At 45.0% G+C, this 144,179-nt stretch overlaps 3 protein-coding genes across 4 annotated transcripts in view; all 3 read right to left on the minus strand.

Moving 5' to 3' along the window:
• The window catches only part of palm1b (paralemmin 1b), a 25,156-nt gene extending 13,276 nt beyond the window's left edge, over window positions 1-11,880 (minus strand). The window contains exon 1 of the mRNA XM_035169052.2: window positions 11,499-11,880. Within this exon, the coding sequence (XP_035024943.1) occupies window positions 11,499-11,500 (2 nt within the window). The 5' untranslated portion in view covers window positions 11,501-11,880. The remainder of the gene's footprint in view (window positions 1-11,498) is intronic.
• An 8,589-nt stretch (window positions 11,881-20,469) lies between these two features.
• Window positions 20,470-38,477, minus strand: plppr3a (phospholipid phosphatase related 3a). Of its 2 annotated transcripts, XM_035167186.2 has the most exons (9): window positions 38,383-38,477; window positions 34,535-34,638; window positions 33,920-34,105; window positions 32,393-32,522; window positions 30,808-31,003; window positions 28,996-29,053; window positions 25,773-25,946; window positions 24,076-24,906; window positions 20,470-23,619 (listed from the first exon to the last, which is right to left on the minus strand). In XM_035167186.2, the coding sequence occupies exons 2-9, from the start codon at window positions 34,613-34,615 to the stop codon at window positions 22,669-22,671; spliced, it is 2,607 nt and encodes an 868-aa protein (XP_035023077.2). In that variant the 5' UTR covers window positions 34,616-34,638; window positions 38,383-38,477; the 3' UTR covers window positions 20,470-22,668. The 2 variants fall into 2 exon arrangements, with proteins under 2 accessions (XP_035023077.2, XP_047197494.1); XM_047341538.1 differs by lacking the exon at window positions 38,383-38,477 and having other exon boundaries at window positions 34,535-36,499.
• Window positions 38,478-43,685: 5,208 nt separating this feature from the next.
• On the minus strand, window positions 43,686-116,206 carry grin3ba (glutamate receptor, ionotropic, N-methyl-D-aspartate 3Ba). The gene is made up of 12 exons (XM_035167156.2): window positions 115,399-116,206; window positions 75,909-76,609; window positions 70,345-70,841; window positions 68,830-69,101; window positions 67,918-68,154; window positions 64,457-64,603; window positions 63,993-64,138; window positions 60,064-60,179; window positions 50,077-50,228; window positions 48,631-48,795; window positions 47,407-47,474; window positions 43,686-46,892 (listed from the first exon to the last, which is right to left on the minus strand). The coding sequence occupies exons 1-12, from the start codon at window positions 115,930-115,932 to the stop codon at window positions 45,920-45,922; spliced, it is 4,008 nt and encodes a 1,335-aa protein (XP_035023047.1). The 5' UTR covers window positions 115,933-116,206; the 3' UTR covers window positions 43,686-45,919.
• Between the last annotated feature and the right edge of the window lie 27,973 nt (window positions 116,207-144,179).

The raw sequence follows: 144,179 nt of genomic DNA on the forward strand, positions 1-144,179 counted from the left end.
GTCACTGCCTCTGATGAGTGTCCAGGACTCCCACGGTCACCATTTGAATTTGCTTGCATCATTTCTCACAAAGCTAGAATTGTGAGAAGAAAGAAGAAAAAAAACTCAGCATTTCAATGGACCTCATTCCTTCTCTCTCACTGTTGCTGTAGGGTTTGGTGTGATTGCTCCGGTTTCCCCACACACGCAGTGCAACAGCACCAGCTCCTCTCAGGACATAGATAAAAATACGTTTGGTTTTATGCTTGTTAGTCCACTGTCCGACCGATGAAGCTGTCGCACTGACAGGAAACATCAGGGGTCTATTATATTGAGCAGAATTCCTGTGAACATATCTGGCTTTTCTGCATATGCACACACACACACACACACACACACACACACACTCTCTCTCACATCGCCATCACATGGAGCCCGTGAGGAAAAAAAATGAAACCACAATCATCTGATCAAGAGCACACATAAACACACATACTGTACATACACAGATTGCATTCTTTCTAATTCTCTCCGTTCCCACTGATCGAGCACAAACACAAAGACTGTTTCTGGAGATGAAGCAACTTTAACCAAGATGAATATGTCTAATCAAAAGTAAAATACATCAACTAATAACTAAATTACCTCAGCTTATTTGGTGTTGTAATTGTGGGCTGACAGTGTTTTATAGCCTGTTTTCTCTCTGGATCTCCTTCCCCTCCCAGGCCTCGGGTAACTGTGGCAGCATGGCAGCTCGCACACTGTGCATCTGGAAGCTCATCTGGATCATTTCATCAGGTCTGGGAGCTCTGGCTGGATTCTGGTGTTATTAAATGACTGACCATCCTGACCCGGGAGAGGTCACCCTGAGCGTGAGCAGAGAGGAGGCAGCTCCCAGGAGAGTGGAGGTACAGATGGAGCCAGTTACATGTTTTCTCATTACTGTCAATCACCTCGGGAAGAGAAATCGGCTGTGAAACTTGCTTTGTCATTGCTCAAAGATGAAGTATTCCCAACTAAACCAGAAGAAGAAGAACTCAGCTTAGACACAAGACCCTCGTCTGACTGGAAATGTCAAAGCTTAAGAAAAATTAATAATTTAACTAGAAGGGGGCTCAGAAAGCACAAACATCCAGCAAGGATAACGCCCTATCTCGCCATGTCCTGGATCCGCCCCTGATCTGGATCTCTGCCAAAATTCTATGGGTTCTTCCCTGACCCATATCGCATCCTTTCTCTAGGTTTTGTCATAATCAGTCTAATAGTTTTTGTGTAATGCAGCTAAATAACGCCAATGAAAACTTAACCAATAATTTGTATTTTCCTGAACATTTAATGTCACATTAACAAGGAAAACATATAGTGGCAAAAATGAAACATAGTCATCATGTCAGTGAGTGCTTATCAAACCAAACATGAGTAGAATGTCACTGAAGAGCACTAATGTTGCAAAACTCTGCCAAGGCCCAACAATCCCCTTATTAAACCACATTTAAATTCAATACAGATCCTGGTTTTAATCTGGATCTGCAACAAATTACACACACTCATAAATATGCCGGATTTTGAAGATGAGGAATCAACAACAATGTTGAACAATGTTTAAGAAAACAAATCCTGGGTCCACGACACAATTCAATGGGTTCCTCTTTGGGTCAGGCCCCACCCCTCGACAGGATTTCATGGAATTCGGTTGAGGAGTTTTTGCAAAATCCTGCTTACTAACAAAACAACAGAAAATGAAAATGCAATGTTCCTTGGCGGAGTTAATTCAATTAAATATATACAGTACATTGATATTCTGAGCTATAGCGTCTTATTAACTTAAAATCTTTTAGTTTTCTTTTATAATTTCAATGACGACAACTGAGCAACCTCCCTTCTTTGTGCAAGTTGTGCAGAAAGCAGGTTAGTCCCGCCACCTCTCATAAATTATGGACACACAGGGAGAAGGGAAAGCAGTCACATAGACAAACATCTTTGCAGCGTAGTTAATTACATTATAATGACATGTTTGACCGGGAAGGGAAGACATCCAGTGAGGAGGGGGGTCGCTCACAAACAGCAGAGACATAAGAATATGATAGAATAGAGTGAGACAGGACCTTGGGGGTCAGTGCTCTTAGCCGTCAGACAGACAAAAGACCAATACTTCCTAAAATTATGGATGTTTCTGACAGCATGTCAGGTGTAGAGTCGGGGGAAACCGACTAATGACCGGCCTTATTCCCTGCTGAGTGCACTGTTCCTGTAGCATTTCCAGGAACACATTAACTGCACTGCACAGCGCACCAGCATCCTCCTCAAATAGCATTGTGCTCCTGGTCCTCTGGCACCAGCAGTTTACGCACACACACACTCCCTATCTGCACTGAAAAGCCCTAAAAGTGATTACTTAAAGGCCTGTGGCGCTAAATGTATAACAATCCTGCTGAGCATGGATGTTGGATGTTGAAGGTTGGATTTACGACTCTACTCTCCAAGGTGAGAAGATATGGGTTTCCTTACAGTGAGTGGGCTGAATACTTTAAAAACCTTTTAAAGTAGTTTTTGTAAGTGAGGAACCAATATGATCTAAAAAGTCTGTTAACACTGTATTAATTATTTATGTTACATGGTCTGGGAGTACGCTGCACTGATGTGTACTGTGCATGAGAGGAGACAAACTACTCAGGACAGTCAGTGTGTCAGGAGTGGCAGATTATACCCGCTCTCATCACCACTAATCTAGGATTATCTTAAACTAACACCACAAACAATCTGGAATTGGACACTGCTGCATCGTGGTTCTGATCCTGAGTCCTGAAGATGGTCTTTGATCCGCGCAGCTCAATCACCACATGTCAGACAAACAGTCCTTTCCAAACAGGCAGGTTTAGAACGGGAACTGTACCAGTGAAGCCAAACACAAATAGAATCAAATCTATAGAACTAAATATGTAAAATATAAACATGAATGCACATCTTTTCCTATCGGCAAACATAAACGCTTATACGACTCTAAAAGGTTGATATTGGCTGATTATTGTCCGATCGATAAACGGGTCTGGCTCTAGTGTAACTAAATCCTTGCTGTGTTTTAAATGGATCTCAATACTGAAACAGATCCCTGATCGGAAATGTCTGCGAACCACACTGAAAGGAATTCCGAGGCTTGTTGGCCCATAAGCGACATTCTTGCTAACCATTCAGAAACCAGAGAGTGAGATCAGCTCGAGCGACGGGTTTGTCACGAAGCCTGAAGTGGAGGAGAAAAGACGAACGGGGAGATGATTTATGTTCATCGTCGATGCTCTCTAACAGCAGCTGCATTTCACAGAAACAACGAATAAACTAGAGAATATCCTCTAATGGCCCCAGTTATACGATGATGGCAAACGCCTTCTAATAACCTCACGAGTGTCTTCTGAAAAGGAAATGTGTTCACTCAGGTGTTCATTGAGAAGCTTTTAATGGAAACCGTGCCGCCGCAATGAAACTCATCCGCACACGCACAAAAAACAACTATCTAATGGGGAGGTAGAAAAATGACATCACTGTACTCATTACTGTTAGAATCTAGAAATACACACACACACACACACACACTCCTATTGATATAATGAAGAAGTAGAAAAACGAGGTGGAGGACAAATATATAGAAAAATCACTATTTATTACTCTAAAAATCTAGAAAGACTCCAGATGTGACTAAGGTGGTGATTTCTAGCTATTCTTGGATTAGATAGCGTGCACACACACACACACACACACACACACACACACACACACACACACACACACACACACACACACACACACACACACACACACACACACACACACACACACACACACACACACACACACACACACAGATAGCACTGTCTGGCACAGAAACGACTGCCTCTTCAGGGAGAAAGATGACTATGAAAATGACTCTTGAGCTTAATGACCCGGGCCCTGCATTTCAAAAACGGAGCGACTTTGGAAAAGGAAACTAATCCCGAATCCCCTTCATACTCGTCGGGTTGGAGTGGCACTTCTCTCCCCTTCTCTCTACTCCCCACTTCCACGGCTTCCTTCCTTCAGGCCAAAAGAGCACAGGGACAACAATACTCCCTCCTCCCTATCTGCTCCGGCCACACACACACACACACACATTACCACACATTCACCCAGACACACATGCACACTCGTCCCAGGCCGGCATGCACGCCACGACCCCCCCTCCGTCCTCCTCCACCACACAGGCAGCTCAGCGGCTTCTACCCGAAGCACAACACAAATTATGCCCAACATAAACAGTGCGGTGCCAATAAAAACCGAAGGAAGTCCGCTGAGGTCACATGTTAGTATTCCAGGGATCAGAGGGCAAAACTCCTTACTCCCCCCCCGAGGTCGCCCCACAAATAACAGCTCTGTCAGTACAGACGAGGGTGAGACGCTGTGTGACATCTATGTCGAGAGGACAAATGTGAAGCTTCACACAGACACGTGGGCGGCAGGGAGAAGGTCAGCGGGGACCGAGAGTCCGATTTGACTTTTCAATTTGTTCCAATTGGCCACGAGTTAATGAAGTGGTATCTTGAATATGTTGTTGTTGTTTTTTTTAAAACTAAGACTGAGACAAACAAATAAAATCCCCCTGTGATTTAGCGACGCTCTTACATAACGTACGGGGACAGAGTAAAGAAGCAGAGACCGAAATATCCTGACATTTACTATGACATAACTTTAGTTCCGAACATCAGTCAAGCTCCAGGAGGATTAGATCATAGATTATCCAGAATGCCAATAAATAGCATCTTGTGATTAGACCCTCCCGAACTCTCATATCTCTCATAGCTCTTAAGTGTATCCCCAACCCGAAAGGTTTCTATCTTCAGACCCTGCATGGTGACACCCCTGCATTATTTTTGGACTTGACAAAGCTCCTCCGACGCCACACAATGCATCGTACAACTGTTTTAACGGGCTGACTATAGCACCATGTTGACTGAACTGATCTGGATTATTTGTGTTTTTTAAAACCACAGTTGCACAGCTGGAGATGAGGCAACCTTTGCACTTCTCCTCTAATCTCTTCGAACAGATTCTTCATGTGAATACTCAGAATCTGTCGGCGAGGGATAAGATTTTGAGGCCGGAAGCCTTCTGCTTTCTGTTTCTAGTTCGGGTTTGACCAATCAGGTTTGAACAGGGTTTGGTTGCAGAGCAAAAGAGACTATAAATGCATCAGCTTTTTAATGTATCAGCATTCATAGGCAGACAGCTGTTATAAGAGATAAGTCAGAACTCGTCGGACTGTAAACAGTGTACAGGGAACAGAGGAAGGAGTCTTGGCCCAGATATCTGCTGTCTACACTGGAAGCCCCAAAATATTGGCCATAGCCCCCAGAGGCAAATTCATCGTCATTCTATAGCCGATGGGCTCTGAGATGAGTCTATTGCATAGAATGTTAATTGACGTCTGGAACCAGTGCTTTATTATGCATTATAATTTCCCCCCTCACCATGTTGACCAGCTTCTCACAGTAGTCTCAGAACAAAAAGGGGTTCAACAGTGTTTATGGTTGTTTCAAACCACCACAGTCGAAGGCAGGAGTCACATTGACTTCTCCTGGATTTCTAGGGACTTTGTACTAGGAGGCCAGAGGCAGATAAAGTCCGCAGAAACTGCTAAGCGTCTCCCTCGAACATTTGCGTTCACGCAGGCACGTCCTCCGGAGAAAATACGGAGCAACTGTGGAGTTCAGTGCACGTCTCAAAGCAGCTTTAGAGCGGGATGAGATGCGATAATCGTTCAGATACGGGGAAAACAGGTCAGTCATTCATAATGTTCCACTCATTTATTCAATAAAAAAAAAATTGGAATCTTGCCTACTTTCTCATATCGGCATGACTTGACTTATCAGTTTCAGAAAGTGGCCAAAACGATTTCTGTGCCTCTTGTGAGTCTCCTCAAAGACGTCTTCGCCCTGTGTCTCTTCTCCCTGGATTCCTCCTCACAGATTCGCCTTATGACCACATCTCTCCACTTGACCACACTCGACCTTTGTTACTTCTGCTACAGTAAACCTTTACACTGCCGATCTGTGGCCGTCGTGGTCTTTGCTTGTTCATTCTTACACATCCAGCGAATGAGTCCACAGCTCTGATCGCATCTTATCGATTCCCAGTGTTTCCATAGTTCAGCTTGTGGAATGCATAGTGTCTTCGGTGCCACTGAAACAAACTGCCCATTCCAAACAGGCTGGTTTAGAACAGGCACTGCACGAGTATTATGAAGTATTAGTTGTAAAAAAATAACGGTTTTGATCACTGGATTGAATTGAAATAAATGATTTTTAAAGTAAACCTGCCAAATAAGCATGTTCCAGCTTTTTCAAATGTGCAGATTTGATGCTTTTTCTTGCCAGATGACTGAAATCTTATTGGTTGGACAACACAAGCAATATAAAGACGTCATCTCGAGCAGTTTGAATCTGTTTGTTTGAGACAAAACAATTTAACAACAATTCAAGATAACAGCTTCCAGATTACGTAATAATGAAACACCATTCCTAGCTGCAGCCCCACAAACAAAGCATGACACGGCTCACGGTGGAACATTTTTGGAGCGAGCTTCCAGCAGCCGTGAGAGGACCTTTACACCAGGGCCCTTTGCTCTTGTGGTTGTCTCTTAGATTAGCAGCAAAACAACGGCTCCACGACCGGGAATCTCGACAAAAGAGCTGAGTCTTGAATCTGCTCCAGACAGAGCGGCTGGGTTTTTACAATGTGTCCTTTGTAGGGGGTGTTCTCGCCTGCCTCCATTTGAATGTTAAGTGTAGCCAATGCAATAAAACAACTTGAGTGAATCCCCTAAATGTCCTGGCCTGGATCGCACATTAGAAAAATCCGTCACCTGATCGTTGGTGGTGCAGTGGAGAGGAGAAGGCCGATAGTTCTAATGATCAGTCTGCTTCACGCTGCAAAAGCAAAGTAACAGCATTAGTATCAGCATCACCTGCTGACAGCACTGCTTTTATGTGCGTCTCCATTGTGGAGTCTCTTATGCCCTGTGTGGTCTCTACCTCCTGGTCAATCAGCAAACTCTACATATCCGGATGTAGGAATAGGAAGCCTACACACTCGCATTATTGGAGCGGCATCGGTACATTAACACAGGAACCATTAGGCCACATAGGTGCCTCCCCTCATGGCAACATCCCAATCCCCACTTAAGGCTCTCAAGAGGGTCGACCAATTGTTTATGCTCAGGGTGTTTGTCCAGCCTCCTCTGGGATTTGAAAAGAATATGTATTTCATTTACAACGGGGACGAGATCTAATATTCCTTCTCCTTCTCGCCCTTAAACCAGATGTGTGTGTGTCTGTGTGTGTGTGTGTGAGGTTATCTACAGTGCAAAAACGATGGATTATTTCTCTCTGCTGCTTATCAATAGTGCTTTTGATATCATTTCTGCAACAACACAGATGATCGTCATATGAGTGTGGGTGTACGTGAGTTTAGGGAGGGGCCCAACACACACACACACACACACACACACACACACACACACACACACACACACACACACACACACACAAATGAACAAGCGTGCTGTTGCCGAGCACATTTCCCTCTGAGATTAAAGCGATTTATGGGCTAAAAATGACAGTTTATGTGCAGACAGACGATCTGCTGGGAAGAGAGTGAAAAAAACCCAATCCTCTTCTGCCTTATCTGTCATGACGAAGCGTTTAAGATGGAGGGGATGTAATGAGAGATAGTTAGAGAGAAAAAGTGACTACCCAGGAGGAAGAGAGACGGCAGAGATTAATAGAAAGAGAGAAAGAAAAAACACAGAGACAGAAAAAGGGCAAGGTGGAGTGCATCACGTTATCTAATAATATCTCACGTCTCAGAGCCCAGATGTTCCTCCTTATCGCTACACTCGCTAAGCAAAGCTTTTACTTCCACTTCCTCTTCCACCCAGCAATACCATCTTCCAGCACGTGTAACTGTAATGCACAGCATTCATTTTCCAGGGGTAGCTTACTGGTCGGGTTTTATAACCGAGGCAGAAATGGTTCCTTAATGACAGCGAGGTCGGTGAGGGTAATTAGCAGTATCCATCACTCGTGGGCTCCTCGCTCCGAGCAGGATGTGAACCCATGAGGAGGCCGGCTGTCCTCTGGTAATCATGTTGTACCGCCCGTTTGTGCCACTGAAATGTTGCATCCATGCAGTAGCAGTATTTTTGCTATGTTAAACTTAAAAATACCATAGGATTTACCTCTAACCTTTAACCTTTGACAAACTGCTGCCTATTTACACAATCAGCAGCTACAGAGAAACATCGGAGTAAATCTGTATGTGTCCGCTAACGCCTACAGAGGAAATATCTGGCTTTAAGCAGCTACACGTTGTCGATGATGGTAAAGTTGTGAGCCGCAAAACTAAAGAAATGACCCGAAAGATGCTGTAAAGAGGGGAAACGCAACGTTAGGTGATAATATGTTTTCATCTGCGTTTGTCTGTTAGTTAGCAGGATTAAGCAAAAACGACTTGACGGATTTCCACAAAACTTGGTGGCAAGATGCTGCATGGGTCAGGAGAGAACCCATGAAATTTTGGTGCCGATCCGGATCAGGAGGCGGACCCAGGAATCTTTCTTTCCACTTTCTTTGACAATGCGAGATAGGACTTTTTCCCCCCCAACATTTTTGTTGATTTCCCAGAGAATAATTCATGGAACTTGATAGAAAAAAGTCTGAAATGTTGAAGGGACTGATATGTGAGTAAACATGAGTTTGGGCCATTTGGTGCAGATACAAATAAAACCCTGGTTCTAGTGAATCTAAATGTGGTTGTATAAGGGGACTGGGGATGTGCCATTCGTGTCCTTTGTGGATTTAAATGACCCCTTCCACATACAATGAGTCCATATGATCCATTAATATGAATTAATTGGAGCCACTTTAATCATGTGTCGGTGGTGTGACTTGACTTGAAGATTGCTGTAGAGATGGATTTGTGCCAAAGCAGCGTTTTTTGCCTGGTTATCAGCAGCGACACCGTAATGTCACTTGGACGTCCTTTGCCTATTCTAAGTGTTTTTATCAGGGCTGGTGTGTCTGTGCTCCTTTTAGCAACACAGTTCCACACTTTCACTTCAAGGAGCGGCTCAGTATTTTGTCACAGTCCTGGAGTTCAGGCCGTCAGAGCTTTTACTGAAGAGCCCTTTGAATGTAGTTGGTCGTAAAGAGTTTTACTCGCTCACATTTCTCACTGACAGTCCAAGATTAGGAATGAGTGACCTTCTGCTTACCAGCCCATTTAGCTTGATCTAAATTGGTGAAAGCAGATCCGTCCCAGTGCCCTGCACGCCAGACCAGGAGACAGTCAACACACACACACACACACACACACACACACACACGTACACGCTATCCATCTTTTTGTTTCAGGCGTGCAATGCTAAAACAGACTACCACACACAAAAGGCCGCACATATTCAAACAAACAGATACACACACGTATACATACAAGCACACAAAACACACACACACAGACATGTGGCTGTCCAGAGTCCTGATGCCGGATGATGATTGGGTGGACAAGACAAGTGCTGTCAGCTCCAGAGCGAGTTGCTGACACAACACAGAGCAGCCGAGCGGATATAGACCCTCCGCTCGCACACGGCCGGGCTGAGGCCTAGGGTGGATTTGACATGTCACACACACACACACACACACACACACACACACACACACACACACACACACACACACACACACACACACACACACACACACACACACACACACGACAAAAATGACAGAACAAACCGCAAATAGCAGCAGACATGTTCCACTGATAAGTTAATTCTTCCACCTTTTGTTGGTTTGATTTGTATTTTCTCACTAAAACTAAAAGAACTCGTCAGTGGTCGTCTTATTTCCAACAGATCTTTTATAAAGTCTGCTCAAAGGTCACATGGGTTCCTATAAACACCTGCCTTAATTATGGCAAAGCTTAGGTCAACCTGAGTTTTAGGATGTATTTTATTTTATTAGGGAATAGCAGAGGTTAAATTTAGTTAGACGCTGAAACTAAACCCAGTCATCTCACATTACGGAGGTTATGATCCAGGATCCAAGCTGTAACACGGTTAATAATATCGCAACCAAAGGACCAAAGAGTGCAGAAAGTTCTCCATCTTATCGCTTCACCGAAAAACATCGTTACTTGGAATTGAAATGTGCCCCCAGCTTGTAACACCTTAGATGACCTGTCACGTCTAAGTCGATAACTTTCACTTCACTTATTGTCCCTGCAGAGTTTCCAGGAATCAAACAGGTCCCTCTGGCTGTTTTCAGTGATAATCAGAAACTTGATGTCCTGCATCCTTCGAGGGACTCACACCAGTTCAAATATAATGGGTGTGTTATGTTTGTGGACACCAGGCTGTCGTCTTGTAAACAGAGGTGTTGTCCACACAGTGACACCGGCTCACAAGACAGAACAAAAAAAACCTGGAGAGACACAATGGACACCAGACCAAACATAAACACACTCTTTGTGTGCTTGCGCCCGTAACCTGCTGTGATCAAACATCATTACATCACCACAAGTGGAAATAGCTCCACAACATAAACACAAGCCTACGTGATATTCTGAGAGGGTGGAGGAGAGAGGGAGCAGACTCCATCACCCGTGGCAACCAGAGAGCTGAGAGTCATCTGGTGCCAAACCAGGCTGATGAGGCACGGTCTCGTACTAAACCCAGCGTGCCCGGCCCACTGCACAGTGTAAATTCCAGACAGGAGTATGTAATGGCCAAGGTTTATCAGCTCATGCGCGCCATGTTGGAGCAGGCTGCTCACATCACAGCGCCAGAACACCCTGTCGTACCCTCCTCTTCCTCCCGGCTCCTGCACAGCCAGGCAGCAGCATCTCCCTCCTCTCCCTCTCTCTCTCTCTCTCTCTCTCAGCCGTGCAGCAGCGGTGGCGCCACTGGAACATTCAGACATCCTGAAAAACCCTGGGCTCGCAAAAACAGATCGATGATACACGATGGGATCATCAAACGCGTAAACATGTCATCCAGATACACCTGTCGTCCGGGGCTGCAGCGCACGGCTCGGTGCAGCGGCCCTGGAGCCATGCGATGGACTGGAGGATGTTGACATGACATAATAACGCTGCAGCCATTTTTATTCTATGAAAACCCCCCCCCAAAAAGCAGCATGTTATTTCTGAGCGTGTCCCTCGGAGGATGCTGCGCCTCCCGTGAGTTGTAACCTCGCGTTGACGCAAGCGACCATCGCAGGGTGTTCACAGTGAGGGCTTCCCACAGATAGCATCTATAGGTTTTTCTTATTTCTATTCTGGTTCCCTTGTCTCCATCTCCCTCTTCCATCCCCTCCAGCCCGCACCAGAGGATGCTGCTGCCGCCGGGAAGCTGCACATATATTGCGCCTCTGGACAAATCCCCCAAAAAGCGGGTCAGCCACTGGAAAACACTGCAAAATCACGACTTTACTCACATGCAGATTCGCTTCCCCGCCGCGGACGTCTCCCAAAACCAGGCTGTCTGTCGTCTTGTTTATTTCTGAGCGTCAATTCGGAATACTCTGCCACCCCTTCCTCCTCCTCCTCCTCCTCCTCCTCTTCCTCCTCCTCCTCCTCCTCTACTGCTGCTGCTGCTTCTTCCTCCTCCTCTGAGAGGCAGCCTGGCTGGTAATGCTGAGGTGATGCCGCGGGGCAGCCTGTGCTCACAGCCCGGCAGGAACGAGGAGGAGAACAAAACGAGGATGGTTTCCCTTCTGGCGCGAGGAAAATACGCACGGTGGCTGCGGCGGCGCTCTGGTGCGCAAATCTCACGGGCTGTGGGGCGTCGTCTGAGGCAGGTTGTAGTCAGTACAGTGGGGGAGAGGGAGAGGGAGAGAGTGCAGAGAGAGAGTGGGGGTGGGGGTGGGGGGGGAGAGGGGCTACGCCTCCCTGCACGCTGGAGATAATGGGGCCCTGGCCGCGCGCGTTGACTGAGATATGGGTCGCCCTCTCCAAACGGGGGCCCTGCTGGCTTCCCTCCAGCCTTATCGTGTGACGTGCAGGGGAACCAGGCTGTCTGCTCCGGGCTCCAGGCTCCAGGAGGAGAGGAGCGGTGTGTGTATACGTGCAGCCCTATAGACTGGGACCAGATCCAGGTCTGCAGCCACCACAGGAGGAGAAAAGGACCGTATAGTGTCACTTCTGCTGCCCCACTCCCCCATCTAGCGGTGGAGAGGGTCAGAGTCAACAAGGGATTTCACCCTGTTACATAAATATCCTCGGAGACTGTGAGGCTGCTCTTATTATATCTCCTTTATAGAAGATTTTAAATCAATTTCAAACACACTGAATTGATCTCAGCGGTTAAAAAACAAATATTTAAAGTATTTTCCCATCATTTTTTACTTTATTCTTTCACTCCCACATCCTGAGAACAAGCTAAAAATATGTTGCACCTGCACCAGACATCCAGCAGGTGGTGCTCGTGTTGCAGATATGTTCTCTGGTTGGTCCAGGAATCTTCTGCATCTGTAAATCCACTGGTGATGGTGGGAGCAAGAAAAGATTTAGATTTATGAATGAGTCAATGTTGAATCACCTCTACTGCCCAAATCCCAGGACTTAGTTTTAAAAGTGTGTGCATGTGTGTGGGTGTGTGTGAAAACAATGTAATAAAACACATGAATGTTTCTGGTTTAAAAGAGAAGTAAATTTGGCTCAGCAGGTGGAGCAGGTCGTCTACTAACCAGAAGGTCATCAATCCTTGGATCCTCATTCCACCTCAGGCAGGACACTAGACCCCTGAATTTTCCCCCATTATGTGAATTAGGTGAAATGGAAGTTTTAAGTGTTGAGTCGTCGTTAACAAAGGCAAACAATAGAATGGTTTCAACTGCAGTTCAGTGACTCTGCGGTGTTTCAAGACGTATTCAGTTGCTGTGGAAACAAGTGTTAGGGTTGTGCAGCGTAAAAGGTTCAGACGTGAGTTCATTGTGTTTATCAGAACATGCATCCTTTATGCATCCTAAGCTGTTAATGTGGGGGTGTATGGGCCTTCTGTTGTCCACATACTGCACATCCTCATCACTGTGGAGACAAGGAACAGATATTCAAACTATCCAAACTCTCCTGAGCTCTGTGGAACCTGAACTAAAACCTGCGAGTGTAATTAGAGTTCAACCTTTGTGATCAAACTGGCAGGCGCCTCTGTGCCAGGCCCAAGCTCCGGCTCAGGCCCTGCAGCTTCTCAGGATTTGGGAGAAGTTTTGGGAGAAGGTGCAGAAGGGAGACACGAACATTGTTTCTGATGGGTGTGTATTGTCTGAGGACTTAGGAGAACGCTGTGGAAAATGGGAAGAGGCTGAGCAGATTTGGGATTCCAGCGAGCGTGAATGAGGAGGATTTTTTAAGCCTCTCCCGGGGAAAACAAACGCCTCATTTTTCTCTGCGTCTCCTGCTCGCTTCATGAACATCACATCCACTTCCATCTCCCGGTCCCTCTGGCCATTGCAACTGCAAACGTGCACGCTCGCAAATACAGAAGCCCCAAGTAGGCAAAAATACACACAAGCAGTGCGTGGGAGGGGAGGGAGGATTTTGGAAAAGAAACGCAGCCTCCCTTGTGGGTGTGTGCCATGATATCATGATAAGCACTGCTGACAGATGAGGGTCAGGCATGTTTTGGTGCTGACATATCAAAAAAAAATTAAAAAATGATTTCCTCCCTCGACAAACAAGCAGCAAAGGGAGGCAGCGAGCTCGGCTTCAATCTGATAACGATTGTGTCGTTTCACGCACAAAAAACACATCAGTTCCATACGTGACGAGAAACCAAACATGGCGTGTGTGTCTGTGGGAGGGTTAGCATATGTGTGCGAGCGCCTCTGAGCACAACATGCGCTTGTGTGGGTTCCTGTGGGCACACACAGAAACCATTTGGGCCTTTTCTTGATGTGTGTGTGTGTGTGTGTGTGTGTGTGTGTGTGTGCGTGTGTGTGTGTGTGTGTGTGTGCGTGTGCGTGTGTGAGAGTCAGTGCACACACACACTCTGACTCGGAGCCCTCTCAGCCCTTGGGGCCAGCTCAGCACTTGGCGTCTTATCTCCCTCTCAGAACCTCGTCATGAATAAACATTGCCGGGAAAAGAAATGACCCAAAATGAAAATAAGCGAGCGGAATTTGGAGGAGGAGGGTGTAAATCCTCAGCAGGGGAGGGAGGAAGGGGTGATGAGAAAGTGAATGGATAAGAGAGAGAGAAGGGGAGAAAGGGGGAGGGGGACTCAAAGTGGTGAGCTGAAAGGCAAACGGAGGCCTGGAGGAGGTGCAGTATAAAGAGTATCCTCCATGCTGGAATGCCCTCAGTGCGTTGGGCCAGAAAAACGCCAAAGTGTTTCACTTCTTCTTATCCTCTCGCTCTTCCTCTGCTCGCTGTCTCACCTGCCTCTGCCCGTCGCTGTGGGTTTTATAATGTCAGTCCTGCCTCTGTGGGCAACTGCAGATGGTTTTGTATTCACTCTCGTGTCTGTGTGTGGGTGCGTGTGTGTGTGTGTGTGTGTGTGGGAGCTGCAGATTTCTGTGCTTGTAATGAGCCGTTTCACTGAAGTACATCAAAAAGACAATGTGTCTCTCTGACCCTCTTTTTTATACCTCGTCCACACCTCCTCTGTCCCCTCATCTTTTCCTTTTTGTCCTTCTTCCTCTTCGTCTCCTTCGTCTTTGCACGTTCGCTCCGTGGCGCCGGGATAACTGCCGCGACACCAGACATGAATAATGGAAGGCCAAACGCTTGGTCTCCTCCTGAACCCGTCTTTAAATGCCGCTCTCTTAATCCCCCCCCCTGTCTTTTTTAAGCATGCACAGAATAAATGCACATCACTTCTGCGGCTGTAAATCCACGGGGGCGAATAATGAGGGCCATGCGGCGGGAATGTGCAAAGCGCCGGCCTCATTAGTTAAACACCTACCGTCGCTGGGCCGCCACCGCAAACGTCCACACTAATGGAGTTGCATTTCTACTTTCCTCCGTCTCTCCCCCCCCACCCCCCTCTCTCTCCCTCACACACCATCACCATGATATCAGCGCCCTCCACCTCTTGGTGCTGGATCAAGTTGGCATCAGATGTGACAACGTGTTAATTGGTCGCTGCTATGCAGGTCAGTGAGAATCGTGGTGAAGCCAGTGATCCATTCACAGGCCCGACTGGGAGTCACAGCGGAGTGGCAGCTCTTTTATTTCTCTCTTTCGCCCAGAAAGCCGCTTGAAACGTTTCCTCTCCCCCCATTCATGCAGCCACTTCTGTTCTCTCGCTTCCATTTCTCTTTCTGTTACTGATTCCTTACAGTTGCTCATTTCTTCCATTCATCCCCGTTTAGCTTTTCCCACCTTCATTCATACACGTTTATTACTCCTTGGTTCCTGCTGCTCGGTTCATACATCTAAACACCCACTGCCCTTTCCTTGTTTTTATTCCCTCCTGCATTTCTCTTTAAATCTATCCCCTTCATTTCTCTCGTTCCCTCCTTGTGCCATACATTTGTTTCCTCATCCCCTCATTTGTTCCTCCCACTCCTTCCTCTCTTGTCCCTTTTGCCTCAACGTTTTTCTTTCCCTTCATTTGTTCCATCATCCCTCTTTAATTCTCGCCCATGCATCCATGTCATACTTCGTGCATCACACTTTTGATCATTATTTCGTCGGTGCGCCACATCCATCTCCTCTCTTCTTCTTCTCATCTTCTTCCTTTTCTTCAGAACTGGTTTCCTTCCCATCCTTCCTCCTTGTGCTATATGCTTTCTCTTTGTCTCTGCAGCTCACCAATACCCTCATTCACTAGTCCTGATGTGATGCCTACACGGAAAATAAATATCCCCCAAAAAAAGTGCGACGCATTTAGTTATATTCAAATGCAATCTTTGTCTCAGCTCCTCTGCTCGCAGCTGATATGAAATGGGATGGATCCCAGGCATGAGCACAGATGAGCGCGGTGCCGCAGCGCTTTCATTTACTCATTACATCGACGCTCCCAGGCCGACTGATTTAGACTGGATTAACGATGAGACTGTCTTTTCTTTAATTTCATACTTAATTTTTTTGCTCATTGGGATGAACACTTGTGCAAGCTTCAGTATACGTGCATGCTTTTTTCTTTGCAGATTTGATGAAGCGTAGCGTTTGTTTGTGACAGGGCAACTTTGCTTTGCAGCTTTGCTTTGCAACATTGCAGACTTGGCTAAATGTTTGTGTTTTTTTTGGGGGTATATTTAAAGCATAAATATCCCTCAGCATCTTAACTGTGGGGATGTGAGGAGTGAAAGTGGGTCAGACGGGTTGTGAGAGAACGTGATCCTCTGCCAAGAGCTTCCACAGAAAACTCTGACACATCTGACAGTTTTTATTATTCCGGCAAGGGGGGGGGTGTTGTATTTATGAAATTTGAGAAGATGAACAGGAGCAGAGGTACGACGGTGCAGAGGGACAGAGGTGATCATGTTTCATGAGAGATCATTATCGATGCGTGACAGGACACAACATACTAAAGCAGATGGTTGTATGTGCACAAACACACACACACACACACACACACACACACACACACACACACACATACACAACCGCACAATATCTTGAATCCACCTTCGAGAGGGTTTAGAGATGAGGGGGCAGTGAAGGAGAACAGACAGTATTGTACTGTATACAGGGTTCCCGGAAATACATGAAAGGGTAACACACACACACACACACACACACACACACACACACACACACACACACACACACACGCAGTCGTGTCTCCATGACTACAAGGGACATTACATTGACTTACATTGATTTCTTGGAGGCTTGTAACCTTTACCATAGTAACTACTAACCCTTGTCCTAACCTGAACCGAAACCTAACCTTAAAACATGTCTTCTCCTTAAAATTTTATGACTTACTCGCTTTTTGTCCCCATGATGAAGACAAATCCCCATAAAAGCGTAGTATAAATACAAACCATTAACCACTTAACGTGCCTGTACACACACACACATGCATTTATGTACACACACAGAGTCGCACACATGTACACGCACAGAGTCGCAGACCCAATTAGTCTGGTCTGATAACTGTGTCAGTGTGTTACTACCCATGGCTGCGCCTGTAGGGTATTGAAGCCACGTACTGTAAAGTCTTACTCATGCATGTGTAAGGCCACAGCCACATCAGCCCACTCATGCTCAAATACCCTGCACCGATCTCTGCATGTAGACAAATAGCGTGAGGGCAAAAGGAGGGACGGGAGTGTGTGTCTGTGTATGCAGATCTTTACATGATTCTGTGTGTGTGTGTGTGTGTAGGAGGATGTTTGTCTTCATATATAATACATCTTTGAGTGCGTTGTTGTGTACGTTCATGGGGAATATGTGTCCATGAATGTGGGGTAAGGGGGGGGGGGTTGCAGGAGTAGTTTCCATTTCCCACTTTATCTCCTCAACTGTCAAAGCTGGAGGAGACTGGCACAGACACATGGAGAATAATTGGAGGAGCAGAGTGAGAGACTTGCATACATCCTCTGCCTGGTGGAGTGTTTCTCTGACGCTGTCACATGAAAGTCAGGATTCGAGGATATTTTAGAAACATCCCTATTTGCAGATTGTCAGCCATGTATTTTTATCTTTTTTTAAATTATGGCTCAGTTTCATGAGTTTTCAGTTTCTAGTGATGGGAATGTGAGTCACTTTGGTCCAGAATGAAATATATCTTATCACTTCTTACATGGACTGCTTTTATATTTCATGGCCCCCAGAGGATTAATCATAATTGATTTGATTTCCTGCACCACATGAAGGTTGACGTTTGTTATTTTGAGTGAAAAGTCTCACAATTAGTGGATTGACTGCTGTGAGATTTCTTACAGATATCCACGTCCCCGCAGAGACTTGTGGTGTTCAATACTTTGCAAAAGCACACAAATGAAAGTTAATGAGTTATCATAAAACATTGGTTAAATTTAATATGAAAAACTGAAATTTGTGTGTTACCAATTGAAGTAATGTTTCATGTTGGTCCCAGGGGAAGAAATTTTGACAATTTCGTTTTGATCCCATCCACTAACATGGAGGAAGTGGAATTAATGACCTAGACTGCGGCTAGCCAACAGGCTCGATTTGAGATGCTCTGGCTTCACTTATGGAAAGCTGTGATGTCGTCCATCTTTATGAACAGTCTATGGTTAAATCAGCTTTTTGCCCACAGCACTGCTTCGGCTGCAGACTGTTCGAGTTACGATTTGGCCCCTCGCTCGGGTCAGGTGAGAAAATAAAAATGGAGCATGTCAAGACCATCGAGAGAATCAGTGTGTTCGAAAAAAATCAAGTCCGTTTAAATCAGCAGCAGCTCTGTGAGGTGGAGACAACCCTATAGAACTCCGACTCCCAGCTGGGCTGTAACTGGGTAACCTGTGGCCTGGTGAGACATTTATCACCTCCCAGCCTGCGGGTTAAAGAACGAGCGAGAGAAACCACATATCCTCAACCCTGAGAGTATCGCTCAGGGAAATCTAGAGCTGCTTCAGTTTGTTTGCACACATAAGAAATAATGAAATGTAGATTTTTTTTTTTTTTTAAAGGTACCTTCTCGTCACGGACCTCATATAGAAACAAGCTTTCAAAACGTCGGCTCCTGACTCAGTGCAGCAGCCTACAAATGTCAGCAGCAGCCCCCAGCTGAGGCGGCCGACAGCTGCCTGGCACATTAAGGCCGGTTATCGTCGGGGATCCGAAAGGGGCTGCACTGCGAGCTCTGCGCCTGGTGGTTCCACAAATGACAGGATTTGTAACATGGCTTAATAAGCCCTTATGAGACAGAATTGAATTTACTCTGGATCCCAGGCTGAAAATGTTCACAACCATTACGCCACGGGAATACGAAACCAGCACTTTCGCTCCTTTTTCATAATTGGTGAAGCCCTTGAAGTGCGGCTGTTTGACAGCGGTTCTTCCACTTTCCATTTCAGGAATGAACCCTGATACAGACTCTTTAATGGGTGGGGTGCATTGTCATTATAGCCAATCCCTGTATAGAAAGCTGTATTTTGAATGCGACAATCTTTTCGTGCTAACAAAGGGATCAATACTTGATTTTGGGGGAAAATGAGCACCTACATCGACCCGGCTGAGAGTGAAATGATCCCTGTGACCCTCTTGAATCATAATCCGTCACTCAGGAAACCGAGAGCTGGAGGAAAATCAGGATATAAGCTCCAAAGCTCCAAATCCCCTTCCTCCATGTGTAAAGGTTCTGGAGGAGCCAGGTGAGATGACAGTAGGTAGTGTGATAGTGACACAGAGCGTAAGATAAAAGTGAAGCTGCGGACAAAAGACCTTTGTGCTGTTCCGTGGGGGTAATCAGCCCCCCCCCCCACACACACACACGGAAAGATGTGCACACAGGAGCGATAAACGCATAAACACGGGCACAAAGTCACAAAAATAGACACGTGCGTACAGCTACGTCCGCATTTTCTGTTGCCTCCCACAGTCACACACGGATACACACTTGTTGTGTTGTGCTTTCTGGGCCACCAAAGAGAGAGAGAGAGAGAGAGAGAGAGAGAGGAGAGCGCGAGAGAGAGAGAGAGAGCGAGCGAGAGCTGCTGGCTTGCTGAGTGTGAGTCATGGACAGACCGACTGTCCTCAGGCCTCAGTACACCATCTGCACCCCCCACTGCCTCTACAGCCTCATCACACAGCTCAATGCTCCACAGCATCGGACACACACACATGCACAAATACAAACAGACACACACACACACGTGCACGCATACATGCCGAAACAAACACACAAACGTACACACAGATAAAAAAAAATCAACAAAACTGACATATCGGAGTTGAAAAAGATGACCTCACGACATTCTGGCCGTGCACTACTTTCATACACACACAAACCCCAGTTAATATCTGCACAATGAATCCACATTAACGCACATGAATCATGCTCTAATTTATTTCTGAATCAACAAAAAACATTTTTATTAAAAGAAAAAAGCCTGTGCATTGACTCGGACACACAATTCTACAATTGTTTCCACACACAAATGCACAAATACACACAAACGCACTGGTCCGCGCCATGCGGTGCTTGCTGCAGCCCTGCAGGTCATTTGGGATTGACCAACATTCTGGCAGATTTCATTATGGAAATCCGACACTAGTCCACTGCAGGAAAGGAGCGAATGTTGCACTGCCAGTGTGCCAGTGTGCATGTGTTGCATCCATCTGGCGTGTGTGTGTCTGCCCTTTTGTGAGTAAGTATGTTGGCATGTGAGTGTACACTACAGAATGAATGAGCATGAAAACAGAGGAATCAATGGAGAAGATCCTTTTCACCAGAGTGGTAAAGCGGTAAAAGCTGCTCCAGTAACAACCCCAGTCCCACCATGTCGAGTCGTGTGCCTGCTGCAGTAACACAAGAGGAAACCTGAGTTAAGAAGTCTTTTTTATTCAATGAGGATATTAATATTACACATCAACCACAGATAGAAAACACGAGCCCATAAAAAGGACTGCAGGATAATAATAATAATAATAATAGCCGTATTAATAATATTAGGTAATATCAAGTATCTTTACAGTCAAAATGGGGAAAACCAGGACGATAATCACCAGCACTGAAAAATGTAGCACGTCTGCCTGTCAACGGTAACGGTGCAGACTCGAAGCACAGAAGTTATTCATTTAAAAAAAAAAAAAACACACACACACACACTCGTACACACACATGCAGCACAAACTGACAAGCAACGTTATCTACCTGCTCCTCGTCTGAGGGGCTCCACTACAAAACACAACTTGTTCCACTGAACGCAGCCTCTTCTCAGCACGACTTTACAAAACTGCTCACATCTTCCGGAGGTTGTGGTACATGGGGGGGCGGGGGGGATTCTTCACTTGTGTGTGTTTGTGAGTCGGCCATTAACATTTTTCAAAGTACGATTTAAAATAAAGCACTTGTCATTGGATGGAATGTCTTCTAAAATTAAAAATAAAAAACTTGGATGTATAAAATGGTGGAGGGTAACATACGGAATGATCAATATCAGATAATGACTTTATACAACATGGTATAAATACACACAAGAGGCAGAGGTGAGCAAGAAGAACGCACACTTCATTTCAACGTGTAGTTATCAGCTCAGAGTGGATTTCATATATATATGCAAATACTGATTATTTGCAGTAGCTTATAAGTTATGAAGTAATAGATAAATTTAGCTATTAATCAGTAAATGTCACATCTTTTTAAACACGTTTGAGAAGCTAAAATCGGTAAATGTTGTCATTTAATTCTCAGAAATTTTAGATAACGACTTTACAGAATTTTTAACAGTTTTTTGGTTTAAAATCCAGTCTTGACTTTTTGAACAGCAGCTGATGAAACAGTTTCAACTCCAGATCCACCTGCTCGGTTGCATTGTAGCTTTCAGCTGCATCGCGTGGTCGTAGTCGTCAGCGGATCTTTGTTTGAACGCCCACAGTTCCATGGCAACTGAGATAATTGCATCTGCTGGTGAAGAAACCTTGAGACGCAGCTGAAAGCTCCGAAGGGAACATGCAAGTGGGCCTTGAATTGAGATCGTTTTCAATCGGTCTTTTGCTAAATAAGATTGGAATTTATCTCACGACACAAAATGAGAACCAGACGTCTTGGTATCATTTTCTAATAAGGCAAATTTGATCCCGATTGGCAGGCGGGTGGGGTTTCCAAACATCTCCATTTCTGCCCGACCAGACTAAAACGCTGCACCGGGGCCAGCGCCGTTTCCAAACTTCTCCATTTTAGCGCCGGATGTGGCACAAGCCGGCTCTTTCTAGAGAATAGATTTGCTTTCAAACAAATATAAAGGTTCCCATTTGGCGTGTTTATTCAGAGAGGTAAAAAGACTTGCTTTTGTGGGTGGTTATTTATTTCTCTTGAACCTGCACTTGAACTTGTCATCGTTGCATTCTTCCCTTTTTCATATATCTCGTGGGTGTTTTGAAGAATGCGATTTTCGGCTGGTACAAGGGTAAATTCTCTGTGTAGCGCTCGGCATCCTCAAACAGCTGCACTAGTTTAAGGAGGGCTGGTATTGCCTGTAGTTGTTTTGTTTTCTCAGTCTTATCCCCCCTCTCCGGGGAAACTCGATTTAGCGTATCCCTGACTGTTCATTGTGATATCTCTCTCTCTCAGCTGCAGCCCCTTCCCTCCTCGCTTTGAACGTGACTGAAAAGAGCGTGGAGGATGTGTGTGCGCTGAAACCAGAGGTGAACTGGGGATTGTAATGCTCTCGCTCTCTCGACGCCCCCTTTTTTCCCTCGTCCCCCCCCCCTTCTTTTTCCCAATCGGGGCTGTTGAGCCGGCGCTGTGGGCAGTACGAGCGAGCAGGGGGAAAAAGCAGATCCCCTGCTGAGTGTGTGAGCTGCCAGACCTCCCCAGAGTCGTCCACCCCGGCTGTCTCTTCATTTCCAGCATTTTGAGCTAAGCTGCCGCTCTGGATTCAGAGTCTCTTAACCTTTTTTGTCATTTTTTCCAAAGTCACTCTGTCCACCTGCCACAACCTACAATTTTCACTGTCTCTGTCAGATGAGTCTTCTGAAGTACAATCATTTATATGGCAAAGGGGTCCAGTGGTTTCCCCGTCATTATAACATCCTCTCGTTCTGCATAGCCTTGTAATAGTGCTCCTGCTCTGCATGGCTGCGGGCGGAGGGCCGGCGAGGCAGCGTGGAGGAGCGGGACAGTGTCTGGCTGTGAGCCTCCATCAGTAAATCGGGGTGTGGAGGAGGGGGAAGCATGCTGGAGCAGGACGGGTGAGGAGGCGGCGGCATTGAGGCGGATGGTTGAGGAGGTGGGGGCATCTGACAGATTGATGGGTGAGGAGGTGGGGGCATGGGAGAGGAAGACGGGTGAGGAGGTGGGGGCATGTGATAGGACGATGGGAGGGGTGGCGGGGACATCTGAGAGGATGGGTGAGGAGGTGGTGGCATGTGAGAGGAGGCAGGGTGAGGGAGAGGAGGAGGCAGCGGAGAGGAGCTCGGGTGAGGAGGGGGAGGCAGCGGGGAGGACGACGAGTGAGGGGGTGGTGGCGGAAGAGGGGACGAGCACAGCTGAGGTGGGGGAGGCAGGGGGGAGGTGGAGGTGGGGAGAGGCGGGGGAGGCAGCTCCGGCCCTCCCTCAGCACTGCCGCTGGCCGAGGAGGAGCAGAGCGAGTCCGTTTTCATCGGGAGCGTCCGGTAATCCCGGTAGTGGTTGATATTGTCCTGTCGCTGCAGCGCTATGCGGTGTTTGTCCCCCACCGTGTCAGCGACCAACATGTTACCACTGATGGTGTTTCTCCACTCCCACGGCTTCCCGTTAGCTGCCGACACGCGCACCACCGGGTGGTGAGGGGCATGGGCGTCGATGGTGACGATGCTCCCGCTCCCAGCGATGCTTCCCGGGTTGCTTCCGGTGCAGCTGTCTCGATCCGACGGGATCCGGTAGTAAGGCGACTCTGAGCAGTTGGAGCCACCGCCTGAGGAGGAGCCGCCCTCCGAAGTCTTGGCGGACGAGGTGATGTGTCCATGACTCTGCGGCTTCGACATCGCTATCACCTGCAGGACAGAAAAACCTCATCAGTCTGCGTAAGGAAACACTATCAACTCGTGAAATCAGCAAATTGTTATTGAAAATTTCCTATGAACTCAATATCAACTCAAGTGTTCAGGGACTTTTATTACAGTTAACGCTTTAAAGTGTAATATACTAAATAATCCCTCAAGGGCCTTTTAATAAGATTTAACTCCGACTATAATTAGCGTTTATACCCTTGTCACAGAGTTTTACATCAGCAACTAATCAGTGAAATTGCCTCGACCCGTGTTGTTCTGTTTTGACTAAACCAAAATAAATCAGAGACGTGTCGTGCTCAGAGTGTGGCAGCAAATCTCTTCTCCTCTCCAAACTATATTTTTCAGAAGTGGCTCCATTCCAGCTGAATTTGAAGTATGACAAATGACTAATGAAGTTATAATGATGTGCATGCCTCCATGTTCTGAGCTCCACCTCACCTGAGTGATTCTGTGCTGACTCGGCGGCTGGTTGGGCTGCATGCTGGGCACACGGGGGGTGGACACGGCGATGGGCCCCGGTCCCGGCTCCTTCACCGACCCTCCCTCTGTGAGTGACAACCACTTGGCCCGGGTCTTAGCGCTTTTGGGCGACACAGGCGGCGGCCGAGAGGCCTCCTCAGGGATGTGAACCAGTGGGGGGGCCACCACCATCCTGACTCCCGTCGGTGTGGCGATGCCCTTGTTGGCTTGCACCGTGGGATAAAGAGAGGATGGCATACCCATGTCTCCTCCGTCTCCTGCTGTCGCGCCTCCCTCGTCTCCTCCATCTTGCTCATCGTCTTCCTCTTCGTCGCGTGAGCTCTGGCTGCGGAGCTCCAGCGAGCGCTGCTTCCACTCCGACACCAGCTGCCGGGACTTCTGGGGGTCAAAGGGCACGTGGAAGGTCATGTGGCGCTGCGTGGTAACCGGCTCGTCTGAGGGGGAGATGGGGCTGTTGCCATTTGCAACTCGGGGCAATGTGTTGCTGAAGGTTACCATGGTTTCCTTGCCCATGGGACCCCGGGTTGCCAGGAGCTCCACATCGGCGCTCGCTCGCTTGAGGGAGGCCAGGGAAGCCTTCTCCCTCCTCACCTTACTACGAGCCCCAGATCCCAGCCCCGCCCCCAGCTCCTCTCTGCTCTCCGACACCCGGGGAGTCTTCCTGTACAGGGAGTCATGACTCCGCTGGCTCAGCACCCTCAGGCTGTCCTTCTGCAGAGCCGGGGCCAGTTTCTGCAGCGACGGAGAATCTTCGTCCGACGCTTTAAAGTTTCCCACTGCGTACACAGCCTGACAGAGGACACAGGGACAGAGAGGGAGGCAGGAAGGAGAAATAAACGAGGACATATAAGCACTCAGCATGTTAAATTAAGAATGAAGCATGAAAACGTATTTCCTTTAATCTTTGGGAGGGGGAAAAAAGTCGGATATTCCTATTAGCGGGGAGTAAGTGCATGAGTAGGCATCTCTCCTCCCTCCACTTGTTTAGTCTGAGGTCAGCATGAATCACTCTCTTCCCCCTCTCTCTCTTAGAATACATCCTTTAATGACATGAATAAAAAAGCAAAAGAGGGAAAGAGGGAGAGGAGGAGGACGAGCGTGGAAAATGGCAACGACAAGTTTTCTCAAAACGAAATGTGAAATTGTTGCGGAAAATTCTTATCGGATTATTCATTCCCTCTCTCTCTTCCCTGCTTTAATAGAAAAAGGCTATATATAATTTGCCAAAAAAAAAAAGTGCTGAGAGAAAAGAAAGTGAAGCCACACAGAGAGGAGAGGTGATGAGAGAAAGCTGCGTTTGTTAGCACATGGTGTGATAGTGTGAGAACACAACAATGGAACAATTCAGTCACAGCAAAACGACATTAAATAAAATCTATTTACGTGTGTGGTGTGATTCCCACCACGCTCCACGCTGACTGTTAACTACTCCCCCAGGGACAAAACAAATCGCTAAACGCACACAAGCATATGCTGACGAAACCATAGCCTGATATCTATTCCAGACAGATTTCACTTGTTCGCACGTCTTTCAGCGACTTACAGGATCATAAACGTGGCAATTATCGTGAAACCAGCTAAATCATTCTATTCATTTCCCCTATCGGATTCCTGTCTGATGTCATACACTCTCCCGTGCGCCCCGTTAAACTGACCAGGTAGACGCCGATGCCGGCTCCTATGAGGTATCCCACGTAGACGTCAATGGGGTGACTGCGGTGCTGGGTGATCTGCGTCAGCCCGGAGAGGCCCGCCGCCATGCAGAAGGCGAACACGAGGAGCGGCTTCAGCAGTTTGGTCGTGCTGTTGATGCTGGCGTTAAAATACATCTGCAGGAGACAGACGAACACATAAAGTGGGGAAAAGACAGTTTAGTTCAAAATGGAGACGGGGAGATTACGAGGCTTGAAGACACACTGCAGCAAGAAGCACACACACACACACCACACACACACACACACACACACACACACACACACACAATAACAGTATAGAGGAGGTAATATCTAACGGAAATATCTTTCTGTGCATCTTTAATTTTGTTATTAATGTAGTAATTCATCTGGAATATGTTTGGATGAGCATATTGAGACTGTTAGCTTAGCATAAAAACGGAAAGAAAAGGACACAGCTAGCTTGGCTCTGTTGCTTAAAAAAATCCACCTTCCCGCACCTCTAAAACTAAGTAATTTACACGTTATATCTCAACAGTTTTCTTTGCACAAAAAAGTTGCGATCTTCGATGGTAGGAATCTTATTTGCCCCTGTGCAGGGATTTCTTGAGGCTTCCTCCTGATTCCTGGCAACCTCCCAGTGCTGAGAACACCCAAAGGTATTTCAGTGTGCTCAGCCAAGATATAAAAGGTTATTTAGTGAGCTTTAGAGGTGCTGGTAGGCGGATTTTATTACCGTCGGGCAGAGCCAAGCGAGCTGTGGCCCCTTGCTCCCGTGGATGATAAGAGAAACTCAACCATTTGGAATTAACACGCAGATATGAGAGTGGTACTGGTTGTCTAACTTTCAAGAAAGCAAGTGTCTATCACAGCATTCAACTCACACTCACATTGACACTTATGGCCACTTGAGAATCTCCAGTTAACCAAACACTGCATGTCTTTGGAGAACAGGCAAACTCAATACAGAAAAACCAGGTAACAGTGAAAACCACTGCACCAACATGACGCCCTGAACTACACCTTTAAAGACAAACCCAAACTTTTAAAATCCAACCGGCTGATGTAATTTCACTCGTTTCCAACGCAACTCATTTGAAGATTTCATGAAATTGTATTTATGAAGTTCACTAAGTCATCGTGATGAAGATGCTTGGAAAGTAAAAACTGAACCGGAGTAAGAAGCAGGAGAGGCAGATAAATAATATATATTTGCAGTCCCACTCTCTGTATGCGCTCCACATTTCCATTATATAAAGTGGGGGACAGCCGAGTGACAGAAAAGCAGCTTTTGCAGAAATAACAAGCGCGTCCGTCTAGTGCTGAGCATAAAACTCCTCGAAGGGAGAGTGGTAAAAAATATATATGTCAGCAGGGCGACATGTCAGGTCATCTCAGTTAATTCCTTCCTTACACAATCAAACAATTATCAAGAAGAAAAACTTTGATTGTGAAAAGGAAACAAGTGAAACAACTTCCCTTCAAAGGTCTGAACACAGGAGATACATGTCTCAGTGTGTGGGCAGTGAACAATAACACAGAGGGAAAAATAAATAATCAGAACATCACCCTGTTTGATATTTGACAACAGTACAACGTTGTAACTGTAACAGCTGCTTTCCTGATCCGCTCCTGCCTTTTCTCTCTGATCACAAATCTGTCTGCTGAGCTTTAATGAGCACACACTGGGCTCAGTGAGGCGGCAGCGACGTGGCCAGTAGCTCGCTAGAATACAGACATTGGTGGAGGAGTGTGTGGGCATGTGTGTGGGTGTGTGTATATGTAAAAATGACAGGGTTGCTTTGCCGTACAGTTCACATACTGCTGCTGTCAGCACCGGACTGCAGGATTGGAAATGCTACCACACTCTGCACTAGGGTGTAACACTGACTATACTGTTACTAGGCCAGCAATGTTCTCATAATAATGATAATATCTATTTATATTGCACATTTCCTACAGGAAATGCAGCTCAAAGTGCTTTACATACAATACAGATTGATTTAGAAATTAACTTGATTACGACAATAGTCTGAATATGACGATATCATATAAATATCGTATTCTGATGACCACCAAATGAAGACGTTTGCTTTCTTCTGACTTAAATTGCATTATTATGTATCATATTCATCTCAATCACATTAAAATGAAGTTTAGCGAAGGATCAGACAGGAAGTCTTTGTCTTTTCGTGCGGGCCTTCCTCCTCCACCTCAGTGTCTCTTCTCATCCGATCCCAACCTGACACACTCAACCTGGAGGCGATCTAAGCTGTCTAAGTTTAAAATGTCCTCTCTCCCTCCTGTCGTTCAGCTGTCGGTTCAGTAGCTCATGATCGACGTCCACCGCAACCTGCAGCGCCTCAACTCTGGATAACAGATAACTCCCTTCAACCGTCCTATCAGAAGCCTCCGTCAGACGTCCCATCTTCGTACTCCGTTCCTCATCATCACTACCAGCGTCTCCTTCATATTCAAACAACCAGGTTCAAAGGACGGCTGTTCTACTTCCTGCTGGGGTCTAAGCACCAAAGTCTATTTTCCATCCATCCCCCTTAGTTTTATGACAAGTTACCTACTGTGGGCCTGACGTCTTTATCAGACTACTAACATGTAACCTGATTACAAATGGAACTCATATAAGCATCCTTATCGAGATAATGCCTCATTCAGAATAAGGTCAGCAGTTGTAATATTGCTGCCCATGATAACGTGGTTAATGAAAACTGATATCTGACCTCAAAGGTTCACGTTATATTTTTTTTATGTGAGATTTAAATGGCTGTTGGGCCCGAGGGTTATTCTGCAATCTGGAAATCTCTCAGTGAGCAAATAATGCAACACAATTCCGATCTTATGTTTGAGGTGACAGTGATTTAATTCCTGCTAAAATATGCAGGAAGTTATTTTAGGTCGCCGGCAGATAAAAATAAGAAAAGCCTCTGGATAGTTTTCATGAGCGCAGATAATTTGACGGGTAGAAGAAAAGAATATCGTCTCCAGGATCTGCTTGAAAGAAACGATAAAGAAGTGTAAGCGATGTCTTCTCCAAATATGAATCAAACTGGATTCACTGGTTACACTAAATTAATTATTCATAACGTACATCCAATAAACCACATATTCACAAACACATTCGCAACGAGCAAACATATGATGCAAATACATCAAGCTCCACAAACACAGGAGGCCGGCGAGTGCTTACGGAGATGTAGACGGCAGCGAAGCCAGACAGTGTTGCATGCTGGGATGGAAAGGTTTTCCTGGTGGGAGAGAAGGGGGGGGAGAGTTAGGTATGAAAGAGCAGAGGGAAAAAACCTGCTGTGTGAACCCGAATAAAACTGTCACAGTTGCTCCAGTTGTTTGCGATTGTGTTTGACACCAAAACCCGCGCTGCTGCCCGACTGTGTGTTTGTCAAACTGAGGGAGCGTCCTTGGATGTGAGCATCAGCGAAACACAAACAGAACGCAATGGTGCATTAGTGGGAACATTTGGGGAGAAGGAGTGAGTGGTTCGAGGTCAAAGACGCTAATTTAGAGTTTAGAAAATCTCATTTAATTTGCCTCTGAGTGTTTATCCTTTTACTAATGTGTTTACCTTAGACAAAGCCGAGCTACAACTCTGTGTGTGTGTGTGTGTGTGTGTGTGTGTGTGTGTGTGTGTGTGTGTGTGTGTGTGTGTGTGTGTGTGTGTGTGTGTGTGTGTGTGTGTCACAAGGTCTTTTTGATGACTCATTTCAATTTTAGACCTTTAAATGCGAGTAGATTATTACTTTTTACATTTTAGTTTTCCAAAGATCTGCTAAGCTGCACTGACCCTCGCAGATGCAGGTGTATGTGTGAACGCAAATGTGAGTGAGAGCCTCTGGAGTTTATGCAAACTTTCTCCACCTTGCCCCCAAGTAAAAAGTCAGCAGAAAGCCCAGAGAACCGATGTGAGAACACAGCAGGATTATGTGTGAAAGCCAAACTCTGAGAGTCAAGACTGGGGCATAAGACCTTATAGGAGCCCATCAGCTATCGTCTGATGATGATTAACCCTCTGGGGGCAATGACTTATACTTTGGGGCTTCTGGTGTAGACAGTGGATATCTGGGGAGTCGAATGTTTCTCAAAACAAAACACACACAGCGATACTTTCTGTTGTTATCGTTTTCCGGACATTTTACTGAGGCGGCTGGCAGGAATAGTTCTGTAAAATGTCTGGAGCAACTGACTCTGACATTTTGTTCTCACAAATTAAGTTTCGAAAGAGTTCAGTGCTTGTCTGAAATCCGTCAGTCACATAAGCTCTCATAAAATCTTTTTGTACGGGGGTGGCTGTGGCTCAGGGTTCAGTGGGCCGTCCACTGAGCAGAAAGTCGGTGGTTTGATCCTGCATCCTGTGCCGAAGTGTCATCAAATACAAGAAAAGAGCTGTATAAATGCATTTACCTCTAAGTTAACCAACTGTAACCAACACTAAGCATGGGAAACTATTCCTTGAAGGTGAGGAGCTGAGGAATTAATTTGTAAATAGACATATAAATGTGCATTTGTGGTACTAGGCTTATTCCTGTATTAACTATATTTAGCTGTAATCTTTTCTAATGTGCTGGAGCCTGTTTGCTTGTCTGACCTGAGTCTGTGTTACTCAGCATCTTCACAAGCCAAACTGAGTGAGACACTGCAGCATGGGCACAATGGGAATGCATCAGTCCTTTTGTTCGTCTCGTTGGACAAATATACACTTAACTTGTATAGTAAATATTGCGTAACATATAAAAATCACAGTTTGACTCCTAATAGGTTTTTAATCTCCTGTAATCCTCTTCAAATGTAAATTAGTTTTGAAGACTCCTCGCCTTGTAGTTTGCCTTTACTCCTACAAGGTAGTACACAGAGTAATACTGCGCAACCGCTTTAAAGCCTATTTATACTTATAAGCACACAAGGTATCTCAACTGCAAGGAAATGGAAGCTTTGAAGCTGCCGCGCCCTCATACGCCTGCTGTTGTTTCCCACGTGCACGTCTCACCTGGCGGACATGATGGCATACTGGTCTTTCCCCATGCAGATGTCCTGCGTGACGTAGGCGTTGTTGTCACATGACACTCCGGGGGCCGTGTAATTGGGCTGGCACACGGTGAGGAAGAACGGGGCGTGGTAACCGGTAGCTAACTGGATGACATCTGTCACCAGGGCCGTTGCCAGGAGACCGAACACATGAACACCTTGAGGGAGCGAGAGACAGATTGAGAGAGGGAGAGAGATGGTAAACGCACCGAAAGCCCCCGGTGGTTTCCTCAGATCGAGCTGTTCGTCTGTACGAATACCTGCAGTCAACCTGAAGTGACACCACGAGCCGAGACTTTGTTCCATTATGAAGTTTCTCCGCAGATAGTGAAATCTGGCAAGGTGAATTAATTACTCTTTTCACTTCAAAGCTCAAAGTCTGCCTCGGGGTATTTCCCGTGAAGAATTATATCGTGCTCATTTTAAGTCACCCTTCATTTAATACATGTAATTAGCTTATTTCCCCACTTTAAAGAGGATCAAAGTTGGGGGCACAGCCTTTAAGGGGAATAATTTGTCAGAGCGTAAACTGATTTGCATCTTAAAAACAGGTTTTCATTAGTTAAAACAAAAATATACCATAAGAAAATATCTTTTCCACCATCTTACTTTGACGCTGTAATCCTAGTGGCCCCATGCATAATTTATTTCAGTTGTTTGGACACTGATCACATCATTGGAGAGGTTGCACTTATTTTATACTGTGATCATGTATTTTCATAATGACGTCATTTATAACAAGTGATGACGAATGGTTGGTTCATCTCAATAATATGTACATTGTGTCTCTAACACTATAGGTTTGCTAAAGCTAATGATGTACCACACTATACTTAGTCATTTACTGACTTCATAGTAACATCATGATGATGATGTCATGCATAAATTACTATAGAAGCTGCCGGTTGTTTTTATCGTCCGACAGGAAGCAGCGATACCTCGAAATATGAACTTTGCATTACGTCATGTTTTGACTCCTTCTTTGTCACTTCTTCATGACATCACTTATATGACAACATACATTGAGGAATCATTTTCTGATCAATCTAAGCTTTAGATTGTCTCTATTATTTGCAGATATATCTTGGAAAATGGGGATTTGACCTTTGACCGATTAGCTCCAAATGCTAATCATATGGAGATACCTTCTCAAGTAATGATCACAGGAAGTTTGGTAAAAATCTGTCAAAGCCTTTTTGATTTATTTTGTATATACACACACATGCGGGGCCAAAAACAATACCCTGCTTCCTGCTAAGGACATGAAATGGAAAAACATTAAAAACTAAAATTTACTTGATAAAAACACATTTAAAATTTGCCTATGAACTTAATTACACTGTTTTTGATAGTGTGATATATAAATGCAGTTTCAGATGGTTCTCTATCACCAAGCGAATAAGGGTCAATGGGGAAATAAAGCGTAATGAGTCCCTGCTGCCTCCACCACCAACACTGTGCCCTGCTCGATGCTGTGGATCCGACTGTGACAGTGACTCCCCCTCTTCCCCTCTCCCCCCCACCAAAAAAAGAAAAGGTCCACATACCGACAAAGCGCACAGTCCTGCGTAGGAAGGAGTTGAAGCTGCAGCCTCCAGCGTTGATGCTGCTCTCTGACTTGGGACAGGTTTTCAGCTTGGATTGCATACAGTACATCAGTCCCTCCCCCATCATTATCTATAGACGGAGGAGGAAGAGAACCAGAGTGGGAATGAGCCCAATTTAAAAAAAATGCTGTGTCTGAAATGCTGCCACCTGAAAATGCAGAAGAGGAAAATATAAAAGAGAAAAAAGAATTAAAAAAAAAATAAAAAATACTGAAATAGAAAGTGGACGGAGAGGAGAAGGGGGTAAAAGTGCTACGTCAGATTTCTACATCTGTGACGGTGATCTACAGTGAGCGAGAACCTGGGCGAGAGAATGCAGGCGCGGGTGCTATCGAATAGTGATCACTTCCAATCAGGGTGATAGATGAGCGTTGGAGAGGTCTGCTCCTTTCCATGCTGCTGATGGATTAGTGTGTGTGTATTGACTGGGGGTGAGGGGGGGTGGGACGGTGGTGTGTGCCATGGTGTGTATTGGAATGTCCAGGTGTGTATTTATCAATGTGCCCATCGATTCGGCCTTTCTCGAGGGGAGATTGAATTTGCTTTGTGAGTGTCCTGGACGCCGTACGTTTACGTTTTGTGTGTGATCTGTGTGTGTATGTTTCCGAGTGACGTAGCGCTCATAAACCTCAACACCAGCCCCGAAAAAACCCCAGAACCACATGAGCTCGCTGATCCTTTGTTGTACGATTTTATCCGACCACAATATGAGAAGATGTTGTTCTCGTAAAATAATTTCTGCATGAAGGATGGATCAAACGCAGCTCAGTGACAAATCCAGGGGGAATTATTACTCAACAAGCTTTTTAGATTTGTTTAGCTCCGTGTTTTGTTGGTTCTGTCTGAAATGTCTGCGTCAGTGTAGTTTCCAGCAGAGACTAGCTGGTGACTCACTAGTGCAGAAAATCCTAGCAGCTGGCGATCAAAATACTTTTCTCAGGAGTTGCTGAGTCCAAAACAGAGCAAAGGTTAGAGCGGATATTACGCTTAACATTCATTAGGTATCCAGAAATGTGAGTCAAAATGAATATTAATATTCTTGTGTATGTGCTGGATGTTAAAATAAGTAAATAATTGCTTATTGTTTTGCCAGAATAACCTTTAAAACTAGAATTTGTTTATTTGTGGAATTAATGGTCTCAATGAACAATGTCTTTACCAGTGATGATGATTTATGTTTCTGCACTTGCTATTGGAAGATTTTTCTATATGCTGGAATTTGTGTTTTATACATTTATTCGCTCTGGCTAAGTAGAAGGTGACTGGTTATTTGTTTCTTTGCAACAGTGAAAGTAAACAAATGACAGTCTGTGGTACCATTATAGTCGTTATCTATCTAATCTGCAGAGATAGTCTTGGTAACAAGGAAAACTTGGCCTATGGAACTAACACTGGAACTATCACGGTGCACGTGACTCCCTTCAATATCCAATCCAACAACCCTTCATGACTGAGTGACGGACTTACGGACGCCGCAGGACCAGCGAAGGCCAAACTCAGCAGCATCAACAGCGGGATGAGCTCGTCGCCCGTTTCCACGTAGGGCATGGATAGGTCGCGGTCATGGCAACGGAAGCCCACCATTGCCGGGGACAACACATCTGTCAGCTCCAGGAAGTACAAGGACACCAAGGAGGACAGGACAATTGGGAGCTACACACACACACACACACACACACACACACACACACACACACACACACACACACACACACACACACACACACACACACACACACACACACACCAAGGACAAAGCATTTGGGACTACCATTAATATTTGCTTGGAACGGAGTGAGTCATCCACTGCTTTATCTCAACTCTTATCGCAATAACTAATACACACACTCTGAAATATACACTCACACACACAGAAAGTGATGACACCATAATATTTTCTGAAGACAACAAACTGCTTTTAGTAGAGGTCAACGCAACCAGATACAATCAACACAAAACGCTGCTGTTCAGAGTCTATAAAACGAGTCATTTATCTGGCGAGTCAGTAAATGTAGTGAATCAATATATAGACATAGAGTATATATATAAAAAAAATCAGCAATACATCCAATGTACACATACCTCTACAAAATAAAAGCACGGCAGCAGCGTCATGCTGTCTTTCGGCGGCCTCTTCTTGGCTTTGTTTTTCGGAGACGTCATCTTGGGGTGGGACCAGTCGCAGCCTGTTGGGATGACAGATTGCAGAGACAAGCCAGTGAGGAGTCTCTCTGCACTTTCATGGGTTTCCAGAATCACCATTTCTGAAGGCATCAAAAAAAAAAAGAAGTGTGGAAACTTCTGCCAGGCCTGGATGTGTTTGAAAGAGACGGGTTCAGAAAGTTTTCAAAGGCTGCTGCTGAAGGCTGAAAGGTTTTTTTTAATACTGCGCAAATTAAAATGAATTCGTTTGACTAATGAGACCTTGCGTTAAAGTGAATTATGAGCAATTTCGTTGTAGTGTTGCTCGGTAATGAAGTGTTTTATTAGTTTATCCATAACCACACAGAGACACACCGTCGATGATTAGACCCATAATTCTGCACATGAACATTTAATAACCCTGATTTCCTCCTGTGCAAATACACACGCACACAAGGTGATTAAAGGTTATTATATGCACTGTGTTGAAAAGTGAGGGATGGTGAAATCTCCAAACACACAAAACACACACACACACACACACACAGAGAAACGTCTCCTGTCACCACTGACCTGCAGGCGATCAGAAGGCCTGAGGGGAGAAGGAGCCAAGGGCCCAGATGGAAAACTAAACAGAGTTAAATATTCACCGCTCCCCATCTCTGCCTGTCCTCCTATCGCTGTATCTCTGCCTTCCACCCATTTCACTCCTCTCCCGCTCTCTCAATCTCACGCTCTCTCCCTCTTCATGTCCCATTTTACTCATCACTTTTCCCATGTATCGCTCCATCTTCCCTCCATCTATCTTTCCCCCTCACTTCTCGTACAGGAATCTGTCCTTCCCTCCTTCAGCGAATATCCAACTCTGGTGTATATTGGTTTTCTGTTGTCGGGTCAATATCGGCTTTAATACAAACTGCACGAGCATGCGGTTTAGCTCGAGAGCCTCGGGGCTGTCTGTGTCTGAAACATGCAGTGAAACCTGCTCCACCTTGACTTGCAGTCTGGCCGACCCAACTCAAATTATTTACAGGATTTAGAATTGGTTACGCTGGAGAGCTTTTGGTCCCCGTGACTGCGCAAGCGACATCTTCTACTTGCAACTTCCCCTCACTTTGGCACTCGATAAAGCAGATTGAATGTGAGCACAAAATCTGCTTATCTGAAGCTTCAATCCCCAGAAATATTATCCTTAAAGAAAGTCATTGGCTGAAAGCCGTCGAGCTGCGTTTAGCCCTTTCCGACTCTGTCATATTTCAATTCTCTGCACTTGTGTCTCTCTGCTTTACTGTTTTTTTTGACTCCATTTTTCTTTAGCTTTACTTATTTCTCCATCTCACTGCAGGCCTCTTCCTGACATCTCTCTCTCTCTTCACCACAAATCCCCGTCTCTGCTTTTACTACCTTACCCCAGCTTTCCTTCCTTTCTTTCCACCTCTCTACTTCTTTCCCCCCTGCTCCATCCCCATCCTCCCTTTCTGTCTCCGTCTCTCAGTCTCACCCAGATAAGAGGGCCTGACCCCGAGGCACCGAGTATCAAAGACGTCTACAGTGTAATTTCCATGACTTGTGGAAATGGAGAGGAGAGGACCAGTGACAAGATAAGTGTAGATCAAAGACACAACCAAGAAGAACGATAGAGCAAACGGAGAAGTGGAAAAGTGAGGCTCAAGTGTGCGTGTGTGTGTGTGTGTGTGTGTGTGTGTGTGTGTGTGTGTGTGTGTGTGTGTGTGTGTGTGTGTGTGTGGTGGTGTGGGGGTGGGGGCAGTAGTGGTGGTAGAGGATATTGGAATGGATGGATGCCAGTGTGGCTGAAAGCAGCTTAGGAAGATGATGGGTTCTGGGTCTCACTTTCCCAGCTGCTTGTTCTCAATGACCCACTCCAGTCAGCATTTAAACCTCACCCCAACACACACACACACACACACACACACACACACACACACACACACACACACACACACACACACACACAATGAGCCTCTTGAAGGAAGAAAGAAAGGGGGCTTGTTTATCTATTGCACCAGCATTTATCCTCTGGGCCACGTCGCGTGTATGTGTGTGTGTGTGTTTGTGTGTTTGTGTGTGTGCTGTCGTCTGCTTGAGATTGCAACCATCAAGAGTGTCTGTGCACGTGTGTGTAGTCTGAGCAGTTTGTTTGTCTCATCTGTGCGTGCATGTGTGATGTGGGTTGTATGGCCTGCGGTGGACAGAATCCATCTGTCAGTCTGCGAGACAGTGAGGGAGATACAAGAGTCAGTGACCACCGGGGCAGAGCCGGGGTGACGGAGTTGGAGACAAGGACTAATAGAGACGTACCATAGACGTATATTTTATACTGAATGTCACAGGACTATTGCCTGTGTTGGACATACAGCAAACTTCTGCACAGTATTACGCCGGATTTATCAATTAATCAGCCAAATATGACCTAGTTTCAGTTGCTGTAAATGTGAGTATTTGCTGCTTTTCTGTTTTGTTATGTGATAGAAAAGTTGATATCTTGGGATTGATCTACTTTTCTCATCTTCTGATATTTAAGTAGCATCTCTGAATGAAAATAAATTGATTGGGAATTTCACAAGCACATTACTTGACGGTTGAAAACAGGTTTTTTGGACATGACATTTTAAACAACGCATGTAATGGTGCCATTCAAGAACGTGTGTATAGGGTAACATTAACATTAGTATTGGTGAGAATTATGGGATTTTGAAAAATAAATACATTAAATGGGGAAATCATCAGCACTTGATTATGAGTGGTTGAAGCATGTTTGAACTTTAAGGGTTAAACATTTGGACAAAAAAAAGGGAAATCTCTTTCTGGGCCGGACTTATTACATTTCAAAAGACTGTGTCTAAAAGTGCCATTCTAGTTAAGTTGAAGGAAATCAATTGCCAACATTGTCACAATATGAGTATGGATCTTATTAAAATAGCAGCAAAAGCACCAATACATTTCCTAAAAGATTTGATTCCACTAATGTTTGCCTCTGCATCAACAAAATGTATAGTTTTCCCATATAGAATAAGATATATAGGCTATTGTGCTGTGTGCTGCATAGTTTTACACAAAGCAGGATCCATGGTGTCTCCCAGGAGGCCACTGACCAAGCATCAGAATTCAAAAGGCAGAGCGAACATCTCTTTTTTACAGGGGTCTTTAAAAAAGACGTCCACAAACGTTAACTTGAATATGAATTCCCGAGCAGAACATAAAATGTAAATGTGCAGTTGATCCATTCCTCAACTCATAAATCCAGAAAGAAAGTTACCGGCTGATGCAAAAGCCACACAGACACACACACACACACACACACACACACACACACACACACACACACACACACACACACACAGACACACACACACACTGCAGGGCCCCGAGCAGCCTCAGAGACAGAAAGGACCATATGTGGAGGAGGGTTAACACACACACCTCCCATTATGGAGCTGAAAACACTTCAAATTGATAATGTGCTTTAACTGCTGTTTGCTCAGGACCATGATCCATCCCACAGTCACAGCTAATGCCCACATTTCCCATCAGCCTGCTACCTAACATCGCTGTGACTCCGTCCCCAGCACAAACCATTGATTGCGTATGAGATCATCAATTATGGAAAACGTGAAAACCATGTGCTGATTTTTTCAGATTTTCTCCTCCTCCTCGCTCGCCTCTCACAGCTCCAGGAGAACAGTGCACTGCTGCTGGCGGGGATGGGGAGGGTTGCATGCGGGGAGGGAGAGCAGCCTACCACCGGCCGAGCCTCCGTGAGCACTCACCTCTGTCCCGGGGGCTCCGCGAATTCACCGAGTCCCGTCGCCCCTTCCCCCGGCGTGGTCGTGCGTGTTGCTCCAGTTTTGCGGTGCACCGTCCCGTCCCCGTCCCGTCCCCCACACCCCCAAACGTTTTGCTTTTTTTGTTGTTTTAATCCATCTCCGGCGTGTCCCCGGTTAAAGTCACCCCGAGAAATCCAAAAAGATCACACCCCGCTATTTGAGGGATGCGCTGCGGTGTGAGGGTATTCTGGGATCAGTGAGAAAAAGGGATGCTGGGGAGGGATGAGGGAGGAAGTGGGGAGACCTACAGAAGGAGGTGCAGGGATGGAGAGAGGAGGAGAGAGGAGGAGAGAGGTTGCTGATGGTGGCAATGTGCGCGTTCCTCTCCTTCCTATTCCCAGGCTTTTGGAATAAGTGAAATTCACCTGCCGTCCAGCCGGTTCCTCCTGTTTTATTTCGCACCTGCGGGTTCTCCTGTTTCCTCCAGAACATGGAACCAGGATGAAATGATATTCTTTAAAAAAAGAAGAAGCAGCTTATTCCCTATGCAAGGCTTCCGTCACACGGTTTTCGGGTACGCAGTCAGCTCCTCAAGGCGCGCACACACACACAAAGGCGCACGGAAGGGGTGTGTGGAGGAGGGGGTTAACAGGGGGAGGAGAGAGTGTGTGTGTGCGCCTGTGGTTGGGGGAGGAGACAGTCTGCTCCGTACTTCTCCCCTTTTGCTTTTCCCTGCTGCTGAATCCCTCTTTCGGGGCAGCCACCGCCGAGAAGCGGTCGAGACAAAGGGGCAGGGCTTTTTTTGGGGGGGGGGGGGACGACGTGCGTATTCGTGCTGTGGAGTAATGCGCATGTGTGCGTAAAAGCGAGGGGGCGGATTCAGAGATAAGATCTCATCTATAAGCATGAGCCAATTTTCAGTGTAATTATAATATCAGGCTCACATCTGATGCGCCTCGTGCTCCTGTAAACAGCAGCAGATTGGTTTGTTTGAGCCCGGACTCACGTCTGATCCAGGGGATGGAGCAGTGAGATGTCCCCCCCCCCGGTCTTTGTTTACTCCAGAAGGGTGTGGCAGGCGTCTGTGCGCGGCGATGCCTCTGGATCCAGACCCCGATGCTGGGGCTCGATCACACGCACGTGTTGTTTTAGCGGTGCGACACGCACTGACTCATGACACTGCGACAATTAGCATCAGAGGAGTGGGTGTGTGGGTGTGTGTGTGGACGCGTTTGCACGTGTGCGCCCCTGTGGTTGCTGGAGATGTTCTCGGTCAGAGATCCATATCTTCTGCTCCCACGGTTATCAATTCTTAATGGAGTTTAAATCTGGACTTAAACAGCCATTTAACAGCCATTCATGCTACTGAGAGAGAGAGAGAGAGAGGGAGAGGGAGATGCGTTCAGGGACACGCTCCCCCTCCATGTTCAGATCTGTGTGCTTTGGTTTTACAAGGTGCAAAGAAGCAGGACGTGGTGTTACACTCTCCTGTCAGGGTTCCCACTCTTTGGAACAACCTCCCCGAGGAGATCTGTCAACTCCATATCCTTTTTTTCTTTAAGAAGTGTCCTTTCTCCTTATTCTGGTCTTACCCACAAAGCAAATTCGGCCCAGATATGGCCCACATTCCACACACCATATGGAATGATGGCACCTGGGTGCTGTTTGCCGGATCTGGGCCTGAAGTAAACCATAGCAACACCACATGTCAACCAAACGTGCCCTGAATTAGTACTTTATGGCCACTTTATGCTTACATCCAGATTACACCGTAAATTTGGCAAAATAGCCCCACAGCTGTTTAGAGATAATTGGGCCACTAGAAGGCCAGATGCCACACCATTACCTGAAGTGGCCCACATCTGTATGCTACCTGGGTACCGACTGTTTTAATCATTTTACAACGTTTTATTTAAATGTTGTTTTGACTCTTTTCTCATCTGTATTACTTTATCCATTTTTGTAATTGTGCTCTAATTCTGTGTGATCTCCAACTCTTCATCTTTAACTTGTAAAGCAGCTTGTAACTGTGGAAAGATCCTATATAAGTGAAGTTATTATTATTCAGATATTTGCAAACAGGGGCACCCCCCCTCCCCACCTTCATCACCACCCACCACCACCACTACCCTCTCAGCCTCGGTCATTTGGCTCTGTGTTGTTGCTCAGTGCTGGATGAATGAAGGAGGAGAAGGGGGGGGGGGGCTCCTCATTTAGTGTCGATCCTGTCTGCGGTTGCCAGGGAATTTCTCTGGTTCTCATGGGGTACTCCCTCGTCTCAGACTCCCTCCCCCCCTGCGGCCCTCCTGCTCCCCTCCTCGCTCCTGCCCACAGCCCCCACCCCGACAACATCACACACAGACACACACACACACACACACACACACACACACACACACACTGAGAGCCACCCTGCCAATAATACCCAAGGGTTGGTCACAGCTGGCAGGAGCTAATAAACCCATCATTCACAGCGCTCGCCTCCTATTTACCTTCTAGACAAAGGGAGGGAGAGACGAGGTGGAGGTGGCTGAACGCTCCTTTGTGCCTCCCACAGACCACTCACCCTCCTCTGGTGAGACTGGTCACCACAGTCCTCATACACCTGCAAGATGCAGAAATCACCAATTCTCTAATTCAGAGTTGAGTTGTGCTAGCTGCAATCGGAGCCCCATCGGATGGTAATTGTTAGCCAGGGGCGTTGCACATTGGGGATTTCTTAAGTTTGATTAAAATCCTTCTCGACTGCCGTTCACACATGTGACCCAATTACTTCGTCTCCAGCAAGAGTCCGACCGCTTCCATGCAGATACACACACATGCACGTTTGCGCGGCTAATGCAGGGGTTGGGACAAACCTTCCCTACGAGCAGTGTACGTATGAGCACATGCATCACACGTCATTTAGATATCGACACATTCGAGAGGCCGCACACTTCTGCGACTGGATTGATTTTTGCTCACAGAGCTCTGAAGACACCTGACACAAGAGCCCATTGTTTATTTTATTACAACGAGGAGGATCCAGCCACGTGCGAGTGCAGAGACTGACCATTGATTGCCTTTATGGCCGTGAGATTATCCTCATTTTATACAGTCTGGTCGATGCAGCGGCACTAAATCATCAGCATGCTGCGCCCTTCTCTCCCACATGCTGCTGCAGCTCTCCTCCGCACTGACGACTCATCTTTTGTGGTATCAAGTCTCAACCCTCCCTCCGCCAAGTGTCAGGTTCCGCACGAGCTCTCAGCTTCCAGTGTTCGATAGTAAACGGTATTTTAAAAGAGTATTAATGTTACTGTAATTACGTGGCCGAGAAAACATTCCCCCCTGCTAATATGAAATCCAAGACTCTCAAATCAATATGGACTAAACGTGTAACTGTGATTTACTCTGCAATGCTATCTAGGGCACCTCTTCATGGGGTGACTGGAGTGTGACTGACGGGTAAGTATACATGGGTGGGCCCTCGCACACGCACACGCACACACACACACACTCATAATACATGACTTGCATCGAAAGTTGTAGATTCTCCTCAGTAAAATGTCCATGATGTGAAGTCATTCTCTTGCAGCAGCTGTCTGCTGCAGATACAGGTTCAAGTGCCTCTCTGTGGCTGAAAGCAGCAATTACACGACGACTTAAACACACCATTATGCACTCAGGTGGAGTGCAGCTTAAACCAACTCCTCGAGTGGCTGACATTTCTTAGAAAAGTCACTTAGGTCGTTCACAACTCAAGGTTTTGTGCCACAATCTTCCACTTAATTTCCGACCCGAGGGACGTTTTACACCCACATGATTCTCTTCACTGGCTCCCTGTCACCTACAGAATATTGCACATGTATAAAAGAAGTCTAGTTTGTATTTTATATTATACAAATGGTATTTTTATTCAGTTTGATTCCGTTTCTATTCTTGTTCTATTCCACACCCTGTTTCCCCTTGTGCTACTTTTTCTGTGCTGCTGTGTCAAACTGAATTTGCCCTGTGGGAATCGACGTAGGAGCATCTGATCTCATCAAACCTTAAAACAAAAACATGAAGGTGAATGATTGAACAGCAAGATTAAACATTATCATCCACAATTCCAACACAGATGAACTGCCTTAGCGCTCCATGGCAACACAGTGGGTGTTGCAGTAGGTGTAGATTTACTCATTCAACACAAATACACGGATGCACTTTGGTTTGCAGGATGGATTTCACTTCGCAGCACTGTTTGATCGCACTGTCCAGTTTTGTCAAAATGCAGCGTCGTAAGAGCCGGAGTGAGAATGAGCAATATGCAGCAGAAATATCAACACAGACATGAATGAAGTGTCTCCTGCACTTGATGAAAACCGTCACGTAAAAGCCCCAAAACACAAGATGAAAGTTCTAGGGACAGAAATAGTCATTTCCCTCCTAAATGCATCTTAGCCAGCCCCCTGTGATGATCTGATAAACAGAGCAGCTGCTCATTGTCACACTTTTATATGGAGGAGTTAACGTCATTAACAAGTAGCAGGTGGGAGGAGGTGTGTCTTCTTGAAGAGAGGACAATATCCTCAAATCCATGCTGCATAATTCTGCATAAATTCAAGCATCACAGCAATAAAATATATAGATTTAACTTCACGAGAATGCTGAAACATTTGTGTCAGACTAATATTACTTTAATCCTTTCTCATGCAAATTCTGCAGCAAATGAATGAGCACAAGAACTTCAGTTTTTCTGTTATTTACTGATCTGATCTGTGAACTATTGCATATTGATACATAGAGATTTACATCTCATGTTACAATATTTTCATGTTTCTTTGAGGATCTGCTACAACTGTTGCTTGTTGCCAGTCAAAGCTCAGCAGGTATAAAAGCTTGAGCTGAGGCCGATGCTCTGTTTCTCGGACATGGTCGCCCCTCTGTCTGTTTGTTCAAGATGCTTGTTCATTTTTTAAACCTTCATTTTCTCAAAACAACTTTTACAAAGTCAGTTTGGGCTTTTAACGTGTCTCTGTCATTAAAAAAACGTCCTGAACGACTTTGATTCAAACGTCATCTGCAAAAAGAAACATTTAAAACAACTTCTGATTTCATGACCACGTATGCAGGCAATGAAATGAGAGGATTAATGATTTTGAACAGGTCGATGGGGCTCAGACTGATAATAAGAAATAATTAAAGTTACCTTTCTTTCCCTCTGTCCTTTTAGATGACAAGATTCCACTCAAAAGGAGATAATGCAAGTAAATAAGTATATAAATGTTTATTTCAAAACATGAGAATGATCATTTATGATAAAATTTCAATAATATGCTGATACAATTTTTTTTTCTATAAGGGGTAAATTTTAAAATTATTTCTTTAAATATCCAGTACCACAAGTTCTTTCTCAATAAATTTCTAAAATATCTTCTTTTTTTTTTTTTTCTTTCTCGTAGACACCATGGCATGTGAACACGATCACGTCACACCACAGCAAAGTTTGAAACGTTGAAACAGACATCAGTAAGTGTTTTAGTGTCAGTGATGTCCGTGTCTGTAGCTCAGACCATGTTTGAAGCATCTTTAAACCAGCAGGTGAGATTTCCATCAATGGAGCAGGAGTGACGTCAGAGAGGCCTGATCTCCCCCCCCCCCAGGTCCGTTTTAAAGCTGCAGGAGAACAGCAGGAACAAAGAGCAGCTTTTCCATAAAGTCAAGTCGCTTCAACTTATTTATTGTCGCTGGATCCAGAAACACTTGCAGCGTCCATAGCCGCGGGAAGCAGGGATGCAGCTCCCCCTGGTGGTTGCCAGAGTAACTGAGTCCCATTGCAGCCTCCACTCTGCCAAGTGTAAACAGTGAAAAAAGTGTCCATCTACTTTAATGATTCATAATCACAGGGAAAGAAAAAACAAAAACAGAAAAAACCACAAGGTCCCACCGAGAACTCACCCAGAACTGCACGGAGCTAGAAAACTGTAATAGTTTGTATTGTTTGAATTCATGCATGTTACGGTCGCTAAGTGAGAAAAATGTTGCCAGAGTCATGACGTGTTTGAAATTAAATCCAGATTGATGCCACTTCTTTTGTCGACCGGCCGGAGCCACGATACAAACAGACGTGGAGGCGATTTGGATCAGATAACTGAAGGTTTCCAGTAGTTGCACGTCTCCACATAAACACAACTTTTTAAATTCGGAAATAGATAAAAAGTTCCTCTTTGCCCACAGCACCTGCAGCAGCTTGAATAATGGAAACACTTTTTAAATACTGACCCACACGTACACAACAATCACCCTCGGCGCTGCAGCCAGTGATGGGCACATTAAAAATTAATATTACAAGTAATGGGGTGGATGGTTTAGCCGCGGTTCCCCTCAAAGACGACCTACGCAAGAAAGTTTTGGCCTCACAGGAGACGGAAAAAAGTTGAAAAGTGAAGCGGTAGATGCAGAGATATCCCGGCCCTTCGTCTGTTGCATGGGTCAAAGTCCAAATACGACGGATCTTACATTTCCCAGTGGCGTTCTTTTCATTAGATTCTCCCTAACCCTTCACAACCCCTGTTTTAATGCTTTCTTTTTTTTTTGTATAAAGTTGTGCAGCCTCCAAAAACCTTTCGCTGTCATCAGGAGTTATTTTCTAAAACTTAAAAGTTTCTTTCCGAGCCACAGAGACTGTTTTCAGACTGAGTAAAACTAATCATGATGTGTATTTGGGTAAAACCAACCCTTTTTCCCACTAAAATGATAAAAAATAAAATAAAAAGGGTCCTGTCAAATCCTGCCTCCGAGTCCTTTTTTTTCATGTGGAACCCATCAAATCACAGGGAAATTACCATCTCAAAGCGTCGGTTTGGCAGCGGCTCAGTTTGCAAGACATCCTTTTTCAATTTCGCCATGTTTTAGAGAAAGAGACGGACGGGATGTACTTATAGAGACGTGGAAAAAACGTGTATTTTGGGCTCGTAATCACAATGGGACGAAGGTTACGAGGTATTAACACACAAAAGGCCTTTTTTGGGTGGGGGGGAGCAGATTGCTTCAGGACACTTTTTTCTTTTATCATTCACATTTTTGGGAAATTATTACTCACATCTTTTGTTGCATATTTAACTTTATCTCCTGCCGCTGGCACTCGGTTAACAAGTGGATGTTTCCGGTGCATTTTTCAAATTGGGCAAACTTGAATTCCTCTGTGCTCTTGGCCCCGACGTCGTCTTTTATCCGTGTGCTTGCTTTTCACTTAACAAAATTAAACGTATTATTTATGATTTCATGGATGATGCAGACATTTTTTTTTTTTATCAGCTCTTAAGTTGCAGTTAAAGTTCTTTTTAGTCGTCGTTTGAAGTGAGTATGGAACATAACTCTTGTGGAAAAAATTATTAGGTTACAGTAAGTAATGGTGTCAGTTAACATATATCGTAATTTTTCAGCAAGCATCCCCCCAGTGGCGTCGGTTGACATATTGAAAGTTTTCAGCAAGCATCCCCTCAGACCCGACGGCGCCATCTTCCCGCGGTTATGCAACTGCACTTGTCCCTTTTGTAATCTCCTACAGGGACGATCAAGTTCCGCTGCTCACACTGGATTGGTTGGCTTTTGTCCTCTCCAAAGTGTTCATAGTGCGTGATAGGTTAGCCTTCTGCCTGTCCAGGCTGGAAGTGTTCCGTGATTGGACAGCTACGTTTCCTGCACCTGGTTGGTTGACTCGACTTCGCTCCAAACTGGTGGAGGTGCGTGACTGGACAGTCCTTTCTCCCGTCAAAGTGTTAACGGAGCGCAACTGGTTGGGTCTCCCTCTTTCCAAACTGTTAACTGTGTTCAATTGGCTGCTCCTCCCGTGCTCCAGAGTCCCGGGCCCCGCTGATTGGTTGGCCCTTCCTGTTTGATTATTCAGGGTCTGCAGTTGGCTGGTCCTGTCTCTCTCCGGGAGTTTTGACTGAGTGCTGCTACTTCTGTCTGTGTTAATAGTTTGTATCCTCTGTCTGTCCTTCTCCCTCTCCAGACTGGTGTCCCTGCGCACCAGTCCGCTCCTCTCTCGATCCAGGCTGGTCTGGATTTCTGCTCTCCTGGCCAGAGCCTCCCTCAGCTGGGTGCGGAATATCTCGATCTTCCCCTGCAGCTCCTGGAGTTCCCCCTCCCACAGGCTGGTCTGACCGGGCCTGCTGCCCAGGGGCGAGAGAACCAGGCCTGTGGACGCCAGTGATGAGACGGGGCCCCCGTTGACGTGGAGGCTAATCTGTGGCGGGGACCCAAAACCCCCGAGGTGGCCCAGCCCCAGCCCTCCCAGGCCGAGCCCGGGGCGGCCGACCATCCCGGGCCTGCCGCGCACCGAGGCTGTGTGCGTGCGCAGGCGGTAGCTGTGCAGGGTCTCGAGGTCGAAGTGCACACGCTTCTCCTTTGGCTCGTGGGATGGCGAGGAGTTGCTGGTGTCTCCGGGTGTGGTGGAAGCGGGGAGGGATGTGGGGGGAGATGGGGGAGGAGGCTGATGGTGTTTCCGGTGAAGGGTGCAGTTCTCGGAGATGCAAGAGGACGGGCTGGTGAAAGAGGAAGATCACAAGTATCCATAAGCAATATGCAAAAACAGTTAAATGTATATACTATATATATAAATATGAGGAGATAATGTATTTGTCTGCATTCGCTTGTTTGTTGATTATTTGCCGAGGCAGCGCTGCCTGAGTGACAGTCTAGTTGCAAATTGAGACCTACTTCGTCTTTTGACCATAAAAAGATGATCAAGTGCAGAGTGAGCCAAAGTATCTGATTCAATCATGTTAACTTGCATAACTTTTACTACATGCAATTCTGCTTTAGATCACCAATAAAGCTGTCACGGCCTCCACCTTAAAAAGTAATGTTGTTTATCAAGTCGTAAAAGTGAAATAAAATCTGCAAGTGTGTTCAGTCTAATTCTACCTGTTGAATATTTATATCTGGAGGTCTGGGAGATGCACCTGTAGTTTTCAGATGTAAATAAGCCACATTGGTGCAATCAATTCTGATTATTAACAATGAAATATGAAAAATTAAGTCAATCGACTTCTTTACTTTTGGTCGTGGCCGGTCAGCTCCTTCCCTACATCCTCGTACGTGGTGTGAAGGGCTCGATGAATCTTCTGCAAGTAGAGAAGGAAGAGAAAGAATAAAAAAAACAACATAAGCAAACAACCGATTAATAAATGAGCTAAATGACAAATTGTAATCACTTCACTATCGCTGAGACAAACCAGCGGAGATGATGAATCTGAATTTCTGAGAGCCATTAGTCGACAGAACATCTGCGACAGCTATTCCTCACAAATCCTGCTGTCGTGCTCCTTTGAATAATTTAATCTAATGATTGAAATTCAACAAGAGACGCCGTTCCGCTTAGAATTTAGAGGAGGTTAAAGTATCGGTTGCTTAAACCCTTTTTGATTCAGCTACCTGAGTGCTTAGGTTAAGAGAACATCTTAAAACCAAGTTATTAGGCATCTCTAAGCTTTCGTCTTTCCTCCTGCCGTGTGTGAGTCTGCAGATCTTTCGCTGCAGATGGGATTAATCTTGACAGACTAACTCAGATGTCCTCCTCCTCAGACAGCGGGGTTTGTGATGAATGCTGGAGGCGGCCGAGGAGTGTTTGCCCTTTTTAGAAGGATACAGCAAACAAATGTGAGCAGTCTTCATGTTCACGTGACTCGTTCCATTCTTCCACTCACAAATAATGCCACCAGCGCCTCAGTTGGTAAAGGCTGGAGTTTCATAATAAAAGCAAAATATGACCTTTAAATTCTCATTTTGCGGCTCCTCTGGTGTCTGCTGTCGTAAACGAACCAATTCTCTCACAGGATAATTGCAAGTTCTTCATTATCATTAATCGTTGTGTGTGTAAAAATGTATTTAAACTTCATTATTCTTTGAAAACAAAATATGATTCAGTTTCAAAGAAGATATTAGTCTCACTCAGGACTATTATGATTTTCCAACAGTAGAGGGCGTAATTCAACTGCAAGAAAAGAGCCAACTACAGGGGGTGAGGACGTCTCACCAACAGCAGCATGCTGAGTGTACACACACACACACACACACACACACACACACACACACACACACACACACACACACACACACACACACACACACACACACACACACACACCTACAAGAGTTACAGCTCACTTCACAATATTCACAGGTCTGTGTTTGTGTTTGCACGCATGAGATCCTTTGCAATGGTGGAAGAGTGTGTGTGTGTTTGTACATCAGCACACACGCAGCATGTGTTGTACTCACCTGGCTGGTGTGCAGCCAGTACTGCAGTGTGTGTGTGCGGCGGAGGCGAGGGATGACCAGGTGATAGAAGGTGTGCTCGCCGGCCAGCGTCAGCAGGGCTCCACCCACCCCCATACACAGCAGCACAAACAGGCCGGAAAAATGCTGGATCCCCATCTGTAGAGTCTGAGGGGGTGACACCACACACACACACACACACACACACACACACACACACACACACACACACACACACACACACACACACACACACACACACACACACACACACACACACACACACACACACACACACACACACACACACACACAGCGGGGTGGGAGAGTGACACAGATGAATAAAGACTTACACTGACAGAGGAAAATGCAGAGATTGATGAGTTGTATCTACACAATCACCATTTAAGGCTCTTTTTGTGATTATGCAATTGATATTCTGATTGTGTAAGCTCACAATAATGGGATTTTTTTTTTTTTACAGGAGCAAGGGCAACAGTGTAGAAAGACATGTTTGGGAAGAAAAGGACGTGGAGAGGTAAAGCAGGGAGGAGAGAGAGAGAGAGAGAGGGAGTGGGCACAAAGAGATGAAGTGGGGGGGGAAAGAGAAACTGAGCAATGGAAAGAAACAGCAGCCAGTAAGAAGCTGATAAAAATAGCTGATGGTTAATTGAAGAGCAGTTTGTTCCCATTTGGTTTGCACACGTCCTCTCTCACACAGAACGTCTATCTCATGCGAGGCTTTCATGGGCCTGGAGGAAGCAGACGAGGCAGCGCGCTGAGCTTTTCCACTGCTCTCTAATCGTGTTTCCTCCATCCGGCTCATTTCGGCACTGCCTCTGATGGCAATTAGCCCCATGCTGACTCGACAAATTCATCAGCGACAACACTGACCTCCTTTTGCTCCCAATCCAGAGGGCACTAATGCCCACATTGTTGGGAGTAAGCCCACTCTTTAAGACTTCAAATGGGATGGACGGTTAATGACTGTCTGATGCAGGGAGAAGTTAAGGTTTTTCCATTTCATTTGAAGAAACTTAGGCCTGTGCGGCTGCGCTTGTTGCTGTACAATTCAACTTTGAAGTGGGATTTGAAAAGGGACGGCCGAGGGGATTTGTATAGTTTGTTCACAAACAAGCGATATAGATACGGCGTGCTCTGTCTGGAGATAGCACTTCTTTAAAAAGAGCAAAATGAAAAGGGAGAGCCCTCTGTTGTGGCACACGGGAGACACAAATAAGTATCGACAACCAGACAGTACGTGTCTATAAAGTCTGGTAAAGGTCAGTAAAAGGGTTTAGGTTTATGTGATTGCATGTTTTTGACTGTCTGCCTGGCAGCCAATCCTGTCTGCGTCCCCCGAGCAAACTCATTTATAAGAGCACAAAGGCAGGAGGCTTTTGCTTTTTACACACAGTACACGAACGCCCTCTCTGACCAATGACTTACCTCGGTGACGGCAAAGACTCTCTTCCCACAGGGCACGACCTTATACCATTTGTCATGCAGCATGTCCATGAATCCGTCAGACTTGTAGCGACTCACAAACTCCGACACATTACGGGTCAGAGGGGAGCCCTGGGGCAGGCCGATGCCGTAGCCTGAAAGACAAGACGCATACAGATGTAAATGTCCAAGCTATAGGTAAAGAGGTGAGCGCACACGCCATGTCTAAGGAGGAGAATAGTGTCCAGGCAGGAAATCGTAGTTTGCCAGGAGCAGTTCAGCAAAGGGCGGATACCTTCTGGAAGAAAAGGAGATTTAGTGCTTTGCAGGCTTCATTTTGAAATCGGAATCAACAATAAAGTCTGATGCATATACTCTGCAGATACACTGTGTCCCAGGCGTTTTCTGGTATAGTATAGTGGGGAAACAAAGCACAGCTGGTGGACGTGTCCCTTGTGGTATAGATCAAACACTCCTGTGGATCAGATTCTGGCTTTAAGGTATGATATAAGAAGTCTGTTCCTCCCTCTAGGATCAGGGATGTAAACACCAGTGGCATCTGTGGATTATGGTGAAGATGTTGTCAACCTGAGCAAATGGAGAATGACGCGCTTCTCTATCACATACCCTTCATGTTTTTAAGGGTTCAGTCTTGCCCATGGACACTGCCAGAGCGGCAGATTGAACCGTCAACTCTCTGTATAGCCGACGACCTGCTGTCCCTCCAGAGAGGAGACGACAGCTCGGACATGCTATCTTTTTCCGTCGGAGCCTTGCGAGGCATCCTAAGCTACGATTAACGCTGCGAAACATTACACGGAAACGCTAACTGTTTTGTCTGAAGCGCACGTCGGTACATTCTCCCCACCATCTGTCACCATCGGGCCATTTTTCGTCCTAATATCCAGCAGCCCGATGCCAGCTTAAGGGCTGGCGAGGGATCAAGTCTGACTCCCCTTCTCTCGGCTCCCTTCAGCGGATGGGCTGCAAATATGCTCATATTTTACCTGACTGTGCTCCTTACAGGCAGTTACATTTCATTTAGTTGCAGTCTCATGGCTGTGCTCGGCCTGTGGTGATTTGTTATCCTGTCGTAAATCACACATGTAAAACCCCGTGAGGGCGGGGTGGGGTGGGGGGGGTGGGGTTCAGGTTCTGCTCTGAGGAACTCGTAACTCAAGATTTAAATGTATAAATGTCAGAAATGATGCTTTCTCTAAATGTCATGAGGCCAGGAAGATATTTCTTTCTCTTTTCTCACCTGTACATCACGCCCGTCTTCCCCTGTCACCTCCAGTCAATGTTACTGGCTTCTTCTTTTTTTAAAAATCTTAGTACTCGATAATTTTCATTTTGTTAGATGTCATTTTCTGTCAGCGTTTTCACACAGGCTCCCATGGAGCTCGCCTGAGGAATTTTAAGAGGTACATGACACTTTCCTACAACTTCAGCCATTAACCTGTGATACACGTACCTTTTTATTCCGTTTTCTACAGGGGGGTTTATGATACATACCTTGAAGAAGAAAAAAAATATCTAAGAAACCGTTTTCCAGCTATACAATCTCTTTGGTCGCCACACTTCCAGAATTCATAAAAAAAGAACCCGCACGGCATCAAAAATAATTGGATTTCCTACCTGTCCCCTACCCTGACCTCACCACCGGAGCCGTCAGTTGTGAAACACTTATCGTAGTCAGATCCTCGGCCCCTCGCTCACTTCACGCTCATCCCCTCCGGTTACAGATATAAGACCCAGTTTTATAGCGAGGCCAGACAAAGTTCAGTTTCCCTTCATCTGCATGGGAACTTGATAACATGCTGACGTTACAGCTCCTGTGTGGATCCTGTCCGTTTTCTCCCTTGTACAGTGTGCACTCTTTACGTGTACAGCTATTTGTTGTAGGTGGCTATTGAAGCAGCTTTTCCCGGGTGTATTTGGAACTATATTTTGTTTTCACAGCCATGACTGTGAAGAAAGAAATCATAATGAAACTAGAATTGCACTCAGCGGAGCACAGATGTCCGCCAAGGCCCAACAGTCCCCTTCCATTCAAATCAAGCTGCAGCAAATTTCACACACTCATGGATGTCAAGTCTATAACTGGGCTTGATTTTTTTTTCTTATTACCATCAAGGTCCATGAATTATTACTTGGGAAAACAGAGAGAATGTTGAAAATCTTGCAGTGTTAAAGAAAGTGAAAGACAAATCCTGGATCCGCCCCCCTGATCCGGATCCACACCAACACTTTATGGGTTCCTCCCTGATCCATACCTCATCCTACCACCAGGTTTCACGGAAATCTGTTCCAACCAACCAACGAACAAATGGGGAGGGGGGAAAACATAAGCTCCTTAGCTGAGGTGATGACTAAAATGGCAGTAGAGCACATACAGTACCTCTGGCTAGGCCCAACCATCGCCTTAATGTTATCAAGCTGCACCAAATTTTACACACTCAATGACATCACTTCACTAAATATACCCGAAGATCCACGAATGCTTCCCTCGGAAAGGGGTTAAAACGTCAAAATGAAGTTAAAAGTTAAAGAAAGTGATTAAATACATCTCTAGATGCGGATCAACAGCAAAACTGACCATGTTCCGTTTTTCCAACCAAGCAGTTTTTTTTTGCATAATCCTGTTGAAGAACTAACACTGAGGTGGAGTTGATTAAAATAAAAGTAGTAGATTTGCAGGCTTCTAGATTTACAGGCAGCTCAGTTTAAAACCTGTGCAGTTACAAGCATAGTTTGGCACCACAGCAAAGTAATGACGCTCCTTGTCTTTATGCGAGAGCTCTAACTTTTAAAGAGAAACACAACATTTGTTCCACTACATGCAACTAACAGCTTCACTTGTTGGTGATACTGCGGAGTGATCGTTTACATGCAAAACATACAAAATGCTCATAAAACGCTCCGGAACATTGGAGGTAAAAACCTGTCGGGTGCAGACACAGATTTAATAGCTTCAAAAAAAACAAAAAACATTTTAATTACGCTGAAGGCTGTAATCCAAATTATTATTATCATACATTAAATAGTCATCTGTAGAAAAGTTTTATCATCACTTGACCGCTGTTGCCTTGGATTTACTTGTGAAAAGTAAAACAGCAGCAGTCTGTGGAGTAATGAGACCAGACACCGCAGTAAAACACGCTATAGTTACAGCAATAAAATTATAGAACTATAATATTTTTAATTAAGAAACAGATTTAAGGACTTTTTATTCCCCCCACCCACTGTTTATTGCTTTAATTTCAGCCGCGACACATTCATCTGTCTTTTGCACAAGATGAAGAGAGAAATGCGGCTGTGCTCGGCCTGGACTTTGATAAGTGCATCTGTTTTTTTTTTTTGCATTAGAGCCCACATCCCCGTCTGCAGGTCCACGGTAAAGCAAATGTGCCCCTCGGCTCCGAGTCAAAGGACCCTCCTGGAGATTTATTGCAATACAGGACCACCTGGGGTTGTTTGTTTCATTTCATCTGTACCGCAATCAGATACGCAGCCAATGCCAACATTTGTTTGTTCGTGTGTGATTGTCTGGCAGCTCTCTGTGTGTGTGTGTGTGTGTGTGTGTGTGTGTGTGTGTGTGTGTGTGTGTGTGTGTGTGTGTGTGTTGGCTGTCAAGGTGTTCGAGCCACATGCGTGCGCGAACGTAATCATGAAACCGCGTAATTGTCACACTCTGCTTCCCACATGACGAAGACCGTCTGAATTTACCTCCCGTCACTCACGCCCTGCGTCCCCATCCTCATTTCCTCCCTCTCCCTCCATCATCTCTCTCATCCTTCCTCCTCCTCCTCCCACTGACCCAGGTCATTTCTTTCCCACCACCACCGCCGCTAGTCACTCCCTCAGTTAGTCTGCTGCTTATCTCTGTCATCCCTTCACTTTTGTTCAATTTCTGCTTCACTTCATTCTCCTCTTTATCTCTTGGCTGCTCTCCCGAGTCCATTTCTTTTGTCCCTGTGCGTCTGCTGTCTTCTTTCTTGTGTTTTTTTTTTTTCTCCGGCACACAGGCAACATTTTTCTGTCATCAGCCATCTCTATCCCGCGTTTCTTGAGAGCACTCAGTCAAATACTGAAACACAAGTGGGCAGCCACTTGTCATTTGTTTTTTTATTTCCCCCAGACATCCACATATTCCATCACACGCCTCGAGTCCCCGAAGCTGTCACTCAAATCCCCCCCCACACACCTACTGACTCAGACACACCCGAGCACTTCAAGTCACAAAACACCCTATAGACAAGACACTCATAAAAAAGAAATGTGCTTCCTTATTTTACAAACACAAATCACAACTGCTTCGATGTGAAAGGTGCAAAAATTACGATGTCTCATGACTTTCAAAGTAGAGTTTTAAGAAATAAGCAGCATTCGGTCTTTCCCTTTGATTTCTATTAATGAAGAATGACTTCCTGTTAGTAGCTTTCCACTGCTCTTCTATTGAATACTGCTGAAAATATAAAACACATTATTCTTTCGTGTACTTGATGATTTGCAATCTATGTGCTGCAATTTGGTGCTGGGAAAAAGTGCTATATAAATCAATGGGATACATGAATCTCTGCAACTAAATATATTTTAATTGACAAGTGTAATTATTTTTTGGTAAATGGTTTGATCTTAAAAATGTCAAACTGGCAAAACGTCCCTAACAAGTGTTTTATCCCATTTCTACACTAAAGAATTTAAATTATTCATCACTTATCATCAAATGTTGCTGATGTCTTTCAATAAATAAATAGTTTCAGCGACACATAATTAGTATTACTTGTCAGTGCAGCCTTTAAGAGGAGGCGTGGGTTTTTCAAATGGTGCAATTTTGCATTGGATTTAAATACACACACACACACACACACACACACACACACACACACACACACACACACACACACACACACACACACACACACACACACACACACACACACACACACAGCACAAGGAGAGAAAGGCTTCACTCCTGCCAGACGTGAGCCGCCCGACCGACAACCGTCTCACCCCAGCAACAAAATCAAAATCCTGTGCCAGCACAGCTTCATTTTGATCTTCAGACACGCTCTGTCCCACTTGACTGAGCTTGTGTAGACTACCTATGCACACATACACACACACACACAGGCACACACACACACACACACACACACACACACACACACACACACACACACAGGCACACACACAAACAAGTAAACAGTGAGTGGCTGCGTATTCAGCGGCAATATTATTAATGGGGTGTGTCTAGGCTGTCGTAAACATCTCCCAACAGCACTCAGAGGAAACAGACGCACAGCGACACCCCCACATCTCCCTCCACTTAAGTAGCCTGAAGATTTTCAGCAGAGCACCTCAGCCTGCAGCCTCCACGGCCCCAATTCCTGCCTCCCTCTCTCTCTCTCCCTCTCTCTCTCTCTCTCTCTCTGTATCTCCTGACCACAAACCGCTCTATAAATCCTGCCGGGCATCCTCACATGGACCAAATAACACTTCCTCTCTTTTCTCCCCTCCTTCCTTCCTTCCTCTCTCTCTCTCTCTCTCTCTCTCTGTCCTCTCTCCCCCTCCCTCCCTGCCTCCCTCCATCTGCTCGGGGTGAAGGTTTGTCTTGATTAGGGGACTCTGTTGGCTGCCTCTTTTATCACTCGCTGTGCAGAAAGGCGCAAACTGGCAGTGGGCAAATGAAAGCCCTCTATCTCCTTCTTGTGCTCAACTCCCACCTCGCTCAGCCCCCTGTGCACCAGCCCTTTCTTTACCTGTGTTGTTCTTTCTCTTACTTTTTTTTCCCATCTCATATTCTGTCTTCTCTCTCTCTCTTTTCTTTTTTTTTCCCTCCCACCTCCTGTGTTTTCTTCTCACATTTCCTGCCAGGGCTCTTTCCTGCACTTTCTTCCTCCACCTTATTTTGGCTTATTGAGTTATTCACTCCCTTCCCTCATTCGTTTCCTCTCACAGACCGTGGGGCTGAATAGCTAACAAAGGCTGGGTGGAATTTTTGTTCGCCTGGCTTTGCATGTAGACTCTGAATCGAGCAGTCATCGAACTGACCCACTCTCCATTCCGATGAGACCTGCTTTCTCATCCGCACAGTGGTGAGTAATGCCACGGGGCGCTCCCTCTGCTCGTTCTGTCGTGTCCATTCAAGAGAGCAGCAGATAGTCTCCAGTGGGCCAGAGTTGTACCGTGAGTAGTGGGGGTGTCTGGATTCAGGGCCGTATCCTCCGGAGGACACGGCCTACGCATCCGACAACAGCTGCATCCTTCATCGGGCTGCGTCAGCCCAACAGAGATGAGGCGGCCTGGTCTTCCTATTGCGTCGCCAGCTAGTCCCGCCCCTTTCAGCCATCGCCAAGCAACAGAGCTTTGGACGACAAACTTCTTTGGTTGATTAAAAAACATTGAGGATGTTTGTTTTTTTACTTGATGGAGCCTCTGTTGCTCGGGGGCTGGAAGGACACATTGGAAGAATCCTTCGAGTCCTGACTCGTCGATATTGACGTCATAATAGTTTCCAAGAACCTTAAAGCCATGAGAACTGGACTTTTTAAAAATAATTCCTTTGTTTATAATTCTGTTTGAGTGCCTTCTCGTCTCCCAATTCATTTTTTAGACATGACATGTTTGTGTTATGAGCCAAAATGTTAAATTCTGACTTTGATGAATAAAATAATAAAATAATAAATAAATAAAATAAATAAAGAAGGATGTGTCCCCTAATTTGAGACACAGCTACAGTCATCACCCTAAAAAATCTTCAAAATAAAATGGGTAATGTTTCCTTGTCACTGGTTTATTGATATTGTTCTGTGTGCGTTGACTTGACAGTTTAATCCTCACTACTCTTACTAAACAGCGGAAAACCCATGTCAAAACCACGACAATATGGACGTGTACTAGTATCTGTTCACTGTCTTTATATCAGTGTGCACTTCTCAGTAATAGAAGGAGAAAAGACTGAATGGGAACAAATAACAGAAGAAGTTCACACACGTATGCATCTATCTATATCTTATTCCAGAAATCTGTCTGTGGCTCTCATATCTCCAGACCGTTCATCTCATCAGCTTCACACTTGGCCTCTGTACTGTCGTCTAATTTGATGCGATTTGGACACAAGATAGGTTCAATATTGATGAACTTAAAATAAACCGTCGGACTGATTCACTTCCTGTGATGAGTGACGAGTCCCTGCAGGGACAGCGTCAATATTCCAGAAATCTGTTTGCATGTGGCCTTGCATATCTCGAACCGTCTCATCGCATCGGCTTCACACTTGTGTAAGTGTATTTCCAAGGGCCAGAGGAAGGGCCACGTTAAACTCGGTGTAATTTGCACACACCGTACCACAGCTCTGTAGCAGCGGCCACTGGGAGTCGTAACGTTAAGTGAAGTTGTCGTAGGTGTGTTCACGACCCAAGAAAGGACGAGTGATTTTCCAGTTACGGGTTTCTCGAGCTTCACCGAACTTTGGATGAACACGTGAAAAACTCCTTTAGCAGTTTCAGAGAGAAAGCTGCAACCAGCTTCACCGCAGGCCGAACCAGCAGCCCCGCTCCAAACCAGACATGTTTACAACCGTCACGACTGCATTAGTGAATATAAAAGCACTCATAGCTAGGGCACACGCATTAGCAGACACCCTATTTATTTTTTATTCCTGTAAAAGAGCTTTGTGTTGGAGGTTAAACGCTTGAATCATCACGTCAATGTCACCTTCAGAAGGCGAATGCGTGCAGATGGCATGTGACTGGAAAAAACTGTAAAACTTCTCATAATGGCTGGAACCTTTTTATTTACCTCAGTGAAAGGGGGCCCCGGTCTTTTATTAGGACAGGGTATAATTTCTTCTGACAGACTGTCAGCAGCCTTTATTTCTAACACTGACACAATTTACTGCTGCTCCGTAATAAAAACTCCCACAAGTCAAATCTATTCTTATGAGTTCGTGGAATACACACATCAATTATGGAAACTACGACTTCTTCTGTTATTACTGTCATCGGTGTCGCAACGACAGGTGAAATAATGCAAGGCAAGAATAATTATGTGTTCATTATATATTCATCTGGCTGTTGTAGTTGTATGATGCATTTACTTTATCAAAAAACATGATTTATTACTGGTATTTTGTTGGCAATTAAAATAAAATGAAAAAACTGGCGCAGATTGAAATTTGACCTTAATGACTTACTGACTTATTGACTAACAAAATCAATACTGTAGTGATGCAACCTGCAATTAGGTTTTCCTGGTAAGTTAAGCTGTAAGTTACCCTGCAAGCTCCGACATGAAATCGGAGCTTGCAGGGTATTATGCCTGTAGCCGGTACGTATGGGACAGCATGTCCCGCGTCGACCATCATCCATCCATCGATTATTTATACCCCTTATCCTTTGAGGGTCGCCGGGGGAGCTGGAGCCAATCCCATCTGACATTGGGTGAGAGGCAGGTCAGCGTCTCACAGGGCCAACGTACAGACACAATCAACCTTTCACACTCATTAACATCTACGGACAATTTAAAGTCTCTAATTAAACCACACCCCAATCTACATGTCTTAGTTCTGTGGGAGGAGGCTGGAGTACCTGGAGAACACGCACGCAGACTCCACACAGGAAGTCCTCAGGGTTCGAACCAAGAACTTGAAAAGGTGACGGTACAAGGAGCATATATTTTGTTAATATCTCATAACTCAATTCCATAGGCTAAGCTTTTATTATTTATAGAATATAATTTCCTCTGTGGCTGCAGAACATGTAACACCAGCTCTCAGAAACGAACAGAACCCTTCCAAGATGATTAACCTCTGAAAGACTCAGTAAAGATGGACTTGAAAACCCGGCAACAATAAGGCTACAAACAACCCTGAGTTCAAAAGACAGTATTACACTGACACGCTCTCCATTCAAAGAGAATATCTGTTGTATTGAATCAACACATAACCGTGTACTTTCAGAGAGAATGCTCTTAAATTAGAGCCGATACAGTACTCGGCTTAGTTACCATGCAAATATGCTGATGTGCTTGTATAGTGAACATGACGACCCAGTGGATTTCACCGTACGCATCATGACGGGGGTGTAGTCGGTCCGACCTGTGAGGTTTGAGACCAAAGTGTTCTGACTGGGCCCGGTGGTTAATAATAGATGACTACTTCTATCCTGCAGCTTAAGGTTCACGCAGTGAATCACTGTGTTGTTCTGTCAGTCATGGAGCTAACTACAGTGTTTGATCTCCTCTCTGCTCTATACACTGCGAGGGAGTTAGTCTATGTTGCAGGAAAAAGAGGCTGTGGACTCGCACAGTGGATGTTCAAGTCTGAGCAGGTATCATCTTTCTAAAAGCTCTTTTACACCCAAATTACCAGGTTTTTAAATGTGCGTCTCAGGCATTTAAGCCCGTTCCGACATCAGAAACACATCGGAAACCTGGCTCTGTTGCATCTTGCACAAAACAAAGCAAAATCCGCTCTTGCACAAGATGTAAAAAACAACAAGTACACAAACGGTCATAGCTATTTACATAGCTGTACATTACCACTGCAGACAAAAGCCTGATGTGAGTGGGTGTTAGTTTGTTTGACCAGTGGAACGGGGGCTTAAGTGTGTGTATTTGATGACAGTACAGGGATCTGTTCTTATACTCACATTGTTGGAATTCAAAGGTCCCCAGATGCTCAGTCTATTTTAGGGTATTCAGGCTTGTTTTTATGGTCGAGAATAAAGTTATATTTGGCTTAAAGTTGAAGTAAAGGTCTGTGTTATATATATATATATATATATATAGAGAGAGAGAGAGATATAGTGGTTTGGGTCTGAGTGAACAAGAAAGCTCGTTTTGATTTATACATCTAAGGGAAGGGAAAGAAAAGGAGGAAATAAAGAGACAGACTAGATGGTATAAAAGTGTAAAAGCCACATCCCGTCAAGAAAACATCAAATCAAATTAGGTTTAGGGGGTTTTTAAAAAATGTGTGCGCACCTTCGATGGCGAACGGCTTCCCCACGGTGAGCAGTTTGCAGTCGGCGTCGATCGACACCTCGAAGTCCAGCAGGGCTTTGTCCATGATGAACGCATCCAGGGTCGGAGGATCTGTCCTTCACCACCAACACACACACACACACATACACACATCACAGGGGACAGAGAGAATCATTCATTAAACACAATTAACTTTTCAAGACCCGTTAATCAGATTTACTGCAGGATCCCCGGTATTGTTTTGGTAGGTTGTCATCCCACTTTGTCATTTATACAGGGGATGAACTGTATTCTAATAGACTGTGTAAACACATACATCATTACCTAAACCAACAGACTCTGTGGCGGACTGATAAGGCTTTATACACACTGCCGAAGACACTGCTATTCCATTAATATCGATCCAATTGACCCGCGCTGACCCCTAATTATAGACCGTCCCTCTGTGAGCGGCTTCGGCTTCTAATCACAGCTGACTGACGAAGTTTCAGGATACAAAGCACAACACACTGGGTTCGGCTGCAACGCCATATACACACTAACAGGCTGATAAAGAGGAAATGATACTGTTCCACCGACCCACGTGACCGGAAATCCAAACACACACAAACGGCATTTAAATGGAAGAAATGCACGTGTTGGGGTTAAAGTGCACACACCCGCAGTAGTCTCACAGGAAATCCCATTAATCTGACACCTTAACTATTCAGGACGCTTACTTCCTAATCTAAATGTTGACTTTACAAAGTCTTTGCTCAAAGCGGCAGAGTGTGTGTGGACCTGTCAAACACGAGGCACAGGGAGAAGGGAGAGGATGGAGAGTTCTTTAGGGACTAAAGAGGGTGGGAAGTTATCTGATGCCTGGCCTTAGAATAAGTGTGTGTGTGTGTGTGTGTGTGTGTGTGTGTGTGTGTGAGGCAGGAGTAGCTGTAAGTTATAAGGGTGTGTTTAGGTATGTGCTTGCATTATCTCCTCTGAGCCCATACATTGTGTGCAGCTGCATGTGCATCCCTCTGCACTCTCTCTCTTTCTCTCTCTCCAGGAGATGAATAGTCAGTTTTTCCTTTTTTTTCTGTCTATGAGGTGTTTGTGTGTGTGTGTGTGTGTGTGTGTGTGTGTGTGTGTGTGTGTGTGTGCAGCTCTGGGGTTGGTAGTTCTGCCAACATAGTATTTTACTCCCTCACTCTGCTTCTCTGCACCGCTGTGACTTCCACTCCTGCCTTTGCCGTGCTTGCAAACAAACGCCGCCTTCATCTTTCGCCCGCTCTCATCCCCCTTTCTCTGAACAAGCGCATCTACCTACTTGTATCACTAAGTCAGCACATGCACTATCTCAGCATCTCTGCCGGTGCTCCGTGGAGGAGGCAGTGTGTTTGAGGACAGTGTGTGGTTTTTTTTTTTTTAAAGCGAGTGCGTTTTCTGGGGGTGATACAGTTTCTGGATGTGTAGTTGTTCATATATCGTCAGATTCCAGTGGTAGAGTGTCATGAATTACATTTACTCAAATACTGATTGAGGTACTTTTTACTTCACTTGAGTATTTCGACTTCATGATATGTACACATCCATTTCACATCTTTACTGAGGGGAATATTGTACTTTTTACTACATTATTCTGACAGCATTAGTCATCAGATACTACTACTTCTACAAAACATGAGTTAATATGATGCATTGTCGTGAATTAAACTATTTCATATAAGTAAATAAAATGGTTAAAACCAGCTTGACCAACTTCAACAGTAAAATGTGACCTGATATTATAAAACTCTATAAAAGTAAAACACAAATGGGAATCTTTTTTCTGCATAAGTATTATATTTAAAAAATAACTATCTGAATACGATCTTCAAACTTAACTGACTGAATAAGTAAAATACCTAAAAAGGAGAGGTGCCTGACTCCTTTTGTTCTTTAGCACCGTGAGATGTTTGTTTCTTCTCCAGCTCCCTCCCTGGTTCCAGGATTAGCCCGGTGATTGTGTGTAAACACTCGCTCTCACTTTAGCTCTACTTTGACACTGTGGCATCGGGTCCAGCTGTGTGATCACCTGGATACGATGCCAGAAATGACGATACAGGATCTAACGATGATTTGTGCAACTCACAAACGAGACTGAAAGACTGATGTTGATGATTTATATAAACTTTTACTTTCGTCTTGCGTTACGGACAAAGAGGAAGAAGCTCAGACTTAAAGAGACAGTAGAGCTTTGTGTTTCAGTATAATAAAGTACATGGAACTGAAAAACCAGGGTATATGTTATAAGTAAACATCATATTCAGAATACGATTAAAACTATGATTAGACTATTGTAAAAAATAAAACAGGGAAACCTTCCTTCTTTTCCCCATTTGCTCAAGTGAACTACTTAACCTCACCACAAATCTCTATTCCCAGGGAACATGAACGCCTCCGCCTCAGGTCGTCTGGGGGCGACTGCTTTCCAGAACTTTATCCACTTACCGTTACCTTGAAATACTTTCTTGTTTCTTTTAAAACTGTAATGTTCCAATCTCTTAAATTAGTGTTTTTCTCTTAATGTCTCCTGCTGTATCTCCTTTTAATTTTGTATGCATTATGTAAAGCACCTACATAATTGAATATGTTCTAAAAATAAACTTGCCTCGTCTCTCTGCTTCTCATCTGCTCCTTTGCATTAATCTGCCCCTGACCCTCATTCCCCCCCTCAACTACGCAAAAGAAATCCCAGTCACATGCTCTCACCTCACTTACACCTTGTGCCAGAGTGTGTGTCTGCACGAGGAGAAACTCATGCTAATGCAGAGTGTAAATATATGCAGCTCACAAAGGGATCTCTGGGATCTCTGTCAGACGGGGAAGCAAACAGCGTCTTCATCACATGTAAGAAAACCACACAGCGATGGCTGAGGCAACATCACTGCAGGTGTTGAAACAAATCTAAGCAAAAAAATCACGAGTGCAGCAGAACTTACATTAAATCAGATGTTCCCTGTGATTTAGAGCAAAGAAGCAACGAGCAAAAACACATCCCTCTCAAAGGTAATAAAAAACAAGCATTTTCATTGACATTAAAATGTGTTTTGAAGCTGTAAACTAAATTATACGACTGTTCTTTGATCAAATATATTCATGCTGGTTTTAATATCACATTTATTACTAAATATATAAAGAAATCTACATGAATGTGTCGTAGACCTTGCACGGACGTCTCTGTGTTAACACTCTCTAATCAAAGGGGGACGACCCCTCTCCACCAGCGACTGCCCGCAAGTGGGAATCTGCATGACCCATTTTCAATTTGTGCTGAAACTAAACCCCTAAACCACCGCATCGTCTGCCAATCAGAGCTGTTCCCCGTCCTCTCCTGCCTCCCCCCATGTCCTCAGACACGCCTCAGACACTTGTCTCGGCACCGGCCACCTGTGCCAGGGGTTCGAACGGCTCGGGACGAACTGCGTCCTTTAGCTTTCTGGAAACTCCAGAGGCGAGAAGCTTCTACTTCATACAAGATTTCTACCTGAAAAGTGTGTGTGCTGCTAGTGTTCTATTGGCATTTCCAGGGAGAGGCACTTCAGCCAAAACTTAGGGGAGAAGTTGCCCTTTAAAGTTTTCCATTCTGGAGATAATACACAGACACTCAATCGATACATCGCTTGTAGAAGTTGTGACGAAGATATTAGAACCAAATCTGCAGGTGTGCACATTGTTGTTCAGCTTCAAAATGAACCAAACTGCAGGTTAGAAACAACACATGTTGTTTTCTGAACAGCCTCTAACGGCTGTAGAGATGTTTGCTCGTCTGTGGACAAATTGCTATGCACGAAAAGTGCCCAGAATACAGACGACCACAGCAGCTGGCGGATGGAAGCACGACTGGTTGCATTTTAATCACAAGTGTCAGTGAGGTCGTCTCCCAACTGTGCACAACTGTGTTTGTATCTTACTTTAACATGTGTACACCTTCCGGCGTGGTGGGCTGGTTGTAGCGTCTCATGTAGTCGTGCATCTCCGGGAAACTCTTCTTCATGTAATCCTCAGCGCTGCTCTCCCTCACCGTGCCGAAACGAAAGCCCATGGAGGGATGGTGCAGCTGGGGGAGTGACACAGGAAGGAGGAGAAGGGGGGAGACAATGGTGGAGTTGATTAGAGAAAGAGAGAGAGAGGGGGAGGTGGGGTAGATATCGTGATGGGATTCATATCGAATTCACTGCAGCCCTGAACTCCCCACAGGGTTCTGGGGATATGGAAAGTGATAATCCTTCGCAAATGATTCCGCTCTTTACTCATTAGCTTGTCCTTGTGCGAGGTTAGTTTGCGTGTTCATGCCGCTGCGCCTCTGCACGTGTGTGCGTGGCCCTGCCGACATGCATGCGGTTGCAAAGTTTGCGTCCTTGCGGTGGGGTCTAACCTTGTCGTCGTGGATTCCCGAGACCTGCTCGAAGGTCTTCTCCCCGACCATGACGGCGGCGAGGTTGGCGGTGTAGCTGGACAGCACCAGTAAGCAGAAGATGGCCCACAGGTTCATCAGGAAGCGGCCTGTCCAGCATTTAGGAGTCTGTGGAGAGGAGATGCATCCCAGGAGAGGACTTCTTTTTATTATTCTTTTGCTTTGTTTTTGTGTAATTATTAGCATATGGAAATAATTAAACAGAACAAACGGAAAACAATGAAATACATCTCTAAAAATATCCAAGATCAGAAGCACGATGACGTCAAGAGGACAACAAACACGGAGGAAACTGAGATTACACAACATGTACACGACAAAAAAAGGGACAGGGGTCACAACAACAAATACAAGGGTGTAAAAATAGGTGATTTCAGGTGTTGACATAAATATCGAGCTCTCCCTACGGCTCCCAACGTCTTCTTCCTCCCTTACCTTCAAAATCCAGATTTAACTCCGGAGTGAGGGAAATCAAGTTAATCAAAACAGACCAGGAGAGGAAATCTAACAAAGTGTGACTGTTCTGCGAGCCCCAATCCGAAAATGTCTTTCCGTGAAATTGCTCGCCTCGGGGAAGGAATCCACCTGAATACTGTTCATTTATTTACTCCACCAATTAAATTCCACTTAACAGTTGAAGAGAGATGATTTTTGTTTCAAAGGCTTGGGATTAATGAGACTATTTACTATACAAAAAAGTTTATAACCCGTCATTGAAAAGGTGTTCAGGGAGCGTCAGGCTATTAGTATAATTCGCTGGAAATGAAGAATGGCAGACGCACGTGTTATTTTGGGGGAAAACGTGAACTAAGGGAAGTTGTAAATATATGTACATAGTTTTTGCAGTTGCAGCTTAGTTGAAAAAAATTAAAGATAATGATCAGTGGGGCCTTAAGTCTTCCAATGTATGTGTTTTCAGCTGGTCAGCACAATTTCAACTTGTGCTTACCAGCTCTGCTCAGTGGAAATGTTGCTCACACTGTTCCTCTTCTCCCCAGTAACTGTCACTGGGATCAATTGTTTCTTCGATAAACACTTTCCAATGATAACAGAGGCAGCCTCATCTAAAAAGAAGTCGATTTTCTATGCTGTGAACATCCATTTTGTGAGGTGAAATGACAATTGTTGCCGACAGAGTTTGATCAGCAGCAACTTAGCTGCATATTAATGTTTCTGGCTGAGTGGTTTTGAAATAAGACACGTTCCGCAGGATTCAAGTAAACACTTGGTGGTTTCATATGTGCCTTGATTAAAAGGGCGAGACTAATTAATATATTCACCGCAATTAACTGAACTAACCAAAATAACAGTCTCGGAATGTTGTCTGATAAACTCATCAGAGGACAAAATGTTAAATTGAGAAGTGGACGACTTTTTAGATAAAGGCTGTTTCAAGGTTGTTTCACTATCGTTCTTTCAATATATAATCAAAAAAACCAATCTCGCTGCAAACTGAGTTTTATGAATTCTGAATCAATATTGATTTAATTTAATTGTGTATCGGTTACGAGTGAAAATCCAACATGAATTCAACATCACAAATAACAAGAGTTTTTGCTATCTGGGAAACTAAATGGATCTTTGAAGAAACCAGTAAATTGAAAGTTTGACACTCTCATAGCATCCAGAACTGGCTTCTATGAAATATTACACAGTGGATGTGCTATTCATAATAGAATATAACCTCCCAAACTAATGTTTATGACGCTTTCCTGACCTTGGAAGTTATTTTCAAATACTGCTGTTATGAAGTCTTTTCATGTCTCTTCTGAGACGCTGACTCTCTTCTACAGAAGTTTTATTGAATCAGTTTTAACTAACTGTAGAGTGGCTTGGTTTCGAAACCTTAATATGGCAAATAAAACGAGACCAAAGGGACCCTTGTTAAAATCGCCAGTAAGATCACACCGAGCCGTCTCTGTCAGTTTTACATATTTGTAAGTGGTATGAATTTTCCTTTTCCCTGTACTTGCTGAAATATGTTTTCATTGTGGATTCTGGAGTTGATGTTGTCTCTGTGATTTTGTCTCTTTGCGAACTCTTGCTGCACAATCAAGACAACCCAACCTAGTTAACAGTTAGCTAATAGCCGGACATGGTGACATTAGCACGTCTGAAACAGTCAGTCGAGTTCTTCCATTTGACTCGTTTTAAATACTTGAAAAATTGGCCTAAATCTTTTTTAACCTGAACCCTGTGAGAAGTGATTTGCTATTAATTCCCAGTCCACTGCTGTGTGGGCTGATGACTGTGTCCTCACACTGTGCGGCTCTGACCCGGCACACGCGGGTTCAGAGAGTTGCTCAAGGACGTTTTTATCAAGTCATGAGGCTGCTAATGAACACAACCTGTTAAATGGACACATCTCCAATTGCAGGCATCAAACCTGTGACCCTTTCAATTATGGTGAGGTCTGTCTAATTACTCGGGGTCCGTCGCACCAAAGTCATTTGCGCTGCTCAGTGGAATAGGTGGGATAGGAAGGAGTAATTTGAGTTATCACAATGAAGGATTTTGGCACAGAATGTTTTCTGCTTAAAAAATACAAAGAAAGAAAGGGAACACGGTGTTTCTCAGCTGCGTCGTGGTTGGATAGGTGCCGCGGTGAGATTGTGAGGGTTACATCATCAGTCAAATCTGACAGGTTTCTGCCACTGCAAAGGTAAATTTAATATCTTAACATATTTATACCCAACAAATGACATTAAAGTAAAGTTTTCTTATTTTTGAAGGAAAGGAGATTGGTTTTTATTTTGACGTCCATTAGTCTTGACGTCACAGTTATGTCTCACACTAACCCTAAAGTCGCCCACCCGCCTGTTCGCCCCTTCCCCTTTACATCATCCTCTGTGTGCCCACCTCCCCGTCGTCTCTCACCCACTTACCCTCTCCACCCCATCTCGCCATCTCCCGGGCAGCCTCCCCATTACCTTCAGTTTGAAGCCCAGGTCTTGATTTGCACCCTCACCTTCTTACCCCTATTTGCCCTCCTTCCCCTTCGCCTTCTTGTTTTCAACTTTGTGTCTAACTACATGGGGGAGTTGACCTCTACTCATGCCCTCTTTTTTTTCTCCGCACCTTCATCCATCCCCATCATCCTCTCCGTAACTCCTTCAATCTCTGTCAGCCCACTTACCCTTTCCCCTCTCCCTCCCTGCATGTGCATTATCCTCTCTGTGCCTCTCTACTTCATCACTGCCTGCCTTCTTAACCTCTCCCCTATCCATCTTCTCCACCTCCCTGGCAATCTCTATCATCTTTCTCCAAGCCTCCTTCCCCTCTAACTTCCACTTTCCAGTTTCTCTCATTGTTTGTGTAGTCGTTCCAATAAAGCACATCCCCTCCGCCCTTTTCCTGCCATTTCTAATCCCTGCCCCTCGCTGCATGATGCCTATTTATCACAAAGAGGGCAGCTGCTTTACCTTGGTGGCGACAGTGCGTCCAAACAGTATGGCATAGCAGAGATTGAGGGCGGAGGAGTAGGAGAACACGCGCAGCCGGTTCCTGCCGTGGGGCGTCATGCCGAAGGGGCTGTTCCACTCGTACAAGGTGAGGAAGAGCGCGGTGAGATGCAGCGTGACGAAGATGCCCACCCACATGGACCAGTGGAGAGGCCACATGAAGGCTCCGATGGGGGCCGCGGAGTCCTGGCTTCGAACCTGGTAGGTCACAAACACACAGCCGTGCAAGAGACTGGTTTCACACAGCTGATCCCCATCTGCCAACCTGACATGTGAATCATTGAGTCTGTAATTCTGCCTCTGGTCTGTAGCTTCTTGTCAGTTAACGTATCTTAAACACTCCTAGGGATGAAAAGCTTTTAAAGCAGGACAAAGATTTCTCAAGTGACTTCTCATTTTCAAATGGAGCCGTATATCCAGATCATGTTAGGCACTGCAGTGTGTCGGCCACAGAGGGAGACGCTAACAAATCAAAGTGTAACTGCAGCATGTTTGGACCTCTCTGCTAAGATGGCATCGCAAAATGCCGACTAATTATACAAACTGGCTCTCATTTTGAACTTTCATAATTAACATGCCCACTGAAAACTCACAAAAGTAATTATTCCCCAGCTAATGATCTCCTGTTCCTGAGCAGAAGACCGGGTGAGCAGGGCATGTGGGACAAATTAAGCCGTCGCAGATCATATCATCAAATCATACTGGTGTCTGCCAGGGGGGGAAGAGAGATTGACAAATCAAAGTAACGCTGCAGACTGCAACGCTGCCACTGACTCACAATGCAGTATATATATTTTTTTTACTACATGCCCTCTGTCTTCTACAGTCATTAAAATGCAAACTCTAACTAATGATGACGTTAGGCGGCGGTACCAGGATGCCCAGGCTGGTGGAGTAGAAGGGCGAAGTGAAATCGATGACTCGGCTCCTCGCAGAATTGATGGAAAAGGAGCTGACAGCCATATCAGCCGTCCCGCCCAGCAGGTCCCCGACCAGCCCCGTCCAGCGTCCCGTCCCGCTGAGCGCCCCGTACTTCCCGTCGCCCACGATATAGAGGTCGAAGGTGAAGCCCATGTCTTCTGCCAGTTTCTCCAACAAGTCAATGCAGTAGCCGTAGCAGCACTTCCTCAGGTCCTCCGGTAGTTCTGCAAGGAAAGAAGGGATGATGATGTGAATACATATTTGGATTTTCTGATGCATGCATTGGATGTTTTAAACGTTTCAGAACTTTTTGTGTTTTAATAACCTCACAATCAACATTAACTCGCATTAAATCTTGTCAGCAAGCTGGAGATGCTAATTTTTATGCCATGTTTTTGTTTAGATTTTTCTGGCAAACCTCACTCGATTTTCCATGTGCTGATTCAAGCCAAAGGATCAGGATCAGCGATGTGTGCAATTAGGGAACTAAATGATTTAACAATGCTAATCAGTACCAGCAATACTAGTTCATGATAATATTCCACAAAAGGTCCAGAGCAGGTTAACTGTTGCATCTGTTGCGCCGCCACCTGCCACTAGCCAGTGCTGCTGCCCTGGCAGACGGCAGCCCCCCCCCACCCCTCCTCTCCCTGTGCTAATGCCCAGACGTTGTAAACCACCAAAGTGGAACGTGGGGACAGATGACATCTCATAAAGCCGGCATGGTTTGGCAGCATTCTGACATAGAAAATGCAAATAAAGTTCTATGGAGGCTGAGTCAGAATAAACTGGTATATGACCAATTGACCAGAGCAATGCGTAAGCACATTGAGCACAGGCATGTGGATGTTAGCCTGCAAGGAGAATAGACTGCTGCTGCCAACAACTATTGCCGAACCAACATCAAATGATTTGTACAAAGGGTTTTCTCACCAGACGACTAAAGTCAAAATGTAAGTTTCCATTCAATAATAAGAATATTCCTACTTAGGATGTCTTATGTTCTACTGCTAGACACTGGTACGTGTGTTGTAGACCAATACACCTTTAATCCTCTTCATTCAGGAAATAAAGTTCCCTTGATCCCCTGAGGTTGTATTTCCCACTCAGGAGTCTGAAAAACATTCTCAGCCTAAGACTTCAACATCTGAAATGACTACTCTCTGCACAGTAGATTGCATATGTACGCCAAATACACAATATACACGATACTGTATTGTGCCGGAATGCGGTCAACTCGGGTATGACCTTATTCCCAGCCCCCTTATTGATTTTTACTTTTTTTACTAAAATCCTCTTCAATCTTGAGGAGGATCAGTGCAGGCATTTAAGAAGCTTAGAGATTACTTAAAAAAAAACTCATGCATGTCCTCCTACAAGTTCAAATGAGGTATTTCAAGTGTTCTAGGGCAGAGCGGTACTTCACCACCACAGTGTTCTCAGGACAAATGCCAAAACCAAGCTCACCGTTGCCCTCCCAGTCTGTGGCGGAAGCGTTCGGGTTGTGCAGCTGGTTGAAGAGGCTGTGGATTATGTCAGACCGGTTGGTTCTGGGGTCCAGACAGAGCTGACCAGCTGGACACAATCCATCCTCATCCACCTCCCGTGTGAAAACGAAAGGGTGCTCCACCAGGGTTACCACACGCAGGCGGTGTCTCTCGATGGAAAGTCCCGGCCTCCAGCGGCCTCCATTGTAGCCGTCCCCCTGGCCGTCCCCTCCCCTCACCCCTGCCCCAAGACCTTGTCCTTGGCTGCCCCCGAACCCCCCCACAAGCCCAAGGATCCCTCCCTCTAACTCCAGTCGGCCTCTGGTCCACTGGCCGACAGTAACCCAGGCGGGCTGGCCCAGGGCGCCCCTCTTCAGACTCCACACATGGAACAGCTGCGAGGAGAGGATCCGAGAGAGGCCGGCGTCCACCTGGATCAGGCCTGTGGCTCCGGTGAAGGAGGTGTTGGAGAGAAATCTCAAGGGACAGAAAGAAAAGGACAGAGCATAAGCAAAACTGGGGGGGGGGAATAAATGCAAAATCAATGTTAGGGTGTTTAAAAAAATGTAGCCTGCAATAAAGAGCACCACTAAATCAGCCAGATGAAGGATACAAATAGAGAAAAGGTTAAAGACTGGTGCAGACAGGCCTGGTCTGGTTTTGCAGCTTTAGCAAGTCTAGTCTCAGATGGATAATTGCATCTCCCGGAAAGTCATAATTAAAAGTTAATGCAGTGCAGAGAGGATCTCCTCCTATCTGCGAGTCCATACAGACAGTCATTGCTATTCGTCTCACTTGCCTGGTGACCCGCATTGGTCTTTACGGCAGAATATATTAGGGAGAGCAATCCCCGTTCGTACATAAATCTGCCCTGGACTCTTGAACCAGGCGAGGATTGTTAGCTCACGTCTCCATTTGATCACGTGGACGTCGTCAGGTGATGTTTCAAATGTGGGAGCCAGACAAGTGCTGTTTGATCACGTCTCGATAGGTGGGGGGATTGTCAGGGGGTCAGTGTGAATCATAGGGGTTGTTTAAATGTTAAAGTTGCAGGGATCACTGTGTTCGCCGGGTGTTGAACCGTGCCGCGCCTGCAGAAATGGCAAGTTTCCCTTCCTGTTAATGGGAAAGGTTGGTCAAGCCGTAGCCTTTTCTCAGAGCAGAAAAAGCTGCTTTTCCCTCTCACTCTGTGTTTTATTCTCCCCCCCCTTCCTCCTCCCCATCTCCAATTTATTTGTATGAATTGATGAGAATAGATTGTAACGGCTGCTGGAGAACTTTCTCCATTAAATAGGGGGAAATGCGACGGTAAATGAAAAGACTAAACTGATCACGAGGGTCATTAACTCACATCCAAACAGACCATAGCTTGTCTGCACCACACAGAACAATATACCTGAACAAATACGTGAGGATCCGTGTGTTTCCGCTCGTGCTTTTCTTCCCTGACCGTATTCTTCACATTTTGATTTACTCCAACGTTAATTTACAAACCCATTCCTCGCGCCACAATCCGAAGGAACCTGATTTGAAAGTCATTCCCGTTCCATCCCACGTTAACTTATGTTTCCTCATCAGCGGCTCCCTCTGTCTCTCTGACCATAAAGTGGAAGTGCTAGCCTTGCCTTGAGCTGAAATCACTCATGGTAATAGCACGGCTGAATCATCATATCCCAAAGACAGCAGATTCATCAAGCCAACCCACTCTAGACTCATATACCATCGTGTAGTGGCTGCAGCTGGCTACCACCGCATACTATATAAAAACATTAACCACGGGCTTCACTTTACAGCTGTAATCGGAGCGGCGAAGTGCGAAGCTCCCTTTTGAGACGTTTTTGGATTCAGTCCCACTGAGGGAATCGTGACGGGAGAGAGAGACAAAAAAACAAAACAAAGAACGACTGGATGTTTTCATGCAGCATAAACTTTTAGCGATGTGGGTTCTGCGGTTTGTTGTGTTGCGTCAGGCCAGAGGCTGAGTTTTAAAGAATGAGCGCGGACGTCGGAGCAGGTTGATAAGTCAGCCGGCGGAGTCGCGAGAGCGATGGCATCCGCTCGCTAATACCTGGCCCCAGCGTGCACTGTGAGCGTCGGCGGAGTGGCGGGTAAATGATGACTCCATAAGAGAGACCCGGGCATGTGTCTCGCTCGCTTATCGCTCCATCTCCTTCAGTTCCAAGGGAAAGTTTACTTGCATCTGTGTCTTGCCTGTCTGACGCGGGATGATGCAAAGCTCTTTTCCTGTTTCAGGGGTTCAAATCTCATCGGGGGAGATGGAATCAGTGATGAGCGAGACGGGCCCTGACTGACACATCTCACTCTGATAGCAACTGCGCTCCATCTCCGGCCCCCTCTAACTTTGTCTGTCCTTCGCTCACATCCTTTTCCACACAAGTTTCCTTTTCTTTGACTTTATTCGTATTTTCTTTTGGTTTTTTTCCTACATCCTCTGTCTTTCATCTGTGTGTTTCTCTTTGACTGCTCTCTGATATATTTTTCAGAATAAGCACCCTGGGTTTTTTATTTTTTTTTGATCCTGGACATTTTGACTACATAAAAACAGGATAGTTTCTCATATATCCTCATTGCGCCAGTGCTTTGAAATGCAACACTGTGCATTTTATGTTCTTGCTCTTGTACTGTCTCATACCTTCCTCTCTCTCTTGTATCTCCAGACGTGCTCTCTCCCTCCCTGCCTCTCTCCCTCCCTGCCGCCCTGGCTCTCCCCCTTGGGCATTGAGCTGTTAATTGCCTCCTCCACGTGGATGTCTCTCACTTCCTCCAGCTTTGTTAGGGTTCTCTGGAGCAGCGGCGTGTCTGGCTAATGCAGCGGAGGGATAAGAATCGGGGAGAACACCAGAGGGCAAAGACGCACGACTGGACCTGTTTGAATAGTGCGGTGGAACGACCTCTTTTATCGGTCTCTCAAAGGCCAGAAACAAAGGTCACTGACACTACATGTGCAGGGCTCCATTATGAATAGTCAGTTCTGATAGTGTTGATTGGGTCCTAATAGGAAGACGGACTTTCTCTGGTTTCCTGATGGAATCTCGGTCCGTTTTAAAAAGGAGGTGTTTTTACATGGCAAGCTGTAGTTATTGAGACATTTCCTATTCAGGTTGTAAAATGAATAGTAGTAAATAAAAGGAGGATGTTTTATATGTACGCTCTGGTTTTTCTGCTGTAGCACCTGTTTTGACTCTTTATATGTTGCCATGGTTACGAAGGGTCTTTTTTGGAGTCTCCAAATGGCCATTTTCGGAGAGTGCAGAAAACATGTCGTATTCCCATCAAATTTGAACTGGGAGTTACACTTGTTAGTCAATGGCAGTACCATTTAAAGTGACTGACTTCAGAGTGTCACCTTTCAAAAGGGGACCCAGAGCACGCATGCACTCGAAGTGGTTGGAGAGCAGGATTCAATTTATTTTGAGTTTATCTTGAAACGGTGTTTTTGACCCAATTTTACAGGAGTGGCGAGGGGTTAAAAAGCTTCAAATGTTAAGCTTGTGTTGGCCCCAGAGGAAAAACACACGGGGTTAACACAGAGTAGGCTTCATCCTCTAGGAACCAATAATGTCTGCACACAATTTAAAGTCAATTCATCTAATGGTCGTTAAAAGATTTCGGTCTGGAAGTGGCGGCCCGTCTGAGAATCACTGTCCTCCATTAGGCCACGTTGCTCGTGTGACTCACGATGAACAATTTAATCACATTAAACCGAGGAAAAAGTTTTTCCTCTTTAACAGCGAATGTCCAATAACATTGCTTTGCAACACAACTCCCACTCTGCTCGTTTTCAGCCTCTGGCCCTCCATGCCAAATGGTTCTGGCATCCTAGACTTCAGCTGAACAGCAAGAGGAAACACTGTAAGAATCCAGCTCGTGATTATGTGGGTGTTGTTAATGATCCCTCTCAGCTGGCAGGCGCCGTGTGCGTTCAATATTTGCAGTTGGGGCCCATCTCGAAGCACAAATCCTTCACTCACCAGAACCACATGACCACGGAAGTTGGCGTGCTTGCTGTTTTAGCCAGTGCAACATTTGAAAGTGAATCCATGTCAACTGGTGGAAAAGAAATATTGGTTTCAAGCACATTGCTTCAGTCAGATTCTGACACATTTATCTTTAATAGAGGTCACAGAGTGTAAATCTGAGCTTTTGCTGTTTACAAATGTCAGGATTTAGTTTTTTCTGCTTTAAATGTCAACGTTTAAAGTTACCTAGGCCAAGGTATTTGTTTGTTTGTCTGTCTGTCTGTTAGGGAACAGGATAACGCAAAAAACTACTTAACGGATTACCACGAAACTTGGAAGGATGCGGTATCTGTCAGGAGAGAAGCGTGGATCCAGGAATGTTTTTTCCACTTTCTTTAACAATGCAATTAATGATAATTAATGGATCTTCATGAATAAAAATCTGACATTTTAAGGGGACTGATATTTATGAGTATGTGCAATTTTGTGCAAATCTAATAAAAAAATCGGGATCTAGTGAATTTAAAGGAGACTTAGCTTCAGTGCATTACTCACGATCTGCCACGTGTTCGGAGAAAGGTCATAAACTATGCGAGTCTGAGTTTTTGCTGGATACAAATGTGACGATTGAAATAGTTTTTTCTTTAATTGAAAACATTTATAGTTTCAAATAACTTTTTTTTCTGCCCGTGCACATGTTATCACAGACTGCACCTTGACAGAACACTATAAAGGCTGGAGGGAAAGAGGGCCTTTAAAAAGCTGCAGGTGTTGAAACAACGGCAAACGGAAACAGATGAAACTCTAAAGTGTCATCTGTATGCCGTAAAGACCCCCCCCCCCACCCACCCCCTCAGTACGACAGCGCTGTTCAGACGCTACCACTCCACGCTGCAGAGGACGGACAAGGGCGTCAACCCGAGCGTCCGCTGCCCTAAGTGGAGCAAACGGCCTCTTACGAAAATCTCCAAAGTGCGACCAGAGGCGCTTAATTGTTTGTCAGTGTTTATTTCATGTATCATTTAAATGTGAAGACTTTTCCGACCTTGTCCAAATATTTAAGGTGCCCAGGAGTCATTTAAAAAAAGAAATTGGAGGCTAGACTGGGAGCTGCAGGTGATACAGACACCAGTTATAGCCCCTTCCTGCCCAGACTGTACCGCAGCTAATCCGTCGCCTGAAGCCATATGTTTAATTTTTGGAGAAAGTTTCTCAATCATCGACTCTCTCGAAGTTTCCTTGGACAAATCTCTACCAGCTGCAGGGTACTTCCCTGGAACTGACCCCGCTCTTAGTGCCACAAGCATCAAAACTGACATTGTTTGACATCTTTAAAAAATATATATATATTCAAAAACGGCTTTCTATAAGTGGAAAAGGTCCCTATATGGAAAATGCGGAGAGGTCAGAGGATCATCTGGAAGCAGGGACACTTTCTAGAAGGAGATGCTGCTGCTGTGGGCACAACAAATCTCGATCTCTATCTTCTCGAGTGACTTACACTTAAATTAGATTTCAAGAATTGCTCGTCTTTAGTTCGACATGCGTGTATAAGTGTGTTTACCTGGCTATGTATTGTCCTGAAGAGGGCGCTTCATGGCGGTTTGCTATGTCGTAACAGTTCACCATGTTCTGGATCAGTGCCAAGTCCGGTCTCACCAGGGTCGCCGCGGTGACGGCTCTGCCAATCAACTGCAAGGCGTCCCGAATGTAGAAACTGATTGGCTTGCGGCCGACCTCCCCATAGGCTAGCAGCCCGAGGGGGCCTCCTAGAGTGTGCAGCGAATCTGGAGACAAGGGGTATCCCATGATCCACTGCAGTGCTGGTAGTGATGGAGCGAGGCGCTGGGCGGCCCGCAGGACAGAGGAGAGACACTCGGGGTCAGAGCCCAGGAGGAGAACCGAGGAGATAGGAGAGGGGGAGCGCAGGAAACGAGCAGAGAGAATCTTCAAAGCCTCTTCCTCCATCTGATCCTCCCTCCTCTCCTCGCTGGCCTCCCCTCTCCTCTCTCCACCCCCTGTGATGCGGGTCAGGTTGATGATGTCCCACAAATGCCAGGTGGAGCCGCTGTGCCTCTGGAGGTGAGAGAGCAGCCCGTCGCCCCCTTCCTCCCAACCAGGGCAGATCACAGCTGCTCCTCCCCAGCTCCCTTCGCCCCGACGTCCTCTGTCTCTGTCTTCCTCTCCGCCCTGCAGGACCGCCAGCAGCAGGCTGCCCAGGGTTGACGGGGGCACTCTGGCCGACATCTGCAGGTGGAATCGGTTCTATCAGAGAGGACAGGAGCGAGGAGGTGGAAGAGTTGAAAGAACAAAAAAGTAAAGATGAAGGAAAGGGAGAAGAAAGTGAGGGGCGCAGAAGTAAAAAAGACGGAGTGGCGAACAAAAAGGAAGGAAGGGGAGAAAAGGGAAAACAAGATCAAAACAAAGATTAATAGATATCGCCAGACCCAAACACCTCGGGGCTGAATAACTTGAAATCACATTAAACGCAGCTTTTATGAGCACCAGTGTGCTGCGAAAACAATCCCGGCTGCTGCAGTAATTCACCACAACACTGATCAGAAATAATCAGTCACATTTGTTCATTATCTCTCACCCTGAATGAGGAAAAGTCGCGCTGATACAAACAAGGAGTCAATGATTCGCGTCTAATCTGCAGCATCACAGTTGGCTTGGCAAGACAACAGTGGCATCCACAGTTCATCCAGATGCCCGCATTTCCAAACCCCACCGAAAACACTGGCTTGTTTCATACTGTTCCAAAATGGATAACACTGTTGTCCTTGAATGCAGCTCACAGATGGACCTTCCCCCTCCTTCCTCTGGGGGCTTCTATCCATTTTTCATCCTGCACAGTGCTCAAGGCAAGGTTGGGGGGTGGGGGAGGCTAACCTGCTTTTATACCGAGAGCTCAAAGTTAAGCTTAACATAACTTAAGATTTGCTTTGAGTGGCTCAGCCTCATTGAACTCAGATGAAAGCTATAGCGCGACATACCATGCTTGTAAACAAACCCCCGGTATTAAGTTACACATTTCCAGCAATCCTAATATGCTGAAGTGCATATACACACATTTACACCAAAAAACACGCACGTAAAGCACTTAATTACATCTGTACAGTGAATGCATGGGGATAAAAAACCTGTGAAATACACACTCACAAGCCAACCCGTGTGTGTGTGTCTGAAGATTAGACATCTAAACCCAACTGCAGACCACACTCACTCACTTGAATTCAAATGGGAATATCCCTCCTGAGACAACAAAGTAAACAGACCGACCCTCTGTTGAAACTCCTCCAGTCCCTAAAGAGAGATGAAACCTGCAGGGACACGGATGAATTAATGCAGCGTGTGTGTGTGTTTCTCTTCCTGCGAGAGGCTAGGTGTGTGTGTGTGTGTGAGCGAGGACGAGCGAAGATAGGCCTCTTCGTTTGAACTCGATGGGGGGGCCAGGAAGGTGGCCTTGGTGGGAGGAAGGGAGGGAGAGGGGGGGAGGTTAGCGGCAAGACGGCAGTGGATGGAAGAGAGGGAAAGGTAGAAGGAGGCGCCTGCTTCGTGTGAGCGCTATTCAGTACATTGCCGTCAAGAATAAAACTAATGTCATGCATATTTCGTCAAAAAGGATTCAGAGAGTGACTCACGTGACGATAGAAGATGAAAACTGAGCCCCGAGGCACCTGGAGGAATTATATGTAAATCTATATACGCCGTTTCTCTGGATATAATCTCTCTGTGCCATCTATCCGTGACTTCATGTTAACGTATGGCTCTATATGTCACCCAGGAAAGGACACACGGAGAAAGCAAAAGGCTGCTCAAAGGAGACAAGACGAATGATGCGTGTCGCAAAGAGCCTCTAAATTATCCTTCGTACTGAATATAGCTTGTTAGCAAACCGGGACCTTTCTTGTTTGAATATATCATTGTCAAATTAATTGTTACAATGATCGTCTGTGGTGTGTCCCACAGCTGCGTCGGCTGTTTTTCTGCCACCGTTATTTCTCTTCCGCTGACAATTATCGCTATAACTTGCCCAACTTAAATAGATTCTTCTACAATTTCATTTACATTCGAGTGTTTAGCTCGGGCTCTTATCTTAGAGCGACTCAAACGGAGCACAACAGTAGAATGACTTCAAGAGCGGGGACGTGAAAGTAATAATAATAAGAGCCGAGCGGGGGCATTAGAGAAGTTGTGATTCAACTCTAAATTAGAGTGAATGGAGGAGGCAGGTGTAGGAGTCCTGTTGTGATCCTGAGGAGATAAAGGCGATATGAGCCTTTTCCCTGAAAGACACCAGTTTCCACCCATGGGACGAGGAGCTGTTTTCAATGGAGGAGGCTTCTTAAAAAATTCTGCGAGCAATCAAACGTGACAAGCCCCAAAGTGGACGCAATGAAACTTAGAAAAAGCACATCGGCAGAGTTATTGCCTATTACAACAGCAGTCACTTCTTGCCTGCATTGGAATGTTTCGGCACAATTAATTCCAGTGATATATTAGAGCAGTAACTCCCGAGGGAACATTTTCTGCCGCGGTTAGGTAAAAATGTGATGTGCAGTACCGCCTTAAAAAAGTTTTGTTCCAAGTGGTGGACATTAATAATAACACAACACCAGATAATAAAGAGTTTCGAGGTAAACACAAACCTAAAGCCGTGTGAAAATCCTCGAACTAGGGATCGGTCGGGTGTGTTTGATTCACAACCCGTCCACACAAATGCGGATGTATTGCAAAACAAACTTTTTCCTCCATGTTTGGGGCTTTAAGTCGCTACAATTGAGATTTTTACAAATGGGAATTTGCAGATTTTAAACAAAACAATGACGTCAGAGCTTTTTTTGCGAATTCCCACTGTTGCTTTGTGTAATGAGCATCCGCCAGAGACAACAACAATGCACTATAAACAATATACCGGTTTCTCTACGAGTGTTTAGCACTTCTCTAATAACAAGGTCGCCTCACTCCACCACATTAGCGACATTCACAGGTATCTGTCTCGCCCGATAGCACTTTGACCACAGTGTTCTTCTGTGGTATTTCACAGATCTGATGTAAACTTTATCACCACCTACTTGTTTGAGCATTTGTTGTTGCTTTTGTGTTCTGGTCTGGACTAAGATACAGTATTTTGTAAAATGAAGGTCGTGTGGACAGATATTCTTTCTTTCTCAGTTCAGAAAAGTATCCGCAGTGGACCAGGCAGAAGTATTAGCCCCAAATTAGCTGCTGTTGCACTTGAAAAGAGACCATGTTTGCTTACGTGTGTGTTGTTGAGAACTTATTCAAACAGACAATGCCATGAATTAAAAAGAAAAAATGCAGCCTCACTCATTTAAATGAGGGCACTTTGTTGACGCAATGACGGTGCCAATACAGAGGCTCTGGCACCGGAACGAGTCATCCATCAATAAAGTTGAAGTTTGCTCAACTTTTGCCAGAAAGCACATACACCCCCTGTAGAGGCCTGTGTAACAGTGAAGTTTCAAAGCTCTATTATGAACTGTTGTGATGAGACAACAGAGTGGTTTAAGCCTGTCTTATAGCTGTGCAGCTTAGAGGCGGCGGATTGACGTTGTAGCTTGTTCCTCAAACTCAAAACCAGCTAGATCTGGAGGAAACATATTTATGAGTTTTCATTTTTGCTTCCTGCTTGTGTGTTAAAGGTTTTTCTTTGTATGTAAAAGGTCTGCAAAGTTAAAAGGCTTAAAATCTTAGTAAAGGGAAATCATCTCCTGCACAGAAAACTCTGCTCCTGAAGCGCCTGAAATTTCCTCGTGAGTATTCTGGACGATACTTCCACGTTTGCATAATGCACAGCTCGCGGCTCGTCTGGCTCCGTACAAAGCTAGGTAAAGCGAGAGCGGAGGTTGACATTTCCGACACACGTGGATGTTATTGACCAATCAGAGCGAGCTGGGCTTTACCAGGAGGGGGGGGCCTTAAAGAGACAGGAGCTAAAAGCAGGTGTTTCAGACAGAGGCTGATAAGAGGAACTGCAGCAATGGATAGTGTAACCATAACAACATTCAGATAAATTAGAAAGCAGCCAACCGATGCATTTCAAAATTCAAGACTTCTTTATTGTCATTATCTCATGCGCTAGCGTACAATCAAAAATGAAATACCGTTCCTCCCATACCAACGGTTTTACATGAATGAACAAGAGAAGTTTTTCTAATCAAAGCCTGCTCTAACGTCATTGGTCAAACTACAAACGCAAACCAAAAGGCTCCCAGCCCCTCGCCTACAGGTTCTCATGCAGTATCTGTTAATAGAGATTTCTGTTCATTCCCTTTGCAGTTCATTTTTTAAAAACTGGGCTGTTCTTTGGTCTGAGCTCCAAATAAATCCGACTATCTCTCCATTCTTTCATTGTGGACCAATAAAAAAAAAAAGACAAAAGTTGAATGAAAACTTCTGCGGTGAACTGTGTCTGACCTGCCTGCTCAATGAACTCTGCTTGAGCTGGCCGCTGATACAGCGACGTAATAAGCCAGGAAACCTACAGAGAGCCAGCCTGTCATGGCTGTCTCTTAGTCATTACTCTGTCCTTACCAACACACACGCACACACACACACACACACACACACACACACACACACACACACACACACACACACACACACACACACACACACACACACACACACACACACACACACACACACACACACACTCTTATGGACGCAACCTGGAAAACAGGCCGGAAAACAATCTTCAATCAATCTGCGACAAAACCCCACATGTAGCATCTTAAAGTATTGCACTGCATCCATAACAATGAAATCCCTGCCAGTCATCACAAAAGCTTAATCCAGGTTGCATTAAAAATAAGCTGGCAGCGTCACTGCTTATCCCTGTGACACATCACGTTTAACGTATGTATGTAATATATTCATATACGTCTGAGCACTTGTGGGCGAATGTCTACGACAGATCTCCACGTCCACTGGGGACGTCTGCGTCAAAGTGTGTTTGTTTCAGACGTTCTGTGCTTTTCCCTTTGGGGTGGTTCCAACTTTGTTTTTTTGCATCAATCAAACATTTAAAATGTAAAATGTCACTTTTTAGCAGAACTGAGGGAAGCTGTGCCGAGGTTTTGATTTCTAGCAGGAAGTGTATTAACTCTTATGTCACAGTCTATACAAGATTTATAAAAAAAAAAGAGACTGGAGCTGGAAAGATCAGAGTATTGGCAGTTTCTTCTGAATAAAAAAGGCACGTCTCTTCTTTTTCTCTTTCTTGTTGCTTTGTTTTGGAGTCTGTGGTGTGCAGGGACCAGCTAGACACAAACAGGATTGATCCTGCAAGCCGTGGTGAAGTCTAAGTCCAGCTCTCCGGCTCACATCCATCCAGACTCACAAGTCGCAGCACAAGTCTTTTTCAGGCTTGGTTAGAATCACAATGGATGTATTTTTTTTCTATCTCTAAGCAGCTACACATTTTCGACCTGTAAGGACCTCCTCTATGTGTGTGTGTGTGTGTGTGTGTGTGTGTGTCTGTGTGCGTATGTGCCATCATCTTTTTTTCTATTCTCAGGTATAAGCTTTATCTGCGAGCGCAAGGTTAAAAAGACTCAGAACTAAGGATGCAAGACAAGCACAGCTAAAAGGAATGTCAGCATTATTCCTGTATAAAGTATAAAATCCATATCCCCACTCATACATCTGCAAATTAGGAGCCTCGAACTGAACCTCTGCCTCGACTCCTCTCTCCTCCAGTTTGCTCTTTGATGCACTGGCCCAGAGATTTTCATCCCTTCAAAAATAAAACTGCGTGTGCACAAATACATGCAGTGAACCCCCCGCACACAGACAGCAGACATACATGTACTAGACATCAAAAACCATGCACACACAGGGACTGACGCAAGCACACACAGATATAGTACAAACGCACCGTGGTGCGAATACTTGAGCGTAAACCCGGAGGGATCTTTGGGCAACGTGGTGTAAGCAAACTGACAGGAGAGCGTTGAATCTGAACAGGAGGCAGCAGCTCCCAGTTACTAAGCTCATTCCTAATTTAGGCCTCTATAAGAAAAGCATCAACGTTTGGAAGGTGCGGTGCCAGAAAAAAAGAAGCTGCATGGAAGAAATGGGAGCACCTGCAGTTTCAGAACTTGTTAAAAGTTGGAGCGGAAGGCGAGGAGGTGGGAATAGTGTGTGTGTGAGGGTGTGCAGGAAGGTTTGAGTGGCTGAAGGAGGCTAAAGAGGGCTAAGATGAGAGCTGAAACTGGGTGTCCTTTTCCTCCACAGCTTCAGGCGAGGGATCTCTTTAACTCGCTGCAGCTTGACTCACTGCGAAATCTCGCTGCAGCCCCGGACGGGCTTAATATTGCAGTCATGAATCATTTGCATCGAGCCCCAGTGCCAGCTGAGAGAGAGAGCGAGGGCCCTGCTCTGAGTTGTCCTCGCGGTTACATCCGGCAGCGTGGACCTCTGCCTGAGCCTCTGAATGACTACTTAGCTTCCTCCTCTGTCCAGAAACAAAGCTCGTGGTCAGGGCAGCGCTCCAAGCAACAACACTTCACTGAACACATTAATATTTCACCAGCACTATCACCAGGTGAGTTGGCTGGTGTGTAGGAAGGATGGGGGCCGAGATAGGAAAAGAGACACACAGGGGGGAGGGAGAATATAGTGTAATTTTGAGATGAAAGCTGGAAGAGAAATTGATACGTGGTTTAATATCCGTATTTTTGTGAAAGGCGCTAAAAGGTGCTGGTTTGCATCTGAATGTGTGTGAGAGGCGAAGAGGAGCCAGCGAGAGGGAGATAGAAGCGCGTTTGTGTCTTGAGGAAGATTTTCTCAGCAGGGTGCAGGTCTTATATTTCAAACAGCTGAGATGAAAACTGTTTTATAGCCTGAATGTCAGACTAAAATGTCGCAGCAGAAGTGGGCTCACATGTAAAATAATCTAAATCCAGCCTCTGCAATTTGGTTTAACCTTCAGTGCAGAAGTATTTTCCTGTTCCTGAGTAAAACACGAGTGGCGTCACTCGCTGGCTTTCGCTCATACATAATGAATAAAGAAACTGTTGAATGTGTCTGATTTCCTTTTTAAGACTTTTTCCTCACAGTCCCAGTAAACATCCATGATTGAATAAGGCCAAAGCTAAAGTCAGTGTGCACGGTTGATGAAACAACGCTGAGCGGCCACTCTTCCGATGACCAGACGGTGGCGAGCCGAGCAGTTTGCCGCACTGTTGTGCAATTGTATGCAAATTGCATTGTTTAATTTTCTCCTAATTTCCTTATGTCTCCTGGCGCTAAGTGTAATACGGGTGACTTTAATCTAACTCAGCCATGCTGCCGGGGACTGGAACTAAGCTCGCCGGGATGAAAAGGATCGAGCGGTTACACATACATGCAGCACAGGCGCACACCGTGCTGCAACATGCTCACAGGCCGGGGCAGCAGATTACATTTACATGCTTGCACGTGCATGAAAGTGTGCCGCACAACTGAAGCCATCAGCCACTTAACGCAGCAAATGACTATGGTTATCTAAGCACAACAGCCTGTTGGCTGAGAGAAGCTGTGATAAGCAGTAAGATACACACTATTAGGCGCCACCACAGGACCGGCCACAGACTGAAAGGGGCTAAATCTTGTTTCACAGTTAACAGTTGATGGAGATTGTGCCATGTCTCTCTGATTGTCGCTGCTAAATTACATATGCAAATACCTTGACTCGATCCAATTACGCCCCCACCATCTCCCATCGCCCATACAGTGATTGAGCGGGAAAAAGTATAAGCGAGATGGCGTCCTACGGGTGAGCACGATGGAGCGGCAGGCGGAAGGTGTACAGGGCACTTTGGATTAGGTTTGATTAGAGGGAACCGCTCGCCTGTTGCTTTGGCTGCTCGCAGCGGGGACAATGTGGCAGCTGCCGGAGGTATGAGGGTGTGGAGTCCATTAAATATAAGGATCTTGTTAGTTTCCTTGGTGGCGCTGCGGGCGGAGAGCAGGGGGCAGGGGTGGGTTGTACAGTAGCATCATAAAAACACCATTGTAGTCCTGGGAGATTGTGGCGAGGACCATAAAGGTCCTGACGGGCCACATCTCCTCTTTTCCTCCAGGGTCTGAGTTTATGGGGATGATTGTGAACGAGAGAAAAGAGAGAGCGAGACAATGGGGCTCGGCCACTTTGCACATTGGCATCAAACCACAAGCGAGGGGTGGACGTGCTCGTGTAGCTGTGCAAGTCCAAACTCATGTATGTGTGTACTAAGTGTTTGAGTGTGTGCTGTGTGGGTGTGTGTGTGTGTGTGTGATTGCATTTGAGTGATTTACAAACCATTTGATGAGAATATTGTTCTCAGCATGGCTCCAAATTAATTTGAATGCTCAAGACTCAGAGCACATCAGCATTTCTCCCCCTGGAGCATTGCAAGCTTCTGTAGTACCGACGCAACCAGAAGACTGCCGCTCACACACAACTACACACACACACACACACACACACACACACACACACACACACACACACACACACACAGTATAACACACACACACCCTGACAGACTGATCACATGCTCAAACCAGCCAAGTGCTTTAGGCTTTTTACATAACCACGAAGAAGTTTCTGCTACGTGACTGCAAGTCGCACAGTTTAATCGGGTGGCAATCCAAAGGGAATAACTAAAAAGGGGCGTGCATATCAAAGTATGCAAATAGGAGTCTGTGGTGTTGAGTAAATGGAGAAATCCAGTGCTGTGTGTTCACTCTTATTATCAGTTGACTTGTGATTTAATGAGCCTCCACGGGCCCGAGAATGTCCTGATGTCATCAATAATTATCAGATCGAGGAACCAGCGGGGGGACTGACTGTGCTGTTCTGGTCTGGTTAGTCAGGTCTCCAGTCAGCTGATGTAAGTGCTGAGTGCACTGCTAGCGCTGGTGAAGGCTGTCATCTCAGCACGCTGCATCGGCGCCTCTTTTGTCAGGAGCCGCTTTGATCCCCCTCAGTTGCAGAGATACAAGCCCATAGCAGGAATATGCTGAATGGATTCATGTATCATCCGCCCCCCCCTACAAACAGCCCCCGGCCCACTCACTATTTATGATCATAAAAGCCGCTGTTATTTATTAAAGAGAGCGATTGTTGTCCTTGCTCCGTAGACAATGTTGTTTTCTCCGTCGCAGAGAATAATATTTGTCCTTTCGGTGCGGCCCTGTGTGCGACGCGAGGCGGCGCAGAGAGAATGTGATGGTGATTGATTCCTGTTTTGAGCTGTGCAGAGAGGTACAAAGGAAGGCTAATCTGAGTTATGATTGCCACTGTAATCACATTTTCTCCCCCGACTCATCCATCCGCTCTACAGTAGCGCGCGTACGCTGTATTCTGATTATGCCGCACATCTGTCAATAACAAATACTGTACGGTGGTGGAGGGGCAACGTGGGCCTGCTCCTCCTTGAACACCTTCCGCCGGTTTTCCATCAACACGATTCCCTGGATCATAAATCTCTCTCTCGCGGTCCGCGGCGCAGCTTTACTTCCCTTGCTGACTTGCTAACCTGCCGGAGGTGGCATCGTGCGTTTGCAGTAATCATGCCATCATGTTGGTGGTAAAATAAGCTGTTTTGGGTATTCCGGTCTGATGTAGGGACTGTCGGGTGGAAAATTGCCTCTTGCTGGAGTGTAATTCGACCAACAAGCAGCTGGACTGGTGAGATGGCGACATTATTTCGTTACCGGGAGAATGATATCAGTTGATAACGGCGAGAGGGGCCTGATGCCATTAACAGTCAGCCCACGGGAAACACAGCTGCAAATGGCAAAAAACTTTAGGGGGGGGGGGGACAAATTTATTCACAACACCCCAGCGGTGAAAGCACGCAATGCCGGTAATGAGGTGCCTAGAGCTTCAGGGCTCCGGGTGCATGTCTGAGTATGCGTGATATTTCCTAGTCTGAGGGTGCGTGTGCATTTTTTGTGTGTGTTTGTGTTGGGGAAGTGTGTGCGGTGCTTTGGATGTGTGACTGCTCCTAATAGAAATGATCCTTTTTGCTCTGGTTGTGTTGAATACTGAAACTCCGACTTCCCAGGAGTGAAATAACACCTGGAGAGATGGAAGTCATTTAGGGGCAGTGTGTTTGTATGAGTGTGTGTGCGAGGTGGTGGTTCCAGGATGGATGGACTTGGCGGTGAGTAAATGACCTGCCTTGATTCAGCCTATCAGCAGAGCTCCCCCACCCAGACTCCCTGATATTCCCTTTCATCCATCTCTATAACGGAGAGATGACGGACAAATGGAGAGGCAGGGGGAGCGGAGACGGGGGAGATGAATAAGCGCCGAGGAGAGTGAGCGATTTGAAGTGCGCGGGAGCATAAAGGAGCTAATTAGTGAAGAGGGGAAATTTGGGAACAAGTGACGGAGACAGAAGAAGCGAGGAGGAAAAAAAAAAAAAAAGGACTATTAGACTTCAATCTCGGGGTAATATGTTTGACAAACAGCAGCGTGTTCTCGCCAGGAGCGCCGCTCTGATGCCACCGTGATTTGCAGTCGATTGAGGACACGTTTGGGGGTTGAGCTGATCTGGGGCACAGATGAGCGTGTTGTGTGGTCTCGGCCCACTTCTGCCGATCAAATATGCGGCGCTCAACCTGCCAAATTAGCCACGGCAGAAAATGAGTGAGAGAAAATTACACTTAACTCCGGAAAAAATGTTTCCTGGAATTAAAACGAGGCGCATTTACGTTTAGTATTATTACAAACATGAGTCATCGGAATACTCTTGCTTAGAAAATTGCTCTGTTTACCAGGTGAATATAGCAATTTCCAGAAAAACAACATCCAGTGGTAAAATGTCCTTGCTGCCCCCCCCCAATACCCCCACCCACTCTCAGGGGTGTCGCTTTCTGATTTGTTCTCAGTGGCGACTTTGTTTTTTGGGGGGGATTCAGAAAGAAAAAAAAAAGACCTGAGAAAATGGCTGCGAGAAAAGTAATTTTAAAAGACATGAGCTCTGTATTGGAGAAGTGGGGACAAGGGCATGGATGCAGCGGCAGATAGAAACAGATGGACGCAGTAAGACTGCAACAGAAACCCCTGATACTGATAAACCACAGCGGGGAACCTTCAACAAACATTACGCTTTATTACTCTACGGGTCATAGTTTATGGGGGGGGGGTAGTTTCATTTCTGTCAGTTATGGGATCACAGTCCCCGGAGTAATGGCTGTGATCTGACCACAGTGACACTGCAACAATGAAGACTGATGGAGAAAGATGAGAGGTCCGACAATCAGACGCTTTAACCCCGGACTCTCTGAACCCTGTTATTTTGTGGAGCGAGTGCACTTCCATGCTGCTGATAATCCCCGTTTGCATGGAGAAGCTGTGTCACTGCACAGCTACAGCAGCTGAACTACACTGTGTAAACTGTGATCACGTTACAATTAGTCTTTGTTTGACTGACCTGACACTTTATTCAGAAGAAAGACAGCAGCTCACCTGCACTTATCTACACCTCCCAGTCAAGTGTAGGGTTTAGTATCAGGTTCTTTTATTCATTTTTGTTAAATGGCCCAACGATATATCTTCTCTGCTCTTTCCTCTCCCTGATCTCACAGCTTCACCCCTCGGCCTCTTAGTCGAGAACAAGGGTTAAAGGACATCGTGCATTTGCTTTAGTTCAGTTTACTATTCACAGTGTCCCACTTTCATAGACACAAAGGAGACTTATTATGCTCTTTCAGTTTTCCTGTATGTTTTTTTGTAGAAAACAGAAAACACTGTAGCTCCTGATACGCCTCGTCAGTAGTCCGGCCGATTCTTCCTCCACATTTGCATAATGTACTCCTAGTGGCTTGTCTGGCACGCCCCCCAACAAAGCCAGGTAAATCAAGAGCCGACTTCCTACTTATGATGGAAGCGGTTGACCGATCACAACAGAGTGGGCCAGCTGGCCAATCAGAGCAGACTGAGCTCTATCAGGAGCTAAAACCAAGCGTTTCAGACAGAGGCTGAAAAGAGGAGCTGCAGCAATGGACACTATGAGAAAAGTTATGTGTTTTCTGAACATTAGAGCCTAAAATAATTTTCCAGTGGAAACACAAATGAAAATTATGAACTTGAATAGTAGAATATGTCTCTTTGAAGGTTAAACTGAAGACCCTCATCTTTTCTCAGGCTCTTGTTGTAATATAATTGTTTTATTCATTTTTAGCAGAGGTTTGGGGTTAGATTTAGTTTTGGTGGTTAGTTTATTTACTTGAATTTGTTTTTACTCTTGAACATTTTCTTTATATTCTTATTGTAGAGTACTTTAATCAACTCTGGTTGTTTTGAATGTGCTTTATAAATAAACTTGGCTCGACTTTACTTTACTTCACTATGATGAACTCAAGTTGTACTAAATCAGAATTTCTCCTAAAGACAGGCCTCTCATTTCCTGCAGTTCCCCTTCGAGACACACGGGCCAACATAAGGCACATGCCCACATCAATTTTGTGCATCTGGGGCTGTCATTAGCTCAGTCTTCCAATAAACGGTGATTTAACTGTGCTAATGTTATCCTAATGAATAAATTCCAGGAGAGGATTATTTACAGTGCCTGCAGTGGCACTAATTCAAGATACAGATGTAGACATTTTTTTTCCTAAAGTAGCTACCACTATAATATCTATATTTAAACCTTTATTTATCACGGGATGATTCACTTTCCATGCTGAGCATGCATGTTCTTTTAACGCAATGCACCAACTAGCATTTAATCACAGTCATATTCAGCTACCCGGCACATCCTCAACTTGACAACTACAGGTCCACAGGATTAAGTGCCTTGCTCAAAGACAGCACAGTGGACATTTATAACGGTCAGGAAAGAGTGCGTTTAGTTTTTGCAAACCACCTTTTTCTGGGTTTCAAACCGGTGACCTTGACTGCCAGCTGCTTGCCCTGTAAACAGCTACATTATGATTGCACGTCCCTCACACCGTGTTTTTCATCAGAGCCTAAACTACAAAACATAAACAAAAGCACTGCAGCTGTCAATGCAGATTTTAAACGGCAGTAAACGTCTCTCAGGAGGAATATATTCAGTCCTGTTCTCCTCCGTGAATAACAGCTAACAGTTATCGTCTTGTAGGTTGTTTGATTATTCCTCCTGACAGACGGAGGAGTACGGTTCAGTCACGGCTTGTGTTGATCTCGGGGTCAAACCTCCGTAGAATAACGTCCACCTGCATGCAGAAGGCTTTCGTAAACCCTGTGATGTTTAGAAAGGAGCGTTACACTCGCTGTTGTTCTCATGAAAAATCAGTAGGCCCGGTGCTTACAAACATCAGATAAACAAAAGTAGAGAACTGGAGTTCATGCAACCCCGGCTCCGTGTGCATTATTCATTCTCCCTTTCGAAAAAGCGAAGCGCTGAATCCCTACCTGCTCATTAACAGTTTTTTTTTTACAGTAAGTCACACCAGAGTTGTGCATGATCGAAATGCACAAATGGTGAAAGCAACTGATGTGTTCAACAGGATAATAAGTAGTCACGCTACTCACTCCAGGAAGCCATTAAATAAACGCTCTTTTTTCTTAAGTGGTGTGATTAACATCCTCTGGGGGGGGGGTGCAGGTAAGACAGAAAAGGACTTTGCACTTAACGTGGCCCCCGAGCACCTTTTTTATCCGAGTGAATGTGCCATTAGTCAGTTTGATGAGTCATCTAACAAACAAAGGTGTAATTGTTTGCAGCGATGTCTTCCTTCAGATGTAACCTTTAGAATGCAGACTCCCTGAGGTTGATCGTGTCGATGAGGTGTCGAATTGAACACGTCGACATGTTGTAATGTCTAAAATATGTCATATTGGTCTCGAGCTGTACGATGCTGCAGCGACTCCTCACCCTCTGTCTGAAATGCCGTGGACTTTGGTGTTTGTAACTTGGAAGACATTTTAGAATTACAAAGAAAAAGCTATGATGCGCTAAAGGAAAAGGAAAAAACCAGAGAATCGTGGTATGGACAGTAAAAGCAAAAGAGGGACGTGCATTGGTTTATTTATACGACATAAAAGTACTATTTTATTTCTGTTTAGAAAATATGCAAGAAAATGTCAATGCTGCTTCATCAATTCTGACTTTTTCTTATATATCCAACCCTGTCCGTTGGCATTTTTGTTAACTAATGCACATGTCAGGGACAGGGCTGAGTAATCCTCTGAGGGAAACTCTGGCCAATAATGAGCTGTGGGCCCATTTTGATCCTGAGGTACAAAGCAGATGGCAGAGACACTGTCCTCCACAGGAAATCAACGGTTTCAAGCACAAACACAAAATATGATTACGCTCGAGTAGGAAGGGCCTCTGCAGAGCTTGAAGGTCGTGGTAAGTCAACGGGACTTTAACATGGGAAGCTACTGTTCGCTTCCAGTTTCCCACGAACAGTCCACGTCGGTGTCGTTTCTTTTAGCTCTTCCTGCCACTTGAGGAACAGTGTGAGACCCTTGGCATCGTGCACGTGACAAACAAGATGGTGACCCATCCAGAAACAGTCAAACTTGTCCAAAAACAACACAGGGGATCTTTTAGGAAACTTTCGACCTAAATCACAATTTGGCTAAACTCGACAAAACTTTTTGTTGCATAAACCTGAGCAAACATTAACAATAAAGGTGTAAGTGCAGCCTTAGGGTTGCAACAGTTATTTGTAATGGTTTCTATAAGGAACTCAGCATTGATCTTTTTATTTTTTAACCAAAACTATTACTCCTACCTTGCACCTAATTTTTTGATATGGTTGCCAAAACAAACTGAATTGATAAAGCTGTTAAAAGCAGATTTCCACATAGAAGCCATCAACTAAAAAAGTGCCTCCGGCCAGATAAATAATTGAGCTGCTTCATCACTTTCATTTTAGTGCACATTTTGTTTTAGTGCACATTACCAAACCCATATGCAATCAGCCAAATTGCAATGCACTAATTTCCAGTTACGGTTACGGCCCAAGTTCCAGCTTCGGAAAGCGTGGACTAAACTCCAGCCTCCATGATGTGTAATTGATTTAGCCAAAAAATTCAGCTTTTCTGATTTTGTGCAGCGTCCAGCAGGTTAGCGAGACATTGTTTTCGGATGAATTGGGGAAAAGCTGTGTTGTGATCCACTGGATTCTGAGCCAACAGAACTTCAAGACAACCCAATGTACGTCCAGATGTAATCACTATACCATTGGTTGGATTTTGGACGCTCCCCTTTGGGCGAGAGAAAAATTAACTGGCTAATCTAACTCTATTACTTCAGTTTCCGTATTAATTGCTGCATCAAACAAATGGGCCAGATCTCTGCACTAGGTCCTAATCACATATCTGTCATTAGTGCTTCTAGCCAGGAGGTGTAATTGAGGCGGTTCATACTTATAGAAAATAACTTGGCATTATCATCAACAAAGGCGCAAGGGTGGCCCACTTAGAGCGAGAAAAACAAAGGGGATTAGATGGCAACTTCTGTGGAGCCGAGTGTGAAACGTGCGCATGCACACGTGACAACACAACTTTTTAATGTCTGTGTGAGTGCACGACACGGTATCAACAATCCGTGCGGACGAGTGCGTGTGGCCGCGGACACTTGAAGGCGACAGAAAACAAAGTCGGCCAGCGATAAGAACCGAGACTCGACTCGGAGCCATGAAGCTTCAGTCTCTGTCTCTCTTGACAAAACAAAGCGATAACTACGGCTCTGCTCCTCAAAGCTGAAGAGCAGAAAAGAAAAAGAAAAAGCGAATGCAATAATCTTTCCATAAATGCAAGCTCAGAGTTTAACACGGCACAAAGTCACCTCCAATTTAGATTCATAATAAAAGATTGCATGCGTCAGATCTTCCTAAGTACAGGGAGTTTTAGGAGCCAAACTTAATTTTCTTAGTTGGCAAACACCCCTGAAATGTATGATCTTTCAATTAGAGGGAGCAGCCGTGTCTGTATGATTTGTGTGAGTGACTGTGTGTGTACGTGTGTGTGTGGAGTGTGTATAGGTGAGCCAGCTTCCTGTGGTCTAACCTGACATCGTACGCTGTAACGTTCTCACTGAATAGGAAGCGATATCCACTGATCTGTGAATGTCCTTCCTCTTCCTCTCCCTCCCTCTGCAGCTGCATGTTTCAGTCTCAATTAAAATGAAGCGCTGCATTCCAAGTGTTGATTGATGTTGATTGAAACATGTAAAGGGCATCAAAGAGCAATGAGCGCTGGCTTGTCGGCCCACATACACACACACACACACACACACACACACATGCACGCTGGGCAATGCAAATCGCCCTCACTGTGTGCATGTGTCTGTCATCTTGTGTGCATGGCCGATTGTGCGTCCCCCCCACTCAGTATGCCCGAGGAGAAGCACGCAATTTACAAAATATCACAGATAATCGTGTCGAGATTAACAATCTCATTTTGATTAATGCCTAATGTTTAATTAACTCAGCTTCAGGTCTCGGGCTTGTCAGTGGGCTCCCTGCATAGCAAATAGGCTTCTAGCTCAGTGTCAGGTAGACGACGGGCCCAGGTGAACATGCTGCTGAGGAAGTGGGGCGGCTACATTTTATATTAATCTCCCGGGATGATATTTGTAGGCTGCCAGAGGCGATGAATTATTAATATCACCCAAACAAAATGAGGAATAACAAAATAATAAATCGTGGGGAAAAGTAGAACGTGTGAATATATGCACAGCACTCTACGCTGTGAGTAGGTTTGATGTGTTCGTGTGCTACATGTGGATACTTCTTAAAAACATCCGCTACTCTCGATCTCCGCTGAACCCAAACCATGCATGTGCTGCAAGCACCGCGTCTAATGTGCTGCATACACAGCAGAAGTGTGCACGCGGCCTATAAGTGTGCATCCACATGCCAGAGCAGGGGGAGATTATGCCAACACTGTGAGTAGTATGCACGAGCATGTGTGAGCGCACATTATGTTGGCGATTATACGCTCCTCTTTCTATCTAAGACATTTCTTTGAAGCTTAGGTTGGTGTACAAGACAAAGTAAGCATGAAATTGACACCCAATCCCGTTGGCTGGACCACATCCACGTCTAAATGAGCCCCTTAAATAGTGCGATTCACAGAAAGCAAGACTGTCGAGTAAAAATGACGAATCGATGTAAAATCTCTGCCTTTCAACGTGTTTTATATTTTCCAGCGAGGATATGAAAGCCCACAGTGTCTAGAACATTTTTTTCCCCCTCCTGTTGCTCACCAATCGCCCCCCCCCCTCTCCTGCAGCCTGCACACCCTGCGCCAGTCTGATAATGTGATTTCACGCAAAAGTGAAATCCTCCTCATGTCTGATGTGTGCATCTCTCACTCACTCCCCCCCCCCATTCTCCCTCAACATCCAGTACCCTCAACACCACCACCCTCCTCCTCCTCCTCCTCCTCCTCCTCCTCCAATAACCCACCTGACATTTGCAGGGAGGCTGCTCAAAGGGAAAAAAGTTGCTTTGTGGCGCTCGCAGGTCAGTGTGTGTGTGTGTGTGTGTGTGTGTGTGTGTGTGTGTGTGTGTGTGTGTGTGTGTGTGTGTGTGTGTCTGAGACAGAGAGAGAAAGTGTGGTAGAATGAATCAATGTCTCTGGCAGGTGTGTTCCTGTACTTAAGAGACACTGAGAGCAAAAGAGAGGTAGCAGGGAAGGGAGAGGAGGGAGTGTCATTGGCAGGTACGTGTGTGTCTCAGAGGTAAATGGGAGCTCTGAAGGATGAGGCAGGGAAAAAAAGAAGTATGTAGGAGAAAGTGTGTAAAACTATACCCTTAAGACAGATAGAGGGAAGATGAATTTTTTGAAAGATAGCCAAGAGATAAAATGACATTTACGGATCAGAACATCACACGTCTTCCCTTCCATCCGACAGCCCGTCCTCTCCCTGGGACCGATCTGTCACCTCAGCTGGGCCCGGGGATAAAAAAAAAAACCAACCATGCAGATGGGGAACATGGTGCTCGGGAAGGGAAAGGAAATGATTCCCAGCTTTTCTGGCAAACAGAGAAGTAAAGAGATATTTCAGAAAAGTTTCCTATTTTCTGACGGCAATTTCTTTCCGGCGAGTATGAACCGACCGTGCACGAGTTTTGTCACATTCCCCTCACTTCACATTCAGGGTTCGTCACTGTCGCACCAGGCCTCCTCTTTGCTTAAAAAAGCACCTTGTAATGTGCTCTCTCCCCACATTCGCCCGGCATCGACCATCGAATCCAAAAACCTGCCTCTCCGACCTCTAGGCTACTACATGTACTTCTTCGCTGAAGCATGGGCGAATCAATCCACATCAGAGTTTTATGGCAGTGGGTCTGGTGTGGGGCTCCTTTCAGAGGGTGTGAAATGTTTTCAGAGAAATATGGGGGATCCGGAATGGGCCCCTCTGCTTCATTTTCCGTTCGGGCACAAAACATTGAGCTGCAAGGAACCTAATCTTCCATTTTTCTGCTTGAGAGGTGAGGCGGCCGGGGGGGTCGCCTGTTTCACGTGTAAAAGTTGACGTGACATTACACATGAGAGTGGAGAATGTACAGAATAACAGAACTGTGGCACAGAAACCCCTTTATTGGCTGATCTGACATTTTTACATGGACCAAGATTGGTTTTACGGTTATCGAGTTGAACATAACTCTACACGATACAAACCAAACCTAGTCCTCAGAAGCAGAGTTGTCTGGTTTGAAGTATAACAACAACAACTAATTTCATCTTTTGGCTTGAATCTCACAGGGTCTCATATTTCTCTGCAAACGTAGGTTCGGATTTGTGAGATCATATAGTCATTTTCAGACATGACCTCCAGATAACGTCCACACACAATTGGAGCCGGACCTTCTCTGGAGTTTGCAGTTGACATTTGAGGAACGCAGCAGGAGATTCACCGGGTCAGCAACACAGAAGTCTCTGAAGCGTTAAGGTGCAGGCGCAGCGTGCAAGAGGGTGGACATAACGAATAAATTCTGCTGCGGAGATCACGTGTTTTTGTTTGCAGCACATCTGTACCGGCATCGGCCCGTATCAATAAAAGATCTTGAAGCTCGTTGTCTTTCCAAGTTGACGTCTTCTTCAACGTCTTCTACATGTATGACACCTTATTTTCATCCTGAGATATATGTATTCTTTTTGTTTTTGTTCAGTTTTGGATGTTAGAAACGTCATCAACTGCCCACGTGCTCACGATGGATCTTTAGGATAATCTCCTGCTGTTTTCACATGGGTTCACTAGGACATTATGTGGAATCTGGGGCTGTCGGGAGAAACTCCAGAGCAGCTAACATTTGTGTTCTCCCATACAGTCCCTCTGGATAATCTCCTGAAATTACCTGGAGACTGGTGCACATCTGAGAGCAGCATATGTGAGCTTGTGTCGTAATGTGAAGTAAACGTGAATGTTAATATCTCCAAATTTTAATATATTTTTTAGTGTCACTTTGTCCACCTGTTTCCAGTTACCTTCAGAATAAAAGATCTCAGAACATGTATACAGCCGGTTCCTCGCCCAACAGCCAATTACACATTTGAGTCCAGCCTATAGTCAAACAAAGTAGTTTTAATTAAAAAGTTACATTTCACTATGCATGTACATGTTTAATAAGTATTTCAGCTTCAACAATGTGCCTGTATCCTTCCTGCCCCCACATACTAATGTGACTGTCTGTGCTCGGCTGAGAGTTTGTGTTCAGCAGAGTAGTTGTCTTCAGAGTTTGACAAATATTAGTCAAATAACCGATGACATATCGCATTAAGCCGTGCGTTGATTGCACTAGACGCAGAACGTCCTCATTAGACAGGCTACTTCACAAAACACCGGTGGCAGCAACTTGATGACATTAAAAAAGTCCACTAATAGCTCTGTGTTTTCCATGCAGATGTTCGCGGGCTTAATGAATGAACAAATGAATTAATTATCGTTATTTACACTTTGCAGCAGAGCCGTCTCCAAAGCGCTTTGTGAAACACGGCCAATGTTGTCACAGTAACTGTGCCTCAGTAATTTTTACAGTTTAAAATGTCCTGGAGCGCTTTCACATTTTTTGTTTTTGTGCCCTTGACCAGTTATGCAAACTAATGTCAGATTCCCCTAATCATGTTTTAAAAAGAAAATGTGATTGTATTCATGTAATTCCTGCAGTGTTATAGTGTGCACATGTTTTTCCACATCATAGATTTTACCCGTGGTTCACATTTTTTTTTAGTGTGATTAATCTTCTTCTGCTTTGTGCAAATCAAAGTGAATGTTCACTCTTCAATCGAACGTGCTCACTGCCCATTGATGTGGAGTCCACATCATTACAGGGAGAAGAGAAGCCTCTCGAAAGGAAGCTTGAGTGTCGTGGAAATCAACAGACGCCGACAGTCCGTTAGAAAGAAAACCGTCAGTCGGTTAAAACAACAGATTGAACAAATATATGGGGAAAAAATAGGTTTAGTGGAGTAAAACGGCCAAAAAGCCTGATTCTCCTTTACCACAATTCACTGCATGTTAATAACCAGGCAGACAAACTCATTAAAAATCTAAATATGAGCATCTGTGTAGATATATAATAGAACAGTGGCATAATATATATTTATATATTCATCCTGAGGAGGGCATAGAAGTTTGTACTGAATTTCATAACTATCCAACCGACCTCAAGGTGGCGCTAGAACTAAAAATAGATCAAATACAATAATTATAATAAATAAAAACAATAAATTGATCAGCCACAAGCAGATTTTCTGACTCTCTGTGAAAGCACTATTTTATATTTTGAGCTCTTACAACAAATGAAAGCCTTACTTTTTTATTATTTATTTTTTTATTCACACCAAACATAACTGCGGACGACAGCATCATTCATCAATCCTACATCCATGATGGAATTTCCGCCTAAGTGAACGTCTGGCGGTCGGGTTTTACACGAAGCCACTGAGAAGGTGGCAGCCGACTGAAAACAGCCCTGCAGCAGGGTCCCATAAATGGGAAGGAGAAACAGTAAAGGGCAACGGAAAGAAAAACACACGCACACATCGACAAGTGGTGATTTCATTTTCCTACCTGTCACTGTGCGGCTAAATAACTCGGTATTACAAGCTCTGGGCTCCATGGTTCTGAACAGCAATCCCCACACAGGTGGGGAAATGAGCAGGAGGAAAAAGCGAATAAGAGGAAAGAGGTAAAACTAAAATGAAGAGAGTGGCAGAGAGATGGATCAAGACATAGAATCGCTGAGGATAAACCAAGTGAGAAAAAAGAGGAGGAGAAAAGCATGAGGAAAGGAGAGGAGCAGGAAGAGAGATGGAGACACAGAGAGTGGACGGGTCAGACAGGTCTTAAACGGAAATAAAACGAAAATGGAAATGGGACGAGGAATTGGAATGGCTGAAGGAACAGGAGGCTGTCCCGCTGCGTGTGCCCGTGGATGAGCGTGCACACACACACACACACACACAGACACACACACACACACGTGCACCACAGTGAGTTAGACTCTGGCAGATGAAATTACACACTCATATAACTCTGTAACTGTCGGGGATCACCCAGAAAGGTGACAGGTGACTTTCAGCAGCGAGGTTTCACGGACAAGGTTCCTTCAGCAAGTTCACTCTCCGTCTCTCTCTCTCTATCTCTCTCTCTCTATCTCTTGCCCTTACACACACACACACACACACACACACACACACACACACACACACACACACACACACACACACACACACACACACACACACACACACACACACACACACACACACACACACACACACACACACACGTAAACAAATAAAGATCATGTTAGATAGAGACAGAGAGCGATGCACTGAAGCTTTTCACAATCGATCCGGTTGAGACTTCACCTTCTTGTCCAAGATGTAAAACTACAGAAGGAACATTTATTACCTATCTTGGCAATGAGACCTGTTGAAATGTTCGATTCACTCTTTCACTCAGAGATAGAATTTGACATAAACCCTTCTTTGTATTTATTAAACGTAATGCCTGGTCTCCGTTTATATGAGAAAAAAAGACAGACTATTGATTACGCTTACATATTTCACTTTGGGAAAATGAGTCTCCTCCAACCTTTAAGCTGTTTTTGGATCAAATCGAATTTTTGCCATTAGAGAGATTAACTCGGGAGAAATACAACCGTGGGTATATCTTTCAAGACCATTATTATCTTACTTGGAAAACTTTTCTAGAGTTGATGAATAAATATAGATAAATCCTGAGCCGCTATGGGCATTGCACACCATCAATTATAGATTCAGTATTGCAATTTGCAGTTATTTATATTCGTCGCTCATTGTTATTTATTTATTTCTGTCTTACCTGGGTTTTTGGGGGTGTATGGAGGGGGTGTGGGATATGATTGACTCAGTGAACTTGTTAGCTGGTTCATCTTTTGATCCGGGCTATTGTACACTTTCCAAATCTTACTTAATTCGATCCGGGGCCGAGACCCCCTCCTCGGTCCAGGCTGTGTTCCCAGTCACAATGTGTGAAAGCCACTGAGACATCCCAAGCTGTATCATGCAGTCTATACTGCCCAGTGTGTGACAAACTGCAGGGTCCCGTGCCAAGGGAAAGAGAGAGAGAGAGAGAGAGAGAGAGAGAGAGAGAGAGAGAGAGAGAGAGAGAGAGAGAGAGAGAGAGAGAGTGTGTGTGAGTGGAAGAGAGAGATGGAGATGAAAAGGTGTAGGAGGGGACATGAGAGAGAGAGAGAGGGAGGGGATGTGTGTTTTTGTATTTGTGCCAGAGCGAAGCTGGGACAGGACGCTGTTTGATAAAAAGTGACAGCATCAGAGCGGCAGTCATTAAAGTGTGTGCTCACAATGGGAAGCGCGGGTATTAAACTTAAAGGTATCCGATCCCATCCAGCCCCGGATAAGAGAGCCCAATCCAGTATATTTAGGCTTCAAGGACACTTGATTGAAGCCATAAAAATGAAAGATAACTTGTTGGAACTGAGTCACTGCGGAATCTCTCCCTCAACTTCTCCTCCCTCCCTCCCTCCCCCCCGTCCTCTTGCCTCCATCCCCACTCGTTTCCCCCCTTCTCCCTCTCTCCTCTGCGGAGTCTTTATCCTGCCAACGCCGGGCCTCCCCGTCCCCTCACCCTCTGAGGTGGCGTCATGGATAATTGAAAAAGTTCTCGCATTTGGAGTTAAGTAAAGCAGATAAGGTGGAGGAAAGTTCGGAAGGGGAGCGAGAAGAGAAATCACAACAAATATGGAGGATGAGTGTGCATTGGGATGACGAGGTGGAGAAGGGGTTTCGGGGAGAAGACAGAGAGAAAGAGAGAGGAGGTTTTCTGTCCTGGGTGAAAGAGGAGGGGAGGAAAAAAAAAAGGGAGTAAGGAATAAATGGAGAGTTTGTCTGTGGTACCAGGGGTAAGGGAGGGAGAGAACGGGAGAATGAAAGCTTTATCTGATCTACTTAAACCATCGCTACTGTCCACCGGCTCAAAGCATAATACCCACTTATGCAAATACATCCACATCTCTGCTCCCCTGATACCGAGGACGGCCGAACAACAGCGTCACAAAAGTGTGTTTTTTTGTTGTGCGGGCTTGTGTGCAAGTGCGTCTCCTGGGTCCACGTGCATGTTGCGTTGAGTGTGCAGGAAAATGCTGTGCCAGGAAACATCCCCACATCCTCTCTCTCTCTCTCTCTCTCTCTCTCTCTCTCTCTCTCTCCCCCATTCCTCCAGCCATGCCTTGCTCCCCTTCATCCCTCATTCCCCCTCCCTGCCTCCGCTGCTCCCCTCCCCTGCTGACATCCCTCTCCCTGTCCCCTTCCTCTTCCTTTCATCTTTCTTCCCTCCATCCCTCCTGCCTCTGCCGTTCCTCTCCTCCCAACTTCGCTGCCTTCGTCGTCTCTCCATCCCTCTCCTTTCCCTTTCCCCACCCCCCCATTCTGCTGCTGCCTTTGTCTGTTCACGGCCACCTCGAATGGCTTCAGATCAATCAAAGGCACTCAGCGCAGTTTGTTAGCGAGCCACTGTTGTGGGAGAATGAAGCCGTGCACCCAGGGGTCTGCCTGCCGCCCTCATAATTAAATAGCAGGAGGACCGTGTGCTTCCCTCCGGAGGACCTCCTGCTCTCTCTGCAGACAGTCTACCTGGGAGAGATTTGTGCCGCCGCGAAACTAATCACTTAGGTCTGTGCAATCTCAGGCGCAGCACAGAGAGAAAACCAGCAATATTATTAGGTTTTGGAAAATATCCACTGTTAATAAATGCTCTCGGAGATGCGGCCACGGCTGATTTGAAAGCGGGGTTAACCCACTGGCTGCCTGGTGAATGGGGGCAGGTACACTGATGAAAGCTACGGTCAAGGGACGGACAGCTGCAGGTCCCGGACCTGTCAATCACAGAGTGATTTACGAAAAGCAAGAAAATAAGTTGTGTGTGCTGCAATCAATATCTCATCCTTTAAGTGCCAGCAGGGAATTACAAGGGTCCTCCGCTCTTTAAACTATGTGACCTATTTCCAGTGCACTCACATGCTGTTTGTTTATGCCCAGTGGCTAAAAAGGCCACTGATCAAATTAAAATTCAGACAGAATTTCAAACAGAGGCTTTGGAATCCATAATTAATTATATTTAATATTATTTCACATGGATAAATAACTTATAATAATATATACAGTATATTCAATATCAACAGAAAATTCTCACATCTGCAGCGATGCCCCTCATCTCTTCTGAGGGTTCCAGCATTTTTAGCTAATTTTTTCGTTTGGGGTTTACAGATATTCCAGCTTTGTTTTGAATTGGGTCCGACAGGAATTTTCAGAAAGATAAAACAGATAAAAACAGATAAAACAACCAAGCTGCAGACAGACAAAGTTAGCATGGTGCTCAGAGCGCAAAGCTACCAAGCAATCCCCTCATGAAACCCCATTTAAATTCACCAGATCCAGATTTGTATGTGGATATTCACCAAATTGCGCACATTCATAAATATCAGTCCCCTCACTGTGCCTGATTAGTTTTGTTCACACCAAGATCCATAAATTATTGAATAAAAAATCCCTGGATCTGCCCCCAGGTCTGGATTCACGCCCAGATTTTAAAGGGTTCACTCCAGACGTGTACTTCATCCTTCCACCAAGTTTTGTCCGGTAGTATTTGCGTATTCCTGCAAACTAACAGACCGGAAAAGACTAAACTAAAAAAACATCCTTCCTGGCGGAGGAAACAACATGCAGAGCATATGGATCACGAACAGCTAAAAACTGAATATTGCATTGGAATTCATCAGTGACAAACAAACCCAAGAGAATGCTGACGCTGTTCCGCATCTACTGGTGCAATTATGCACATTTGGCTTAACAACCTTATGAGATGCTGTTTTGTGTTTTATTTTGTTGTGCTGCACACACAGAAGCAGCCAAAATTCATACAATGCAGGTTTTTGTTTTTCAAATATCAAACTCAACACGGAGAGAATAAGGAAGAAAAAAAAAAAAGTTGTTGCCTGCTACAAAATTCATCATTTCACCTACGTGGAACCAGATACAACACAATTTTGCACAACAAATGGAGGACAGGGCATGAATACCAAAGTGCCACACACACACACACACACACACACACACACACACACACACACACACACACACACACACACACACACACACACACACACACACACACAACACTTTCCATACCCAGCGTTATGACGACAGATGCACATGCACGCTGAGATTGGCAGAGCATCGTCACTGCTGTGAAAATCCTTGGCACACCCGACCTGTGCCACAGTGCAGCTCCAGTCACGATGGTCTGATTGAGACTGACACAGAATGGACAGACTGGTCACATCCCGGTCTCACCGGCTCAGTTTAACCAGAGCTGACACGGCTGCCAGTGAATGCTGCAACTGTATACAGTGCCATTTGGAAAATTAGCACTGTTAAAACAAAGTCCGGGAGGGGCTGTCGCCGGAACGTCCAACACAATGATTGCTTTGCTGAGTCATAAGCTTTTGCTTTGTTTCTCCTGCCAAGCGAACAATGAGTCGCTGGATAACCGGTTATCCCCTTATCCATATAACTGTACAACCATGCACACCAGTGGCTGCATGAGAGGAAGCCTCGTGTCTCCCAGTTGACTTGCATGTCAAAATCCAACTACTTATTTACTTGGAGCAAAAGATTTGCCAAAAAATTCAGAGCGTGACATTTTAATTTTCACGCTTCATCTCTCATGGAAAATTGTTTTTTATTGCTAGCAGGAGAATTGTTGCTCGAGCATTCAACATTTAGGCAATCTCGTCCAAAAGAGAATATATAGGAAATGCATTAAACAGCGAATCCACAACTAAGCTGTTTGGCGACGTCGGTCTTGTGATTGATTTGTTTATCGACAAGCCAATGATATTCCCGCCATGGACAGGGCTGTGAATTTTCCTCCCTACAGAACATCTGTCTACAAGAAGTGATAAGAGGCAATAAAGACAAGCTGAAAAACACGAGTTCTATCATTTCTTTCTTGTACTTTCTTCTCAACGTCACATTATCACATGATGTGTAGAAACGGTTTAAACATGAGATTCCATTTCTAAAGCATAGATTTCCACCTGTTCTCCTGTAGAATCTCGAACAGGAATTGAGAGATTCCCTCGTCCCCTCGATTCAATTTTATACCTGACAAATCTCTTCAGGAGTCATCACCGCTGAGCTACCGGCAGAAAAAGATATCTCCATCAAACCTTTTTCACTCAGCTGTCCTTTCCTGAAAAGGATCCTTCCACCTGAATGCCTCAGCTCCAGTCCACTCTTCTGTCGTGACATCAAAAGTAAACAGTGTAACTTCAGCAAAAGCTCAACCCGACGGCTCCTTAAAACACTTCGACCTGCTATTTTAACTCTTTTTTAACTTAAATGCTTGTATATTTCCGAAATTCAAAAAACAAGTATTCACAGCCCTGTTTTCTCTGCCTGAGGTGATTCAGAAAGTATTGATTCCTCTCAATTCTGGGCTGTTTCCTGCTGCCACAGCCTCAGCAACACATTTGTAAAAAAAACAATAGGAGAAGAAAAGAAGTGGGAGCAGTAGTTTTTTCTTCTGATGATATAACGTTGAATGACGATGACATTCATTTTGCTGGTAATAAAACTATAATGATATTACAGTGGCAACTCAAACGGAAAGACAACTTTTTCTATGCACTTTATTCAAAACCACGTTAGTGAATACAGTAGCTGAATTGACAACACGGCGATGTCAGATGCACGCCTGTCTACAAACCAGTCAAACCAGTCAAACATAGGTAGACGTGATGTAGATGATGGCGACAGGACGTACGCTTGTCATTCCAAAAGTCTGAAGTTATCTCCCTGAATTACAAACCTGATCAAATGTAAATATTGAGACATGAACCTCGGTTCAGACCATGTTCCGGACGTTCAGGTGTAAACGCTCCTCAAGTCTCAAAGTGCCGTTTGACCAGGTTCTTCAGTTCGCCCCTTTAAAAGAGGCACAGCGATCGGGGGACAGATACAAGATATGCATGCAACTGACCTGAATTACAGTGAAATATTGCTCCACTCTCTAGTGTGACTTGGCATTAGATAAGTGCGGCAGGAAGCCGCTTTAGCGCTATCTGGAGGACGGTGTGTCCTCTGCTGTGAAGGGCAATGAGGGAGGAAAATTGATCACACCCTCTTTCTCTTCTCTCTATCACACTTTTTTACACTTTATTTCTCCGTCTCCTCTTTTCTTTTTTGTGTCAGCCCGCCCTCCAGCTCTCATTTATTGTCTCCTCGCCTCATTCACCCATCCGTTGCCTTCAATCCGCTCATTTTCAAATCCCTTTCCCTGCCGCCCAGTGTCTTGAGGTAACTTTCTCCCTCCGTCGGCGGTTCCCTGCCTCCTCGAAGCTCGTAAATGGTGTTTATGCGTTGGATGTTGTGCATGTGAATATCAGATCGTCTTGATGTTTCCCCTGCACCAGTGCTCAGCCTCAGGATTTATCTACTGTTCCGCTCTGCTCTGCTTTATGGAGGCAGCTCACACACAGAGGTCAATACGGAGAGAGAGAGAGAGAGAGAGAGAGAGAGAGAGAGAGAGAGAGAGAGAGAGAGAGAGAGAGAGAGAGAGAGAGAGAGAGAGAGAGAGAGAGAGAGAGAGAGAGAGAGAGAGAGAGAAAAAGAGAGACAGAAAGTGAAAAGAGAGAGAGAGAGAGAGCGCTGAAACAAGATTTCACAACAAATGACAAGTGCTGGTGTTTATGATCGATGGTCCCGGATACAATCTGACTGAGTGTGTGTATCCATGCATGTGTGGGGCAAAACTCTGTAAGTGTGTGTGTGTGTGTGTGTGTGTGTGTGTGTGTGTGTGTGTTTTATGGCATCTACACATGTACATCTATGTAGTAAATATGGCAGTTACAGGAGATTACAGGTGCGTCAGAAGGGGGGGGGGGCTCTTCTGAACTGTGTATCTATCTGTATGGGGAAGAGGAATTTCGCTAAAGTGGATTTGAAAAGAAACAATAAAGTTGAAGCTTTAACTTATGGCTGTTTTCATCCATGTCAGATAAGCAGGTTTAGGAAATGTAGCACTTCATATACTTAATACCCCAAGAGACCGAATACAGTTTAAGTACTTATGCCGTCAAAAATATAATTACCCTGCAGAACTCCCAAATATATATATATGTGTTCTCCGATCCTTACAAATGTTTTTACAAGTGGCAATATCAGCCCTGTAATTTGTAATTGGTCAGGTACTAGAACTGGTCCGTCACCTCAAGCAGCCACTTCATCATCTGAATCAATCAAGTTAATCATAGGGACCGACTGTGACCCCAGCGGTCCCCACGGTATTCCACGACTCCATTAGGTTTCACTGTGTTGGGATGCAGATCACAGGACTGCCCCTTGTGGAGACTTTTGACAGTCTAATTAGTCGCCGTCACCACTGGACTCATGAAATAAAGGCAATTATAGTGCTCGCTGCCCCCCCCCCCCTCCTTTCTAATGCAGGACAAACACAACAGTGACCGTGTGGAAGCTGCTCGTGACTCAGCACATGTTCACATGCTTTAATAACATCTGGTGCTGATCTAACAAGCTTCTGATTTCAAACAGAACAATCTAATGGAACAGTTGGTTCAGCCCGAGTTTGAATATTGTATCATGTGGTGTCGGAATAATGGGAAAATTAAGTCTCAACTGGGAAGGTTCACCTGAAGTCAGATCAACAAGTCAGAGAGTCGGCGAAAGAAATGTTGGTACACGAGTCAATTACAAACGAATTATCATAAGTCACCCATTGTGACCGGGATGGTGGATGGTGGCGGCAGCTGATCGTGGATCAGGGTGGCAGCTGATCGTGGATTATGCAAACAACTAGACTGCTCCCTTCATCTCTGTCGGACATTTTCTTCTGCACAAATACGTTAAACATTGACACACTTATACGTCTTTGTTAGACGCTGTCTTTTCTCATCAGTGTTGTAATGTTGTTGTTTTATTGATGTGCTCTATTGCACTTCTGTCCGTCCCGGGAGAGGATCCCTCACATGTGTCTCTCTGAGGTTTCTTTGGTTTTTTTGGAGGATGTCCCACCTTGTTATTATAACTTTACAATTTTACAATTTTTACAAGCAGCTCTAAATAGTAGCTGATAATGAGAATTTGTCAAATATTATTTTTCTGCCACTTGAAGACTCCCTGTCCGTCTCTCCCAAGCACCAAACACCATCTGACTAACACGCATACATTTTAAATTATTTACACACCTGAACCTTTTTATTTGCTCTTTGTTAATATGCAAATATGAGACAGAGTTGTCAACATGACAACACATTTTGTTCACAGCATGTTTTTTCCCCGTGTTGACTTCAAAGCACATGAACACACTGACGTCGGAAACCAACCGCTTCCAATGCAAAGTGATTCAATTCCTAATGGTTGAGGCTCTTTCACTGAGACAGGAACGAAAAGCTCTCACTGACTGGTTTGTGTCTATGATGTTCATCAGTCAGGACAGGAAGTTGACACCAGGTCAACCAAGCCTTTGAAACACACCACCCCCCCGAGACTTTCAAGGCTAAGACACCGTTGACACAAATATTATCAAGTTTTATCATCTGCCTGGTTTCGTCCTTCACGGTCCTGCAGACTTCTCCACTTCTTTCTTGCTGCGACGACATCTTGCCCTCAATATTATCTTTAGCACGTTAAACACATGCTAAATTAGGCTGAGGTCACATTACGGACGATGCTAATCAAGAAGATTCCACAGTTCGACCTTAAAAAACTCCTTGGCTGCCTCGTCTGTGTGTTTACGATCACCGCATTATCTTAAAAGCCAGCATCAGCCTGAACGTGATTATTTAATTTCATATCCAAGCTGGAGTCGAGCCAAATGGGGGAAATGGCTGCGTAAAGTGGTGTAAACGATGTAACGAGGTGTGTTTTGTGCGTAGGCGTGAATGCCACCGCTGCACTGTTGTGTGTCTCCTTGTTCAGGCAGCCTTTCCTCTGTGGGCAGGTGCCGTTGAATTCCATCCAGATGGGCTCTAAATCATACCTGCTTTCTTGCCAACTCACAACATAAATATCCCAGAAGGAACACAGAAGTTACCTTGGGGTCCACCATCTTTCAATCCCGTCTACACTTCGACCGCCTCCCAAATATCTTCATCTCTGGCAAGCTCTGGTTCCGACGCATTTTCTCCTCCTGGTCCCTTTTGTCCTTATTCTATCCCCGACTACCGTTCTCACTTTACTTCGCTGTCTGATTCTCGGTTCCTGTAATCATTCTTTTGTTTCACCTCTCGACCTGTCGGAATCACTCACTCTGTCCGTCTGAGCCTGTTTGGTTCCGTATTTATTTTCCTCGCATTACTCTTCACCCGCTATTTTAATGTGGTCTTCCTCTTCCCGGACCTTTATCCCACTTTCTCGTCTTCACCCCCGGGTGCTTGGCTAACCTGTCGTTTGGGCACTCGCTCAGCCATGTCCCACAGCCATCTGTCAGCAGCTGTTTAATCTCACATCAGCACATGTCTTCCTCACCGTCTCTCTCCGCTCTTACCTCCTGTCTGCCTCTTCCGCCTGCTTGTCTTTCACCTGCGACCTATGGGAGCTTCCATAGGGTCCAGCGTGTTTTGTATCCAAGTCTGCCCTTATCACTGACGCCCACCTGGCCTAGATGTCTGGTGTTCTGCCTCAGTGGCCACCTACTGTAACGCAATAACCCACAATCTTGTGTGTGTGTGTGTGTGTGTGTGTGTGTGTGTGTGTGTGTGTGTGTGTGTGTGTGTGTGTGTGTGTGTATTAACAACTGCTGCACAATCAACAACATTAGGGGAAGTCTCTTCAGCAGGATGTGGAAAGTTTGGAGGATGACGTCAAAGTGTATTTTGAATAATTAGGCATGAGTGCTATCCATATGTGCACAGTGTGTGTGTAATCAATAGACAGGCTGTGTGTGTGTGTGTGTGTGTGTGTGTGTGTGTGTGTGTGTGTGTTGTGTGTGTGTGTGTGTGTGTGTGAGTGTATTTTTCAATCTCAGATAGCTCCAAGTTATCACTCACTAATCCTCTAATGAACCAGCACAGTTAAGATAAAACCGGCCTCCATCAATCTTCTCAATGGAAGAGAAAGCACCACGCGTGAGTCTCCTGTCATCCTCCTCTGCCTTCCTTCAATTCCACTCATCCTCTCCCACCCTCCATCATCCCTTCTTCACTCCCTTCTTCCTCCATCCTTGACTTACTTCCTTTGGATCACTCCTTCCCTTTTCCAATATTACCCAGTTCTTCCAACCTTACGAGATCATTCCTTCCCTTGTTCTTAGATCCTGATCCCTCCCATTCATTCTTCATTCATCCCTCCCTATATCTCCCTCATCCTCTCTTTTCCTACTTCTGCCCCTCGTCTCTGCATTTCTTCCTCGATCCTTTCTTCATGTTCTACTACTCTACTTCCTACCCGAGTCCTCTATCTCTTCATTGATTTATCCTTCCCTTGTCCCCTCTCTGATAACTTCCTGTCACACCTGATAACTACTACTATCTCCTCCTACCTGATTTGTCCTGTTTCTCCATCCCCCCATCCTCTCTTTCCATTTCTTCCTTGATCCCTCCTTTGCTCGCCTTTTCCCTCGATCGTGCCTTCCCTGATCCCTCCCATTCATTCATCATTCCTCCTTTCCCTTTATCTCATTTTTCCTCATTCTGCTCTTTTCCTCATTTCTTTCTTGATCCCTCATCCCTTCTTTTTCTGCTTCTGTACTTAGTCTCTGCATTCCTTCCTTGATCCCTCTTTTAATTCCCCCGCTTCTCCCAACTCCTGTTTCTTCCTTTCTACTCCCAGCTCCCCCCCTGTTCTCCCTCCACCTGTCCTTCCCATGTTACCCACTACCTGATTCCTCTATCTCTTCATTGATTTATCCTTCCTTTGTCCCCTAACTTCAGCGGCTTGCAGACAATGGACTGAACTCCGGCTAATCTCCTAAAAATTATCTAGAGGGGCTGTATGTGACGATGCAAATGTCCGAGTCACTTCCTGCCAAGTGAACTCATACGGGAATGCAGCAGGATTGTGTCTGGAGATTCACCCCGATGACGTTTCTAACAGGCAATGGATGCAAAACGGAAACAACTAAAACAATACAAGGCTGAAAAAGAGGAGCCATACATGTGGAAGATGATGAAGATGTCAACTTAGAAGACAACGAGATTCAAGAGCTTTGCAGACATTCTCCCGAATTCATGGCTTTCCTGCCATACCTTAAAGCTACGACTATTTCCAACAACCTGATACCAACTGTTTATCCTTCATCCCTCGTTCCCTCGTAACCCAACACCATCTTCCCCCTCCTCTCCGCAATCCCCACCAACTCATTCCGTCTTTCCTCATTGATCCTTTGTTCTTTGATCCCTACATACGTCCTCAATCCCTCTATTAACTCTATACTGATAACCACATCTCCTCCTCTCCCTGATACGCGCAGCGCTCTCTTTCCTTTCTGCCTCCCTCCAACACGGCTTCTTTTACTGTCTTAACAGTGCACTGGTGGGGAGTTACTGGAGACATATGTTTCACTAGAGGCAGAAACACAAACCAAACATTATAACACTGACTCAAATGCCATACTGAGCAGCTCCAACACGCCCACAGTCCTTTTGGTAATACACACACTGCTGTTTCTGCTCTGCTCAATTAATCTGGCTCAGTCAAGACTGCGCCGAACTGTCATCTTAACACTAATAAAGAAAGAGCTCTGAGCTGTTTGCATTAAGTGGCCTGCTCGTCTCAAACTGTCAGTTTGCCTCCGGCTGTGGCTCGGCACAAGTTTTGTCCCTCACTTTCCACTCGTTTATTCCACTGTGGTTGAGGCACAAATCCCCTCATCATCTCAAAGAAAACACTAAAGGCCACACGGCCCTGTAAAGCCTCATTAGGCTTAATAACCTTTAGTGAGCGCGGAGCAGACACTGTATGCGTGTGTGCATGAGTCTTGTGAATGCAGGTGTGCGTTTGTGTGGGTTGCGTGCGCGTGTGCCTCTCCGTGTGCATTTGAGCGCACGGACTTTGTGTAAGTGGGTGAGAGCGTGTGCGCCGTGTGGGTCCTTTGAGAGAGGGGCTAGCTCAGAGCCACAATGCGTCTTATTCAGCAGGGTCCCTGGATTAAAATGTAATTTCATTCAAAGTCGCAAATTGGGTTTTTTACTGTACTAATCTTCATTTTACTAAGCAGAATGAGGTATGTCATTAAAAAAAAAAAAAGTGACTTAATTAAAGAATGCGGGATGGATAGATTGCAGACGGGAAAGGAAAGTTCCCCCACCAGAGGAGTGAAGGTTATTCCGAATCATAAACAGTGAAAGCCCCCTTGAACAATACGGTACAGAAATACGCCCGAGTGTGTGTTGCGGTGATTATGTTGGAGGAATAATGGAGAGTTACATCAGCGGAGTTGCAGTTTGGGCGTTCCACTAATGCTCTGATTCACACCGACTTAAATTGCAGCTGCAAAATAAGATAATTTGCAAATTATGTCAGATAACATTATCAACAATAGCCCAAAAAACAATAGAACATAAAAAAAAACTGCAGAGAGGCGGAGGAACAGAGAGCAGTAAAATATGCCGGTGGAAACTAGAGACTGTGAATTAGTCACCGAACGCTCGGTCTATTATTTAAACCTTTCATTATTTTGTTTGACACTTTTATGCCTTTAATTGACGGGGACAGGAAATGTGTGACTGCCAGATCAGGAGTTAAAGTGGAAACGGCTCAGGGTATTGAGGCGGTGGGCCCCCGAACCACACTGCCCCATATTAGACCATTTAATTTGTGAATAACGGTGGTAACCGAACTACAAAGAGGAAAAGAAAAATATGACTGCCATTCAGTGTCAGACTGTGAAATATAGTCCTGTGCTTTACAGAAGATTTCCAGGGTGTATTTCAACAGTGTTTAAGAGTCGCTGGGAGTAAAACGAGCTGCAGGAACATGGCTCCCACTGAGCAGTGACAAATAATGAATTCACACCATACCACCCCTCTCACCTAATCACATTCAGGAATCAGCAAAACCATTTCCCTCAGCACTCGCTGCTAATACATTTCTGGAATAGAAATCATGATCCACGAAATAATCTCTGTGATATTATCAGCCAATCTGTAAGTGTTGTGGTTAGACTGCGATTTTAAAAAAAAAGGCCGGCCACATTAAAAATGAACTAAGATTGCGTAGATATTCTTTTTAATTAAATCTGTTGGCAATTGTGCAAACGATGTTATTTAATCCTGTGATGACTGCGCCACTATTACCGACTCGCCCCGTCATACTTGCAGAATACCAATTCTAAAAAATCCATCTCATTCAGTTTTGTCAGATTGAGGCTGCTTTCTGATTCCTTTACTCAAACATCAAATACCCCAATTTCATTTCTTCCCCGAATTCCACTAATGGTCAAATCACCAGCCCAAATGCCCATAATGGCCCTGATGGGAATTAGAAGCCAATTTCCTTTTTTCCTTCCCCTTGTCTGTCCCTTTCTTCCTCTCTCCTCTCCTCTCCTCTCCCCCCATCCCGCCTGCCATAGATGGACGGAAGAGATTTACAGTTAGGGGTCACACAGTGGTTCTAATTAGCTTAAGTAGGTTGGAAGGAATAAGCACTTCCTCTCCGAGACGCATCAGCCACAGTCCCACAGCTCCTTCTGACTAAGCAGAGAGGGGAGGACACAGACGGACAAGCGAGCGCCGTGTCCGTCTGCCTTTCCCGTCCTTTTGTCTCTGTCCCTTCAGAGTCTGTCTATTGTCGGGATTGGACATTTCTTTTGACGATAAGGAACTTTTGTGATGATTTATGGGAGAAATGTGCTCATCTAGTAATGATGACATCCCTACAGTGGGGGTTGATGCAGTCTGGAAAACCCTCATCATCATTATCGTTTTCCTCATCATCATCACCCCTAAGAAATGTCGTTCATGCTGCCCCCCCATGTTGCAACTCGAAAAATATAATGAAAAATGATAGTAACACTCACGCTAATTACTTCCCGAGTATTTTTCTCGCAGACATATCCGTTGACCTTGAGGAGGTGTATTTCTCCTGCGATGGACAAAGTCATTTTCTCTGTTTTTGCGAATTTAAAAGTTAACTTAGAAGTTGGAAGGAGGCACAGCAAGTGTCTTGTGTGTGTGTGCGAGTTGCCTCCCTGTCTGATATTCAGGATCTGTTCAGCACAGAGACATGGGCTCAATTCCCAATACCCTGCAGAAAAATCTTCACCATTTCAAAAACTCGGGGGAGAGGATTCTCCTTCCAAAAGCAAACACAAACAACCCCCTTCCTCCGCTTTTTGGATCAATCTATGACGAATCAGGACATTTTCCCTGGCAGCCGTGTTTGTTTTGTCTCTGTCTTTCTCCAGAACCTCCTCCCACCTCTCAGGAGCACGCCTCCCTCCTGGTGCAAAAAATGTAAATAGCCTTTTAATTCGAATTATTTGTGTATTTTGCTATCGGCAGATAAACCAGCTTCTGCTTCCTGTTTGCATGTGTAAACAATTTGCCTCCCTGTTGACCCGATGCCCCGTCCTCTCTGTGTGGGTTTGGGAACATGTCCCACCTCCCGCCAGCCCCTTTTATTTCCCCTCTCATGTTGCTCCCTGTCTATACACATGCACCCTGGAGTGTCGGAGAGTGAGAGCATGCAACAGCCCTCATGCACTGATTCATTCTGTTTCAGAGTAGCAACCTTTGACTATTTCATTATGAGTGAAGCAGTTGCGGGTTTTTTTTATATCCTTCACTCTGCAAAACATCCGGATAATTGTGAGATAGAGTCCAACCGATGTGGATTTCCGGCGGCCGATACCGATATATCAGCTGATACGTGCATAAAAAATGATTGTCATTACAGTTAAACCACAAACTATCTATCTAAATCTCTGTCTGTATATGGAAGGCATATCTCGAGTGCCATTCATCTCGTCAGCTTCACACTTGGCAAGTGTTTTTTTAAGGGCCCAAGGAAGAGCAGTGTCGAATTTGCTGCTATTTGGACACGCGATGAATTCAATAGTGATAAACTTTGAATAAAGAGGCGACCAGTGTTCTGTATCCGCACCAACAACTGATTCTCCGGTTTAGTTTCTCTGATTTTTGTATAAACCGGTGAACAGCTCTTTGTGCAGCAGCTGCGGCTTCAGGGTTTTGTGGACTGAGTCGGTCTTTACTCGCTGTGGCTCAATTACTGCTCATCACTTTTTATAGTTTCAGATAGAAGCGCTACAACCAGCATCATCACAGGAAACAGCCCATTCCAAACGGACATGTTTAGAAGGGCCACTGCACCAGGACAAAGAAAATACAAATAAACTTGAGAAAAATGTAAATTCACAGCTTGTTCTGTATAATAAATGTTTTCATATTGGCAAACATGCTAAACATGAAATAACGATACGTATATGAAAGGCTCACATCAGACAACTGATAAATCCGACGGCTTAAACTGTCAAAGGCAAAATCTTCAAATTGCTTGATTCATTTGTGCGCAGTCCAAAACAAAGCAGGATTAGTGATAATCTTAATATGCAAGATTCTTCTTTATATTTTGTCGTAGTAACATGGCTGCGATTTGTTTTTGTTTTTTTTTCTGTTTCTCGCAGCGCTGTGACTTTTGGCTGTGGATTTTCTTCACTTGTTTCCAGTCTCTGGCCCGAGTCCCTCACTTGGCTGTTAGCTTTTACTATTCAAAGCTCCGCTCTGTCTCTTCTGCTGCTAACAAACAAACAGATGTCTGGAACACACCACCTTCGGCAATCAAGAAACACTGACACTGGGCAGGAGGAAGCCGATTGCATGAATTTAATATAAGGCTGGAGCACTTTGGTGTAGGATAAACAAACGCTAACCATTTCCATTTGTGACATTTTTGAGAAAATACTGAAAAGCAGAGACGGGTTGACACAGAGAGAGAGAGAGAGTGAAGGTTGTTTTTCTTTTGCTTGGTGACTACTTGGCACCGTTATGCAGAAGTAAGAGACCTCCTACAGCTAAAAAAAACCTCATCCTCCTTCCTGGCCCACCCCTTCTTCTCTTTCTCCCTTCATCTCCCTCTCTCTCTCTCTCTCCTCCTGCTTATCTCCTTGCGTTACCGACACATTCGTCAAGTGCTGTGACTTCTCATTCATGCGAGCTTTATTGAAATCGAATAAGCAATCCATTGTCGACAAAGAGACACGACAGGAGAAAGATTTGAGACTTAAACTATATATCTCTTCCACCGCTCCTCCCACTTTCTCTCCTCGCAGTGTCCGTGATGCCACCTCTTAGTTTTGGCCTGTGGGTGTGTGTCTCAGTTGAACCCCAACGAAAGTTGAAAGTTCTTTTTATGTGTGTGTGTGTGTGTGTGTGTGTGTGTGGTGTCTCGTTTGACCCTGAGCAAGTGTGTTTGCGCTCAAATGTTGTGTGTGTGGCAGAGAGAGGCAGTTGGCTGCTCAGTTGGAGAGAGGCGGATATGACTGGGGCTGGATTGACTGACTGGCAGGCAGCTCGATTGCTGCTGGGAATACTAACATAACACACACAAATGCTTATTGCCTGCCTACAAATCTCTACACACACATGGCAGCAGCAACACACACTCTCTCTCACACACATAAAAATTCAAAGGCTATGTGATCACACACAAGTACCCTGCGCTGCGGGCACCACACTTCTGCACAGCATCCATCTATCAGGGTCTCAACTGTTTGAATGATTTAGTCTGAAAGGTGCCAAAACAGAGCCATCTTCAGTCACACACACACACACACACACACACACACACACACACACACACACACACACACACACACACACACACACACACACACACACACACACACATATACACACACGTATGTGCACTCTCTCAGACAGAGGCAGACTCTGTTAACACACACACACACACACAAGAAGAGAGCTTAGAGAGGAAAAAAAACTGTATTTCACTTCAAACCTCGGCTGCTGGAGGGCGTCAGGGTTCAGTCGAATACTGAGGCCGAGCCACCAGATATTAAACATGCATGTGAAGGGGCCTGCAGGTTCACCAGCCAAGCTAAGCCGAGCGAAGTTTGGCTGGAAGAGAACATTTAGTGCCGATATTTAAGAATCTGAGACACTAAATGACATTTTAATCAACTTATTATCCCGTCCTACGAGCACATCATATTCTTTTGTTCCCTGACATTATTATTCTTGTCACTCTTAAGGGGTTGGATTAGGAAGAATTGCTTTTATCCTCCCTGGAACAATTGTTTGTTTTTCTCCATGCTATTGCTTCGCCTGAAACCATCTTTCATCTCTGCCTGGACATTTTTGCACCAGCTCAGACATCAGAAGCCTCAGGGTACCAGGGAGTCACAGGTTAATCCCAGTTCCAACTCTGATTAAGATCCAAATGGAAAATGTGTCTGGCCATGGATTGTTGCTTATTAAAGTGCGAGGTGCAGAAAGCATTAACATAATGACATATATTCAAATAACCTTCACTGTGGGTTTTTATGACGGCTACAAGTGCAGCAGAAACACACACACTCTTTCTCCATCCATACCTTGGTCACGAGAGGTTCTGTGTCCTCCAGGATGGAGATGAAGGGGATCTCCAGAAAAGAGGAGAGGAACTCCACCTGGATCAGCTCCTCCTTGGAGCGGGGGAAGGCGAGCACGGCGGACACCCCCCTGACCACCAGGTCCTGGCAGGCGCTACGGGACAGCGACTCCGGGTCCCCTCCGGCGGGCGACCGAGCCACCATCTCCAGGCTCAGGTTGTAGGGCAGCAGGGGGGGCGTTTGGGAAGTGGTGGTGGAGGAGTCCGCCGCTCCGCTCTGGTGCCGGAGGCTCGCCAGGGCGCGGTTGAGCGCGTTTTGTATCCGTACCGGCTGGCGCGTCGGCAAGAGCGCACCGAGGCGCACGGTGTGTCCTATCCGGGCGAGGATGTGGCAAGGCTGCGGGTGCGGGAGGCAGGGCTCCGGGGAGGAGAGCACGGCCAGTGCGTGAAGCAGCAGGAGCGCTCCGGCGCAGAGGAAGAGGAGATGGGGTCTCCCGGGGGCGAGGCAGTAGGTCCAGAGTCCAGGGAGAGACACCATGCTGCAGCTCCGACACACAACAGAGGAGGACTGGGCTCTGCTCGGCGGGAGATGGCATAGCTCCCTCTTTCTCCCAGCTCCACCGCTTTCCTCGGACTTGATGGCTCTTTTCTTTTCCCTCCTCTCTTTATCTGGGTTGATGCGCTGTCAGCGGTGAATTGTCGACGTTTTGACGCGTCGCCTCTCACCTCCTCAAAGTTTTTTTTCTCTGGATGTCAAACAGCAGCCGGGAAAGACGCGCCGGTGCCGGAGAGGAGAGATGCGCGCACAGAGCTTAGAGCGGTCGCCCCGCTTCTGTCAGTCTCTGCTGGAGGAAGGCTCACCAGCTGTGTGTGTGCTTGTGTGTGTGTGTGTGTGTGTGTGTGTGTGTGTGTGTGTGTGTGTGTGTGTGTGTTTGTGTGTGTGTGCTTGCGTGCGCGTGCGTGTGCGTCCATGCGCCCGCCCGCCAATAATCTAACCTCTCACGGAGGCTGCCTCTTGTTGAATTTTAATGAAAATTCGTCGGGCAACATTTCCTTCCGGTTCTCCAGATCCCAGAGAGGAAAATTTGCACCTAATGTTTTTTTCATTCATAATTGAAACTACAAGCGATCGAAGAAGCTTTCTTGTAATTATATAATCATTCTTATTTGAAGATGCGCAGTCCAACGCAGAAATTAGTTTGCTTCTGCATGTGACCAGAGTTTACTACTGAATTTGTGCATTTTAATGAAGGGTAAACTCACATAAGTCGATTTTTATTTCCTTGATAGCAAAAGGAAAGCAGAAATCCTTCAGACACACACACATGCATGTCGATCAAGAAGAGTTTTAAAGGGAAAAAGAGAGGTTTTATACTTCTATAGTGAAGTGCCGGCTCCTTTTTGCCAGACCTGGGCCACAAGTAAGCCAGAGCAAAACCGTATGTCAACCAAAGGTGGCCCATATTTGTTTTGTGCTATTTTGGCCATATTCAACATTTACCACATGGGCCACTTTAGGTTCACATCCTGACTGGACTTTGCAGAGAACACGACATGTTTGCCAAAAAATTCCCAAATTTTGGGGGGATATTTCGGCTACATTTGCTATTTGACAAGTGGGACACTTTAGACTCAGGTCCATTTTGTCCGGTCCACAAGAAGACCAGATGTGTCACTTTATTATTTGAAGTGGCCGACACTTTTTATTAACCATCTTTGGTTAACCATTTTCATCCTACCTGGTTTATCCGCAGTGAAGGTTTTATAGTCTATGTCTTTCATAAAATGAAACAGAATTTGCTTTATTACTGTTCCCATATCTGGCTTATATAAGTTTGACTGATTAGGTTTTCATACATTGCATGTCGGCTATTCCAGGGGTCGGTTAAGCAATCGGCGCAATCTGAAGACCCAAGGTCACAACTTTGCAATGCAAAAGCTCTGCAATTCAGCTCGATATAAAGCATTGCAGCCACAAAACAAACGTGCTTTTACTTTGAAGGCCACTTGCTAAAGAGGAAGTTATTCTATGAATGTGGTTTCCATGACAGAGGTCAGCCCCTTGCTTCACCTGCTGAAGGTCTGTGTCAGTTCGATATAGTGAAATAAATATCATCAGATTATCAAAAGGATCTGGCAGGATAAATGTTATTGTCCGTAGGCTGCCAGTCGCCAACCACTGCTGTCCGAGGACGTAGAAGAAGACATGTTCAACTACCGGTCCACAGACACGCTGCCCTGCCAGCGTTACAGCTACTGGTGCTGGTTCAGATTCAGATTACGATTCAGATACAGAGAACTTTATTGATCCCAAGGAGAGGACAATTCATTTGCAGCGTACCCTGTTCACGATCACACAAACAACATCCAATATGATACGTGTCAAAAAGCACAGGTAAACAAACCAGCAGAGGTCGGTGAAGGACATCGAGATAAAGATTAAGGTGGTGAAGTACATAGCAATAAAAGACAGTTATTAGATAGATGGTTGCTTGTTTCTTCACATTTTTATTAGTATTGAACGTATCCGGTTGCCAAATGGCATCAACATTGGCTCGGCACTTTCCTGGACGGTAACACAACACGTTCCAAAGTGTGAAGTCGAGAAGTTGAACAGTTTGCACGATATGCGTTCCACATACAGACCGAGAGGCATATGTGGAATTAGTAGGTAGACGCTGTTCTAAATGCAGTGGTCCTTTGTTGTGTGAGGTGATAGATCCCAGATTCTAGCACCTTTTTCCACCGCCGCTGTTCCGGCCAGGTTGGCCCGACATGAAGCTAATAACTTGCTGAATTCTCAATTTTCCTCAGAGATTTATTCCCACTTCCTCTCCGCCGTCCAACTAGAACATTATCCGTTGTGTAACCACATCTTTTCAGCACCGTGGCCAGCGCCGGTGCCATAAAAGAGATGTACTGTGAATGCTAATTTGGTTCAATGCAAGGGACAGCACTCAGTCCTCCCTTCATTCATTCTGCACTCACTTCTCTCTCCCCCTTGATCTAATTTGCCATCGCCAGAGCAGAACATTGAGCAAATCTCCATATCCTCCCAGTGAGATCTGACCAGTGGTGTGTGTGTGTGTGTGTGTGTGTGTGTGTGTGTGTGTGTGTGTGTGTGTGTGTGTGAGGTTCCTGATGTCACTTGATTGTTTGTCAGCCACCACAAACATCTGTCTCCTCGTGTTTTTCTGCCTCTGCTTTTCCTCTCTGCGGATTTGGCACCGGGTTGAACCTGCAGAACCATTTTAGAATGAGGTCTGTCATGAAAAAGGTTCCTCCGTCAAACTTCCAGATAGAGGTATCAGCGCCTTCCTCTGTGTCTCTCACACACACACACACACACACACACACACACACACACACACACACACACACACACACACACACACACACACACACACACACACACACTCACACACACACACACACACACACATTCCCAGGGATCAACAAGTCATTTCACAGCCTGCTGGGTGACCTAGTGTGATACTGGTGCGGTTTACTGGCAAATCTGAGACAGTTGGGCAAGAGAAGTGATTCCTTACCTTTCTTCCTTCTCCTCATGCTCTACTTGCTCGATACGGAGGAAAAGATGAAAACCAACACTGTGGGCTTTGTTCCGCTGCAGAAACCAGCAGCATTAAACTTGCATGGCTCTTCACACACGCTCCCCCGGGTACCTGTTGAAGCTGGGCAGGGCCGAGCACAAACTGTTTCAGACTCTATCTCCGACTGCTTATTTTGTGAAATACGATTTTTGATTGGGTCAAGCTGAGTTTATCGCAAGGTGCCTTATACAAAAGGTGTTGGATTCAAAACACAGAAAGAAAAGAAAAATCCATTCCTTCATAATCAGAAGCAGTTTTTCTCTGCTTACTATTACAATCATCTCTGGTGTCACATTTTAAAGCTCATTGATTTGACAAAAAGGAAAAAGAGACCTCAGCTTCTTGTTCCTTTGACATTATATCTATATCTGTGCAATGGTTATTCTGCATTGTAGAACATGTTATTGATTCAAAGGCCTTAGAGTGCAATAGATTTTATGATAACTGCGGTGGATTAGAACGTCTGGCCAACACTTGCTATTAATATAACAGGGTAAACCGGAACATAGTCTATACTGTACATACTGAGGTCAGATGTGTCTTTTATAAATAGATGGAAAAAGTGAACTTTGGAATTATCCTGTTTTCTGCAGTATTCGCTCAAAAAAATAGTTCTTATCTTTTGAGTCGTACGTATATAGACACACACAACGTGATTTTGTCTTTATTGAACACACCTAGCGCTACTGGAAAAAGTGTGAGTCCAACTCCTCCATTTAATTACCTCCTCTGGCAGCAACAATCTCAAACAAGCGCTTACAGGAGCCGCGGATCAGACCTGCACAAGATCTGGAGGAATTTTTGGACAGTTCTTTTTTATCACGCTGCTTCAGCTCAGCCACGTCCTCCGTGTCTGTTGTGGACAGCCGCTGTCTGAGCTCATTCCACAGTATCTCTGCTGCACGGGTTAAGGTCAGAGCTCCGACTGGGTCACTCCGAACAGCAGATTTCCTTTATTTGAAGACACGGTGTTGTCGATACACAACAGGATCACTGTCCCGCCGCTTCACCCAACTTCCACAACGATGTCAGAGGAGCTCTCCGACATCATTCTGTGAAATGTGTTGATACATTTGGGAATGCACCGCCGGGAGGCTTTGTTCATGTTGCTATGTGTTGCCCGTCTCACCCCCACGCATGGTGCTGCATGTTCTTCCATTTCAACCTTAGTATCATCTTCACAGCTCACTTTGTGGTGCCCTGGAATAGACACCTCCACGAGACAGAAATGTTAAGCTTCAATAATTCCCTTTAAGCCTTCAGCTGATACTATGGACTTCTTTCCTTTTTTTCTTTTTTTTTTTACCTCATTGAGCATTCTGCCTTGTGCCTTTGGAGTCATCTTTGCTGGACGCTCATTTCTAGGGACAGCACTAAATCATCTCTGTTCATACACAGTCTGTCTGACTGTGGCCTGATGAATTTATGATAAATCTTTTTGAATAACTTTGTAAACCTTTGATCATAAGTCTGAGTCATAAGAGATCTCTTTTTCGCATAGAGGATTTTTTTTTTCCCATGATTCTTAATAACTCACACGTCCGTTCTGGTTTCATTAACTGGAGTCCAGGTTCACTAACTCCTGACTCCAATTAGCTTTTTTTTGATGTCATTAACCAAATGCCTTCCAGCTCCTTTCGAGCTCACACAATGAATTGTGCGTTTTTAGTTCAAATAGAGTGTTTGTGCACGTTTGTAACTTAGAGGAAGATCTGAGTTTTAAGACAAATTCATACACAAAGTAAATTTGGATATTTGGTTCCTATACTTAATCAGCACCTCCCAGGCTTCTCTCTGGGTTGGGGGTGGGTTTAAATATCCCAGGTGCATTGGTTGGTGTGGTGTCAGCAGTAATGCAGGGGTCGTACCCGACCATTTTGGTTCAGAGGTCTACGTTCCCATCCTCACATATGGACCTGGGCTCTGACTAGAGACCAAAAGAAGAAGAATGCGAATACGAGTGGCTGAAAATAGATTTTTCATTGACTGGCTGGGTTTAGCCACAGACATAGTGAGAGGAGTTTGGTCCTCCAGAGGGAGCTCGGAGTAGAGACACTATTCCCTCCAGTAAAGGGGGGCCAGTTGAGGTGTTATGGGCATCTTATCGGGACGCCTCCCTGGTGCCTTCCATTGGAGGTTTACTGAGCAGAACCCAACTGGGAGGAGACCCCTGGGTAGACCTCACTGGAGGGACTGCATATCCCATCTGGCCTGGCAGCACCTCAGGGATCCCCCAGATTGAGCTGGAAAGGGTAGTTGGGACGAGGGCTGTCCGGACCATCCTGCTCAGCCAGCTGCTTCCTCTAGCCGACGTCGGATAAACAGTAGAAAATGGATGGAGGGATCATTTAACTCAGGTTGGCATCTTTTTCCCATTCACTCTAAAATGTATTCACCTCTCTCAGAATATGAATAACTCCTCTTGGAAAAGACACTTAGTGAGACTTACAGTGGAGGGAAAACAATCCAAATCGAATCCACCATGAGAGAGAGAGTAGAATTAACTGTGAAATGAATTATAAGCATTGTTAAGTATAGACACAGACTCTCGAGGCTGGTAAGTGGCAGTATGACGAATAGTAACACCGGGAGCACAGAAAATAGATATTTTTGCCAGCAGCAGGAATAAACACAGCTGAACAAAGGTACGCTCGGATATATATATATATATATTTTCCATTTCATTTTCGTGGGGGGAAGGTGACTGCTGGCACTTGTTGCTCCGTTGCATAGATATAAAGCAATTTTCAGGAATAGAATAATAGTGCAATTACATTTCAGCCGCGAAATGCATTTCAGGAATCTACAATGTGATCGCAAAACCCAAATGGCGCCCAGTCCCTGCAGAGGGAGAGCGATGGCTGGGACATGTCCTCAGTTTGTCCCCAAAGCTTGTACACAGGTGTCCCACATGCATTCTTTAACTGTATTACTGTTTCCTATTAACAGCTTCTCCCCCCCGGGTGTATTTGTTTTGATTATGTACATTGTAAGGGATTAATATGGAGAATAGGATTAAGCAGGCATCGGAAACCCAATTAAAGAAGCCCTTCATCTTCGCTTGCAGGGGCTGCGTCTCCCTTTCACTGTGTGAGATCCCTCCTCCTGTTCGCTCATCACCTCCTGCCCTCTGTTTGTTCTGCGCCTCCTCCTGTACCTGCCCTCTGTCTTTGAATTTTACATGCGCACACGTCCCTCAATTCATCCGTTTCCTTTTTTTTCGTTCATCAGCCCCGCTCCACCTATTTCCTGCCGCCTTTCCCCCTCATCCCTCTGATCTTTTCATTCGCACTTCCTCGCTCTCCCTTTTTTTTCCAGATTTTGTGGGGAAGAACGCACGTTTGCAATTTGCCCCACAAACATACAAGACACGGCATTAAACCACATCAGTGATTCATTCCTCAACCAAAACTGCAATTACGCTGGTAAAAGACTGCAGGAGGACATAGCGGTTCAGCTGAAGGGTGAGCCAACAACAACTGCCAATTTGAGTAAGGGTGAGTGCTCTTCTGTCGGGGGAGTAGTCTGTGCGTGTGTGTGGGTGTGTGTCTAAATGTAATCCTAAGTAATCTGGCCGTGCAGGCCCAGGTAGCACAGACTCTGAAGAAATGCCAGAGAGCTGTGACTTAGTATTCCTGGCACAGCACTAAAGGCACTAATATCACCTTTTAGCACAATGCTCACTAACCGGGAGCAAGACAGAGACAGAGGGAAGGGCCGGCAGAAGAAAAAGGAGGGGAAGAGAAAAGAAAGAAAGACAAATAATCGAGTGTAACAAAGCTGGAAGGGGTTGTGTGGAGCATGAGAAGGTACACAATTGTGGCAGAGCAGGACTGTTTAGGGACGATTCGATGCTGGTGTGCTCTGTGTCTCCAGTTGAAACAAATTAACGACATGAGTTCATTTCCTTCAGTTCTTTTCCCTCTGTGCACCCCCTGATGTACAAAGACACTGGGCTGAGGAGAGAGAAACTTATCAGGAAGCAACAGCAGCTCCGTGCTGTGTGTGTGTGTGTGTGTGTGTGTGTGTGTGTGTGTGTGTGTGTGTGTGTGTGTGTGTGTGTGTGTCTGTCTGTGTGTGTGTGTGCACGCCTCTGTTTTCAAAGTGGTTTTGTGTGCTGTAAGTGTCTGTGAGTGTGTACTATGTATGGTAACATGTGTGTGGTAAAGTGCACGCATCATGAGGGCTTGTTTGTGTGTGTGTGTGTGTGTGTGTGTGTGTGTGTGTGTGTGTGTGTGTGTGTGTTCCATTATGTGCCAAGATTTCCTTGTTTTGTCTTTAACTCACTGCTCGAGCGCTCAGGTGATAGAATTGTCTCACTGAGGATTTTTGAAGTCTGGTGCAAACACTGACTGACAGACTCAAACAATCAATGACATTTACAGCGTAGTAAGATGTTTTACAGCCATTCAATGATTGTCTGATTCTTTATTGTTGAGGACAGACAAAGGAACAACTGTGACTTTAGCAGCAAAGTCTTCAGTGATCCGGGGTCGGGTTCTCATGGGTTCTGGCTGATGCTCCGGAGAATTTTCATTCTCTTGCCTTTTTATATTTTCATTCTGTTGTCTATACCTCATTCTTACTTGTTGGCTGCTGTAACAAGTGCATTCCCCTGGTGGGTGGATCAAAACTGTTTTATCTGATCTTCTCTCCTTACATAATGTATTCAGTTTGTAAAGAGGCATCCTGAAGGTATATGTCCAGTGACCATGACATTCCAACAAATCATTGAGAATAGATGCAGCCGTAGCGAGAGATATGAACATATAAACAAAACCTCAAATAACTTTTAACCTTAACTTTTCCCTTAACAGCATCATCAGGTTCAATTGTCAATTTGTCCAGTACGTTGGGTTTTTACCAAACACCCGCAACTGATGTCACTTCCTTTAACCTCAGCTGCACTTTATAGTGTAGATCAGCAATTGTCACTGTCATTTTGAGCCTGTTAGCATGCTGTTGCTAACACTTAGCATTAATGCAGACTCTAATTACATCATCAGTTAAGAAGGATGTAAAACAAAACGTTGTGGATCATTTCTAATATGAAAAAGGTTTTGTGTAAATAGGCTCTTGCAGATTCCTCGGTGGCTAAAATGCACCGTGAGTTAAATATATGTAAATGTAACCAGTGCAAAGCGTCCAATTACAACTAGATGTTTAAATATATAAACAAAACATCCAGGGGAAATTCAGTCAACACACAAAACTCTCAGCTGCCAATCGTGACGAAGAAATGTTATTTGTGTGTTAAATAATTTCACACAACAAGCTTTTAAAAGTGGAATATGAAAATAAAATATTAAAATGCAGCAGAGTAAGGTGGGCTATTGTCGGATGTGTTGTTTTTAATTATGTATTTTCCTTTCAAAAACAGGGTGTCAATATTGCATATGTCCCCTTGACAATTTCATTATACTCGCAGACTGTGTTTTCATGCTGGCCACTGTGCTTTTTTTCCCGATCTGTTCTTTCCCCCCCGAGTTTCCGCTGTGAATTGAAGCTGATCAGCAAATCAAGTTAGGTTGGTGTCCTCAAAAAGACCTTGGACCCTCAGACACAAACAAACAGAACAAACACTCTGGAAAAGTAGCTCTGCACAAAGATCCGCTGCATAAAGTAATCCCACAGTGGAAATGTGCAGAAAGTCACACTTAAAACTCCACAGCAATATCTGAGGTGTAACGGATCTTACTCACGATCCCAATCACTCGCATCCCAAGCGAGCTGTCATCGACTGTGGCTCCGATTTTTCAAACCAAAAACCTCATCAGCAGCACATCTCATTAGCTTCTCGTCTATGGTAAAAAACCATCTCGATCTCTCCTGTGACCGTACGACTTCCATTTTCATGACTGAGTTCACAAACCCATTACAGCTGCCAAGGTGGGTTTTGGGAAGAATACGTTGTTGTTACTGCACGAAAGGAGATGAGAAGGCAAGATGAGTAATGGCAGGAAAGTAGTAGATTCAGTCTACGACCATCTGTGGTGGAGAGCTGCACTGATTAGCACAGATAGAATCTCTATAAATAGATTCTGCATGTGAATATGCAGAATCAGGAGGTGAAGGGACAAGATTTTCAAGCCTTCTGGTTTTTTAGTTTGACCAATCACGTTGGAGCAGGCTTTGGTTGCCTGCGGGTGAACGGCCCGTGCGGAGAGCGAGAGAGGAGGAACACATTGAGCGAAAACCATCGACTCCTGGCTTTTTAATTAATCTGCATTGGTATAGAAATAGCTGTAAATAGAGATTAGCCAAAATGTCGTCTGGGCCTAAAACACCTGCACAAAGTAACAGTGTTTGTGTTCGTGTGGAGAAATGTCAGAGTTGTGTGGTGTAAGGCGAGCGGAAGATGGAGTCTCGACTCGGATAGCCGCTGTCGGACGCCTCAAAATATTGGCTGTTGCCCCTAGAGGCTAATTTATCTTCAGACAATGGCCGATGGGCTCTGAGTCCCCGTGTTGTAGTTGTATATAGATAAAGTGTTGAAATGTTTCGTAGATAAAAGCAGCTTCCAGAAAAAAAATGCACGCACTTATCTCATATGGAGCGATGCGTTCAGGCAGCCAACATGTGACATACATCATGTGACATACCTCACTCTACACAATCATCTATAATACACGCCCACTCCATTAGGGGGTCTTTTGAAGCAGAGAAAATTAGCCATCACTCCCTTTGCTTGCCCCCGCTGCTGTGTCAGGTTGCTTCAGCCCCTCCAACCCCCCAGCATCCACCTGTGGCTAACATGTTCTACTGCTGCAATAAACATTTGAACATGACTTGTCTAACTGAATTTATCTTATTGTGTCATATCTGTGGTATGGTATCGTGTCTTGTGTTTTAAACATGAATGTGTGTTCAAAGAAACTAAAGTCCACTCACACACATCTAAAGCGACCGAGAGAGGAGGAGGCACATTGGAGGAGGCAGTGTTCGCATATGAACCGTACCGAGGAGTGTGTTTGTGTGTGCCCGCTCCATCACCTCCCTGTGAGACGTTGAAGGTTTGTGCAGGTGACTGGGGTGAAACGTTAATCAGGACCTCTGGCGATGTTTCAATTAATGTAATGTATATATGTGAAGACAGAGGGAACGCACAGCCAATACCCAAGTGAGTATGCAGTTGCGTAGTTGCACGCTCGGACTGATTAAAATGTGCATATTATATTGGACTCTACATAACACTATCTAAGTGTGTGTGTGTGTGTGTGTGTGTGTGTGTGTGTGTGTGTGTGTGTGTGTGTGTGTGTGTGTGTGTGTGTGTGTGTGATTTGCTGTTGTAAGAGTCTGTGTACTGTAAATTACACTGATCTTGTTGTGTAAAAACAGCAGTCTCATTCCCCGGGATTAGAAACGCCTAATTTGCCCTGCACTTTTTGTTTCCTCCGAGGGGGCCTCAATTGACATTCAGATGGGGGGGACTCGCTCCTAATTAGGTTGGCTCGCACATACCAAGATTCAACCAATCAATGGCCCGCTAATGGGCTGTCAGTCAAACGACGGGGCCTGGGACGGGTCAGGGTCGCTGCAGGAATGCCTTAATTTCTCAGCAGAATGGGATAAAATGGGCCAGATAGGAGTCCGGCCAATGGGGGCAATTATAGAAAATGATGAGGCCCAATAGTGGGACAAGCTGTATAATGAGCAGCAGGATGGCGGAGGAGGGGGAGTTAATCATTTAAACTTTCCCAAGGTGGAAGTTAGGGCTCACCTGGAGCTCCTCTGCTGTGGTTCCCCCTCCTGTCGTCCTGCTTGGTCTTTGATTATCACAACATGGCTTCAGACGCGTCAAAGCCTCGTTCGAATCATTGAGCAGCAGAGGAAAGACGCACATGCATCAAAAGACAAATGAGGATATTTTTTTGTGCGTGTTCTTTTATCTCCGATGAGCGCGTAACACCTGTTGCTGATGTGCACAAAAGACAGAGGAGGAGTGACAGATGCTTTCTTTGTGTTTGGCCGACAGCGTGTTGTGGTTTGTTTTGTCATTAACTCAGTGGAAAGAAAACAAGGCTGGAGAAACAGATGGAAACGCAGAGTTACTTCAAAAACCTGGATGAATGAATTCGCACATGATGGTGAATAAGAAATCCGCGCGCTGGAGAAGTGGACTTATCGTCTGCACACGTTTTGTCTCATTGGTTACACTGACATCGAGGCTTTTGACTTTTATTGTAGTCCGTCTTATTCTGTCACAAACTCGATTTTATTGGCTGCTGAAATTTCCCATGGTGACTCCAGTCTTTGCATTCCCCCGCATAACGAAAAAAGACTCGCTCAGTTCAAATTAAGTGTTTTATTTAATCACGACATCGCCGGAGGGGATTGTGTGACAGTTGTGTGAGTTATTCTCTCACCAGCAAGAATTAAAAGACAACAGTGGCCATATGGCTGCAACAGTAATGATTTGACAAGTTCTTTTATTTACACGATCAAAGCAAAAATTCTGTCAAGTCCGATTTAAAGATGCACGAATCAATATTTGTACATTCGCATTGAATTCAAATGCGTGTAATGTGAAACACTGAAATTATAATGTTGGATTTATTCTCACGACTTTGAGCATAGACAGGTTGTGTTGATTGACTCGATGTTAAACCTACATGGGACCAAAGAGACACACACACACACACACACACACACACACACACACACACACACACACACATTTTCAGACTTTGTAACACAATCAAACAAAAAGGAGCTGGTAGAGACTTACATTGAAAAGTTTAACCTGGAACACGGCTCCAAATACATAGACTTTATATAAAGACTAACAGCATCAGTCCTCCCCATAAGTGAGGCCAAATCATATTGATCGCCCCCGGGTGGCTGGCTGCAGTATAGGTCATAAACCAGACCTCCTCCATGTTCATGGATGGGACATGAACTTAAAAGTCACGTCAAAAAGTGAAGTCAAAAGTAATTAATAAATAAATTTCAGGTAGTTATTTTCACACTGATGTTTGTTGTGTTCATTTTTCCAGTATGTTTGATTTTCATTAACTCAGTCGAGGAGGTTGTGTTTTGTTTTGAGGTTGTCCATTTGTTTGTTAGTTGCAGAATTATGCAAAATTGACTTCACCTATTTCCATTAAATTGTGTGGAGGAGTGGGATATGACTCAATGAAGAACTTATTCAATGTTGGAGTTGTTCTGAATAAATGTAATCTTTTTTCTCTCACTTTCTTTGCAACGATTCCCACAGAATTCCTTCCATTATGGCGGTAACGGGGGTTAATCTGGCTCTGGCTCCAAATGATACCATCAGCACAAGATGGCAGCTCCCATCATCCATCTTTATTTACAGTCTGTGCTTGGAAGTAAAAATAGACATCAATTTGCTAATGTGACTCATGTCAATGTAATGGAAGGGAAATTAATGCTACTTTAAATTATTGATAAGAAAACCAGCACATTTTCTAAATTGGACTAAGTCATCTTCGTCCAATCGGTCAAATTAGACTCATTATCTCAACAATAAAAACCACATGCAAAACATTTTCCAATTATGTGATCGGGTCAGATTGGCGGAGATAATTTTAATAGCACATAACTGGAAGAAGGCTGCAGCTGAATTAAAGCTTTTAGAGTTTCACACGCAGGGAAATGGCAGAATGAACGAAAAGCTTAAGAATCACTTCCGACGTATTTATCCTCTTAAGTAAAAACGTCTTTAAAAAATCTGCACATAGAGAAATGACATGGAGGCGGAGGAGTGACACGTTGCACTGCTGTTTCCACGCTGCGGCGAGTGATGAGGGTTGAATGTGATCTTAAGTTTAGAGGCGCCGACGATCGGCAGTAACAAGACGACCAGCGTGAGTCAATCCCCCCCCCCCTTGTGAGGCGTAATTACAGCAGGGCGTCAGATTTAATTTGACAGTGATATAAGATGTTTAACATGTGCTGCTCACGTCCTCATGCATAATCTATAAAATGTATAGGATCCAGTATTAAAAGGTCATTACATCATCACATCATGGTTTTTATCACCTCCAGTATCAATTGCTCCCAGAATCATTTTTTTCATTTACAGAGAGGCCACTTGATCTAACATTTCCAAAGTTTAGTTTAAGTTTATCGGAGTTTAGTTCTTGCCTTATATTTCTCAAGAAGCTTGACATCTTCATTTCATCAGCAGCCTCCTCGTTTCATCACCACATTTTAAAGCTTTGATCCACTATATTTGCCCCCGTTTTTCACACACACTCTTTGCAGATTGATTGAGATAAATGCTAATCTTTAGCGCTGCTTCAGTAGAGAATGTGTATCTCTACGATCCATAAACAAATATAGAGCAAATTGTCTTTGATCGACCTGATATGTGGAAACTAATTGGGTGTGTGTTTTTCACTTCATGCCTGAGGGATGTGCGAGTTAATTACATTTTTTTTTAAAAGGTAAAAAGATAAGCTGTACCTTGCAACTGTTTTTTGCAGCTGCACTTTTCCTGAGCTGCAGGAAAAAAGAAAAAAGAAATAATGTACCCAAAACTCTGGCTCTGCGATAGAGAATCCCTTGGAACTGCAGTAAAGATGCAGCCTACATTCCTGGATCGGTTCCCTCACGCTTCCTTGGGGGGAAGAAATCTGACTGCAGCAGACTGTCGTGGTGACGAAGATGTACATGTTGAGTTCCACAGGTTAATGTCCCCCTGGCCAACAGTGAGCTGCGGTAATAGGTGAGAGTCGTGCCCATTACTCCCATTGTCGTAGGAGAGGCTGTACAGTGCTGAGCTGGCGGTGCTAGGTGCAGGGGATTACATTAATGTAGGCCACTGTGCCTCTTCCCAAGCGTTTACAGCACTTTGCAATGTATAATACGGGAGAGAGGAGGAGGAGGAAGAGGAGGAGGAGGATGAAGGCCGGGGAGCCTGAGCTCACCTCACAGCGGGAGCACAGGCCGGCCGGGTGATAATGGGGGCTCCTGTCTGAGGCTAATATGAGCTAATCTGTGTCTTCTATGATCTATTCAAATCTAATCAGTCCCTTCGCCGTGTCGGCCATTTGTCATTGCTTTAACATGGGACCCGCTAATGAAGCTGGTGACAGGCAGGCTGTCCTCCTGGCCGGGACGAGTCCGATGTAATTACACCATCACAGAGGCTCCACTGTCCACTCTGCCCACCTCTCGCTCCTCCACCTCCACCTCCGTAACTCCCCTGAACTCCGGTCTCTCCTCCTAACACACTTGAATCAGAGATTTCTCCATGTCCAGACTCTGACTTCTTATGTTTTATGGTCAGACAAAGGTAAATTGACCAATAATAGTATAGTTTTCAGCAGTGGATTAGTTACTACACAGTCAATCGTTGGTTATATCAGATGTTAAGAGAAAATGTATGCCCCCCCAAACAATACACACTTACACTTTAACACCTGCACCTGTTATTGTTGGTTGAGGATAAAGATGCAACAACGCAAACTTCTGAACGCACCCACCAGCGGAAATTTGAAAATTTAAAACCAGCAAACACTGTTTTCAGCCTGGTGCTAAATTAAGCAGCTTCAACTGATTTATTTTTTCATTCCAAGACAACCAGAAAAAGTTGTAAGCACAGCTTTTTTCTTTCATTTTCCCATAATAATGTAGATATGTCAAACAAACATTTCCTTTTTCGGACGCCCAGCACACATAATAAACAGTTTTGTCGATTGGATCGATGGAAGTCGGCTCCTTTTAGCCCTCCTGCATTTCCTGAGGGAAATACTGCTCTTACAATGGGCATTGCCTTCTCTCTGAGCCAACGTTGCCACGTCTCTAGAGATATCTTGCAGACTCTTAGCAAAAGCCCACAATAACTATTTGAGCCCTTAAAAAGAAAGAACTTTTACTGGACATTTCATGGACTGTCGCTGTTGCCCAGTTAGATTACATTGTAGCCAGTGTGACCATGTTGGAGTCGATCTAATGGACCATTTCCAGAAGTTTTTATTTTTCATTTCACACTCATAAACATAGGCCCACGGTTGAAAAATACTGAAATTCTCCTTTACGAGCTAAATCTCCATCTAGTTTGTGCCATGGTGATTTTCAAGGTTGTTTGTGACTTTTTCACGGCTTTTATCCTCAACATCTGCGCTTTTATTGGCCTGACCAGGGACAACAGATGAAATATTTTGAGGAATCTTATTATAATGCACTGTCCCTGTCAAATAAAGTGAGACTGCGCTGAAACATTAAAATAGCAGAAGTTGCAGGTAAAACCAATAAAACCAAAACAACAAGCTGAAAGATCCCAATCTGCTTAATAAGGCTGATAAGTGCAGCTTTAAAAAAAGTTATTTTTAATAAAGGAAGAAATGTGATGTTTGATAGCGATCGCCGCATGCCCCTCGAGTTGTGTACTTAATTTGTTGCCGGGTTCGACTTCTCTGACATTTATTACTGCTCCAGCAGAAATCCAGCACCCCGGTCGGCCATGTTGTCACGAGCACCCACATCACAGATTGATCCTGAGACCTAATAAAGTGTCATTCATGTACAGCCGCCATAAATCTGACAAAACTTGATTGCAGGGTCAATCTTTTTCTCACTTAATCACCGGCTCACTCAAACGCTTAATCACTCTTTCTTCTCCTCTGTCCTCCCTCCATTCCCTGTGAACTTTCTCACCCTGCTTCCTCCCTGCTTCCCTCGCCCACCCCCCTTCTCTCTCAATCCCGACTTTATTCTTTGTCTTTCTCTTCCTCCTGTCTTCTCTTTTTCTTACCTCATCACAATACTCATTTATGGCACTTCACTCTTCCCTCCTTATCTCTCCGTCCCTTCTCACACTCTTTTACGTGCTCGGTTATACCTGTTCGCTCGCTAATCCTGTTTCCATACCCACCCTGTTATTTGCTCCCTCCGTCTCTCATCTGTTCTTTCATTTGCTTCCTCCATCCATCCTTGTCATCTCGTCTCCGGCTTCCTTTTGTACTCCGTTGCCTCGAATGCTCTTGCCTGCTCCCTTCTTCACTCCTCCTCTTATCCCTCTGTGATACTCTCCTACTCACTCGCTCTAATGATACACTCTTTTACGCACTTTCCAATTTTTTTCTTTTTCTACCTCGCTCCAGCACTTCCTCCCTTCCTCCCTCCCTCACCTCCGCTGCCTCACATCTATTATTCTTCCTCCCCCCCCAATCTTTCTGTACAACCCCCCCACCCCTCTCTCCTCGTAGATATTTCTCAATGTCTCTCTCTTTCTTTCCATTCACCCTGAGCGATGGCTCTATTGATTCTCTCTGTGATGATATTGCCCAAGGACAACCACAGGGCAGAAAACCTCTTTAACTTACCAGAGTGTGTGTGTGTGTGTGTGTGTGTGTGTGTGTGTGTGTGTGTGTGTGTGTGTGTGTGTGTGTGTGTGTGTGTGTGTGTGTGTGTGTGTGTGTGTGTGCGTGCGTGTGTGCCACCAGAGGCTAGTTTAACTCCTAGAAGTCATCACTAATCACATGTTAGCAAACAGCCTCTGGCCTGTGCATGTTGTGTATGTGTGTAGGTTTTAAGCCCTGCTGGCTGTCTGCAGGTATTAGTGCGTTTGTGTTAGGTCAGCGGGTATCTGTAAGTGTGTGTTTATGTGTGTGTGTGTGTGTGTGTTTTCTTTGCTGTCCAGAAGAAGTGAAAGGAGGCGAAAGTTCAAGTTTTTGCCCTCTATAGTTTTTTGGATCTCACTTTGGGGTGCGGCCACGAATCTCCCGCTGGCGTCATGGCGAGACATCAGAAGTGATCAGTCTGTGTTCGTGATGATTCCTCCCTCTTCCCTCCCAGATCTTGGAAAAAGCCTTCTGTGCTGTCGGCGTTCACAACAGGTGGATGGCTGCCGTCAGAGATGCAGATGCTCGAGTAGCCAGATTGCGAGCTCAAGCTTCCTGCAATCAAGATAACACACCGTGAATCGCCTGGAGGCACACACACACACACACACAAAGTACACAAAGTACACACATACGTTCTGAGGCATGGTGCACATCCAGAGCTCTACACACATGTGCACACATGCCGACTCAGATCAGGAAAGACAGCAGAGAGGGAATAGACAATAAAAAAGCAGAGTCTGCAAAGTGGATTTTTTTGTGCTTCCTTGGTGTGTATGTATTTAAGTTGCCTGACATTTTGAGCTGTGCAGCAGATATTTATTAAATTCACTGGAAACGAGCCTGCAGTGTTGGCCATTGTAGAAAATTCTGCCTTGCGTGCAGCTATCCCGCATTAGTACTGCAGGATAGCTACAAGGAAGCAATTTGTTTTGGTTACAGTATTCCCCCGTAAGTACGGCAGCGGAGCGGAAAGAATCTAAAATGTGTCCTCCCCGGTTCATCTGCATTCTGCCCCATGGGCTACGTTTAATTCAGTTATGTAATGTTGAGCTCATAAACCTCCAAACTTATTGAAAACATTTAGCAAATAAGCTGAATAAGCTACGATAAATTTGTATCATTTCACACCGCAAATTAATAAGAAATGTCATGAGCAGTTTATTAAACCGGAGGAAATGAGCAGTCGCATCTCACGACTTCATGTTCCCCTGCTAAATATGCCGGAAAAGATTTGTTGTGGGCTTCACTTCGGATCTTCTTGTTTGCTCATAGGCTTTCACCACAAGTGAACCGCTTGTTTAAGGAGGGTAAATCTGTATCAATACACCAGGAGATACTTCAGCTGTAGTCAGCCCACATGATGCTTTTCATTCATTTTTAATCCTAGAGGGGTCAAAAAAGATCACAGTCCGACCACTGAGATGATCACTGAGCAGCCACTGCCTCGCTCAAGGCCATGTTTGCTCTTGTTGAGAAGGGAATTAAGACAGTAGCTATATCACAGCCATGCACCCTTCAGAGAGAAAGCCCTTTGGACTAATATTTAATATGTCAGAGAGCATTATTCCTCACTGACATGTTGCTGAGTGCTGCCCACATTCACGTCTTGTTTGTATTTAACCAAATCCTTTGGCACAAGATGAATCAACATGGTAAGACGACCTTTTTCTCATATTCTACGACCTCGGGGGCCGTCCACTTTCTACATGTATGAAAAATTGATAAAGGTAATGTGTGCAGCCCGTTGGATTGAGATCCTTATTAATACATGTGATACAGTAGGCTGTTGCTTAAAGCTAAACGTGCATGACCCCAGCCATGTTTAATTTGTAACTCCTCCTGAGATATGGTGTACAATAATTGCTCTGAACGGCGGGCGGTTTGTCTACTTTGCCGGGAAAAGATAACATGGTGCAAGGTCTAATGGAGTTCCCGTGGAGAGATGGGTCGGCAGGAGGAGAGGAGAGGGAGAGAGAGAGAGAGAGAGAGAGAGAGAGAGAGAGAGAGAGAGAGAGAGGTGCGGAGAGTGTGTGTGATGAAGGGAAAACCCTCAATCTTTACCTCACTCACGCTGAGGCTGACGCCGTAAACACAACGTTCTCACACATGTTGATTCCCGCACAAAACTCTGCAGCACACACATGGCCACAAACACACACGCATGCATGGCTGTGCCCTCGTATACACTCTAACTGTACTACGGTAATAATATAAAGTGAGAGCACACATAAATTCCTGTCAGCGGCAGCAGCTTGTCCCGTGAAGGTCAGAGCACGGTTTCTCAGTGTGCCTGCAGTTTGACAGATCCCTCCTTCCTCCATCTACATCTGTGCACAGCCGACGTCTTCCTCTTCGTCTTCTCCCTCCTTCCTCTTCCTCTATCCCCATATTTTCAGTGTTTTTATTCACTCTCTTGCCTTAATTCGTCTTCCTTACTTTTATGTTCGCTTCCATGTTCCCATGTGTCATTCTTCCTTCCATTTTGCGTTCTCTATATTTACTTTTTCTATATTTACGGCTCTGTGACTCTCTCCTGTCTCCAAACCAACGTTCCACTCGCTGTCTCGTCCGGCTCATTGTTTATAGGCTCTGACATTCTCTCTCTCCTTCTCCTTATTTTTCCCCATTTTCTCACTAGCTGTCACACTCCTTCTTGTTCCGTCCACCGGGCAGCGAAACCCAGGAAATTAAGGTTTATAGCAAATATGTTCGAGCAGCACATTCGAATAGTCGTCTTTTCATGTAATCCAACTACATAACACTACTGTCACCTCTCTTCGCCTGGTTCTTTATGCTACATCCCAGTATTTGTTTCTGTATATGTGTGTGTGATTTGGAGATGTTCTGTGTGTGTGTGTGTGTGTGTGTGTGTGTGTGTGCGTGTGTGTGCGTGTGTGTCTATCAGACACTGAGCTAATTGAGGTCATTGGTGGTGCACATGCTGAAGCAGAGCGACAGCAAAAAAAAGAAAAAGAAAAACCCAAAGCTTTGAACCTTCTCTCTGCTCAGCACATTGCCAAAAAAATCCCAACCCCCCATCATACGCACAACACATGCACGCTGCACAGTAAACACATATGCACAGCCTCACTGAAATCCAAGGATTAAAAGCTTCTGTTTGGTGTGTGTTTGTGTGTGTGTGTGTGTGTGTGTGTGTGTGTGTGTGTGTGTGTGTGTGTGTGTGTGTGTGTGTGTGTTTGTGAATACGAGGTTTGTGTAAGGTACTCATATGAGGTACGGCCCAGAAATGAAAATAAATCAGAGAATGCTACATCCTCTTTTTAACCTCAGGGTGTTTCTGTCCTTCTGCTGGTGTCAGTAAACTACACACACACACGCACACACACACACACACACACACACACACACACACACACACACACACACACACACACACACACACACACACGCATGCACACATCCAACCCCCCGGTGCTCTCGGGACAGCTGATGGTGACTGATAACTCGCTGAGGTGGAAGAAATTGTCAGTGTTCATTTAAAGACCAGTTCTTCCCCTAAATCCAAAGAAGTTCAGAAATTCTCCCGGGACAATCCTAAATGAAGCCTCCCCGCCGGAGAACACACATCAAGAGCTTTAAAGCTACAGCTGCAGGAGGTGTCTGGAATCAGATGGTGGAGCGGTGGAAGAAGAAGAAAGCACAACATACCTGAGCTGAACCAACGCACGTGGGGACAGGTCCCATGTCAGCCCATTAACTTGTTTACCTCGCACACATTTACAGCTTTCCCCTCCAAGTACTCGGCTTAGAGACACATCTGGAGGCAGCAAATATTTTGTTTCCTCTTCGACGCTTGTTGAAATTGAAAACCACTTTTGTGCCCAAATGTCCAGACGTCATTGTCCAGTCTCCGTTATTTCATCCTCATGTCTTTCCACGTACTTATTCCAACTAAGATTTAATTCAATTGTTAAACTTAATCTAATCTCATCACATGGATTCTTCCTTTCTTCGGTATTCTCGTACTGTGAACCTTGCACGACCTGCTTTGGCAAAGAGGAACAAGCTGCTGGGTCTGGAAGATTTTCCGCTCCATAAATTCCTATTTCCAAAAATATTCTCGATAAGATATCCTCAGTGTAACTTAGCATAACAATGCAGGGGGGAAATATCTCATGGCCGTAAGTCTGAAGTGTATGAATGGAGAGTAGAGTGGATTCTCGCCTGTGTCTTATCTCTGTCTCTCATGTCACCTTCTCCACCTCCTGCTCGCTGTCTCTTCTTTGGTCTTTTGCACCTGTCGCTCATTGTTCTCTCTTGTGAATGTCCAGGCAGGAAGTGAACAAAATAATTATATGTCCATTCATTTCAAAATGAAAGCATGCAACAAAACCAAAGTAAGCCGATGGAATATCAATATGAAATAATGCAGAAAGAAACATATCGTGAATAGAAATAGATAGAATAGAAATACAAATAGAAAAACACGTATTTCTTCCACTCGCTGTTCGTGGAACACAACCGTAAACCGCTGTGAATAGATATTTCTTTCTAAAATACTCCCTGGTATTTGTAGTTCTCCTCTTGATCTCTAAAGATACAATATCTATGTACACAAGCTTGTACCTGTGCCTCCCCCTTTATATAAGACCTCTGGGTGGATTTTGTGTCTTTACGAACCTTTGCTGTTCCATAACTCCATAAATAGCTCCTTGTCCTTTGCTACAATGTTAAACCAAATAAAATCAATTCAGAAAGAAAAAGTGACAAAAAGGCAAGTTTATGTGTTTCTCACATTTCAACAACGAGGCAATTCACCGAGCTTTACATAAAATACAAAAGGCATCGTGACTAATTGTAAAGCGCAAACATAAGACAAAAAAAGATTCATCAGTTTCAATTGACAATCCTCCGTCTGTGATGCATCACCTTCAGGCGCTGCTGCATCGCATCTTATGCATGAGACACCTTAGGTTATTGATTAGCAGTCAGTCTGCTGGGGCAGAAAACGTATGCGAGGCGCAGGGTCACGGGGGGGGTGTGAACTGGCCAAGGGCTCCGAGGAGAAATGATATTGGAAACCGCTGTTGCCGCCGGTGCTCGGCGTCACCCAGGAAAATGATAACCATTCATCATACGAGCCAGGGCATTAATTACACCCATTCATAATTAAGCTGTAACCTGACACTGAGTGAATACTGATCTCACAGGAGGACTCACGGTCAATATTTTCCATACATGACCAATGCATCGCACCGAGATCAATATTGCGAGTCATTTTTAAACTGAGATCTAATTGTCAAGGTCAGATGTTTCAAACCAATGGAAGACGGTGATATTCCTCATGTCAGTACCATGGCTAGGACATGCTACGTCAATAACGCCATTATCAATTTCCAGGCGTCCGGCCAGTTGGAAGTTGTTTATGATGTACTTTTACTCTCGTGCTCGGAGACAGAATAATGGCCTTCTGAGTGTGTTTATTCCACATAGCAAACAGAGCCACGTATTGATCCGCTGGTGTGAACTCACTCAGTCAGACAGACAGAGAAAAAAATATATACTGATCCCGGCGGATAAAAAGTCGCACCTAATGAGAGGCATGGCTCCATCCCGGCAAATCTAAGGTGGGGGACTCTTGCTTGACATTGGAAAAAAATATTTATTTGTCACCTAAACAGAGTTGAGACGCCTTTAAGATGAATGTGTGGAGGTGAATAAGTGAACAGGGGAGGGAGTTGCATGGATTCAAATTCAGTCGTGAAGCTTCCGTCATGCCGGGGCCCAATGCACAGCTGGAGTTAAAGGGAATCAATAATCCTGCCGTGGAAATTCTTACATCAAACAGACATTTCTCTACTGTAAAGAATATAAACTAGATCCGTTTGATATTCTAGTTTTTGCCGCAATGCAATTAATTCCTGCAGTTCAGATGTTAGAGTCACTTTGAGAGTTGCCTAATGAACCACGGGCGTCAGCATTAAACTCACTCTGATGAGGAACTCACGATCCTCATCGCGCCGTAAAGTTGTGTGTCGCTTAACGCCAACCGTGTTTTGTGCGATGACAACTGCACTGGATGTGATTTATGTCCGGTGTTACCGCACTGTGTGCCGCGCAGCTCAGGCAACAGGGATCCAGTTCACACCTCGTAACACCTGCGATAGTAATCCTTCCTGAATAATGACACTTGAGTCCTGGATGAATTTGCACAGTAAATAATCTGTGGATACAAGGGACGAGATTTACAAGTGCGCCGTAAATAACTTTTTACGCAAGATCTTATTGTCCTGAAATGCCATAAAGACGGGGAATTCTAAATCATCTAAAAGCCAATATATTTCCTTATGGCCGTCGCTGCCTCTCATTCTCCTGCAGTCTCAGCTCCCCATTACATGATGAAGACCTCTCGTCTTCCCCTCGTCTTCCTCTCCTCTCCTCTCCTCTCCTCCTTGCTGAGACATAGATAAAGAAGATCAATACAGGGGAGGGGCTAGTTTTGGTGCCAGGGGGGGCACTGGTCCCATCTGAAATCTGATTGGCCCCTGAAGTGCCCCCAGCCTGTCACTAATCTGAGAAACGAGTCACTTACTGTCAACAATACATTTGTTAAGTATTTTTTATTCTCTAAGCTTCTTTTATGTACATTATGTGCTTAAGTAAGGAACACTTTTCTAAATATGTTAGATTCTGTGTGTCTTTGCTCAAAGCTACAGAGCTAACAGTAAAGTAAGGACTTAAATATAGACCTTGCTGAATTAGGGATTGTGCATGGACGCTGGACATATAATTGGCCCCTCTCAGTAAATTGTGGCCCCTTAATGGCCCCTGATTAAGAAAAATCCTAGATCCGCCACTGCATTGATTCCATTCCTATCCCTCTAAGTGGTTGGAGACAGCTGCTGGTTAGCATAGCTTTGCATAAAGGCTGGAAACAGGGGTTCATACGTATGTATTTGTTTAATGAAGGATGGAGCATGGAAATATCAATTTGGAAATGTACAGGTGGTCCATTTCTGGGCTGCTCCACTAAGTGCTTTGAATAAAACAAGCAAAAGAGCTGAGAGTAGTTCATCTACTGTCAATGCAAATAAACTTGTTTCAATAAGTGTCGCCTTGATCTCCCTTGTGTCGTGTTTTAAAATTCTCACTTGTACAGTTAACACTTTTAAAACAAGTAAACTGCATTGTGAACAAGTTAAATGGGCGTCTAATGTTATTAAATATACTAAATACACTGAAGGAAATGTTAAGAGGACTTTAGAAGGTCACATTAGATTAGAGTTTTGTATCCTCCCCCCTTTGTAGAAGCAGTTACAGCACTCACAGCCCACCTCAGTGTCCCTGTGTTCAGGCCAGTAAACATACTGTATGTCTGATTAAAAACAAGTTCTCCCTGACATAATGTCGTTGGTGTGGAATCAACACTCCCAACTGTGTCTCAGCCCTTTTCTAACTAACTTCTGTGCACAAGTTCCTCCAGATCGCCCCGAACTAACTGAATTTGGTGTTTCTTCACAAGCAAAAAAAAAGAAAAAAAGTTGGAGTTTGAGACCAAATAAAAGTTCTGCATTCGGCCTGCAGCGCAACTTGTTCTGTGTGGTTTTAGCACTTTGTTCCGAGTTTTAAAGAGCCCCCCCTCAGGGTCGGAGGGGGACTGTGCACACAGATTTGCAATTGTTATCGCAAAAAAAAACATGGGCACAAATTTACACACTGGTCCCTCCGGTTTTCATGTCATCTTGATTTTCTTGTTTGACATCTAATTTTGATGAGCTCAGAAACATGGAGGAAGATAAAAGAGACAGTGACTGACACAGAATAAAGAAAAGTACAGTGTAGAATACATAAGAAACAATTAGAGTCACTGTAATAACAGTCGAACTGGGAATCTCAAAGTTAGTAAAACCAAAAGCCGAGTGCAGTAACTAGGGTCATAAACCTCAGCACAGAACACAAAGTGCAGTAATACGGAGGAATGCACACACTGGGGGATTTCAGCACAGGGGAAAGGCCTGATCTTATTTACCTGTAAGTGACCATATCTCAGTGTAGGTGCAGTGTATATAGGATTGGTCCCCTGAATGTTGTCAGGGAGGGATTTCTATAATAGCAAGAGAGAGCTGAGATAAACCAGAACCCTAACCTCAATTTATATATATGCTCAACATCAGCACTGCCGGCAAAACACACAATGCTTGTGTATACGCCGGCACATAATGAATATCGACATGCACACATGCACATAATGTACGGCATTGAAATGCTCGGTTGCACACGTCCATATATGGACCCACATACACACACGGGTGGGGGGGGGGCTACAGAGCGTAAGAGGCTGATGACCCTCGGCTAGCTCCTTATCAGTCTAAGCTGGTCCGGGCTTAGGGATAAGCAAAAACCACTGGAACTGACACTTTGGGTAAATTCATTGGAGAGAAAAAACACCGTAATGTAGAAATTTCTGCAGCCATAAATGATTACCTCTGCTTTTTCACCATATGTATGGTATAATTGCCTCGTAAATACACAGTGTTAAACTTTTATTTTTCGCTTGAGGCTGAGTACTGGCTATGCATGCATGGTTCATGATATACAAATACATTGTAAATTGCACCCATTTGGCTATGGGAGGTATTTCCCACAATGACACTTTTTATTACAAGCGGCTGAAGGGGAAGTAGTCGAGAGCTTCGTTCGTCCCTGAGGTTTTAAATCTTGCATTCGTGTATTAGATTTGCCAAAGACAGATCAGTCGGTGGATTGAATCAGAGGAGTAAAAACTGTCCTCGAATTTCTCAGCCACTTAAATCCCACATGAGCAGAACGCGCCAAAGCATCGCAGTCGTTTCAGCATTGGTGAACTCGCAAATCCCTTTTCTTCTGCCTCTCGCAGCTTAGGGCTGCAGAGCGAGCGGCGTGGTGGGGCTACAGCAACCAGTCTTTGAGGTATTCAAACACACACATGCATAGACCGGACCGGTGGAAACAGCCTGTGGGGTGGTCGTCTCGCAGGTAGGCCCCTGCCTGTTCATGTGGGTCTTTGTTGCCGTGTGTCCATCTAATGCGTGTGTGCATGTGCGGCCTGTAGATATGCGAACATACTTGCGTGCCTTTGTTTTCATGTGCCTATTTAGATGTGCATATACATCCACTGGAGTGTGCCGCTGTGCGAGACTCCAGCACCGTTTCCTGGAGCCTGGCTCCGCGCTGATAAGGACGTGATCCTCTCAAGACTTAAACACACTGCGAAGGGAAGAGACAATTAGTGCTCCGTTGTTTTACAATCAATAAAGTTGCTGCAGCACAGTTAAAACAGAGAGGACTATTGAATTAGTATGATGATAGGTCAGTTGTTGTCACTGTGGACACTTTAACTATTTTCTCAACGCCTGGTCTCCAATAATGGCCGGGGGGGCGTGGCCAACACAAAAGGTAATAGAGGCACGCCCTCAAAATCAAGGGCGGATAAACTCCAAACTCCTGGTTCCACATTAAACCTGTAGTCGTAAATATTATGTTTCAATCTGGCTTATTTAACAGATTCAATGTGTTATCAAACCTACATATATATTTAAATAAATGTTAAGTTACTGAAAAATAATTAGTACAATCAACCTAAAAACTGATGTGCACTGAACTTAGAATATATATCAAGATTTGGATAATTTTGTTTTGTGCAACCACTTGACAAAATTATTAGTTTTTTATGATGTCAGAATAAAAGATGGTTCTAACCTGTATCATCTTATGGAAGGAAGTTTTTCAAATTCTGACTTTTCAGAATATAGATAATTCAGGTTATTCCACTATTTTCTTTTCACATTAAAAGGTTATTGCTGTCAAGAGATTTTTTATTTTTTGTATTCCCGATGAAATTGTCTCTTGGTCAGTATATGACCTAGAGGTGGGATGTCCCCCCCCCCACCACCACTTCTATAACTGTTATTGCTCTGTTTCACTCACTTGGGGTAACTGTGTGAATCCACTTTGTCATCCTTCAATCCATATACTACACCTGCAGCTATTTCACAATAAAAGCCCCGTTGAGAGTAGAAAGGTTTCTCTCCACTGAATTGCTTTGGGGCTTTTAACTTGAAATGCTCATGGTGTGTTGAGTTTGTATTAACAACATGATGCAATAACTTTAACAAGGCAAACTGGAGCAGCAAAGGGAATTAGAAATAAAGGTCGGCCTCTACTGACACCTTCCACAGCTGAGGTAAATAAAAGCCCCAGTCACGATTTGAGGAAATACATTAAACAAGAGCTTTTTTAACGGCTGTGCCAAGAAACATTTGGGTTGTTTTTAACTTAATAAGCCATTCAGTCTATGCAGTTCGAATAAGCAACTTGAGGTTTGATTTATACACTGCTAGCTTTAAAATCCAACATTAATCTCCCGTGTTGGACGCCCCCCCCACGGCCTCATTAATTGTCAGCACTGGCGTCGCCGAACACTTTAATAACAGGGAAGCATCAGGCATCACCTGCTTTCCTGAAAAACAACAGGGCCCAATTTGTCACCGTAGTTGCACTGTATTAGCCACCAATCCATCTCCCCTTCCTAAAATACCAGGCTGCTCCCCCAATTTATTTAGCACCGGTGGGAACCTCCTTCCTCCCTTCCTTTCCGTCTTTTCCTCCACATTCCTCCTTCGCTCCTCTCCACCGCCATCCGTCTCCGCACGATGCCCCCGGGCCAAGATCAAACTGTGAATTACAGAAGTCCTTGAGAAACCCTGATTCAGACGATCCACTGTCAGCTCTGCGGCCCCCATGTCTCCTGGTGATCCCTGGCCGTCCATCTATTATTCCCGTTTAGACTATTCCCCCTTTGCCCCTTTTTCCTCCTCCACACCGGCCCTCCTGTTACCTCCATCAGTTATATCGGTTGGCAGGATGGAGGGAGCAGAAAAAGAAAGAAGAAGAGTTTCAACTAAAACAAAAGAAAATCTCCTCTGCACACCAGTGATGCCGATTTTCAAATTCTCCAGTTCTCCACAGTTCTGCATCGTTTATTTATAAAAAAAATATATTTGTTAATCATCATTTTGACAGCTACCCTTCACTTGCAAACACAAAAAACACTTTACAAATTGGAATTCTTAGTATAAAACAGAATTCAATGAGGTGAAAAATTACAGATTTGTGCAATTGCTGCAAGAAGAAGTCACATCTGTAGAACCAGGACGGGCAATTAGGATTACACAGGCTTCAAAAGTATAGATCCACGTATCTGACAAGTCTGCTAATTGATAAAGTCCTCTGCGGTGATCAGAGTGTAAATGCCCACCAGTGTCCGCTGTGTTCGTCTGAGAGCAATATCAGGACCGCATTGCAGGACACAAAAAATGATTAAATACAATCTCTGATGTCTTATCCAAGAACACATCTAGCCTCCACATATAATGGCTTCTGAGCCAACAGTGAAGTGGGTGTGCTGGGTCTGTAAAAGCCATTACAGAGATAAAAAATGAAGAGAGGAAAGAAGGTGGCAGCTGAGTAAAGAGCGGAGGAAAGAACAAGAAAAAAACCCCCTGATTAATCAGAACCAATATTCATTTAATTTGTGCCTTGACCCTCTGGATTTTCACTCATTCCTCTTCTTGGCAGTAGTTTGACGGACAAGCCTTGGCAATTGTATAAAGGTGTAGTGAAATGTGTCATCTGTCTTTCCTGGTGGACTGATGTCAACCCCACTCTCATATGAGATGCTGTTTGTGTGACAAATGGCCCCCGGGGCGTTCCAGCCAGAGCGGATGAGGGGCAGAGGGAGGGACGCGGGCCATTTTAATATTAGAATGATGGAGATGCTGCTCCTGTTTGCCACTGAAGGGCCGGCAGCCAGATTTCTTCTTTGCAGAAATGAATTAAGCTCAATGTCCCCACCC

Source organism: Hippoglossus stenolepis, chromosome 10 (genome assembly GCF_022539355.2).
Source record: "Hippoglossus stenolepis isolate QCI-W04-F060 chromosome 10, HSTE1.2, whole genome shotgun sequence".
In the NCBI taxonomy this organism is placed as follows: domain Eukaryota; kingdom Metazoa; phylum Chordata; class Actinopteri; order Pleuronectiformes; family Pleuronectidae; genus Hippoglossus; species Hippoglossus stenolepis.

Coding starts and splice junctions, on each gene's coding strand:
- plppr3a (XM_047341538.1), bottom strand. CDS start 34,726: ATGCCTTCAGAAATGGTGATTCTGGAAACCCATGAAAGTGCAGAGAGA. Junction 25,947..28,995: donor TCGCTGCCGTCTACATCTCC/GTAAGCACTCGC, acceptor TGTCTCCTGCAG/ATGTATTTTAACGCCAGCAT. Junction 23,620..24,075: donor GTCAGCACAGAATCACTCAG/GTGAGGTGGAGC, acceptor TCTGTCCTGCAG/GTGATAGCGATGTCGAAGCC.
- grin3ba (XM_035167156.2), bottom strand. CDS start 115,932: ATGGTGTCTCTCCCTGGACTCTGGACCTACTGCCTCGCCCCCGGGAGA. Junction 70,842..75,908: donor TCAGGACAATACATAGCCAG/GTAAACACACTT, acceptor CTGTCCCTTGAG/ATTTCTCTCCAACACCTCCT. Junction 48,796..50,076: donor GAGTCTTTGCCGTCACCGAG/GTAAGTCATTGG, acceptor TCACCCCCTCAG/ACTCTACAGATGGGGATCCA.